This window comes from Watersipora subatra, chromosome 6 (genome assembly GCF_963576615.1).
Source record: "Watersipora subatra chromosome 6, tzWatSuba1.1, whole genome shotgun sequence".
In the NCBI taxonomy this organism is placed as follows: Eukaryota; Metazoa; Bryozoa; class Gymnolaemata; order Cheilostomatida; family Watersiporidae; genus Watersipora; species Watersipora subatra.
The window spans coordinates 61,936,006-62,072,041 of NC_088713.1; the positions used below are offsets into that span (position 1 = coordinate 61,936,006).

A 136,036-nucleotide genomic window follows, 5' to 3' on the forward strand; every position below is an offset into this window, starting at 1 on the left:
TCTTGATACAATGTCCCTAATGATTTCACAAAACCAACTATGATGCTTGATTTCCTCAATGTGAAGGCCAGGTGAATGCAACCAGTTTCTTATGGAACATCTTCTGGTTCCTTAGTGGTAACCTAGCAAAATGCAGATTTATATGTGAAAAGACAACTCCGATGTAAGGAATTCCCCAGAAGGATTCCATGCTGGTTGAACTTGTCTTCTTATGATTCCGGTCAAATATGGTTTATTTAAATTAAGATTAAGTTAGACTATGTTCTTCCGACAAGGCTCAATGCATCAGGTCATTTTATATAATAATGATATTAGTATAAACTTACATTATATATTACGATTTAAAGTGATTACAAATCACGATAAGTAGTCTATCGATGAGGAGACAGCAAGCAACAAGACCCTTGTTTTGCGCATGATTTCCTGTCACCCATTCTACATATATTCTACAATTTCTAGAGTATTCCTATCTCCATGTATGAATACAAAGCTTAAAGTTGGTCGTTCATCGTCTGTCCAGTTATAGCTGATTTAAATTTAGTAATGAAAAATCTTTTTTGCAGAAGATTTGATATTGGAACCTCTTTTTCACAAGGTGACAAGCTAACCCATGAAGCTACACAGGATACAATGGATTCTTTGGGCAATATGAGTCAATATCTAGGTTAACATACGCACAGCAAGTCTGGGTTACACGCAGTGCCACTAAATCTCTAACTCTCCTGTTGGTAAGTTCACCAATACTGATACTAGTTTATTAGAATTAGCCAATGGCAACTACATTACAAAACTCACGCAACACCAAGCATTCATCTAGGCTATACTATACTAGAATATATGTCTGTCTTAAATTGTGACTAAATTTTGGGAAAAAGATTTAACATAAAGAGTTTGAACTCGTACATTCGGCTTAGCAATGAGGCACACTACCATCTGTGTGCTCTTAAATCGCTTTGCTACATTTTGGAATTATTGTGAAGATAAATATTACACATGACAAACTCTCACAGAGCGTCTTTTCAGTAATTTTATGCAGAAAGACTTCCCTTGAACTGAGAAACAGCCAGTAAACCAGCCAAAAACTATAATATGTTGATAATTAAGATAAAATTTTAATGAGTAGACAGTTTAATGAGTGTCTTTACTACATAGTTACAGGAAAGAGACTGATTACTCATAAATTAAGCCTTCAATATATAAGGTCAAAGGTTAAAGCTATATACATAAAGCTACATATAGCTGAATAAGCATAATAGCACAACTCCCTTATTACAAACTTTTTTAGATCAATTCTTGAATATTTCGTCTAAAGCTTTCACAAAATATTCTCAAAAATGAACAGTTTCAAAAGATTAACAATACATGTTATCAAATTTTAATCTAACCACCTAACAGCCCATAATTCAGATCTTCAGGATGATGTGAAACACAATATGGCGTTCTATGCACGCCAGTGGGTGTAACAATCGGAGTTAGCGATGATGATGACTCTAGAGCTGCTGTTTCACAAGGTAGCTAAACTGGTGAGTGTACACTAGACGCTGAACTTGGTAAAGCAGATAAAGAGCATCTATTTCTGTGAATCATTCTGTTACCAGTACTGATTATATGTGATCTGCCGGTTGATAATAGTGATGCTTGTTATGCTAGAAAAACAAGATAATTCTATATATCTGGAGTAGTAGTCTACAACAAGAATGTAGTTTTGATTTTTATAACAAAATATATCAGTAGCTACTCGCTGCCACGATCTGTCTTAAAGCATCGTTAGTTTGAAAAGCTCACGATGTTCTGGCTGCTGCATCTGGCAAGTTCTGCAGTTTTTCACCATCTCAGCCACTTCTTGGAATATTTCCAGGCCACCACACAGACTGACAAACACTTTCTCTACGCTTTTCATATTCCTAGATGACTTTTGTGAATGCGCTTTAGAATTTCAGTTCTCTCACTGACTGGTATCACTATCCTTTGGTTGTAGAGCAATAGATTGTCAACAAGAGTTAGATTATTCTTTCCTTTCCAGTGTGGTTTGATACATGTTTTGACATTAGATAGATAATCTATTTGTCAAGCTATTTATTTGATTTTAACAGCTAACTGTTGGCTTTTTTCCCTTTTATTATCGGTGTATGACCCAATTTGAAAAAGATTTATATTTGAAACGAAATCTCTTTCAATAAAGTTATATATACATACAGTCACACATGAATAACTCACTCGCCGAATGCTTGAACACATGGTTAACTCAAACGGGTTTGTTCCCTTCGTTCACACTCAATCATAAACTTTTTTAGATAACTTGAACTTAGCATCATTAACTCCAACAGTCTTTTACCCAACGGCTACCAAGACGGTTGTTATCACTTTATAATATCACTTTATTCTAAGCCATAGAGGTACACATCTACTTTGAGTCGTTCTTAGGCCCCATTTTTACCACCTTTAGTAAAATACTATTGTTAATAATTTTTCTAAAGGTTTGAAAAAATCCACTTTTACCAAACATCCACTTTGCGACGACCCATCAAAAGCAAGGAAAAGCTTGGAAACCTTGGAATAAGCTTGAAGCAAAATTGGCAAAATTGATGTTCCTTCAAGTGCTCAGAAAAAGAAGATGTCTTTTTCTGAGCGTTTAAACCGCGATCATGTTTTCCCAATTTTAATCTGAAAATGTCCTGTCAGTCACATCACCTAAAACGACAAACAAATCTCAAGTGATACAAAAATATCCATACTTTCCGATAATTTTTTTAAACTTCACATGAGAGGCCCTTTAACTTGCAACTATGCAATCTATGCTTTTGATTTGCATATAGCTTGTATATGTACATGTATCTACTGATAAATGCATGCATTTATGACAGTGCTCTGATAACTTTACCGCTCTGATAACTCGAACACTTTAGCTCGGTCTCATGAAGTTTGAGTTATCCATGTTTACTGTATATATATAATCTGGCCATTTGTATTTAAGGAAATGTATCATTTTTCATAGATTTGTGTCCTCCTGCTGTTCAATCATGAGCTCAGGTAAGCGACGTTTGCTGGTGGGAAGTGTTAAGACTAGAGATAGCAGCGATTTCAATCTTTCCGGCGTGTCGTCTATCTTCAGCATATGGTTTTAATAGGGGTTGTCATGAAAAAAAATCAGTTATATTGTTGCGTTTTCCAGAGACATGTGTAACAGTAAATGCATGTTCCAGTGTTCAGAGCCATTGTTTCTGAATTGTAATTGTAAGGTCGTTTTCAGCTTTAGAGTTGAAGATAAGTACAATTGCTTACAAGGTTTCAATTGTTACATCCGTATTTTCTAGGATACACATCTCAAGCTTAAAACATGCCCACGCTATTCCTAACACTTCAACCTCAATAGGCGACCATCTGGTTTCAGTATCAGTTACATATTTTGATTTTGAGGCTATGAGGCGGTGTGATCCATCTAACTGCACTTGAAATAGCATACATTGTTGCATCGCTTGTTGTCGCATCGCTTATAATGATGATAGGTTTTTGCACATCATACCATCCAAGACAGGGAGCTTTGGAGAGTTCTGACATGACAGACTTTATAGCTTGAGTCATGTTGATATCCCAAGTCTATTTGTTCTCGGCTCAATAGTGCTCTAATTGGCTTAGTAAGCTCAGAAGTTCTAGGAGAGAATTCTTCTAGTTGGTTTATGAATCCAAGAAATGACTGTAGATCGTTAATACATAACTGGTCAGGCAACTCCAAAATGTTTTGTATGCTGTTTGAGTCTGACTACACACCTTGCCCATTGATGACATGACTTAAGAATTTCACTGAACTCTTACTGAACAACCATTTTTTAGGATTTAAAGTTATTCCGGCATCTTTGAGATAGTTCAGAACTTTGCCTACACTGTTGTCATTTTTCTCCTCACAAATAGTACTATAAAATAACAACTTGTCTAAATGGCATACGACATTGTCGAGTTCATCGATAATATTGAACATTCATCGTTGAAATGTGTCGTCTGAACTGATGAGGCCAAAGGGTTTGTAGCAGTAACGTCCAAATGAAGTTATGAATGTGGTTAGTAGTTGAGAGTTTTTGTACAATTGTATCTGATAATATTTAGGATTTTAATCTAGTTTGGTCATGAACTTAGCTGCTGATATTTTTGCTAAAGTGTTGTCTACAGAACTACTAGAATGAGTGTCACAGTTTACTGAGCTATCCAGTTCAGTCATGTCTGCACAGAGACAAATTTGATTAGGATCCTCTTTTTTGGTACTTGCACCATACCAGAGCTCCAGTCTGTAGGAACAGTTAATTTAGATATTATACTCTTACTTTCGATTTCATTTAGTTTTTTTACTATCCGTAGTCACGGTTAAGACACCTCGTACGGCACGTGTAACACAGTGGGTTTCACATCTTCCTTTAGCTGATTTCTGTATGGCTGTGTAACATTAACTGTGTCCAAGCCTGAAAAAACAGTAGAAAATTCATGAATAAACTTTGCAGATTTATCTACATTGGTATCAATATTATACACATATTTAGCATTTCATTGTATGAGACCAAGAGATACACAAGCATATTTACACAATAAATTTGAATTCTAGTAATCTACTACATAGATTTTCTCATTCATAGTTCTGTTGTCAACTCGCAATTGTGCCTCTGTCTGATCTATCACAGGTAAACTTATACCACCTGGACCAAACCATTTATTTCTGATGGCTGGAGCTTTTTGTGGTCACCTCTATATGTATGCCTACTGCATACTGTTACCTCAGCACCAAAATCAACTTTGAACTGTACTTCATGTTCTGGTTTATTCTGAATTTGACTAGTGGATTTATCTTCTATGGTGTGTCATTCTGCATCGCGGAATATATTTCATGAAGAAATGTTGTATCACTGTCATCCTCTGGAATTTCTGTGATATGAGCTGGTTTGTTACGGCGCATAATCTGCCAATGTCTATTTTCTTACATCTTTTGCATTTAGATTTACATGCTAGGCGCTGCAATTTGTTGTGAGGGTTTGTACACCCACATATTTTGCGTTTGCTCGGCTTGCTTTTAAACTCAGACATTGTTATGTCGTAACTACTCCTTGGTTCAGGTCTGCTGTGATTCGACTTTACGCCTTCCACCGTACCTCTCGTAGTTGAACGTACAATAGTCTTTGCCTGTTTAGCAGCTTTACACCTGTGACTGATTTAGACAGAGTTTGCTAGTGTGAGATATCCTTCAGACTGTAATTTATTGCTGAGCTGGTCATCTACTCCAACGCCTATGGTTTCTCTGATAGGTTCTTGACGTAAGGCACCATAGTCACAGTATTATGCTTGCCGATATCGTCTATTTATAAATATATCCATTCTTTCTTCATTTTGAACAAGTTTGTTAAGCTCTTTCAACAACAATGTTGGTTCGTACTCCAAACTAGTAATCAAATGTTGTTAACACTTCATCATGGGTATTTTCAGGAATGCCTCTAGATAGAATAATATCTTCAGCCTGTCTCCAAGAAAAATATACCAGTGTGTTTATCTGTTCACCGTCAAGATGTTTCTTTATTCTACTGGCTTCATGTAGTATTAGCCATCTGGCTTTCTACCTTGTCCATTTACCAGGTACAGAGAAATCAAAGTTACCTGGTAGATTAATTCAAGGTGGCGGTGTTCCGCGTGCATGTACAGCAGTCACCTCTTCTTCAGTCATATTTACAGAATTTCAGATACAATAATGTCATAAATAATATGTTAATTATTTCTGAATGTGCTGTCTATTAATAAGAACTAACTTTTATTCCAGTTGCCCCCATATAATAGGTTAATTGATAAGATAAAATTTTTATGAATAGACAGTTTAATGAGTGTCTTCACTACATAGTTACAGGAAACAGACTGATTGCTCATAAATTAATCATTCAATATGAAAGGTCAAAGCTATGCTTAAAGCTACATATAACTTAATATGCATAACATCCCAGCTACAAGGCTGTAGAACCAGCCAATCATGAAGCTGCAGTAATGAATGCCTCTTATTCCTTCATTCAAAATCCAATAAATTATCACGAATTACTATTTGGACAAGCTTATTTCAACTCAGCCTATTAGCCGATACTCTTACCGATGAGAAGTGAAGCCATCTTTTATCCAGCTATAAAGAAGCCTATTGTAATCAGAGCAGGTGAGAAACAAAATAACAACAGGTAAGTATAACGTCTCTATTATATTAGAACCTGTCGATATTGTACTTACTAGCAGAAGAATAGTGTTGTAGAAGTCGGCGCGGACTATCCACTTTCAAATGAGTTCTGGTTACAAGTTATCTTATACCAAATGAGTGTTAACTCTCATTCACAACTATAGTTGTTGCATGCAAGATGTCTGTTGAATGGGTATGGCTCTTTTATTACGCAAGCTAAATCTGCACAGAGATGTGCTAATGTTCAAATAATCCACAAATGTCCATATATAGTTTGGTTACTTGTAGACAGTATCACTTGCTCTGTGCTCTTTGTTTTTTCTGTCTCGCTAGGGTATCTTCCTTTGTTACATGTTCTTACCTATCTTGTTATACACTGGCTTACATATCCTTATACACAGTAGTATGTGATAGTTTATTGGCTTTCAATGAAAGCTGGCTTGCATATTACTGTGCTAATCCCAGTATACCTTGATGTCTAAGGCTATTAGAGCTAGCTGAGTTTAGCAAATCCAAAACAAGAGTATATGAACACTGAGTCACTGTAATTACAGTTTAACTCTGACCTCTTGAGACTAACACTCTCTACCCTGAGGAGAATCCTTTATTTTATTATGTAGAGAGTTTATGCTATGGTCAGAAGGCTCTGATTCATTCCTCAGTCATATTCAGATCAGCAAACACTTCCTACTGTAGATATTTCACGTTTCTCTTTTAATAATATAATGAGAAACTGTTAAATTGTAGTTAGTTTGCTTCTCCTTCTTTTATTCTGGTCAAAACCAGCTGCAGTCTACTGATTGTAATTAATCTTCAGTCTTTTAGAAAATCTGTGGTCAATGCATGAGGCTGCAAATAATTTCCTGCAGCCGTGAAATTTATACTGTCGTTATTTTTACCTGGTTAATTTATAAGACAGTAAATAGGAAATATATTGATGCTTTATTTTTTACCTCTGCTTGAGTACGCCATACCTGGCCTCCTTTTTATACTTTTTAAATATGCAGGGTTTACCTGTAGCCACTCTGTTATGGCTGGCAGCTTTCTAAATCGGCAGTGGAATAACATTTTGTTATCATTTCTTTAAAACCATTTACCGTATTGAACAGCTAATGGAGTGCAGTGCATATGTTACAGTTTGAGATGGAAGACTTGCTGAAGGAGTATGTCAAAAATGGAAAGGTGGAAATGCTATCATTGAAAGCAGCTGTAGAGAGCGTTCAACCAGCTCAGTTACTAAGACTATTGCTGACTACCAGAACTGACTCATACACAGCTGTGATGAGAGCGGCTGAAGAAGGCCACACCGAAGCATGCCGTCTGCTTCTCTCTTCCCTCAGAGGGATAGCAGATGAATTGCTCGTGATGAAGGGAAAATATGGTGCTACAGTTTTACATTTTGCTGCAGAGAGTGGAAACAGTGAGTGTATAGAGCTACTGCTGAATGCAATCAGTGCTGATAGGAAGTTCGAGTTTGCAGCTGAGAAGGATGAATACGGTGAGACAGCTATTGCAGTGGCTGCATTGTATGGAAAGAGCAATTCAATAGAGTCCCTCCTTAACAATGTAACTTCACTACAGAGAGACTCCCTATTAAAGATGCAGGATAACATCCTTAACACAGCACTACATTATGCAGCATACAGTGGAGAAATTACTACTCTGAAGGTTATACTCGGATCCGTGTCACCAGTGACTGTCTCTTCTCTTCTCACCATAAAGAATAAAGACAACAGGACGCCAATAGAGGAAGCTGACTCTTGGGAGAAAAAGGAAGCATCAGAGCTGCTGATGAGATGGCAGAAGCAGCCAGTAGTAGAAGGTAGGATAGGATTGTTATACAGTGTGAGACCAGCTACTCACTATCAACTTTATACTGAAAATCTAAACTAATCACTAGTAGTAGTTCATTCAGTTGCGTTTTTATACATTTGTAACCCTTAGTACATTTTGTATGTTTGTACGTTTCGTGTACGATTGTAACTTTAGGAATCATGACAAACATACCCTGGCGATCCCATCTCTATTTTTGTGAACTCACTGGGTCTTTGATAGACAGATTGCTTCTTGTCTACTAGCAGCAAATTTCAGAGTAGATTATCTGTAGTATTGAAGGCCTGTGTAAACTATCATGTATCCAGCAGGTTCTCTTTGTGTCAGACTCCCCGTACTCTAACTGAACAGTTTATAACTTTGGTAATTAAATTAGTTTTAGTATTCAAAACTGGTAAAAATTAAGTTATGTTAGCAGCTTTTTAAATGTCAAATTTTTTGCGGCAGCTTTAGTAGCTTCCTGACAAACACCTAATATTGATCAAATTAATCCTGATATATATATCCAATGTCAAGGACATCTTAGCATCATAGTATTAAAATTGGTTTTATCATGAATTTTTAATCAATCTTTAAATAATCATGAAACAGTTATTACTATTATCTGAATATAATTATCTTGATACACTATCAGGGTATAATGGGCTTCGGGTTTTGTGTTTGCGTAGCATAGGTTTACATTTAATTATTACCAAAAAATTTTTTTCATCTAACAGTAATATCTACTTGCATGAGCATCTGAATTTGTGTGGCACATTGCTACACTTGTTAACTGTCTGTTGAAAGTCTCCAATAGTCTGCAGTAACTTAATACCTAGTACCTGTTGTGAAAACTCTGGTACAAGTTATTTTTATTATACTGTAGCTTTTGCGGTCTCTCGCCAGAAAATCCTTGATCTTCAGCATGCAGACAAAGAGAAAACTAAAGGTGCGTGTTATTCTTAACATAGGCTTGATGGGCTATCACATTCATGTATGTTATCATTTACATTAATTTTTTCATTCTGATAATGGTAAAACAGAACTTAACCAATGTTTTTTTATGTATTATATTATTGTAAATCTAGGAAGTTACAAATGTGTCTGTGTTTACCTGTGAGCAACATAAACTGTTTGTTCTAAATTACCTGCTTTTTATTATCTGTTTTACCACCTCTAAACAAGGTTCAGCTTACACTATTACTGTCTCTTCTAGCTTTAGCAGAGGCTCAACAGGCCATCAGTAATCTAGAGACAAAAAGTGAACAGAAACTTTTAGCTCTACAGAAGGAAACTCAGCAGAAATTCTCACTTCTGCAGGAAAAAACTGAGCAACAAGCAGGAGGTAAGTTCTTATGGTAATGTCTAATTAGTTCATTGTTAGTATGGTAGAGTCATGGAGAAGAGTTAGTTGCTTCTGCAAACCACCATTAAGCACCAATGTGTTCAGCACCTGTTGTGATTGTCAAATGCAAACGGTAACAGTGTGGTATATGTATCACTGTTTTGTAGCATTGGCCGAAGCACAACAGTTAATAACAATGCTACAGGATAATAGTGATAGGAGAATGTCATTAGTGCATGATGAGACCAGACAGCAGAGAGCAGGTACTTTATTTCTTTTATATTTAGCTAGATCAATGCTTCTCTATCTCATATTTTGAGTACCTAGTGTCACTGAACGCAAGTAGCCTATAAATTACCTGCTAGTATTATATACTATACTAGCTGTGCTCCCCGGCGTTGCCTGAGTATTAAAAATCAGCTTATAAATAATGAGAGTTGCTTGCCTCTTGCTACCATCCTGGCACATCGTCAATGAATAATTTGAGTAAGCTTTCTAAAAAGAGCTACCCTTATGACGTTACATCCTCACTTTGCGAGCCTGAAAGCGGTAGCCTTTTTGCTCCAACATAACGACATATATTGCTTAGCGAATCTATCAAGCTCGTGTGGTTTAGTTAGTAAGTTGGAGGTACTGAGCTCAAATCTCCTGCTTTACCATTTCTTTATTCCAAGGTTTCAAATAGCTATAGCTGGACATATACAACGACGATCAACTTTAATAAATATATATTATATGTAGATTAGCTGTAGTATCAGGTTCTGTTGTATGATAATTACAGATTGAGGTCTTCAGTAAGAGGATAGCACTAAGGTCACTAAGAAAAGGTCACTTCAAGGTCATCATTTTAGACAGTAAAGAAAATTGTTTATACTATACTGAAAATGTCTGTTTATTTAGATATGGCTGCCATGGTGAGGAGACAGGAACAATTTGCTATGTACCTACAGTCTCCAGGAGATACAAATTCTACTGGTAATCAATATCATGATCCCGACAGCTAATACAAAGTTTTTTTTACCAAGTCATAATATTTTTAAACATTTCACTATTGCATTCTTATAATTATAATGATTATAATTGCATTATATTTTATGTTAATAGTAATTTCTAACCTTTGTCTTTTGTTTTACTTGAGTATGTAAAGAAAACACTGACTTATTTTTTACTGGACTGCAGTGATTGGTTCAGAAACAATTGAGCCAATAGCAAGAAGACTTTTCTGAGCGACTAATCAATGTGCTTCGGAGAGAGAATTTGAGCTAATCAACATATCAGTAGATTTGAGCAATAGCATTGCTACAGTCTTCGAACACTGGATGGTTTTTTTAACTTGGAGAACAGAGCAAATGGGTCACTCAAGCGAAGAGGGAAAATATTTACACAGTGAACATTTTATTTGAATATTATACTATCATTTATGTAAACAGCAGTGCTCAAAGTTTCTTATCTTTTTTCACTTGTTTATGTAAATAAAAGACTTACTTATCTTCATACTGAACCGTGGTTTATGATTCAGATAAACTTGAATCAAAAACTAAAAGGCAACTTTTAAGCAAATTAATGAAGGGATCTTGTAAAATAGTTTGAGATAACCGAGAAATTGATGGTAGATTTGAGCTATAGTATTTCTAAAATGTTCAAACGGGTTAAAAGTTCATTTTCATGCGAGCGAAGGAGTAAAGCAAGCTATAGCTTGGGAATGAAACCTTCACCCTTTGAACAAAACCTTCATAATGAAGGTATTCAACCGGCAGTTAGAATTAGCTAAACAAATGTGTATTATTTTTGCTCTAAATAAATTAGTACAATTAACGCTGCACTGAGATAAAGCCACTATCACATCTCTTTCACGCAGAGAAAGAAATTTTGATGAATTGCGTATCTTCATTAGTTCAGCTATCTTCGTTAGATCATTACCTTCAGCTCTTCAGATGGACCTGTCACTCATAACATGGTAAGCTAAGTTACTAGGAAGTGTGATTGCTGATTCTTGTGACATCCAAGACATTCTAAAAACCACCATCTGTTGAAGGTTCGGGATTCGGAGAGTGTCTGTAATTCATTCAATCAAAAAATTATTTGTACAGCTTCTTGGCTATCTTGACAATGTTAAACATTGTCCATGGTACACTCAAACAGAAGAAACAGTAAAAATTAAAATTTTAGGCTTTGTCCAAAACATAGTCTAGTCTACTCAAACAGTTTGTGTTCAAATCTGACACCACGTGACAGGTTATTAATTGACACCACGTGACAGGTTATTAATTCACACCGTGTGACAGGTTAATAATTGACACCATGTAACAGGTTATTAATTGACATCATGGGACAAGTTATCAAGTGACACCATGTGACAGGTTATTAATTGACACCTTGTGACAGGTTATTAATTGACAATACGTGACAGGTTATTAATTGCTTGCAAATATTTTTGTTTTTTTAGGCACCTAAATCTTATGATGCTCTAACTTGAGAGTGTGTAGCAATGCTGCCAGCTTCGATGACCATATAAGTTTATTAGAACAACATAATTCCAAAGACTATTTGGAAATTTCAATAACCAGCTTTTTATCATTTTTTTAGACACAGTAGTCATGGTTAGTCATTGGTGTCTTCTGGTAGGCTTACAGCTGACCCGATACAGAAGGTAATGCTGCCATTTGGGCTAAGCCAATTATTATAGGTTGGCTAGGGCGGCAAAATGAAAATTCGTCACAAAAGTCGATCTCAAAACTTCAATATCGGGTTGCCTTTCACTTTGCCATACGCTAGTCATTGTTAAGCGTCTTTTGTTAGGGCTGTTGGTCTATAGCCTAGTCAGCTATTCATGTTAATCAAAAGCTTCATATTTTCTTTAGAATTTGATCTCCCGTATGTTTGCTTATCATATTAGCACAGCATCTCTATTATTATGTGTAATATCGTTATAAAGACAGTCTTGTTGGATATAGGCTAACAATAATCTATGGAGATCCATCATCCCTCTCCTTGCCTCAAATCCTTGATATTTAGCTCAGCATTGTGCTGTGTGACTGAAATACAGCTAGATAGAAATCGTTTACTATAATAAGAGCCGTATTTGTTCAAGGTCACACCAAAAGTGTGAAGAAAAAATATTTTACTGCTCAAAAATCATCCTCAGATATTTTGGTTTTCATCCAAACGTGCTACAAACTGTGCTACTTGATCCCTTCGCTACAAAAACAAATAATGACGCACAGTTATAACACACATGTATGATGATCTAACACAGAGCATGGGATTGTAACAGTACAGTGAGCCCTCCCCATACAATTTCAATTGAATCCAGTGCGGGCATCAAAAGGCAAAAATTTTGTATAGAGGGGTATTGTAACCTATAGTAAATATCTAATGCAAACACCCCTAGGAAAAACCATCAAACTTTTATAGACTTACTTTACATATTAAAAATTAGTAACAAAATAATATGTTAATTTTACTAACTATAGTTACCTACAGTAACTTTAGCGTTTTTAGTGGCTGTGATCTGCCATAAATTGAAATGTTAGATTGTACTATGTGCAGTACATAACATAGAGAGTTCTTACCTTTCAGGCAGATGTAGAACATAAATGTTAAATTTAACTTGAATGAATTGAGATTGCTACACACATACTTAAAGCTGAGTTTTAGTATGTATTTTAAATTATTTTACAGGTCTTTAACTTGTTCATTAACTAGAGTTTTATTACCTATTTGTCTCCGGTTTTGTTTTCACAATAACCAATAACTAATAACGAATAACGCAAAACTAAGAGAGATCGAGCATCATATTTTTTCATGCGTTGCGTGAGATATTATGGTTAATAGCATATTGGCAAGTTTGCTATTCCGGCGTATTCAGAACACCGACTGCCAAATTTGAATTTCGAGCCAAATTATTGTTAATATCGTATCAAATAATCATCGTGTTCGAGACCTTAAGGTGAAAAAAACATACAGGAGCGTCATTGTAACCCGAGGGTGCACTATACTATTAATAATCAATGTCTTGAAATTCCACTCGGCTAGTTTCAGTAATTTCTGACTGCCTACATACATTTGCAAGGTGCCAGAGAAAGAGCCACCCATAGCTAACCTTGTTAACCCTGGTGACTTTTGAGTCAGTTTTCAAGATTGTTACATTTGCCATTTACTCCACAGAGCTTCGTACAAATGCGAATGGTACAGTGCTTTTACAGATTTTGTTTCCGATTCTGTAAGGTTGTTCAAATAACCCTTCCCATTTGCACGGGGTTGACGGTTTAATCGTCATCTGCCCAGCCCTTTTATGATGATAATAATAATAATAGTAATAATAATAATAGCAATTATATTATAGAATATATGAACTCTATAAATAAGATATAGAATTATGAGCTCTGTACAGCCAGTTGTCTCCTTCTCATTAGCTTATTAGTTGGCATGAGAGGTTAAATATTAACTGGCAGCACTTTAGAAAGGCATCCATTCTACCGATATAACATATTTCGTTTTGGTGTTAAAAGAACAAAAACTCAGTTTTTGAGATAAAAACATACGCAATGCATGCTGTGGTATAAGAAAGTCATTTTATCAGGAAAACAAAGATATACAAATTACTATGTCAATCTCGATGATTAGCCACACATTTGTCGTGACACAAATTTTAAATTTAAAATATGTTTGTTGAAATTAGATATTCTCAGAAGTCTTGAGATTAAAACCTGTTGACGCATGCTCTGCTTTCATGAATAAATATTTTGATTAGGTAGTTTTTAGATAATCTAGTTCAAAAATGAGCGATTCTTTACAAATATGTAATATGTAAATATGTAAATTATGTAATTATGTGATTATGTAATATTGTAATATTGTGATTATGTATTTATGTAATTATGTAATTATACTTTGTATAATCATACAAAAAATCAAGGAATAGAGGGGAAACTATTACACCATAAGCTTCAACTTTTCAATTAATTTATTCAACTGGCTGTCAGAATTAGCTAAACAAGCAAAGTATTGTTTTGCTGGGAGTAGATAAAAGTTTTTGCAAGGCTATTTGAAGGTCTTTCTCATGTGAAAGAAAGAGTAAATCAAGCAAGAGCCCAGAAAGGCGAAACCTTTATCCTTGAACAATACCTTTTTAATAAAGGTATTCAACCGGCTGTTAGAATTAGCTCGAGATACAAGGTATTATTTTGCTGTGAGCAGCTAAAAGTTATTGTAAGGTAGCAAACCATAAGGTACTTAAAGGTATGGCAGGTTTTGCCCAAGCATGCTTTATTTTTTGGAACGACAAAGAAATGAGTATCTTTAGATAGGTATATTTCTCAAAATATGTGTGTATATGTGTCCCTCCAGCTATAGCTATTATTAGAATAGCTGTAGCTGGACAATGCTGACCCAACGTCATGGCGTACTGTCATTAGAAGCCTAGAGCTTATTAACTAGCTTACTAGAGTTTTCCTTTGGCAATCTGCCAGGCTAATAGCAAGCGGCAGGCAACTTTCATTACTTTTCATTGTTTATAAGTTGATCTTTAATACTATTTTCCATTGGAAATATGCCACGCTAATAGCACATGGTAGGCAACTCTTATCACTTCTCATGGTTTATAAGCTGGTTTTTAATACCCGGGCGACGCCGGCAGGCACAGCTAGTATTATATAAACACATTCAAAGCCATTTCATGTAACTGGATGCATTGTAATGGTAATTGAAGTTTTTTTTAAAAAAATAGGTCTTGAAATCAAGCCATTCACCTCAGCAGGCCAACAAACCACCAGCTTCGCTAACCAACCACCTTCCACAATTGCAGAATGGCCTGTATTTTAATAAAAGCAATGACATTGAACAGTTTTAGTTTCATAGATGAGTTATAAGATCAGACTCACCGAGAACCAGTTTCTTAAACACCCGTGATTGTGTCTGTCTGTTAGTCTGTCTGTCCGCCCAAACATTTCTACATTTTGTGTGCGATTTTATCTAAACTTTACAAGTAGATGCTTCTTGGCTTCCACCAAGTCACTAGAATATTTAGTCTTAGAACTCCATGTAGTTCCTGACATGCAACTTTTTAAACATCCCCCTGCTGCTATCTGACTCAGAATGAAATAAATTCGTGCATCTCCGGCTTTATCAATAGTCTGACAGTAAGCTAAAAGGCAGCCAGTTATTGCAGGTAACATAATGTACACTAGGTCTAGTAAGGTGAATGTCATGGCTTCAAGACTCGTACAAAGCAATCTTTTATGAAGAAATTTAATTACTGTATGTATTATTACTTCAATGTGATGGTTTCAAAGAAGATTACAAAGCAATCAGAGTTTTATAAGTATACAATAACAATGAGAGGTAATGAGAGTTGCCTGCCACTGTTATTCGCCTTGCATATTGCCAATGCATAATTTGAGTAAGCACTAGTAAGAGCTACCCTCCCTGTTGCCTTACGCAATCGTCCTGCGTAGTACGCAAAGCCGTGAAGTATTTGCTCCCATATAGTGACATATATCTCTTAGTGAATTGATCAAGAGCGTGTGGCTGAGTTGGTACGATCTATAGAGTTATCTCCCCCTAAAGTGATAACAACACGAGCGTTTCGGGTGCAAAAAAGGAGCGTGTAGGCCACGCCCCTTTTTTGTGCTAGTCAATCATAGTGATTGACTAGATCAGTAACATCAGCCATGAGAATGGTTAAACAAGGACCATGAATTTCCACAGTCAAGATAGTAATTAATGCTCATATTAAAGAAATGATGATTATAGTTTATTACTCTAATATATGCTTATTATTTAAAGCAATTCCATACCTACATGACTTGCAAAGACACTGAAATAGATAGTGTTAAGTAAGTGAGTTAATGCAATCAGTTACTCATAGATAACATATATAGTCATACTGGGGTTGCATTACATTAATGTGATGGGGAGCTCATTGACTGCCATCAACTATGAGCAGTACTACCCAGCGTTGCCTGAGTACTAAAAGTCTTTGGACAGAAAATTTATTTTTATATAACATTTACCATTCTAACTTTTAAACTTCATATCATGAGAAAATATTTTTGAGCAGTTCAAATGAATTAAGAAGAAAAAGAAAACAACTGTAAATGTTTTCAAGCTTTTTCAAACAACTACAACTTTTAAATTTCATATCATGAAAGAAAGCTTTGTTGAAATAAATTAGGAAGTAAAATAAAACTGCAAGTGTGTTTAATTGTAAAATAATTAGCAAGTAATGGCTAAATATAATCTGTTTAGCTATGATTACAATAAAAAATTATTTAATAAATAAATAAAGTAATAAAATAGTTTATTTTAATTTTATATAATTATAATTTAGTATAATTAAGTATAATTTATTTTTATTTAACATATAATAACATTTGCCAGTCTAACTTTCAAACTTTTTGCTTGCTTACATCAAGCAAGGATGTCCACTAACTAGTGGACATCTTTGCTTCAAGCTAGTCTATGAATTTGATTGATATGTATTAAAATTTAATATTACATGCAAAGGCTGTTTGTGGACTCTAGTGTCAACGAATCACTCTATCATCATACAATGTCAATACTTTCAGTTGATGGCAGTCGATTAGCTCCCCATCACACTAATGTAATACAACCCCAGTATGACTATCTTTCTTATCTATAAGTAACTGATTGCATTAACTCACTTACTCAACACTATCTATTCAGTGCCTTTGCAAGTCATGTAGGTATTGAATTGCTTTAAATAATAAGCATATATTAAAGTAATAAACTATAATCACCATTTCTTTAATATGAGCAATAATTACTATCTTAACTGTGAAAATTCTTGATCATTGTTTAGCCATTTTCATGGCTGATGGTATTGATCTAGTCAATCACTACGGTTGACTAGCACAAAAAAGAGGTGTGGCCAATGCTCTTTGTTGGCACTGGAAACGCTCGTGTTGTTGAAGGCACTGTTATCACTCTAAGAGGAGATAACTCTATAGTACGGCTTCTGACTGGCATACTGGAGGATTCAAGTTCAAACCTTCTGCGATGCGGATTCATTATATCAAGATTTTAATAGCTATAGCCGGAATGACAGACAGATATACTTTGAGAAATATATATAGAAGTAATCGACTGTCTTTCAACTCTGCAGAATAGTCTCTACTATAATAAGATTTTTTTGCTCTGTGATGTCAAAAAAATTCTCACATAAGAGAAAAGTTATCAGAGAAGACTCACAACAACTCATTCAATGTATAAAAGTAGGTGTACTTCTAGCAATGCCTAGCACATTCAGCAATCTTAGAGTTGTCGATTTCCAAATAAACATGTCACGATTTATCTGATTGAACCAATTGGCTCTATCGGAATGATCCTTCACATCTTTCAAGTACAACTGCTTTCAATAAACGCATTGTTCACACATTGTTGTCATGAAACCAGTCCAGCAATGTGCACTGAAAATTTGCTAAATAGAAATTGGCAATCGTAGAACTTTAGTTTTATATATATATATATATATATGGATCACAGTCTATCCTATTAGAAACTTAAGAATGCGTCTCTGGATGCACTACAAACAATTGTACTCAATGAATGTGTTAACAGGTTGTTGTTAGTCGAATGTAAAAATTTTCATTGAAAATTAAGGAAAAGCAGTGCCAGGCATTCATCTAGTTTAATATATAGCTAAGTCTAAAAATGTTCATCAAACTCAGAATCGAGGGTGAGATCTTTGACATACCGTAATGTGGAGTATAAACTTACAACGTCTTGTCTGCTTTTCGAACTTTATACATTCAAAAACTATTACTAACCCTGCAGACAGTGAACAATAAGATGACAGAAATAATTTCAATGTCAGAAACTTACAAAACGGATGCTCCAGCTACGCTATAAAATCTTTGCTGCTTAAAATAAAAGCACCAAGAATATCGAAAGATTTTTCCTGAACAGGAAGTTCAGTTGTTTGTTTGTTTGTTTATTTTCATCTATAGTATAACTACAAAAAATAATATGAAGAGTGTTTCTTACAGTATAAAAGAACAAGAGAAATAGAAAAAAAAATGTCACTCCAGGGAAGGTGATGATGAAGTCCTTGTGCACAATAGCTAATCAAGGTGCGGAACCAGTTGTACGCAGATGTAGACAAGATACATAAATGATATGAATCAGGTAAACAACTAACATTTATCACATAGAGCCACAGCTATCTAACATACATCAATAAGTAAAACAAAATGAAAAGATGTATTTTTGGAGACATGTTTTGAATGAAATAAAAACTTTGAGTTTTATTACTCTTCATCTCATTACTCTTCATTTTATTCTAACAGCTCTATTCAAAAATAGAATTTGAAAAAGTTGGAGGCTGAACAATAAATTGCACCCTACGAGATTTGAACATGTAACAACAATGCGAGTTGCCTGGCACATTACCAACTGCACCAATCATTCACCTTCCAGTGTTATAGAGTTATTGTACATGTAGTTATTCTCTGTGCATCTTATTGACACAGTTGATGATCTCTCACTGCGCAGAAGACTGCCAGGGCGCTAGCGTAGATGATAAAACAAAGAGTGCGCAAGCAACAATGAAGTAGACAACTCTGATAGTTGTGAGCAAATGCACTTGAAATCTTATTTTGGTATTAAAAAACTTTTATTAATCAAACAGTTGTAAGTAATAGTGCAACATGAAAACCTTACTTCAGGGGTAAACAACCCTTATTTATTACGACATATTTGTAACAAGTAATGCTAAACATGCATATAGAGTAAATAATTCTCATTTATCACAAAGCATTTGAAATTTTATTTCAGGAGTAAACAACTTTTGTTGGTCAGAGCATGTGTAAAAAGCCGTATATTCATGCAAACATATTTCAGGTGTAAACAACTCCTTAGATTATTGCGTCTATCACCACTGAATAGATTGAAACATAATAATCTCTTTTGATGATAATAGGAAATATGCATAAAAACATTCTGGCTGTTCAAGGCAAAACTTTTGCATTTAGGATGTAATTCCCTGATGAAATCATCTTTGATAATAACAGTATATTAGTGCAGCAATGGTCTATGCTCCTATTCAGTGGCCAAATGGTGACCTTCAGTGAGAGTGTTAATCTAGTTTTAAAAGCTTTTTATCTTTCACTTCGTGCTAGCAAAAGTTAAAAAGTGTCACATGGTTGTTATCAAAAGTTGACAAGTGCCACAAGGTTGTTATCATAAGTTGATAAGTGTCACAGGGTTGTTATCATGACTTGACAACTGTCGCAAGGTTATTAGGTGACAACTTTGACAATCTGACTGCACTCATTGTAGTAAATAAAAATACATGTAGATCCCTGGTAGAAACATTTCGTTTATTTGTTAAAAGAGTGAGTTGAATAGTTCCCACATGTTAGTATTAAGTCTAAAATATTTGATACAACCAACTAAAAAGTTCTACAACCTACTTCCATACAAGTCTACTAAAAATGTAAAAACAAATTACCTGCATAAAAAGAGAGAGTTAAAAATGCCATCCGCTTCAAGTTAATGGCAACCGCTTCAATTTGTAGAGAGTTTGATATTCTGAGTGCACCGACTTCTTAATGAATGATTGCCCTCAGCGGGTCAATTTTTGCAATATTCTAGAAAAAGTGCAAATCTGTGGTTCTGAAGGTTCATTACTTCTCTGTCCTTTTCTCTTAAATAAACAACTCAAATTTAATTTTCGTAGTAGTTCTAGTTTTAGTTTGTGTTTTTATCTCCCTTGTCCTCCTATCTGTGTATGTTGTGACTAGAAATGTTTCGCAATTTTCTTTTAATGATCACCAGGTTTTTCCATTTCACATATGAGGGATTAGGATTTTGCAATGCCGATAAACACACTAATCACAATTTTCCTTCAAAACCTTATCGATATGCTGCCACTGAACATCTCAAGCTGAGTTCAAGTTTGATTTTTAGTTTGAGCAGCCCATGAGTTCACTTTTTACAACAAATCAGACATTTTCACTTGAAGTGAATGTCGTATTTGTCACACTTAAAGGGCTTTTACGATGCGTCCTACAACTACTTAATGCTTGGGTTATAATGAGGTAAAATACACAGTAAAAGTTCAAGCATGAGCTTGATAAAAGAAGACAACTCCCACTCTTGTTACAGGTAAAGCTGAGCTTTATGGTTTACATGAAGGCAAATTGCGAGTAAGTTTTAAAAAGCAATCATAAACGTCATTTGAGTTTAGATGTATGCTGACCTGCATTAAGGTAAATTACCTATGTATAACCTATGCATAACCTTTGTGTTGTAGTCAAAGGAGGCTCGCTTTGCATGGCCGCTGATCTGCATGTACTGTTACACAATGCCTTTATTTATGTAATGACCATATATCGATCATAAGCGCCGTGAAGTTGCGTTCATTTGAGCCGATTTGCATACAAAGTTTTTTGGCCAATCTCTGAACAATTTTATAGGAATTATCAGCCCATTTTTTCCGTTTACACTAAAACGAGTTTGTACTGAAAGTGAGCAATTTTGCTGTTTTTAGTTGTGAGGTCAGATAACTTTGGCTGATATATTTTAGCAAATCAAACTTTACATTTTGTTCTCTGTTACCTTCGATGTCTCTTGTAAATGTTTCTAGCGTGTTGACCAACTATTTTCTACTGCCCAGCTCACCACTAGTAATGGATAACTACAGAGAGGACAATCTTTTGCAAACATGCAGCTCCTGCTTCAATTACTATAGGAAGTCTTATACTACAGATTATTATCAGGAATCTTATCAACATAATTATTATTCACATTTAAAGCTACAACAAATATGAAAACAAATACGACATTCACTTCAAGTGAAAATGTCTGATTTGTTGTAAAAAGTGAACTCATGGGCTGCTCACACTAAAAATCAAACCTGAACTCAGCTTGAGATGTAACAGGAGTGGGAGTTGTCTTCTTTTATCAAGCTCATGCTTGAACTTTTACTGTGTATTTTACCTCATTATAACCCAAGCATTAAGTAGTTATAGGACGCATCGTAAAAGCCTTTTAAGTGTGATTTAAATCAAGAACTGAGACTAATCCAGTAGCAGGTCCAAACAACAAAAAGGTTTTCCTCAAGAAAAGGCTTTAAATTAAAAATCTGAATTTGTAAAATAAAAGAGAGAAGTTGTCTACCCTTTTTCTACAACCTGATCAACAAGGACCTCTACCCGTGAGAGATATATTGCACACAGCATCAGCATGTTTAGAGTTTCCAAGGAGGAATCATGGTCCAGCATGGAACATGATTTGTCATTCATAATGAGTAATCATCGAATAACAAATTATGAATGATAAGCAAGGCCTGCTGTTAAACCTAACATCACCTCTTTGTGTCATATGAATTGGTTAGAACTAGATGATGAGCTATTATAGGCTGCTATTGTTACAGGTTGTTGTAATCTTTTTGGTCCTAAATTCTAAAATTTAATAAAGTTTATGCGCGCGAAAATATAAGTAGTGGTAAATTATACCTAATTACCCTGCACACGACATCACTGCTGCACACGACATCACTGCTGCACACGACATCACTGCTGTATGGATAAATGCAGTAGATAAATGTATGTATGAATAGATGGATAATTGGTCTGCTTGATCAGGTTTCACAGGGAATTGTGGTCCAGCAGAAAATTGTGGACCAAGCCTACTTGGCCAAGTGTGCTCTATGTTCCCTAAGCTGAGGCATCACGCTTAACTCTATCAGTACCTTTGAGTCTTTAGGATTTGTAGATCTGATAAAAAAAACTGAAAGAAAAATTTAAAGTCTATAAAGCAATAACATTTTAATGCTTCAGTAAACAAGAGTTTAATTTATTTAATATTTTAATTTAATTACTAAATATTGTCACTAAAAACCATAGAAAGTTATGACTACGTGTATATATCACTTGTCTTCTTGCAAAGCGTCTCACCATTACTATTATTACTATTATAATTACTATTATTTATAAATATTAATTAATTATTAATTAACTAATAATTAATTAATTAATTATTAATAATTAATTATTGATTAATTATTATAATTACTATTATTTATAATTACTACATATCATACTTAATGATGCTGTATTAATATACTTTAAATTAAAGAGGATAGCTATAAAGTACTATAAACTTTATTATTATTACTATTATAATTACTATTATTACTTGTTACTATTATGTCTTACTGAGAGTCTCACCGTAGAGTTGATTTCTAGCCCTCTGTATCACACCTAAGGCTTATCCTTTACCATCTGTTGTTAAACTGTGCTCACACACACGAATACAAAATATTGCAACACGGAAAAGATGTAGAGAAGCATGGAAATCGCAACTTCTGTTAGATATGCTATCTTAGAAACTTTGAGAGTAGTAGGAAATGAGCTAAGAGTTTTATAACTTCTAAGAAAAGCTTTGACACTAACAACACTGTCCTAACAGTCTGGTGTGCTGTGAAAGATTGTGAGTTGAGTTAATAAAGCACAGAAAGTAAGTCCGCCCCATAATTCTAAATTCGGTTGGTGCAGGTGTAAGGGAATCGGTTTTCCAAGCTCAAAGTTGTGAGTTCAAATCCCACTGAAGGCGAACTTTTATACCACTCTCTAACCCTGACTTCAGCCAATAGTGCTCTTATTATAGCAAAGGTTTACATTATAAATATCATGTTTGCAGCTAAAAGATATAAAGATATATGTTTATATATAAATATATATCTCTATTTATATATAAATATATATATATAAATAAAGATATATATTTATATATAAATAAAGATATAATATAAATCTATACTCATGCTACATACAGTACTGTTTCGGCTATTGAAGCCTCATCAAGTGCAGCTCAGAGCCGGCAAGGGAGATAAATCCCATTGCTAACGGCGGACTTCATGTACTTGCTATGAACAACTAAGCTGCCTCACAGACTTTAAGAAAGTTAATGCGCTGAAACTAAAGTACTCAAATCCCGAATGTGATGAGCTTTGCACAATATAATATAAAAATATATTTATTAAATTATATTGTGCAAAGCTCATCACATTCGTGATTTGAGCACATTAACCTTCTTAAAGTCTGTGAAGCAACCTAGTTGTTTCATGGCAGGAAGTCAACACTCATTGACGATGGAGTTTGTCTCCCTTGGCTGCTCTGAGCTGCACTGATGAGGCTTCAATAGCCGAAACAGTACTGTCTGTAGCATGAGTATATATTTATATTATATATTTATTTATATAAATATTTAGCTTTATTTATACGTATAAATATATATATGTTTATATTTTATATATATACGGTATACATTATATATATTTGTAAACATTTATATATATAAAGTATATTGCCTACATATCTTTATCATGTCTGAATCTACTGAATGTACCTTTGGCAGCTTTGATCAACAGATGAATAAACCAAATAAGAAAAACAAATAAATATTACTCATGTAATAATAATCATTTAATATATTTGATTGCTTAAAATCACTTTGTAGGGGCTTAAAAAAGCACAAAATACATTCTCCATAATACACTGCTGTGCACTATTTTTGAACAGAAGTTATCGGCCCTTCCTCTTCAAAGAAATTGAATGTCATTAAAAAGCTTTCAAAATAATTTGAGATGAAATTTTTGTATTTCGTGCATTTTGTTATTTTTATGGTCGTAATTTTTTTTTTCATTAAAGTCTCATGAGTTTGATGAAAACAACAAATTTGGAAAAGTTTTATGAAAAAAATTTTTTTCATTAGCTACAAACTCTTTTTTCAATTTCTACAGCCCTAAAGTGTTTGTAGAAGGTTATCTCATTGCTCATAGAGTTACTCAGGTGAATGTGTTTAGAAGATTCAAAGGGTTTCTGTTGTCTAAGCTAAACAAAATCTCTGGAGGAGATTTTCTCAAATGAGACACCAGTCATTTAAGGGTATTCTTAAATGGAATTATGAGTGTTTCATCTCATAGATTTATTGATGTTTTGCATCAGTTGAAGGATGGAAGAAGTGCTCATTTTTTCTTTCACACTGTGTTATAAGATGTTGTCACAAATGTTCCGTTAGTTGTCACAGACTCATTAATGTCAATAATAAATATAACAGTGTTTACACTGAACTGTACAATCAACTGTATTAATTTGAGTTTGTATTATCGCAGTTTGTGTAGGTATGGTCCTAGTTGGTAGGATTCAGAGATGAGTATTTTTGCTTCTTCATAATTAGCCTAAGCAACTAACCACCATAAACTGTGCTTGCTTAAATATGCTTCAGCAACAGTATTTCTAAGAAATCTTAAATAAATAAGACGATGTTTTCATACTCTGAAGCTCGACATTCACAAATTTGTTTTGTTGATTGCCTCTTGCGGATTTTGGCTCTTGCATGGAATTTTGAGTTTCGATTCTGAGTTGTGTTCTCACGACTAATTATTGATAATGGCAACGGATTGGCAACTCCGTGAGTATGCTTGTCGAAACTGCGTCTAGAGGACGACCAAGAGGGTGCAACGGCGGTTAGTTTGTCACGACCATCTGATCGAATTAACGCAAAGGACATCGAAATGCACTGATTCGACGACTTGGCTCAAGAGAATCGTTTCGTTATTTATGCTGGCGGGTACTCCGGAAACAGTGTATGACCACGTGATCATATGATTCGCTATCGGAGTAATGCCTCAAAATTAAGAAAACTGTGATACGTAAAAAGTTTATTTCAACTTGGCGGTTGTTATCATCATTGCTGGTCGAACTCGTTTGACATTTAGAAGAGCTGCAAATAAGATGAATATTTTGTCACCTTAAAACTGCTTTAGGTAATGTTATACCATGGTAGAATGGAGAATATTGTCCTCCTATGTATAAATAAATTTGTCTTCGTGAAACTACCATATTTATAGTTTTATAGTAATATGCTGTTTCTATATTTACAATTAAATTACTGTTAATACACGCTAAAAGATGAAATCTAGCGCCATGGTGATATGCTAACGAAGCGCTCATGTCATAGCTAGAAGTATGGCAATAGCTTGACCGATAGTAATTTAATATATTTAAGTGCCTATAATTTATTAAAAATCGAGATAAGAAAATAAAGTTTTTCATACAACACGTTTTGTGTGTGCGCACAAGATTTGTTGCGTATGAGTTTTGCTTTCTGCTTCTTTTTTGCTAGTTTCACCTGTGGGCTGCGTTCAGTTGTGCGCTTGAGAAGACGTTTGTTTTGTCATTGCAAACGTGAAAGGAAGAGTTATAACGTCAATATATTCATAGTTACCATTCAATGTAACTTTGAAATTATTTGCTTGAAATATTGACTTGCAAGTGTCTTATATTTTCTAGCTCGAGCTACACAAACTTGGAATAACATTAGATGGTGCTCAAGCTCGCAGCTTGCTTTGATAATTTTTAGGACCCTCTGACTATGTCAGAAGCTGGACATAACCGCTACTCCTTGAGGATTCATCAGGTTAGTATGCTTGTAGTTGGTAATTACTGATGTGATTGTCAAAAAAAGCCAAATAACTATAGTAGCTTACTTTTTCTCTCCAAATTTCCATTATAAATAATCATTCATAATTTAATTAAATAATTAAAAATTCATTAAAAATAATGAGTATTTTGGTATTTGTCTTTCGATTACCTCTGATGAGGTAGAACACATTCCGTCGCCTTTGTAGTTGTGAGAGTGCCTCATATGTCTAACAGTGTGCCGATGTAGTTGGCCCGGGGTTGAGCAATACTGCTGATAATGTTTAGCTGTCAGCTGGACAGCCTTTCATTTCGCGTATGGCCCGTAAAAGAACGTTTAGTAGAAGCATCCAGAGTTCACAGAAATTGACTACTCAAGCTACTGATTTTGTAGTCATTGTCGTCATTATACGATCATCTACTACGTCGTCATTGGCTGATGAGAGTGTACTGCGAGTTAGTCATCCAGTATCTGGCTGAGTATCTTTCGTTTTTTATGTCATCAATTCGTCTGTGCATGCGCTTGTTGGCGGAAACGCCGCCATTTTTGTCGACAATAAAGCGTCATTCCCATTCACTTTGCATTGTTGAATAATATTTTTGGTGTTATTTCGAGTTTATATCGGGATTCTCTGAAAAAAATTGTTTAGCAATGCTGACCAAAATTGCGAACAACATCGTCGTTCGCAAAATTAATTGCAGAAGTTTCGTGTTTTCAGTGGTAAAAGTTGTCTACAAAGATGGCGGTCACGATAACTCAGTCCTGCACCCATGCAATGACGTCACGAAAAAATGAAGGATTGTTTATTATGAAACCATTCAAAAAAAACTTCATCGCAATAAACCAAGTTCAGCCAAACACCACTGGTAAAACTTGAAAGCAAAAATGTTTACATAAAATTCTCATAGACAGTATGAAACAGTAATGATGATTCATACGGTATTTCATACGATTCATCGACAAAAACAGAGAATGGAGAAATTCTACTGCATTCAAATGACTCATATTGAAGTACCTATTAATCCTCGTGTTGTGGCTAAATGAATCAACTTTTTTTCATTAATAGAGAACAAACTACTGCGACTAACTACTTAAGATTGATGTTGTATCGTAACGCACTTGTAAATCTTACACAGATCTAATTTGTAATCGTACAAGTCAAATAGCACTCCTCATTTATGAAATCGTCTTTACCTTCAGTAGCCATTACATCAGGTTTAAACACATGTTTATCACTATGTTTTCATGACATGCATGAAGCGCATCATGCAGATTTGGAGTTGTGCGCAGGTTGTGTTACCGTGCGAATTAGGTGTTTCTATGGACATTAGCATGATGCGGATTGACTCCGGCGCTTTGTTGGAAAAAAGGTAAGGATTTTTACGCTGTAAGTCGCTGTTAGCGACGCAAATTGTGAAACTTGATCGAGAAAGGACAATGCAAGTATTGAAAATACTTAAAATTGACTAGTTGGCGCGGTATTTTAATAGGCATCATTCGCAAGTGCTATTTTCATAATTCGCACATAATTTCCATAATGTGCTTTCAAACATTTCATACAGGAACAATTGTGCATAGTTGTAGCTTTTTTGTAGTAGTACATATGTAAATAAATGTTCATGTTCGAAAGTTTTTTTAATATTCTAAATAAATTTCAGTTTGAGCTATGCATGATCATAAAATACCGATTTATTTAAATTTCAAAAATAAATTACACGACTTTCGGGTGTTTTTGCGGGGCTTTAACCCAGCCAAAGGGTTAAGATGGTGTTCTAGCGGGGTAAACAGCCTGTGTTCTAAAATGGAATCTTGAGAGATTTACAAATATGTAGCTCAGGTTTGTACTGAATTTCAAATTAGTTAACCTAAATCTTTAAAAGTTGATATGAATTTTGTACATTGGATGAAGAGGATGCTGAGTCTAGAAACAAGAGTGATGATGTAAAGAATAGCTAGTAGTTAGTACAGAAAGGTCGAAGGGATCAAGTGTTGAACATCACATATTGATGTAAACGTTTATCTTAGCATACATTCAAATTGCTGTTGATATTCGCTCATCGTAAGGGGCTCTCAAGTGTTCAGGAGGAGCCTCTCTTTATTTCAAAGCTACCGATGTGGCTAACAGCCATCTCTGACAAGGCTTGTACTCTTGCCTCTATTAATAGCCTTGGAACCATAAAAGGGAATCGAATGACATCAGTTGTTTCATAAAATTGAGTTCCAAATCTTATTTGCTCATGAAATGAAGAAACGCATTTGATCTGAATTGCCCAGCTGATGAGTTTACTCAGCGTCAGTAAATATTTCACTTGGCACGCGTGTACATCTACATGATCATGTCTAAGGGATTAGAAGACTAAACCCTCCTACTAGATTAGTAGTGATGAAATTGTACAGCTTCCTCCCGACTGCCCAGATTTCTCCTATGTAGATACAGACAGTCTTATCTGAATATGCAGTATGCTCATCGCAAAAGTTCTCTTCCATCTTATCAACAGACATCATTGTTATCAGTAGAGGTGTACTACACTCGTCTTCGCAAGTATTTTCATCACTAAAAGCATGGTGACCTCTTTACTTTGCGGCAAAGAACAAGGCATTAAGGTCGGCCACACGTGATGATTTTATCGTTGGTTCTGACCGAAATCACGAAATAAAAGAAAAACAAAATTATGTTTGTATTGTATTAAAAGAAAAAAAAAAGAGTTTGTATTGATCTACATCTATTTTAAATTTCTCTTAGCTACATATCTATAGCAGAGTCTAGGCCTTCCTTGATTTCACTCACCATCACATAGTTGCGAGTATAATAGTTGATGTGGAAGCTAGTCTTGTTCCATTCTGTGTATATGGCTTAACCATATCAGGCTTTTTTCATTGGACTTCATCTGGACTATAAATGGGTTATAAAGCTGTATATATAATTAATGCTATAATATATTATTATATATGATTATATGTAGGCTATACTAATATAATTTTGGCAACGAGGAAATATGTGAATATCACTCCAAAAATCATCTCTTGGTAGCCTTGACTATTTTATTAGGACAGTACTAGGTAGTTGACGGAATGGTGTGTTGTTCACAAATCAATCCTAAAAACACGAAGTATTCATTAAAAAATTTAGTATGATGCTTTTTTAGGTGTTGATTTCTTTCGTGTGTTAAAATGCTATTCGTTGTTGCAAGAAATTTGCGTATTAAGGGAAGTATTTGTAGTATTCGATACTTCAAAATACAAAAATACAAGCAATTGTTAAAAAAAGGAAATGAACTCAGTTGTTACTATTATTGTTACTGTTATTATTGCAGCTACGTTTTTATCAGCATGTGTAATTCAACTGTGGCATCTGGTACCCCAATTTAGTGATGTTGTTAATTTTCAGTTTGCCTTGTTGAAGTTTCTATGTGAAAATCTGTCTAAAACCGGAGTCGTCTAAAACCGGAGTCGTCTAAAGCCGGTGAAGAAATGCTTGTGTACCGATGCAACATTAAATGTTGTTGTTGGAGATTTTTAAGAATAGTTCATTTTTGTAGGCTACAGTAGATGATTGCTTGTCATATAATAAGTATGCTTGGTTCCTATTTTCGTTTGACATCTCTGAGTCATCTCTGAGTCACTAGAATAGTTACCATGTCGGCTGCATAATTGCAGAGGAGTTTCATCTTATTGGTACAAATATGTCTTATTTTAGATATGTTATCATTCATACACATGTTGGTTAGAGGCAGGAAATCTTATAAGCCCCCTCAGCATTTGATGGTCATTGGCTGTTGGTCTTTCCTGCCATGTTTGGTCTTTATCATGATTTTTTCAGGCAATCTTAGACTCAGTTCCTGATTGCTAAGTTTTCTCTTTAAAGATGAACTTACACAAGGTTGTAGCATATTTTATCAGAAAGTATTGATATTTTTCAAGGATGTTCAACATTAAAAATCCACAAAACTTAATCGCCGTTAAAACGCGAAAGTTGCACTTCGAAAGTTGCACTTCGACAAAGAGATTTACAGAATAGAGACTCATAATGCTGCCACTTGAACAGAATAACTGATATGAATAATGAGAAATACAGGCAGCAGTACAACCAGTGACATCATTTTGGCTCATATTTGTCTTGAGATTTTTCACTGTGATCGAGTTTGGTCGATTTTGATCTTGAAACATCCTGGCAATCAGATCACCTCAACCATCAAAAACCATTGGAAATACAGTGGACCCCGCCATACGACATAAATCCGTTCCGGTGTTGGCATCACATGGTGAAAAGGTACTTCAGAGGGGTATAGAAAGTCACAGTAATTATTTAATGCAAACACCCCCTCTTGGAAAAAACATCAAAATTTTATATAGTTACTGTACATATTAAACATTAGTAACAAAATAGTATATTAACCTTAGTAACCATAGTAACTTCATGCGAACCTAGCTTGAAGTTAGCTCTAGCTTCGTTGTTATGGTAATCATTTGCTTAATTCTTCCTTTAACGTCATTATCAAACTTAGGACCCATGGCTAACCGATTAAAGTTATATATATATGTAGTTGTATACATATCATGAGTTAAGTTGATAGCTAATATAATAGTAATATTTCATTAAACGCTAAAATGTACAGTAGATTTCCACTTTCGTTTACTTTTTGCTCATTTTCGTTTCACTCATGCAGTATTAAGCATTTACGAAACACAAATAATGCTGAGCTGAAAGAGTGAGCATCGTATCTCTTTCAGGTATTGTGGGAGGGGTTTTGGCCAATTGCATATCAGCATCTTCGTGATTCCGGCGTACTCAACAAACCGACCACCAAATGTGAATTTGTGAGACATTTTGTTGATGTCGTAAGGCGTAAAAAATGCTGTAGCGAGGGGATGAAAAAAAATCGTGCTCTACATCTTAAGATGAAAATCCGTAAAACAGGGACACTATAAGCCAGTGCTGCTCCGTATATACAAAATACCGATACTATCCGATTGTGTGAGTTCACCTTTAAGTAGCTCTATATCCTGGTTTTTTTATAACTTTGGCAGATTATATGTATGTTGTTCCTTTCTCAACTCAAATATAATCACTTAAATCGTTTATAATAAACACAATGTAGTCAAAAGGTAATTACATAAGAGGTAGACGAAACAACTGTCTACTATAAATATTTGTCTTGTATAAAAAAGGGAGTATCTGACTCACTCAAGTTGTTTAGCTAGCTCACTTTATGCACCGTAGGAGTGATCACTTTATAATCTCTTTTGTCTATCACGGTTTCTTACGCTGAGAGCAATGATAATAGCGTAATTTGGCATCACACGATTTCTTTGAGACGTAAACTAAGGAAATGCCTGCCTCTCCTCTGCAGCCAGACAAATGTTATCAGGTGCTTGCGTAAGGCCACTCGTACCCATCAATCAGCTAGTACATGTTCTCCGTAGGCGCTGAGTAGTTCGATCGTTGTTTACATTTGCTTCAACGGTTGATGTATTGTTTCGGCCACCCCCTAAGGTCCCCTTACAGATCACTATCTCATTCCACTCTTCGTCTGAGTTGAAGTCGTATTCTCTTGTCTTCAGTTTTGGAGGTTCGGGTATAATATAGTGTTGCAACTAGAGGATGACTGGCTTCTATTTATGGCTGTAGCTATTAAATTATCAATCTTATAGAATGTTTTATGCATGTCAGTCTGTCATATTGAGTGCCGTTATATTGGCCCATTCGTGAATCACTTTAAGCCACAAAATATGCATTTTGAAACCTGAAGCACACTGATGATGTTCCAGCTGATGTATTAGATCCGCTTACCCCTTGCCTTATTGGATAGCTGATTGCCGGAGAGTTTGTTTTAAAACGACTACCAAATCGCATTAACAAGATGGCATGGTCAACCCCCATTTTTGGATTTCGCTACCGCGGACTTTCTATTGTCCAGACAACTTTTGAGCGTCTGAACGATTGTCCAATGCAGCCGTGTCTGTTCAGCGAACAGACGAACAGCTCATTTGATCGCGAGTTCTACCTAACAGATTTGTCTTATATGTGGCTCTCGCTACGCTTGCGCATGTGTTTTCTACCCGCCTTGCCAGTGATTGAAAGTTATTCTAGAAGAATCTGTGTTATTATTCTGCATTTATTTACAATTTCCAATGTCTAGATTGGCCCAATCTGTATCAATCCGAATGAATGAGGCTTGTCGGTAGTTTGACCTTGAATAAAAACTTGGTCATTTCAATCTAATATAGCCTCCGTTTTATACAAAAAATTCTTTCTATGAATGCGATTATTAAAATGAACATTAAAAACTACATAATTTGTATTCCACGCATCATAATAGGAATTGATGTTGTAAATGCCAAGGAAAATATTACACTTGTGTCTGGCACCCTCAGTGTGATTCACAGAGTGTTTATTGCAAATAGTTGTTTCACTGTGCGTTTAGCCTGGACAGGTTGATTTTCATTGAGAGCTCTATTGTTCTACAATTATGCGCACCTAATTTGTATACTAAATTTTTGTATGTTGAGTAGGCTAGCAGCTGGCTACGATGTGTTTCTTTTTATTCTATGGAATTAAGGCTCGGCGGAGTGAATAGGTGTTATGGAATCTACGGGCATTGACACTGTGACTGGTATAGCTCTGAATGACTGTGAATTGTCATGTATTTAGCATTGCTTGATAATTACACCTTCAGCTGCGTCATGATTGGCTGGCTGATTGTCAACGGTTATGCTACACGATAGTAGCCTACCTAAACCTATCAGAAGAGAGCAAGGCCAATTGAGTTATTATATGAACTAGTAAAATACAACTTTTTGTAAAATTGATTAGTAGTACCGTAAAACCTTTGTAGATGTGAATTCCACCTTTATTTGAACACCACCTCTAATAGAACGCCACTATGGTAGAAGGGTTGAAAAGTACAGCGCCACCCTTTAATTGAACGCCACCTCTTTTAAACCGCCACTTTGACTTTATTTGATCTTAACGAATTCCTAATAGAAGGTGATCAGTCGAAAAGTGTTGACAAATTAGTACTAATTCTTCTGTCGTTGTTGCGGTAGTGTTGCTATGGTTATATTGCCAGTATACATGAGAAGATTTATCGTCACAGTCATCAGAAGTACACTCTCAATCCGATTCATTCTCGTCAGATCCGTCCCATAATGTGGTTTACAAACCAATCTGAAGAGTGGAAGCGTTTTGTTGAATGATGAAAATGCTCTTTAGGAACACCATACGACATAATAGCAGCCATTGTTATGGCATATCGAAGTTCGTGTTTTATTTCCAAAGCTTAATGGTTTCTTAAACTTTGAAAGCAACTTTAAATAAATGCAATTCGGAATCTTTGAAACAGTAGAGTGCGGATTTGTCGGCAGAGGTCAACTCTAAATCCATTTGAAGCATGGAAACCCAGTGAAACCCTGTCCTAAGCCATGGTTGGATTTTGAGGAAAAAAGATTGTATCCTATGGGATTTGAACGCGCAACATTTAGTTTGGTAGACCCACACAATATAAGATTTGCACCAATCGACCACCTTCAAACATTTCGGAATAATTATGTACATAGTTATTACACCTAATGATCTCTCACGGTGCACTGGACTGCGAAAATGAAACCGAAAACAGATAAATGATAAAATCTTAGATAATGACAAACTTAAAGTTTACTACAGTACATACTAAAACTTATCTTTAGGTGTGTGTTTAGTAAGCTGAATTCATTAAAGTTAAATTCAACGTTTATGTTATACGTCTGCCTTGAAGGTAAAAACCTAATACATTGTAATGATAAATTTTATTACCGATCATAACCACTAAATACACTAAAAATACTGTAGGTAACTATAGTTACTAAGTTTAACATGGTGTTTTGTTAATAATTGTTAATTGTATGTATATAAAATTTTGATGTACCAAGGGGGCGGTGTCTACATTAGATAATTACTGTGGGTTTCTATATTCTTCTATATGACATGTTCGCCTTACGATGTCAACACATATGGTGGAGTGCACTGTACTAGACACGAACACCTTATCAACTTAAATTATAGAACAGCTTTATGCAAAGAGCTTTTTTACATACGTGTCATTTACTTCACTACTCTTTTTTTTGGTCTAATTTGCTTTGAACGCCATTGACTGATGATAATATAGTTTATATCTATATTGAACGCCATTGGCTGATGATAATATAGTTCATATCTATATTGAACGCCATTGGCTGATGATAATATAGTTCATATCTATATTGAACGCCATTGGCTGATGATAATATAGTTTGTCTATCTATATACTTATTCCGTTTGCTTTATCAGTGCATTGAACTGCCAGGGCGCTACTTGTAACTAAAAATTATTCACAATTGTCATTACCCAGTGCTGGTCGTGGATAAACTCCCCGCACAGTTATAATTTGTTTTATTGTGACACTTGATTAAAATAATGTTGTCTATTATGTAAGTTATTAGCAAAATGTAGCGGATTTGTCACACGGCCTCTAACACCTTCTTGTTCATCCAGCACTAAGTTCACTATTTTTTAAAGGGTAAATATCGAGCATGTTACGTTGTCTTTAAGGTGAATTATTGTATTTGCAGCTATTCAGTTTAAATATTCGCTTATTCTTTTCATTTGTCTACTTCGCTATAAACAACGAGTTATAATTCTATGCATAAGGTCTGCAGACCATAAACAGGTTATAAAGCTGTCAATATAACATATTATTATATTGATTGTATTTTATACGTAAAATTTTGATCCCAAAAAAACAAGTCTTGTTTAATTATCACTCTTTCACAGACCAGCTCCTAGTAGTTTTAGCTATTTAGCAGCACCAGTTGTAAAATAGTTGATAGTATGGCATGGCGTACATTAGTCAGTCCTAAGACATACTTTGTATCGATTAAAAAACTGCATTGTGCGTACATTGCAATTACAACTTTCTGTTCTGTACAAACGGCTAATTTCTCTGTTTGCATTTGAATAAACAGATGTACAGTTATGGTTTTACTTGGATATTTATTTGGCCTTTTCTTGAAAGTGAAGCATCTTGTTCATATTACAAGTCTTCCTTAATCTGTTCTATTCTGTACAACTGTGTATTATAATTGCATTATGTGATATATTACAGTTGTTCTGTGTTTTTAGTTTATGCTGTTTGCGAGATTATGAATTCTCTCCTTAGTTTATGGCGAGTCTAATCTCAACATATGCTGTTTATTTATTTTGGAATCTTCTTCGTATATCAAAACTTTCTTGTATTAGAGCTTGTGCATAGAAATATATTGTTTCATTTCAATTTCACTTTAAGGCAAATATATACCGTATTAAGGCAAATGTATTACATAAAAATATGTAGCTAGCTCACTGTAAAAAGTTTAACCGTACATAAAACCAACTTAATAATACATAAAACGTTTTTCATTGTTACCATGGAGACACCATAATGGTAGTGTAGACTGTAGGTTAAGGTAGAGAAACGCAGCGTAACTTTAGCTTAAATAAACATATCTGATGTATTATTAATTGTTTTGTTACATTTTTGTTTAATCTATAATTTTCGCAGGTCTTTTTTGTTGTTTTCATTTACCAAACTATTTCAAGATATGCTGGTAGGTTGAAGTTCCTTCAGATGTCTAGTTGAATACTGACACGAATCTTTAGGCTGTATGTCGGAAAAGTCATGTTAGGTTATAAGGAAGGAGGGTTTGATTGTATTTGATCATGTGATCAATGTTGGTTCACCCCGTCATACCAGGATTTACCTCTATGGTGCTGTTTAATAAATGTAGGGGGGAGCGGACAATGTGCAGACAGAAGACATGAGGGATCTGCGAGATAAATATGGGTTCTCAGCTGATCTCAGCGATGACCAGCTCCAGGAGAAACTGCAGCAGATGAGGGAGCATCTTAAGAGGGAGATAAGAAAGGTTGGTCGGTTATCCCGTCCCTTTTCTTGTTAGAGCTCGAGGCTATATATTAGCTGATCTTCAGGGAAGTTTAAATACAAGTCTCAACTATGGAGTCCAGAATGCTGTGTAGTAATCCCCCAGAATGCTGTGCAGAATTCCCCCAGAATGCTGTGCACTAATCCCCCAGAATGCTGTGCACTAATCCCCCAGAATGCTGTGTAGTAACCCCCAGAATGCTGTGTAGTAATCCCTCAGAATTCTGTGTTACAGTAGTAGTCCCCCAGAATGCTGTGCAGAATTCTCCCAAAATTATGTGTAGTAACCCCCAGAATGTTGTGTAGTAAGCTGTGTAGTAATCCCCCAGAATGCTGTGTAGTAATCTCCCAGAATGCTGTGTAGTAATCCCCCAGAATGCTATGTAAGAATCCCCCAGAATGCTGTGCTGTAATCCCCATAATGCTGTGTATTAATCCCCCAGAATGCTGTGCAGTAATCTCTTCAACTCTGAGGTTGGATTCTTGAGCCAACCGGAATTTGAGTTTCCAAGAAATAGAAGCCAGATTTTTTCAAACATGAGCCATAATTTTAGCACTTTAGAATTTTAACTCTTTGAATTGAGACATGAAAAATAAATAGCATTAACAATAAATATGACGAATTATGAAAATGTACTCGCAATTAACCAATGAGAAGAAAGCAGTCAGTGTTGTTCTGAACAAACACACAAACACATTGGTCTGTATAAAGAATATTTTAACATATATTTGTGTGTACAGTAATCCTTCCTACTTAGGGAGGTAAGGGGGACTACGTTTCAAACCCAACTGTGAAATGCTAATTTATGCGAAATAAAAAACTATCTTATTTAAAAGTATGAGTCATAATTATAATTCTTCAGAACACCAACTATTTCCCTAACTTCACCTATGTACTAGATACATGCACTGTAAATGTACAAATATACTGTGTGTACATGTCCTTGTACACGCAGTATACTTGCAGAGTACAAGTGTATATATATACTTGTACTAAGTACGATAATGAAATCTGAGAACTCAACAAAAACTGAATGGCCAAGCTTGATTGGGGCGAGAAATAAATATGGAAAGTCAATGCTAAATATTTTATGAGTCAAGCAGCATCAGCATATCAAAATTATGAAAAGGTCCTATTGGCTATTCTCTGTAAAGAGAGAGTGCAGGTCGAATTGATAATGATCAAATTCTATTTAACAGTTGAGAAACAGTTTTGAACTGATATCAGTAGAGATTCAATTTTTATCGCTGACATCTATTAGTTCATATCAACAGACTCTACTCTCTCATTCATGCATTAGACTGACAATTGTATTACAGTTTATACCTTTACAATGTATTAAAGTGTATGTGTATACAAAGGATGGTCACTGGAAACCCACGATACAGCAAAGTTGCGATAGTCGAATATGCAAAGTAGAAAGGAATGTTGTACCATTAAACATCAACATATGAAGTTAATCCATTTCAATAATTTATTGGTTTGTCAAACTGTCATAGGATGGAGTCAATGTTCTTATAAGAATATATTGTAGTTTGTTCAGTTCTTCCACAGATGGAAAAAAACGATTAATATTTGTAGTAATTACATATTGGCCATGATCACAGAAACCATGGTTAAGTCAGGATTGTAAGATTTGGAGTTATCTACATTAGCAGAAGGAAAAAATTCTCACAGGTATTTTGCAAAAAAGTTTTGATTCCAGGTTAATTACAGCAGATTTTATGGTCAATAAACTGAATGTGTGTTTACCATTAGTGCGAAAACATAGTTCTGAGAAAACTGGTGTTAAAGTTTGAGAAACGAAAACCAATGCACAATTTTGTTTACATTTCAAAACGTCATAGCAACCAATATCAAGAAGTTGTGGTATTTATCTAGATTTCTGTATTTATACCCAAAAAATTATGCTGAATGTAAAAATCGAAACAGATTTTAGCTGGTTGTCATAGAAATAGCTGTATATTTATAAGAAAATGTATTACTTAATTTTGCAGATATTAAAAATGGCTTGGCAGTAGCGCGATATCGGGCACAGCCAAATCATCAACAAAATCTTTAGAAAAATAATAACAGTAACATATTGCACACCATCGGTCACTATATACTTCGGTCTTGAAAATTCGAGTAATTATTCTTATAATTAAATCTGATAATAATCTTATAAAATCGAATAATTATTCTTACAATTAAATATTGTAATAATCTTGTAAGAATCGTTAGGAAAATATCATTAGGTTTGACTGTATTTAGTTATGTACAGTTCTGACTGTATTTAGTTGTGTACAGGTTTGACTATATCTAGTTGTTGGTCGGTTCCAAAGAAGGGTTAAAAATTTCTTGTTTATTTATGTTGAAGCAGTTGTACTGATTTTTGATGTTTTTTGTCTATGCAGGAACTCAAAATAAAAGAGGGAGCGGTGAACCTTAAGAATGCCACTTCAGACAAGAAAAGTCATTCCTACGTTGACAGTGTTGTTAAGAAAACCAACAACAAGCTGTTTGATCTGCAGCAGGTATCTGTATCCAGATGTTAGGCTCAGTGGATAGTATGTCTGGCTGCTTTGTTGCTGAACGATTGAAACTCACATCTTACTGCTGTTTCTTAAATGGCCAATTGTTATGCGTTTGCCGATTAATTAATTAATTTAACTCTTCCGCTACTGCAAGCCGCTACTTCCGCCACTTTGGCGTTAATATAAGTACAGACCGTAAGCTGATGTATAGGTATGTATGATGTATCAATATGGTTTTACTTTTCTTTTCTTTACTAAGCCCTCACACATTAGCTAGACCAATCAAATTTAGTCTCTAACGAAACAACTTTGTTGCTAATCACGTGCAACCAAGAGAAATTTTTTTGGCTCAACAATTCCATTTCTACTCATTTTTCAAAAGGGGAAAACCAGATCATTATCGTCATGGTGATAAGAAACACCACGTTCGTTCAACGCAAAGAAAGCGTCAGAAATTTTGTGAGAGTCGGATTCACTAAACAATTTTATACTTATCTTGTAGAGAGTTTTTCTGAATAAGATGCATTTCACAGTAAAACGATACCTGTTTTGATTCTCAAGATATTGCTTAAATACTAGTGGTATATCGGTTTTTCGAAAAATCCGATTGAATTAATTTGGTCAGAATCGATTGCGGTAGCGAAAGAGTTCAACATTAATTTTCGATTTCGTATCGCGCAAAGTAATCTTTCAAGTTACATTTAAAAATGTGAAAATTGTGGTCGGTGGTAATAGACTCCACAGCTAAAAATGCTTGTAATAAAGAAGAGATCAGATGTGAACCATCGAGGATTGCGGACAATGTGCCAACTACACGTAACTAACACAGGCGTGTCTCATTGCATAAACACGGTGTTAACACCTAGCGCTTTATATTGGATTAGTGGATGGTGTCATCTTTGCATTCAGCCAATCAGCAGTGTTTTCTTATGAATAGGATTAAACTATGTGACTCATTCCATCACAGTTAACACGTTCGCTACGCATTAAATTCTGACCGAACGATTATTCTGCCCAAATTAATTCAAACTGATTTTCGAAAAACCGATGTACCACTAGTATTTAAGCAATACCTTGAGAATCAAAACAGGTATCGTTTTACTGTGAAATGCATCTTATTCAGAACAAAATTCTCTACAAGATAAGTATAAAATTGTTTAGTGAATCCGACTCTCGCAAACTTGCTGACGCTTTCTTTGCATTGAATGAATGCGGTGGGTGTGTTTCTTATTGCCATGGGAATAACGCTCCGGTTTTCCCGTTCTTAGAAATAATTAGAATTTAGAAATGGAATTGTTGAGCCAAAGAATTTTCTATTGGTTGCACGTGATCGGCAAAAAGGTTGTTTCGTTGGAGACAAAGTTTAGTTGGTTTAGCTAATGCGTGGGCTTCGTAGTGAAAAGAAAAGTGAAACCCTATTGATTAACTGATACATCGGCTTACGGTAGCGAAAGAGTTGATTATATTTGATTTGATCCTATTTCGTTAGGAGCTGCTGGAGCTCAATAACTATCTCCTGCTTTCGGACAAGCGTAACCCAGAACCTCGGGAAGGCAGTGACAAGGAAAATGGCAGCGTGTCTCTGGAGGAGCTCAGCCAGACTCCGGAACCTTCCGGCGAGGAGCAACAAGATAATCCTCTCGAAGAGAGACTCAGTTCGCTAAGAAAACAGCTTGACATTGAGATGAAGGTCTGTGATTGGCTGGTGGTTACTAGGTCGTTACTTAGCGTGGTTGTTAAATGTTATAAAATCTACTTTCATTAAGTTTATAACAAATGCATTGGGAATCACCTTCTCACAAAATGATCTCAGAAGAAGACAATTCCTATAGATTTGCTAAGGAAACATAACTCCTGCAGGCTCGTAGATCGAGCATTTGACGTTCGGTAAAATCACCTCCCATTCATCGTGTTACAGGTAAAACAGGGGGCGGAAAATATGATATCGATGTACTCACAAACGAAGGACAAAAAGTTGCTTCAAGAAGCTCAGCAGATGCTCGAGGATGCAAGGACCAAGATAGAAATAGTACGAATGCAGATCCTGCGCGTGCAGCAGGCTGGCAAGCATCAGGGGGGTGCTGAGAGTACTCCGCAAGAGGTATGTTGAAGATTAAGCTGACAGTTGCTAATAGAAACCTATGTGACAGTTCTTATGGATGTGACAGTTCTTATGGGTGTGACAGGTCTTATAGATGTGACAGGGCTTATAGATGTGACAGGGCTTATAGATGTGACAGGACTTATAGATGTGACAGGGCTTATAGATGTGACAGGGCTTATAGATGTGACAGGTCTTATAGATGTGACAGGTCTTATAGATGTGACAGGGCTTATAGATGTGACAGGTCTTATAGATGTGACAGGGCTTATATGTAGATGTGACAGGGCTTATAGATGTGACAGGTCTTATAGATGTGACAGGGCTTATAGATGTGACAGGGCTTATGGGTGTGACAGGACTTATAGATGTGGCAGGGCTTATAGATGTGACAGGGCTTATAGATGTGACAGGGCTTATAGATGTGACAGGGCTTATAGATGTGACAGGGCTTATAGATGTGACAGGTCAATTATAAAATTCAAAAAATAGGCTATTTCTGAGATTTTTTACTTTTATAAATGATTTACTTTGACCAGGAGCTTCATGATGCAAAAAGTTAAATTTAATAACTACACATGTTTATGATTAAAAGGAAAACTAAATTTAGAGTTGTTTACCCTTTTTAGTTAAAAGTTTATTATTGTTATAATAACTGCATGATCATCACTTAGAATCATGAGTTGTTCACTCTCCGTTTAGTGTTTCATTAAATTTGATTAATAAACTGCCAGAAACATTTCAGTTACAATCTTTGTACCCGATTGGAATGCCTCTAAATGTCATGTTGAGGTATCAAAGGGTCTGTAGCAATAATGTGACGTAACTGACATGGACACCTTTGTAACAACACACAGCTGAACAACTGTTCTCCACCTCAAACCCCTACACGATGGTCAATAAGACTAGTTAATTTGCTTGGCTACTACCTGCAAGTAATAGTTTATAATCGTATTCAGGGTTGTATGAAGACTTGAGATGCACGCATGTGTATATGTTGACCGAGTAAAACATTCATCCATAAATAGATATGTCTTAGTCTTTGATTCTAAGGCTGTATCAGCAGATTTTTCATCATTCGAAGCCTTCTCTTTCTTACAAACAGCGGAGACGCAAGGTAGGTATTCCGTCTAGGTGTGGTAGGCTGTCGACTTTTGTTGCTGCCTCTTTACCTGCCTGAGTTATGCTTTCAGGCTATTTGTTACCCTGCATGTGCTCTCACTTGTACATGTATACGCTATGAATGGCCTCGCACTGCTTGTATGTTTCAAATTCATCTGCAGAAAGGTTTTAGTTATACTCTCGCTCGTTTCTTGCTCATATTGCCATATACTAGAGATCTTTGGGTGTAATAAGTATGTGCGCCATTATTCTACAACTAGCTAGGTGGTTGAGGAGTCCAATTAGTAGCGCGTTTGACTGGGAATCCAAATATCCAGATTCAATTTTAGGGTACAATCTTTTTCACAACTCTCTAAAGGTCTGTACCCACTATCGCTAAAATCGACGATTAGCTTGCGACTGACTGCAACGATGGGCTGCGATGAGTGGACAACATAATCGATGCGTAACGACGCGATGGACTTTCAACACGCTGAACTTTGACATTGATTATCGCAACTATTAGCATCTTGATTGGCTGTTTGTTGATCGCATCGGATCCAGTTTCAACAGTTGTGAAGATAGATGTCGATTCATATTTGCAAGCATGACGAAGAACTACGCTCGTGATAAATTACATAATCAGATAATTAACAGATAACAAAAGGACCGCCATATCACTAATGTAATTTTGTCATTTCTAATTAACTGTTTGTTGGTTAGCTGTCATCTACAGCTAATCGCTCATAGTTTGTACACCTAATAGTTAGTGATGACGTAAAAATAGCTAATCGTTGCTGTCCATAACACCGCTAAACGTTGATTGGAGCGATAGTGTGTATAGGGTCTTTTGTGTGGCTTCAGATAGACAGACAGACACGGCTATTATCATAGTAGAGATTACCACATGCCTTTGGATGGGTGTTCAACTCGACTGCATTCATTTGATTAATATTAGAAGACACAGTTTTTAACAGCTGTTAAAAACTGTGTCTGTTGTTTGCTCGTGTAACCCTTAACAACAGTGTCTTCCATTCCATCATTTAAGGCCAACTCCAAGAAGATAGACCTGAGGCTAGAGGAACTCAGGCATCATCTGCATATAGAGAGTGCGGTCAGCGAGGGCGCCCGCAATGTCATACGAATTCTCCAGAATACCAAATCAGTCGATAAGAAACAAGCCAGTGAGGTGAGCTTCTCCGTCATTACTAACTGATTTCTCCCTCTTTAGCCTTATTTATCTTTATAAATGTAGCATCTGCTAGCCTTGATTTCTCTTTCTAGACCTAAGGTACGGCCACACGTGCCAATCGTTTCGTTGGTTTCGACCGAAATCTCGAAAAGAACGAAAAACACAGAATTATTCTGCTGAAATTCACAGAATTTTTAGAGCTGTGCATGCACACCGAAGTTGTCGACGAAATGCTTTCAATTGGCTGAACAAATTATTAGCAAGCACGACTCTAACAGCTTTCCCAATTGGTATAGTTCAAAACACGTATTACAACACACAATAAAAGTACTAGCGCAATTAAACATAATACATATGATGCAACTGACTTGATTGCACTATTGTTGGTTCTTTATCGTTCCGACACGATGGCTACGAATCGTTTCTTTTTTAACCCTTTGGCAGGCAGAGCGACATTATTGTCGTTTCGCGATACTGACGCCAATGGGCAGAGTGACTATTATGTCGCCACCCGAACGTTTTTTTATAAATTGATTTCTGGTTAGCTTATTGCGTTTTTTTATTTAATTTTTTTGCGAATAGTAAACTAAAATATATTGGTCTCTGTTAGCAATCAAAAAATTAGCCGTTTTGAGAAAGAAACGATCGTTTTTGCAATACTAAACGAATGAAAAATCTGAAATAAAAACGTATTTGAATAAAATGGAGATTTTTGTTTGTAGCTTGTTTGTGCTTCTGTTACTGCTTTCTGAATATTTTCCCAGAGTGCAACAACTTTCTTTTACTGTCATGGTGTCCTCTAGAGGCTATAGGCAAAGCTATAGAGGAACAATAATAAGCACATGATGTCAAGACTGCGGTGTAGGCCTCTGCGAGAGCAAATGCTTTCAAAATTACTATGGCTAGAGAAACACTTATATAAGAATTTGATTTATAAATGTTTATTTGTATTTACCTGTATAATAAAAACACAATACGCATATACAATATCATAAATAAAAGTGTATCAATGTTTTTTTTAAATCAATTTGTGAAAAATTAATCTGCCCAGGGGGTCTCAAATTGCCCAACAAAACTTGCCTGCGCAAGGGTTAATAATAATAGGCCTAACAATTTCATTTTTAGCAGCAAAAGTTCCGTTGTAGATAGATTTGCCATCTTTAGCGCAATCAAGTCGGATGCATCGTATTTACTATAGCAAATCGCTTTAGTATTTTTTGCGTGTCGCTTTATTTGCCTTGGACTATATAAATTGCAAAAGCTGCTAGAATCGTGCTCGCTAATAATTTGTTTAGCCAATTAAAAGCGTTTCGTCGACAATTTCGGTGTGCATGCATAGCTCTAACAATTCTGTGAATTTTGGCCGAATAATTCTGTGTTTTTCATTCAATTAAATGATTTTGGTCGAAACCAATGAAAGAATCGTATATTCATCCATGTAGTGTATGCTGGCTTTGCAGGCGCAGAATAGTCTCGCAGCATCTAGTCAGAAATTAGAGTTGCTGAGGCTATCGTTGGATGACAGAATAGATGAGCTACCTCCCGACTCGCCTCTCATCACAGAACTAAGGGATGAGCTGTGTGCAGCCAATGGGGACCTCGTGCATAGGCTCAGTCTCCCCAACACACAGCACATTCCTAATCTTAACAGACTTGCCCGACCCGCAGCTCTCACAGGTATTAATGGTATTACTAGCTGTACTACCCGGCTTTGCCCGGGTAATATAAAAGTCTTTAGACAGAAAATCTATTTGTATCTAACTTATAACAACATTTGCCATTCTAACTTTCAAACTACATATTATGAGAGAAGTGTTTTGTCTCATTGAAATAAATTGAGAGAGAAAATTAAAAAACCTGTTAAGGTTTTCTAACTTTGTCAAACATCTGTAACTTTCAAACTTCAAATCATGAGGAAAATATTTTGAGAAGGTCAAATAAATTTTAAAAAAATAAAACAACTATAAGAAGGTTTGAATGTGAATTGAAATTATTTGCAAGTAATAGCTGAATTAAGTCTGTTTTGCTACGATTACAATAAAAGATGATTTGGTAATGATACAATTAATACGAACTGAGAAAACAAAATAAAAATCCTGAATATGTTGAATTAATTATAACAATTCGTGCATAGAAGTGTGTGCGTATAAAAAATGTTACTGTTCCACCAGAAGATATTCATCAAAACTTCGAATACGACGATACTGGTACCTCTCGACACTGGTACAAATGTAAAAATGAGATATCGGACTGCCTTTGGCTGACCGATCAGTGCAAGAATGTCGATGCCATTCTTACTCGAGATAATACAATTGTTCACCTGGAAAGTATTGACCTTCACCGCGATTTAGCAAGTGAACCTTACGAAAAGCCGGAAATAGAAGTTAACGAAACGCAAAACAAAGCATCGGGTTCATAGAATTCATAGAGTTTGAGATAATACGTCATTTAGCGTGTGCATACGTTATAAGGTCTATGATGATGTATTTTATTAATATGCCTTGCGTAGCTCAGTGGTAGAGCTCACGGTTAAAAAACTTGGGACACAATTTTCGTGAGTTCAAATTCATCAGGATGCGGAGTTTTAATTTTAAGATTTTAATAGCTATGGCTGGACATACTGAAGGACAGACAGAAAACAGACGGCAAACTTTAGAAATATATATATTGATACGGACATACGGTATTATAAGATAGTGGCGCTGGTATTTGAATGTGTGGCATGTCTGTCTGTCACTGGCCTTGCCATTTCATACCTGCAGTGGTCTGCAAAAATAAATGGGACCCCATTTGCTCATTGAATAAATTTCTTTTATTTATTCATTATTTATTCATACTTATTTATAATTTGTCATTCCTGTCTTTTTTACTAGTATTTGTTAATAGTAACCAAACAAACTGTATACCGCTAGATTCATAATCTTGCCAAAATTCAGAATATACCATCAAATAATATGTAGGAGGCACCTAAATTAGATTAGATGCAGATTCTTGAACCGATGTAATAAAAATGGTTGGATTACATGTCACATGGTTTCATGAGATGATTTCTGGTTTGTAAGGGTTCTACATATAAATTATTTGTTTCCCAAATCTAGTCTTATAGGCATTGCTGAATAAAAAATAAGCAATTAAAAATGTACCTGGTGTGGCTTTATCTGTCGAGATTGTTTGCTATTTTCAACCATTAAAACAATTTAATGTTCATAATTTTAATGATCATTCAAAAACATAGTTTTACAACTGTTTGGTTTACATATTTGAAATCAGGACAAGATTAGGCCTAGTCTAAAGTATATACAGTAGGCGCTCCTACAACATAAATAATCCCTTCCAAGTATGTTTACTTTATAGGGTTTTAAGTTATACGGTCAGTAAAATACAAGTAAATGGCCTGATTCATCCCAAGATCATTTCAAACTCACCCCTCTAACCATACAGAATGAAAAAACTTGATATATGTTTTTATATTGTTACCATAACTCCAGCATTATTGGTTTGCGTTGACAACTTTTATAGATAGGTTACCATTCAAATCGAATTTAAAAACTTGCCCCGACTTGACACTTTGCGTTTTCTGGAATTTTTCACGTACAGTCATACTTCAACTTACGAGCTTAATGCGTTCCGAGACTGAGCTCGTATGTCAATTTACTCGCATGTTGGTGCAATTCATTTATATATAGAACAATTAAATATATATTGATTGGTTTCCATACTCTAAAAAAAGCAAATAAAACACTAAAAACAAGATATTGTAACAGAAAGAACATGTTGGTTATTGTCCTTACGTACTACATGCTTTCAAAAAGCAACAAATAAAAAATAATGCAAGGAAATGTGATTAATTAAAATGTAAAATTAAATACATACAATAGCAGTTAACACTCGCATTTGCCAGGGAAGGAGATATAAGTTATCCTTCGTTACAACAGTTGTCCTTGATAAATTTGGATTTTATCAAAGTGTTAAAAGACAAACTTAGAAGCAAACCTAAAAGCAAACTTTCATTTTCAACTAAACGTAATTAAAATTTCTTCGGCGTTCATAGTTTGAAATTTCTCGCTGGTTAGCGAGAAATTTTTCCTTTTTTTTCGCTTTCACGACTAGCCGGCCGTTTTAAGATAAACCTATCTAAGGACGTTTGCCTTTGTCGCCCTTGCAACATGTTGCGATTAGGACGAACACAGGTGCCGTCACAAATGGTTAACGGACGACCACTAGCCAACTTGTCCGAATGTCTATTAAACAGTTTGGATAGATAGCGCCGGCCTTTTCACATAGCATCGTTTCAGTTACGCTGTCACCGGCCAATTGTTTGTCCAATGCCATCAGCGGTCATGAAGATCGCTGCACCGTTTAGAAACTATGGTTAGTCCTTTTGCGAACTAAATGCCCTGAATATAATCCTTCTGTTTGATAATTATGAATGTATTTCTGTCATATTGCCGAGCTAGCTGAATCACGCATACACATTTCGCATATTTCTCAATATTTTTCCGTTTAATATCGACTGTTATCATTTGCTTTTTCTTTGTATTATCTTTCATTTTACTGGCAAACTTTCGGTCTACGCACAGTACATTTAATTCACATAATTCTGCACAGAAAATCGTGCACAAAAAACACGGTACAACAGTATAACCTGAGCAGTTGAAAAATACAGAGTGATGCTGTTCTCATAAAACACCTCCAGCATACTTGGCAACTGACTCATGTGCTCGTATCTCAAACATGGCTCGTATGTTAGTGCTAAAACTTGCTTGAAAGCTGGCTCGTATCTCAAGTTTTGTCGTACGTTGGAGCACTCGTAAGTTGAAGTATTACTGTAGTGCGAAGCAAAAACTTCATAGAAATTATTTTTGTTGTCTGGAATTTACGTTATAAGAAATATACATCATAAGAGTGTTCACTGTATATAAATATCAAAGTTTGTCTTTTGTCGTCTGCCGTCGCATTGTCTAATTATAACGTTTAAAATCTAGCAATGAAGAATCTGTACGGGACTAGAATTGAACATGCGACGATTGCTATTACAAGTACGCCAACACACGCACCTAACCACAAGGCTAAGCTAAGCTGTTTTTATCGTATTTAGCTTATCTACGGTATTCTTATCATGGTTAAAGCTAAATACATACATTTTATTATGAATTAATATTACATTTTGTGTTCTTCCTTTGAAATATTTTTTTAAGTCATTTTAAAATCCTTTATTCATTTTTTTGTAATGTATAATTTTCAAATGCGTCATTGCAATTTTAAATGTTCAGTGAAAATTTTTGATAGATTGAAAAGATGATAGTGAAAAGATTGAAAATGTTCCGTTACAGTGAAACTGTAACGGAACATTTTCAATCATCAATTTCTGGTTATTGCAATCGCTAGAAATTGTAAAACTAGAAAATGTTCATATGGACATTCTCGAGTAGGAGTTGTCTCTACATTCTCTCTCTCTGATCGGTCAGACAAAGTACCCGCATGCGCTTCACTGGTGTATTTAATTTTGATATCTCATTTTTACGTTTGTACCAGTATCGAGAGGTACCAGTATCGATATATTCAAATTGTGATGGATAGCTTCTGCAGCAACAATAACCTTTTTTTATACACATTTCTATGTACTCATTGTTATTTCAACATATTCGTGATTTTTATTTTGTTATATTAGTTTATTTTATTTGTATCAGTAACAAGTAACATTTCTTTGTAATCATTGTAACAAAACAGAATTTATCTAGCCATTACTTGCTAATTATTTCACATTCAAACACCTTTACAGTTGTTTCAGGTTTTCTCTTAATTCATTTGAACTGCGCAAAACACTTTTCTCATAATATGTTTAAAATTTATGATAGTAAATGTTGTATGTGTTTAATAAAAATTAATTTTCTGTACAAAGACTTTTATTGCCTTGGCAACGCCGGGAATTCAACTAGTTTAATATATAATTTATGGCTATTGACTAAATTCAGCCTGAGTGACAATGTTATAAATGGGAATTTTAGTTTCCCAACAAATGGGTCCAGTTTATTTTGCACACCACTGTATATATATATGATCAATATAAGAAGTAGAAGTTGTTATACGCATACAGTACAGTTAAGCTCTCCTCCGTTGATGGTTCCCTCCTTCCAGTTCTTCCATCCTTTTGGCTAGATGATTAGGAGTTGTTACTACCCGGTAGTCTTCTGGCTAGATGATTAGGAGTTGTTACTACCTGGTAGTCTTCTGGCTAGATGATTAGGAGTTGTTACTACCTGGTAGTCTTCTGGCTAGATGATTAGGAGTTGTTACTCTCTGGTAGTCTTCTGGCTAGATGATTAGGAGTTGTTACTACCTGGTAGTCTTCTGGCTAGATGATTAGGAGTTGTTACTACCTGGTAGTCTTCTGGCTAGATGATTAGGAGTTGTTACTCCCTGGTAGTCCTAGGTTGGTGTAACACTATGTTTAACTTATCATCAGGTAAGCTGGAGATACGACTGATGGGTTGCCAGGGACTCTTAGAGGACATTCCAGGCCGGACCCGGAAAGACTCGAAGAGCTACCCTATCTTGTCTCCAGGGGAGAGCCGGACTTTTCCACGGAGTTCTAGCAGCAAAAGCTACAGTCTCAAGCAGAAGGAGCGTTCAAGTAGGTGCCCTGTAGTTAGACTCTTTCTACTGAGGCTAGGAGTACTTTGTAAAGATTGGACTGCACTGACATCTTCGCTTCAGGCAGCATAAAATAACAGATTGCTTTACTCAGGATATCAGTGTGTTCGAGAAGGATTTTTGTTAACTTGGCGATAATCCTAGAGATAATCCTCTTGGATAATCCCAGAGTTAGTAATAAGGGAAGGGTCGGTGCATTTTGACTCAAACTATTTTGCTTATTGAAAATAGAGAATCAATTTAATTCTGCAGTAAGTAAAAGAAACCAAATTATTGATTAAATTCATTTGTGAATTGAGCCTTAAGGCTTGCTTATGTAAGCCTCTGTTTGCTGTGTTTATATATATTTGTGAGTTGAGCCTTAAGGCTTGCTTATGTAAGCCTCTGTTTGCTGTGTTTATATATTTAACTATAATATTTAAACAGTAACAACATATATGAGGGTAATAGATGAGATTTATATTATCTATCTAGATTATGTTGCTGATCACAGATAGCATTTTTATCTTCAGGAGTACATATATTACTCAGATGAGAGGAGAAAACAAGTTAAGACTTACTATGTACATACAATTCATTTCCACAAAAGTTCAATTCTACGATAAGTAAATGATGACGGAAAATCGATTTAAATTATATTTGAGCCGCAAGGCTTATGTGAGTGAGAGTGTTGACTCGAGTGCCCATCTCTGATAACTATCCTAATGTATGCTGTGTGATGGTGTTTTATAGGTGAGATATCGGCATGCCTGAAGGTGGACAACGAGTTGGTAGGCCAAACTCCATTCAAGACATGCTCGCAGCAGTGCTGGGACCATCGGATGTCCATAGACCTCGACAGGGCTAAGGAACTCGAGATCGCTGTCTATTGGAAAGATTACAGGTATGTCTAACCCAAGGTAGCATCGGGGAACTGGCCCGGCATGAAAAACACTTTGTGGGAAAGCTTCAAGTGATGACCAGCAAATGTCCTTGAAGTTTCATCAAGATTTTCACATGGCCGTTTGAATATCTGCAGTTATAATGTGATAGATTATAGTCACTTTTCTTAAATGCAGTATTTCAGCATCTTTATAAACATGAAATCATTAGAGGGTTTATCTCTATGTGGTGCTACTGATATAATAATCGTACATCTTTAGGATTATGGGACAGAAAACATGATTTCAATGTTGAGTAATGTCCTCATTGATTTTCAAATTTAGCATGAAATTAGGATTAATAGTCAGGCTGTTATTGATATCCTATCTGGTTATAGGTTCTGGTCTATGATTACTAATTATCGCTAGGGTTGTCTACACACCAACAAAATTCGTTGTCGACGCGTAGAGTAGATATCTCCTGTGGCTAAACACACACTGACGATGTGAAATGATGCACTGTATTGACAAATAGATTGACAAATTGACCATTACACTTGCTGGATTTCAGAATTGCGCTACGGAAGTATCGTAAACATATTTATTATCTAATAAGAATCATCCATCCACCATTAGTGATGAAAATTATGTTTGTGTGGCTATGGACATTGCTATAGTTGGCTAAAGGAACAAAGATGCTACACATTAAAACTGAAAACAGTCTGGTACAAAAACATTAAGTTAAAAGTCAGAGTGTGGAAAGAGGATTTTAACAGTTTTGGTTGCTGAAGAAATTATCTGGCGATTTTCTTAAACTCACCCCTTTGGTCCTTCAAAAAGGGAAAAAATATACTTAGCTTTTTAATTTTAATTTAAATAGCTTTTTAATTTAATGTACGGTAACAGCGGTATTATTGGTTTGTATAAATTCTTTATTTTCCTTTATTTACGTAAAAAGAGGTTTACTGTATAGGAGTGTCTACTATACTTAACAGTATGTCATGAAAATGTGTTGTTAGCAGTTTTAGAATGTAGTGGAAGATATATCAGGGGAGACAAATTCAAAATTATCCTTTGTGAAAGAAATTGATGTCTCAAATTGTGAAATAACAAGATAATAAGATATTTCTTTGTGAGGAAAAATTGTGTTACTCGTCTGTCTCTTTCAGGCAAATGTGCGCTGTTAAGTTCCTTCATTTAGAAGATTTCTTTGACAATATTCACCATGGCATGCCCATAGAGCTAGAGCCAAAGGGTATTCTGTTTGCTGAGGTAAGACAACTCCGTCTACTAGTTTCTTCATTTGATCAATAGCTCACAGCTTCGATTCAGCCATCTCTCTCTAAGGTCACCACTAACCATGAAGTTTGCTACTAATTCTGAGTTGTCTTTCCATTCTCTGTTTTTAGATCTACTTCTTGAACCCCACTATATCTCGGAGGCCCAAGTTAAAGCGTCAGATTATGTTTCCCAAACACAAAGGTTGGTTGACCGATGATCCGCCTTCAAATATTACAAAAAATATCACTTTTCAAATACGGTTGGTATACTATAGCAGCGTTGAGTTTGGGTAACTTATGAGTGTGTGTATGTTCATGTATGAGATGCTCAACAAATGTCTTTGATTATCACAGGCAAAAACACATTGCGACCGCAACAACTGAACATCAACGTAGCTACATGGGTTCGGCTAATGAAAAGAGATGTACCACAGCAGCAGAACACCCCGTCCGCCCCACCCACTGTGACTCCTCCCTCCGATCCTGTGCCAACTGCTATCGTTGCCCCCTCTCCACCAGAGCCATCGGAGAGGTGCGATGTCAGTGGACCCGCACTACCTCCAAAACATGCCAAGGAACACAAACCTGTCGCTGTTCCACAGCCTCCACCACGTATAGAAGAGATTCAGGTGGGTGCAAGAGCTTCTCTTCCTTCAGTACTTTTGCACCCTTGTCCTGGTCGCAACGTGCTGAGGCAGTGGGTATGTATGTCGCACATTTCCTTGGTCAATCCCAATTAGCATACGATGCCCAGCTTGTCATTTGTAGAAGGAGCTCACAGAAATTAACCTTTTACCTTCATCTGATCCGGAAGCCGCTCACTCCACCCCTATTGATGCTCATCATGCTGATTCTGGTGCTACGAACAACTCATCTGACACTGGAGGTCAAGGGTCACGCAAGACTCCCCCGACTCCAGCTCCTCGACCGTCGATGAGGCGGAAGAGAGAGGAGATGGAGTCAAATATTGTTGTGAGTATCTTGTGCCTGGTGTTTATAATATATAATTGAACCATTATATATTATAATGCTATGTATTACTACACTTTGTATTAATAGCGTATATTTTCCACGGCTGTGCCGGAGGTAACGGTGTTCTTATTGTAGGTTGCGGAACCTTCAGAACCGGCGGTAGTCGAGTCGAGGATTACGAAAGGAGTGACCATGGAGGAGTTTAGACCCATTGCTGTGTTAGGGAGAGGACATTTTGGTAAGGTAAGTGTCCGCAGGGTCTCACCGGTCTTCTAACATTACCAGAAACATTTTGGTTCTTCCAGACATTCTTGAGAAGTTAGAATGGTGTAAAGACCCGAAACAAACTTCTGAATCAAATAGAAGACAACTCTTTTGGTCAAGTTTGAAATGGTTATGTGAGCAGATGAGGTAGAGGATCTCCTGCCAGTTGATCAACACATACCGTAAAACCTTTGAATGCCATGGTGTTCAAATAGAGGTGGCCTTCAAATAGAGGTTTTACGGTAGATGAAATAATAGTGGTGATTTTTGTGACAACGAGAAAAGAGTACTTGTCTCCTTTTTCTATATTTAACCAAATATTTTCTGTAAAGTTCTTGGAAACCAAACAATTTCATAAAACAATTTAACTGTTTGCTCCTTTTTCCTTTTGCTAAAGAGGCCATATATAAAAAATATATTTTATTCGTGTTCGAAGTGTGCTTGGTTCGATGTTTATCAGTTCATTCTCAGTGTCTACTCACGGCCATGCGACAACCATAGCTGAAGCTAGAGAACACTCAAAGTAACCAATGAGTGAAAGCTTTTACTTACTCATGTACTCATGTACTCATGTCATGTTCGGTGCGCAAAGGTGCAAATGAAGCTTGTATCTGATTGGACGACATAGCATACTCATAAAATATTTCCTTTTTTTCACAAATGGAGTGGCATTAATTTTATAAATTTGGTTTAAAAAAGATTTCTTACAAATGAAACGGCAGGTTTTCTAAGTTTTGTTCTGTGGTCACTTTCGACTAAACTTGATTGCTTCGGTTGGGATATGTGCACTTTGAAAAGTTGTCAGTTGGCAGTGGCTGTACGTGAGGCAGCTTTATGAAACGTATAAGTTTGCTTCTTTAAGAATAGTTGTATCCAATCACTTCTATAAGTCGATGGAGTTGTTTATCCTGTTATTAGAGATCATTGAGGATAAACCACTTCACATTTCCTGTTTCGTATCAAGGTTTCTAGTTTAATTATCAGAGGTTTTAGTAAGAGATGACAACTGCTAATTACAGGTCCTTCTGTGCGAGTACAAACAGACAGGTGAAACATTTGCTGTAAAGGCACTCAAAAAGGGAGACATAATAGCCCGAGAAGAGGTCGACTCACTGCTTGCCGAAAAGAGAATTTTTGAAGTCGCCAACTCCGTGCGCCACCCATTTCTCGTCAATCTGTTTGCCTGTTTTCAAACAGAGGTGAGTTCTATATACCAACCTTCTTCTTCTTATCAACCTCATCATTCATTCTGTAACATCTCTATTGGCTCCTTCAGTTCTCCAGTGACCATTTGTCTAATGGCTCAAATAGGCTAGTCGTGTGCAGTCGCTATCTCATACTCAGCATCTTGCCGGGGCGGACAACTCTCCACTTTCACTTGAATATGATTTTAGAACTCAAGCAGTTATTACTGATTGTGTTAGTGTGATGCCTTTAGCTTCAGGTCTATTGTACAGGTAAAGGGTGGTTCAGTCACCCTGCCTCTGCTAATCTTTTAAGCCCGTCTTAACGGTTATATGTAGATATTCAGTTTGATAAGGTGTTGAGTAATATGGTTATGATACAGTTATGATCCGGTTATAATACAGTTATAACATCGTTGTGATTCGGTTATGATACGGTTGTGATATGGTTGTGATATGGTTGTGGTATAATTATGATATTATTATGATAGTGTTATACAGTTACGATCTGGTTAAGATACGGTTATGATATGCTGAGTTTGAAATGTTCAGTCTGATGTGTTTGGTGCTTGTATAAAGCTATGTATTTGGTGCTTGTATAAAGTGCTTGGTGCCTGCGTAAAGTGATTTAAATCTTGACAATAACAAGTACTCTCCCTTTTGTGAGTCCAAAACAACAGTTAGTTTGTGAACCTAAACTATATTTTGATATAGTTTATAACTGATATGAAATATATATTATATTTCATATCAGTTAGATTCTCTGTGTTCCTAGACATGGTGCGGACACCTACCACTGTTTGTGTTTAAATAGTCATGAGCGGGCAATCCCCAGAAATCTTTCTTGTATATTTTTTTGATGCAAATTATTTCCTATTGTCTAAAGAGGACACTTCCCAATCTCCATTTAGTTCCTTCCTTTTTTTGTAGCAACACGTTTGTTTTGTCATGGAGTACGCTTGCGGAGGTGATCTTATGTTGCACATACATAATGATGTCTTCTCCGAGTCTCGCTCTGTCTTCTACGCTGGATGTGTCGTACTCGGACTACAGTTTCTACACAAAAATTCTATCGTCTACAGGTCAGTAGCTTCACGTTTTTTTAATTGAATTGAATTTTTTTTTAATTTCAAGCAAGTTTTAATTTTTAAACATAAATTTAAATTTTAAAGCTTCTATCATTTGGTATTATGGATTGCTTACTGTATTAAGCAAATTTTCTCTTTTCAAATGAAAATTTGAATAGAGAAAATTTTGCTTTTCAGATGTGTTTCGGCGAAGGCATGATTGTTTTTCTCAAAGCTGGTCGGTCACACCTCGTTGATCCATAAATACTGATATGTTATGTACTGGTTATTTATGAGTACCATTAGATTAAAACGTATGCGTCGGTGACAAGAAATACTAATAATCGTTTTTATTAAGTGGCTAGCTATTCTCTTATGATTGGCCATTGGACAGGAGATTATAAAGATCAGCCAATTAAATGTAGTCGACTACTTGTAATTGAGGTCTCAGTAGAACTCTTCAGGTAGTGTCTTATCTAGTGCTCGTTGGTGAGTCTGTGACCGGCCTTGTACTTATAGCATTTTCAATAATAATAATAATTACCTGTAAATAAAATGCATAGATCGGTTGTTTAATTCATTGCGTAGAAGTTCCGTATTAAGTGTACCAATAAGGTTCTTGAAAACAAATTAAATGAAAATTGAATTTCTTTGAATAAAATAGCAATAAAATTTCTATGAGTAAAATAACGATTGCATTTTTATGAATAAAATAATTACATTTTTATGAATAACAATTATATTTTTATGGATAAGATAACGATACAGTTCTACAAATAAAATAGCGATTACATTTCTAAAAAAAGGTTTGAAATTTTGAGACAAACTCTAATGTTTAATGTAAAGGTTATCAAATCAACCGTAAAACCTCTATTTGAACGCTATGGCGCTCTTTATGTCAACCCTTCGCTTAGAGTGGCATTTTATTAGAGGTGACGTTCAAATATAGGGTGGCATTGTATTTTTCCAACACTTCGTCAGAATGTTGAGAAGTTAATTTTAACCCTTTCGCCGGCGATTCAAATGTCGCCCATATTTTGCACTCTCTTTCGGGTGGTGCAAAATTAACCTCTTTTGGACCCAAGAAATTTGCTAAGTTACCTCCCAAAGAGAAATAGTGAATATTTTTCAAGAAAATAGTTGTGTATTGAATGAAATGACTGGTCGCTGTGCTAAAATGTCAAAGCCTAATTTCAAAGCCTTTGTAGTAAACAAAACTGGGTGTTCTTATTGAAGCACCACTCTCTTCATAGACAACCGTGTGACAAATTAACACAAATCACAGCTGTTGTTTTGTGGATATGTAAGGCATGAGGTCATTCTCTCTGTATCTTTTATCCTGGGTCTACCTGGTAATGAGGAGGCAACTTCTTTGGCTGGTATAAATGCACTCATGAGCAAGCAACTCCTTTGACAGGATTGCAAGTGTCAAGCTACATTTATGTCTCTAAACAAAAAAGGCAAACTTTGTAGCTGTCCTTACTAGAATGTCGATAACTATAACAATAGCTTTAATGTCGATAGCTCTATTGTTTTGTTTATGGCTCTCAGTTCTATTTCTCATTTATCCTTTTAGAGATTTAAAGCTAGATAATCTGCTGTTGGATTCTGACGGATTCCTAAAAATCGCTGACTTTGGTCTTTGCAAAGAAGGAATGGGTCACAACCAGAGAACTTCAACCTTTTGTGGCACCCCTGGTATGTCTCCCAACTAAACCCCGATTGAACTAGTTTAGTAAAGTGTTAATTCTTTGTTAAGAAAAGATAAATTCAGCTAAATCAATTGACCAATAGGAGCATGACATTGACATTATAAGTAATATGAATATATCAGTTATACCAGGAATTTACCTTACAAATAACCTGTTATACACACTTACAGGACTGTCGAAATTTTGCCTATGCTTTCCACAATCTTTTTATAAACATCTTAAATGAAAACATGCTGATATTTCATTGGAGCATTTAAATGGTTCATTTTGCTTTAACTTTCATTCAACTTTTGGTTCAGTTTGTTCATTCAACTTTTTAAGGCTGCTTGTACCATTTATGAGTCAATTATAAAAGTGGTACTGTTGTAGTCTGGTAAATTCAGCTAAATCAATTGACCAATAGGAGCATGACATTGACATTATAAATAATATGAATATATCAATTATAGTCTGTTGTATTCTAATAATAACGAGTTGCACATACGTACATGCGTGTATGTACTTGCATGTATGTGCATAGACCTTGTATGTACATGGTACATAAGTATACTATGTATGTACATGCCATGTACATATAGGTTTATGTTCTTGTTTCCATGTATATAAACCTATGTGCATACCTATGAACATATGAAACACAACACGCATACATACATACGTGTTGATAGAAATTGCGTACATAAAGAAAACAAAAGCATGAAACAGGCAGACAGACAACATGCTAGTAATGCAATGACTGTTTTTCTGCATCAGCCTGTTAAAAAACAGTGTGACAAACTGTTGCATGGAACATCTGCTGTTGATTTCTGTTACCTGATTTGAGCATAACGTGTCAGACGCAAATCATGGCCAAACGCCAACCGAAGGGAAGCGTATGAACTCTGGCTCACCCGAATTGACCAAAGTTTATAACGTCGGGTCAAAATTAAACCCAACTACTGCCTTTTTAACTATTTCCTGTCTGTTGTGTGATTCCATTTTGTGCACACTGAAGCATTATTGAATTAGTTATTTGTGATGAAATAAAATTAACATTGGATTTGCTAGTAATATTTTGTCCAATCAAATGTGAGCTTCAGTTGCTGATGGTCCAATCAAATGTGAGCTTCAGTTGCTGAAGGTCCAATCAAATGTGAGCTTCAGTTGCTGATGGTCCAATCAACTTGAGCGCGACCAAAGCTATTAGATTTTAGTTTCTTCCCAACCAAAGGAAAACCTTCTCTTGAATTGTCGAAACTCCTCAAACATTCTGACGAATTGAAATTAACTTCACTTAGCTCATAACTCTACTTCAGGTGGCATTGAGAAATGCACTTGAATGTCATGGATCCTCACATCCTTTGAAGCATCGTTACGTTTTTTCACGTCTCAAGTTCATCGGCGCGGTATTGCATGGCACGGTCTTGTGTCACGCATCCCATTTTCAAGTGTATATTGTGTTGAGAGAGTTGGTTTTCTTGCAGAGTTCCTCGCTCCCGAAGTATTAACAGAGACCTCATATACAAGAGCTGTCGACTGGTGGGGTCTTGGAGTGCTCATATTTGAAATGCTTGTCGGCGAGTCTCCGTTTCCTGGTGACGACGAGGAGGAGGTTAGTTCCCCTATCTTTAGCATATCTTGACATTAGGCTAGATAGTTCTTTGGTTATTCTCACCGTCTGCACAATTTATTACACCTCTTCCGACGATCATCTCAACATATGAATTTTCTATCTTATTGTAAAATGCGATTTGACTCTCAATGTTCCTCAAAGCGTTGCAGTTTCGTAGGTGAAAAGGCTGCTAAAGATTAACATGGATAAAATATTAGAATTGAATACTTAAGATACGTCTATACAAACTAAATTAGATTAGGCTTTACCTAGTACAAGTACAATTTAGGTCGCATATCTCTAGCACTATCTATTTTAGCCTATGTATTTCCACCTGAACTTGTGCATCTATACCTGAGCCTATGCAGTAAAACTATTTTTCGATAATACATTTATTTTAAAGCTGTATGTACGTATCTGAAATATTTATTGTAAGGGTTTTGCACTGCGGATTACTTTATATGAAACAAGTGTGTTCTTATGGGGATATCTACTTAGCTTACAGACAGACAGACAGTTCTTACCAAGTAAATTTCGTATGGAATTGACTTTCTATATAGCGGTTTGACTGTAGTCTGTTTTCTGTACAATGTACTCGCTAGCGCTTGCAATTTTTCTGTAAATTGTTAAATGCAAGCTTTAGGTGAGTAGTAATTTATTTACGGTATCTACATTTGTCACTTATCTACTAGTTAAACTTTCCATTATCTGACACTTGTCAACACTTCTCTACAGGTGTTTGACTCGATTGTGAATGAGGAAGTTCGCTATCCTCGGTTTCTCAGTACCGAGTCAATAGCCATTATGAGGCGTCTGCTGAGAAAAAATCCAGAAAAGAGACTGGGATCCCACGAAAGAGATGCGGAGGATATAAAGCGCCAAGCCTTTTTCCGGGTGAGTCTCAACTAGATGTCTTTAGGGTCTGTGCAACTGCTTAAAATTCCTTCTACTGTTGCTCATCATTCGAATTAGGTGGTTGTCTTTACAATCGATAAGACGACTCCCATGTAAGTATGCATTGCAGTTCTCTCAACTGCAGTAGACTTATTACTAATCTAGATTTCAGTTACAACAGCAGATCCAGAGCAAAATTCTTGTGGTTCATCATTATAACTTAGTTTTTGGTATCATAGTACCATGTATATTATAATTAATTATATTATAATTATATATAATCTCAGTGTGTCCAGATATAACTATTAAAGTCTAGGAATTAAAGATTCGGTTCGTGCTGGGTTTGACCTTAGAACTTCCCACGACAACCAGCCAATATCCTTATCTATTAAGCTACAAGAGATGCAATGATTCATTAGGCGATATGGGTTATTACGTCTAAAGTACGCATAACACTCTGGATTACGCAACGCTCTAAGCTTGCTGTAACGGCTCTCATCAGTAAGTTTAGCAATACGGGTAGTAGCTTACTCAAACTAGCCTTTGGCAATGTGCCAGGCTAATGGCAAGTGGCAGGCCACTACATTACCTGCCACTGATTATAAGCTGGTTTTAAAACTCGTGCAACGCCGGACATTTGGCTAGTATTATCATAAACTTACATTGTGTAGAATGTAGATGCTGGGTGTGGCTGTTGGGTTAGAATAAACAGCATCACTAATGGTATTGTTTTATATACCCAGTCAAGGGATTTAACATTGAAACTACGAATAATATACTGACTTTAAACTGTTTGCACAATATGCCGAAGTTTGATCAACTTGGAAATAGCAGAATTCAAATTTTTGGAATGTTGGTCACTTGCTACATTCAAAATTATTATAACTCCACCTGCTTAGATGGTAGCAGATGTTTTTACTGTTCATATTTGTCGAGGAGTTTTAACAAACCCAGAATTGCCATTCGTGTGTGTATGTAATGGTCAAGTCCCATAAGTAGAGTATCTGCACGTATTCAGTGTGAACCTGATTGTGGTCGCTGGTCATTTAAGAACTAGGGTATGACAAGGAGAACATTTGTTAGTCGGCATTTTAGAGTAGGAACCTATGAACCATGTCAGAACAGGTATATGGAAGCAGGAGTAGCCGTAACAGAGGTAGTAGTTCTTCTAGTAACAGTAACAAAGTAGTAGTGACAAAGTAGTAGTAGTTATATGGAAGTCAGCAATAAAGCTAAAAATATTAAACAGTTGCTGTTGAAATGACCGACTGCAAGATAGAGAGTAATAGTGCTTGTAGTAGGAATAATAATAGCGGTGTGTACTAAGCTGTCATATGTAACACGGTGCGGTGGGCTGCATTTCCTGGAGAACATATAAAAATTACTCTACATCTTCACACCTACATGCATGCTCAGGAGTCTTGTATTTACCTGTATGTACCTTTCAGGATCTCAGCTGGGAGGATTTGCTACAGAGAAATATTAGACCACCTTTCGTCCCAACAGTTGTAAGTTTGGTATTTCATTCAATAGATGTACTTGACAGTTATGCATACTCGGTGTATTCCATTCAATAGATGTACTTACACCTGCACATAGTGTATTCCATTCAATAGATGTACTTGACAGCTATACATACTCTGTGTATTCCATTCAATAGATGTACTTGACAGTTATACATACTCAGTGTATTCCATTCAATAGATGTACTTTACAATTATACATCCTCAGCGTATTCCATTCAATAGATGTACTTTACAGCTGTACATCCCCAGCGTACGTATGTCTGATCAATATTATACGGTAGCTGTTCATTGATATCTCATGGATACATATACATGTACTTATGGTCCATCTGCAGCTGTATAGCTAGCATTGTCACGCTCCTAGTTATGTCTAATTAGTGTGCCACCTTGCAGAGATCAAGTATGGATGTGAGCAATTTTGATGAAGAGTTCACTTCTGAGAAGCCTGTTCTCACACCTCCTAAAGAGCCGCGCTCCCTCACCACTTCTGATCAGCGTCAGTTTGACGGCTTCGAGTACTCCTGTGACTGGTGCTGACACACTCCCTGCTCTTCAACTTTTTAACAAACGACGAAATAGCTTTTTAATTCGATGTCTCATTCATGATTGGCCGCTTCTCGCATACATCGCTGACAGATATCGCCTAGCGTTGGCTAGTTATTTAATAATATTGAATTCGTTTTTTGGCTTATTTTATTTTCTTTTAAAAGTTTCATCTACTTATTGCGACCTTTGATGTCACGCGTAGGAATGCCGTTTAGCCCTTTTGCTTATCATATATTTTGTATTTCCTTCGTATATATCTTCATTTAGCCACACGATTAGACAGCAGAGCCTAATAGCGCACTTCTAAATTATATTTTGTGATGAGATGAGCTCCCATTTTGGTTCCCTGCTCAGCCCGATGAATTACAGCCAATATCTATGTATATAGCATGTTTTACTATCTCACTAATTCTGTGAGAGATGAAATATATATCATATATAATACAACTAACTGTACAAATGGCACACGTTTATCAGGAGTTTTGTTCCTCACCCAAACACCTGCGTCATACTGCAAAAGTTGAGGCAATTTTGTATTTGCCTATTTATCGGTTTTAGACTGTCGACCACGAGGTTGACGGTTTGAGTCCTATTTAGTGCCGATCTGACAAACAACTCTCAGCAAGCTTTCAACCCTAAATTGCTGGGTCTTTCCGACCTAGACCATAACTTGGGAGGCCCTGTGTACCACACTGAGATTGTGGGCACATTAAAGATCCACTTCCGTCCTTCACGCATTGGCCAAGTGAAAACGCGCAGAAATGCATCTCTTCAGATTAATCTGACAGTTTCAGAAGTGGTAAATACTGAGAACAGGGTCACCTTTATTCTACCATACTGCTTGACCAAGCATGCATCGCTAAGATGCAAGTCATTGTCGATTTCAACGAATGGCCAATTATTGTTATACATGTAGTTCTGGATGACTTGTCCTGACAGGTTCTAACATTAGTATTGCTTGTGCTTTTGAAAAAAATTGTAACACATTTTTTGCAGAGGTCATCCTGACAGCTTTGATTATAATTTAATCATCTGTGTGTTGCAATAATAATTTCAGAAGTTCTTTGGACATCAACAACATGAAAAAGTTTTCTGTTCACATTTCATGCATTTGTCTCTCTCATTATTATGTACAATCAATGAATGTGACTAGCTACGCCAAATATCAAAACGGGTCACATGATTTGTCACATGACTAAGTACATAGTTAACAAATGTACAAAAGGTGATGACCAATGGAAGAACTACACATTGATAAAAACTGATATAGACTCGCTACAATTATATACAAGCGGCTGTACAATTTTCTGTCGTCTCAAGGGATTAGCAGTGCGGGTCACTCATCACTCCTCCATAACTTTATAGTTTTGTCACTTTCCAACGCCCCTGAGGCTATAATATTCTCTGTAGGATGGCAGTCGCAGCAAACCACAACATCTGTAAATATACAAGCAATGACACTAAAATGTATACAAGTACCTGCCCCAGGAACGGTAATTCTGCAAGTGGGACACAGTTGACCTTTGGCATGACAAGTTATTTGCCTTGCAGTGAACGTCAAAATTATCAATTTTGGAGCAAATCTATATATATGTATTTCTCAAAGCATGTCTGTGGATATATACAATATCGATATATACGATATAGACAATAATTTATCTCGAACTCAAAATTTGGCGATTTGTGTACTGATTATATACAGTGGAACTTCGGTTCTCGAACGCCTGATTTCTCGACCAACACAATTTTCGACCAAAGATTTTGAGATTTGTTCATCTCGGAGCTCAAACATAAATTCGGTTTTCGACTAAACCGGAGCATGCGCGTTGGAATTAGAACAGCTTCGGAAACAGCATGGAAACATTAACAAACGGAGACGCACAGATTTAATTAATTTCCTAACGGATGCTTTGTAATTGTAGTAAGCAAGCACTAGTTTGGCGCACAAACTGCAGAACTTTGTAACATTCGCTTGGCTAAAAGGAAACCAAAAGCGTAATTTTCAAGTTTACCAAAGCTATACATTTGCACCTTTTGACCGAACTATTTAGCAAATGGAAGGACAAATCTAAATTTTATTTCAGCTCAATCGAATTAAAAGTTACCTCTTGCTAAAAGTTAAATGAATTTCGGGCAACACCATCGTCAAACAAGTAAAAACAGGATGGATGAAGAAAACAACTACATCATACGCAGAGACACAAACCTGTGTGCCCTTCCAACTTTTGCACGATCTCTTTTGTCTGAAGGTTCCAGAGATAAACCAAGTGATCCTCTGAGCCAGAAACTATCCACTGAAAAAGGTTACATACATTCAAGTGTAATATAACATGACATCATATGATAACTACAGAACCATATTATAAAAAGACTCAAATGTGGTGGAAGGCAAGAACTGAAATAGTCAATTCGCAACCATATGGTTCTTGCTTGTTTCCTTTAATTGCATACTCAATACCACAACGCTCATATAATATAAATAATATATTAATAATAAATATAATAACTATATAATAGTATTATTATTTTAATAATATTATATTATATAGTTATTATAATATAATATTATTACTAATATTATATATAAATAATATTATTACTAATATTATTATAATGATATTATAATAACATTAATAATAATAATAATATTTTATAGTAACAATAATATTATATTAATAATAATAACCCATTTTAGTATTATGTAATTTACATAATAAATTATGTGAATAATGTAATGATATAAAATATCGTTTATGTATAATTGCTTTTTTTCAAGTATTTTTAGTATTGAATAAGTGCATGAGGTTGTAGCTGACGGCTGCGAGCTGACGAAGAATGACAGGTGACAAAGAATGACAAGTGACAAATAACGACAGGTGACAAATAACGACAGGTGACAAATAACGACAGGTGACACGGAATGACAGGTGACAAAGAATGACAGGTGACAAAGAATGACAGGTGATAAAGAATGACAGGTGACAAAGTCAAGTAAAAACCAACCTTGCCGCCGGTTACTGAGAAATTAGCAAAGACGCAGTACTTTTCATTCTTGTGACCCGTGTATGTCTTCAGGCATTTACCTTTGCTGTAGTCCCACAGCTTAAGTGTGCTGTAAATAGACAACATCACATGACATTTTAAGGTGAATAGTCCACTCGGCTCAATACAATTTGTTTTTATAAGCATTAGCAGTTGGAAGAGGCATTTTTACACACCAGAAAAGAAGTGATGGAAATATCTAGAAACCGGATAAGCCGATGCCCTAAATTACAAATATATGCATATAATAACAGGCTAATTCAACAATTTTGTTAGTATACAATACTACATTCGCATGCAGCAATCACTACACCCATTCACATGAAATTTACCCCTTCACGCTACCAAACTGATAGAGATGTCTGAGTGCTCTGTTGGCGTATATGTGAGAGAAGGTTTTTTGGAACGATTTAGGTGTCCTGAAGAAATTACATGTGAAAAAAACGGAGTGGCGCACTTCCTTGTTCCTTAAGCTACAGCATAGCCTTGGCACACGCCAATGTCAGTTTACATTTTTAATTGAAATCAAAAGGATTTGTAGGTCCCAGAAGAGATTACGGTGATAAAAAAAAACTACATTAAGTTGCGTTGACCAGCAATATCCAACGTTTACAGCTCAACGTCATTCACTCGATTCACCTTCAAGCTTATGAGTGGGTCATATTCATTATAGAACAAAAAATAAAAATAAAACGAGGTAATGCTTTATATATCGGTTTTCTTTCATTACTTATGGCAAACAAAAACATGCACAAAATAATTGGTCACCGTGAAACATTAACAAAGCGAAATATGCACTTGATAGAAACTAGTAGCTGTCGGTAAATAGGTGACTACTAAAAGCTTCAAACCAGCACAAATAGACGCGTGATTGTCTCAAGTCCAGTACCTGTGACACGCTGTCAACGTGTCAATTATCATCGTAAGAGATTTTAAACTGCAGAATCACACCTTTAGCTCTAATGCCATCGATAAAATGTATAGACTAGATGTACGGCAAGTTTTACCTAACAGACTTGTAACACCATTTCCTCGTTACAAGACATGCGCCTTTAGGATGTCCTTGTGTGTGTAATGTGCAAAAGAAATGTAGGAAGGCTTGCAGCCATTTAAGGAGCTATACGTACTTAAGGTTACTTACTTGTCAAGAGTGGCTGCAAGAATGTATTTGCCGTTGGGAGAGAATTTGACAAAGGAAACAGGTGGGTTGTCATCGTCTATAAGTGTCTTCAAGCACTGGCCTGACGCAGTGTCCCATATACGACTGAATTCAAATGAAAGATGTATAAGATAATTAGGACACACAAAACTACCAACTACTAGAAAGCATAAAACAAGCAAATACCAAAGAGCAAGCAACTACTAACCAACCAACACTACCGCCAAAGAGTATATAAGTAACCAAATACCAAAGACCTTACAACTCGGAGCTACCAAAGAGTATATAAGTAACCAATACCAAAGACCTTACAACTCGGAGCTACCAAAGATCAACTGACTAATCAGCAGTGAGCTCAAAGTCACAAGCTAGTCATGAGTATTTAACTAACAAACCACAAAAGAGCATATAACTAAGCAACTACCAAAAGGTCATGTAACCATCAGCTACCAAAGAGCATATAGCTACTAACCAAAGACCATCGTAGCTGCTGCTCACTATCAAACTTCCGTCTCTGTTAAATTTGACTGCCGTCACAGGGTCGGAGTGAGCCGGAAGCGTCTTGAGACATTTTCCCGTCTTCACGTCCCAGATTCTCACGGACTCATCAAACTACATGCATACATATGAACATGCGACACGCCATTCAGTTTGTTCTGGTCAACTCATGCATCGGCATCGTCAAGACTAAAGTAGGAAATAATACCCTTCCTGGAGTCCCGCCTCAATTCCAACTGAGTGAAGGATAAAACGGTAAAAGTGAAAAGGGTAGACAAGCAAAGTATAACTGTCTTTAAAGAGATGCGGAAATCTTTATTACTATAACATGTGTCCGTCTGTGTGTCCAAAAGCACGGTTGGTTGGGAAAAAATATTGCATTTTATGGGATTAGCACTCATAGTCATAAAACATGGCTGTGATGAATGTTACCCATACTGTTACTAAACGATTCAATGACTAAGAAACATGCATGTTAGCCGTGTTGTTATCTGCCCAACAATCTGATAAAGCTCCATTAAACACTACAGTTCAATGAACTACTCCTATGTAGAATGTCAATGAACTACTCCTATGTAGAATGTCAATGAACTACTCCTATGTAGAATGTCAATGAACTACTCCTATGTAGAATGTCAATGAACTACTCCTATGTAGAATGTCAATGAACTACTCCTATGTAGAATGTCAATGAACTACTCCTATGTAGAATGTCAATGAACTACTCCTATGTAGAATGTCAATGAACTACTCCTATGTAGAATGTCAATGAACTACTCCTATGTAGAATGTCAATGAACTACTCCTATGTAGAATGTCAATGAACTACTCCTATGTAGAATGTCAATGAACTACTCCTATGTAGAATGTCAATGAACTACTCCTATGTAGAATGTCATTTAATATTAGTTTACGGGGTTTGGTCAGTTATTTGAACAAGTCAACCATGTACCTTCACCTAAGTTGTTATAACTCATTTATCAAATCTTATTGGCAACTTATTGGCACAAATCAAATAAGATTTTCCTTCAATACTCTTAAATATTTAATCTAATCCTATCATATTTAAATATTTAAAATATTAATTAAATTATTAATAATATTAATTAAAAATTATTTTAAATATCGTATTTTAAATAAAATTCATCTACATTTTAATCAACTTCCCCAATAGCTCTTTGCTAAAAGTCATGAGAGAATTCTAAGCACAGATTAACCATGCACAGCGCCTATCGAATATCACATGTGGGATAAAGAGAGTGAGCTTTGAAATATTAGTGGAATCGTAATAAATCTGTAACCAATAGACTTTCACATAGTAGGACGTTCATGTTTAGTCCTTGAAAACACTAAGAAATGTGGAGTGCTACTAGCCATCGCTACAGTATCATGCTGCATGTCTACCATCAGTATTATATATCATGTACTTCACTCGTGGGTCAAGTATACTAGTGCTAATGACACTCTATTCTAAACCTTTTGGCTGAAGACCATGAATCCACCTGTCGACCTGCTATACCTTGTCACACTCATTTTGTTTGGTTACATATATGTCTCTTTGACAAATGGCAATAGGCCTTAACAGCTTTGAGACTAACGAGGGAACACCATAGAGCTAACAAGGGAACACAATAGAGCTAACATGGGAACACAATAGAGCTAACACGGGTGAAATGAAGACAATCAAACTTCTTAGCAAGTGAGAGACTGGCCTACAATTACCTATAATGCAGCCAACTGTGCGCCCAAAATAAGAAATTACCCAAGAATTTGTATGTAAGCCTCTCAGATACCATGATGTGTTCGAAAGGCTGACAAAAACAGAGCATCAATATGCACTGTTTAAGGTGTACCGTACCTTTCGGACTATAAACCGCACCCCTGTATAAGCCGCATCTGCTGTATTTTCCAAAAAAAAACGATAATAAAACAGGCCGCACCTTTGTATAGGCCGCAGAACTCAGGATGGTGCTTTTTAACGCAGCAGCAACTTTGCTGTTTAAAACGCAAGTGTCTTACGGCACTGTTTCGTATTAACCGACGCTTTTTAACCTAGTGCCTAGCGGAACAGTATTGTTAGGCATTGTTTCGTATTTTCTTTCACCGCTAGAGGCGCACTAACCGGAGATTCTGGTGAATGCGCCCTAGCGGTGAAAGAAAAAGCCACAGAATAGCCGCACCCTTATATAAGCCGCAGGCTCAAATCATCAAAAAAAGTAGCAACTAATAGTCCGAAAAGTACGGTAATATCACCTCTTCTTGAGTTGATTGCTGTTTCCTCTGCTCTCGGCTACCCTGACTGCTTACAGTTAAAATGGCAGCATTTTTTTTATTTCTTTTAAACGCTAAACACAGTTAAATTTCTATAACTTATTACTACCACAAAACTGACTATTACTACCGCAATACTACCACAAAACACGTGACCAGCACAAATGATCAACTAATCAAAGTACATTGATTGACAATCCAAAAAGGCGGCGACCAGCGTACACACCATGAAATGGAAAATGGTGAATGTTGTCTTCATTGCCAAAATATGCCAACTTATGTGGACCCAGCGCATCGAATAGCCGCAGTGCTACTGCGCATGCTCACCCTACCCAGCGCATCGAATAGCTGCAGCGCTACTGCGCATGCTCACCCTACCCAGCGCATCGAATAGCTGCAGTGCTACTGCGCATGCTCACCCTACCCAGCGCATGGAATAGCTGCAGTGCTACTGCGCGTGCTCACCCTATCGTAATATGTAGGAAGTAGGCTTTCAGTTACTTTTTTAATTTAATTAATATTGTAACTATATTTAGTTTTTGCTTAATGTTATATTTCTACTAACTGATGAAATAAAACACGCACACCAGTATGTTTAATAACCCGTGATTTATTTGTATTGCAATGGCATGATTGCATTGTTTTTATGATATGGTTAATATTAAAATAGAGTTTCAGTTCATCAAAATGAACTTTAGTAAGTTATGTCTAATTTTAATGAGTGTGTGTTTGCCTGATTGCTAATACCACTAATATCAGAGTGATATCAGACTGATATTGGATAGTGTTATGTCTCTTTGGAGTGGTAAAGATGGCTAATGTGCATGTATATAGAGTGACCCGCAAATAACACCTTGGGATATGTAAATATTGCCATATAGCAAAGTTATCAGGTTTGAACAGAGAAAATTACATAAATAATATGACCAAGTTAGACGTGAATATACCTAAAGCATAAGGAGTCAGTGTAGTCGTCCATCCATGTTATTTGTTAGAGCTAGAGAGTTGGAACTTTGGATCTAGAGAGAGTAAAGATGGAGCTAGAGAGAGTAAAGATGGATCTAGAGAAAGTAAAGATGGATCTAGAGAGAGAGTAAAGATGGATCTAGAGAGAGTAAAGATGGAGCTAGAGAAAGTAAGGATAGATCTAAAGAAAATAAGAATGGATCTAGAAAAAGCAAAGATAGATCTAGAGAGAGTAAAGATGGATCTAGAGAAAGTAAAGATGGATCTAGAGAGAGTAAAGATGGAGCTAGAGAGAGTAAAGATGGATCTAGAGAAAGTAAAGATGGATCTAGAGAGAGAGTAAAGATGGATCTAGAGAGAGTAAAGATGGATCTAGAGAAAGTAAAGATGGATCTAGAGAGAGAGTAAAGATGGATCTAGAGAGAGTAAAGATGGATCTAGAGAGAGTAAAGATGGATCTAGAGAAAGTAAAGATGGATCTAGAGAGAGTAAAGATGGATCTAGAGAGAGTAAAGATGGATCTAGAGAGAGTAAAGATGGATCTAGAGAAAATAAAAATGGATCTAGAGAAAGTAAAGATGGATCTAGAGAGAGTAAAGATGGATCTAGAGAGAGTAAAGATGGATCTAGAGAAAGTAAAGATGGATCTAGAGAAAGTAAAGATGGATCTAGAGAAAGTAAAGATGGATCTAGAGAAAGTAAAGATGGATCTAGAGAGAGTAAAGATGGAGCTAGAGAGAGTAAAGATGGATCTAGAGAAAGTAAAGATGGATCTAGAGAGAGTAAAGATGGATCTAGAGAGAGAGTAAAGATGGATCTAGAGAAAGTAAAGATGGATCTAGAGAGAGTAAAGATGGAGCTAGAGAGAGTAAAGATGGATCTAGAGAAAGTAAAGATGGATCTAGAGAGAGAGTAAAGATGGATCTAGAGAGAGTAAAGATGGAGCTAGAGAAAGTAAGGATAGATCTAAAGAAAATAAAAATGGATCTAGAGAAAGCAAAGATAGATCTAGAGAGAGTAAAGATGGCTCTAGAGTAAGATTACGCATATTCCAAATGCTAACTTACCGAACCGGAGACAATGAGATTAGACTGAGGATTAAAATTGCAACAGAAGACGTAGTTACAATGTCCCTTGAGTGTCTTCAGGCACTTGCCCTGTACAGGGAAAACAAATCATACAATATTAGTTTTAACACAGATATTTGGGAAAAAGAAATGCTAGACTAGATGAGTGTGAATTTTTTTTAGTAGTGGATCCACACGTAGACTTTTTCTATAATAATGAGCGACTTGACTTATGTTCACAACGTCGGTAAACTGAAATGGGGCATTCATGAAATGCGGGAGGTCACGAGGTTATCTGACACAGAGTGGTGCCTGTGATATTTTTGTTTGCAAAACATTCCCGTCTATAACTAGCCACCTGTTTTTCTTTCAGGTGATTATTCAACCGTGTCATGTGCATTCAGCTTATGACCAGAAACTGTGTACACCTTAAGGCCAAGGCTGACAAATGCAGTAATCAACCTTACTGATGACAGTTACATACAGAAGAAACAAGAAAGAATGGTAACTGACTGACCGTGGCGAACTCCCACATTCTCAGCGTCTTGTCATCTGACGCCGATACCAGAAGCTTGCTGTCAGCACTCCAGGCTACATCTGAAATGCCCTGCAACAAACTCAAAGATATAAAGAATGATGGCAAGAGAAGTGATAAACATACTAAATAAGGAGTTATGGGATTCTCCTCACCAGTCTATGACCTGAGATCGTCTTCTCAATCTTTCCATCATACGCTCCCCATATCTTTATCAGCTTGTCTGCAGCTATAATATACATAGACAGAATCAATAGACATTATATATGCATACATACATATATTATGCACATATACTATATATCACATACTATATATTTGTATAATACATAATGTATAATAATATAATGTATATATTATGTATAATATAATTATGTAATGTATTATACACAATATATAATGTATATATTATATATAATGTAATGATACATTGTATTATTTAAAATATATATTATACTATATACTATAGTATATACTATACTTATATATACTATATATTATATAATATATTATATATAATATACATTATACATATAATGAGTTTATATTTATATATACATATAATTTATATAGATAATTTACATATATAATTTACATATATAATTATACATATAATATATAGACAGAGTCAAAAATAAAATACATGCATAAGGAGAGTAGGCTATAGATAAATGAAGAAAACTTAGGCGTTGTTACTAAAAAATTTTATGAGCAAAGATCACACACAGACATCGAAAGTCTTGCACAACAACATACTTGAACAGAAAAACAAAAATAGCTCCATAGAATGCACACAGATGGAGAACATTTATGATTTCGAGAGTATATAAACATCTATAGTGTAATACGCATGAGTAACACATGAGAGCAGAGTCAAATGTAGTACCGAGTCAACGACACAAATACATACATGAGCTAGCCAGCCAATCTCCCTTCGGGCTAAACTTGACTGCAGATATAGCCTTGGTATGTCCAGCGAGTGTGAACTTGAGGGAGTAGTTGGGCTTCTGGAGAAGAAGAGCAGTGAACAGTCAGAGTAACCAGTAAAACTTGGTACATGAATAAAGAGTATGTAGTAATTCTATTAATCCAATTCAACTAATAGATTGAGTCTTCTCTCGGACGGCACCCGCTTATCCTTACGCTTCCATGACGCGCAAATTTGAGCCAATCCATGAGTTAACCGCATCATGGAAACAGCCCTAATCCGCAAGATAAGCGAGTTTTGTGATTGGCAAAACTCGCTTATCGAATCCATCTGCTTGCGAATAATGGAAACAGCACTTGCTAATGATGCGCATTAAAATACCGTGACAGCTATACAATTTTAAACCTTTTTAATACGTCGGTCATCTTTTCTCAATCGAGTTTCACATGTTTGCGTCGGTAACTGCGTCGCTAATTATTAACTTAGTGTACAACTCCTCACCTTTTTTTAACAAGGGGCCGGAGTCAATCCCCATCATGCGCATGTCCATAGAAACACTTAATCCACACGGTAACACAACGTGTGCACAACTCCAAATCCACGTTTATGAAATCGCAAATGATGCGCTTCATGCGTGTCATGGAAAAATAGTGTATGTCAAGGTCATCAACACATTATCAGAAAACAACACTATCTCGGCTGCCAAGTCAAGCGGTGCTGTTGGGAGTTACCATATCTACACCTTTTACATAGGCAGCACTTTAAATGGATAACATTATATATTTTAGACAACAGTGCTGTGGGGAGTTATCAGATCTACACCTTTTACATAGACAGCACTTTCAATGGATAACACTGTTTTAGACAACAGTGCTGTTGGGAGTTATCATATCTACACCTTTTACATAGGCAGCACTTTGAATGGATAACATTATATATTTTAGACAACGGTAGTGTTGTAAGTTATCATATCTACACCTTTTACATAGGCAGCACTTTCAATGGATAACATTATATATGCTATATACTTGCATATAACATTATATATTAAATATATATATGCTCTTGCTGCTGAAAGGTTTAAAGAAATTTGTAACATCTCTACACAGAGCTAAATATTGTAGACTACATTTTTTGTAGAAACATATAAATGGAAAACCAGCTTTTAAAGTTTGATTTGAATTTCTGGAATGGTTGCCATAGAAGCGTACTAACCATGACAAAACTGGATGTAGTTTAGACAAGACCGCACTGTCAGTGAAGATGTTTTGACAATGCGATGAATATTTTGAACATGTTGCAATTTACCAACCCTCACTTTCAAGTCAACATAGTTACAGAAGATGCTAGTAAACATTGTAAGGACTTGTTTAGAGAATCTACAATATTCAAACATTTTCTTTTCATAAATGAAAAATTATGATGATTATAATTCTCATAAATGATTATTATAAATGAAAAACACTTTCCAAATTCTTTTTCAGTTCAACTATTTTTAAAGACAAACCAAAATCGCAAAAAGGCTAATAAGGGTAAAATCATTCGCAAAATTCAGCAACTTATTTAGCTGACTCTCTACGCAGTTCAAAAAGCAAGGGAGCACAACTTCCTTAAAAGTTTTGGCCAGTGGCTTTTATTACCCAATTATAAATTATTTCAAGCTATATGGTATTTCAAAACATCTGAAAATTATTTTTAATTTAATTCAATATGCTAAACAAATACTATTGAAACAAGGCCTTAAAGAATATCTAATTCCGGAACCAAATTGTACAATCTTTAGAATCAGTTGAATGGGAAAACCTTTGATATAGTTTTTGTAGGCCTGAGCATATATTCATTGTCTTATGAACAATTGTGTTAAAGCTTAGGTATTGGATTTTTTCTGACAATAATGGCACTACAAATAGCAAACAGTTAGTTGGTCAGTTGATAACCTACCAAACTTTAAGATATTCAAGCAAAACCGTAAATGTCATTCATATTTCCAATAGACCTACCGAGTTTGAGATATTGTTAATCAAACGTAAACAGCTGCAACTTTCTCTCCATTTTCCAATGCTGTTGCAATATTACATTGTAATGGTATAGATCGATCATGTTTGTACAATTGTAACAAATTTGTAGTTAAATTCATGTCTGATGTCTAGTAATTTTTACGTTGTTAATATTGACGATGCCTCACTAAACTTTCCTCAAATAGACTGTGTACCTAGTTAACCCGTTGACCAGCACTTCTAAACGAGGTTGTTGTAGATCTCTTCAACCACATAGCATGATGTTGGATGATAAACACAAACAACACTAATACCAATGATGTCGACAACATAAAATATTGTGATTCATCAAGTCGAATACGCATGGTAGTGTTCTTTCCGTACAAGTCGGTCCAAACATCACATTATAGAGATGTAATGACTTACAGATGTTTGAGCGGAAAGCATCAGGATCAACTCTTGAAAGTCGGAATTAATTTTCAAAAAAAAGTCGACACGGCCATATATAATCGTATAATGCACATAATGTAATTGGTATTTCTTCAAACAAAAAGTTGCATCTTATTCAGTACAAAATCTTCTTTCTAATGATATATAAAATAGCTAGCTTTACTAAATTTTTCTATTCTATAATGGGAAAAAAGTGATTTAGAAAAATAATTTCTAAATCAACCATAGAATGCAGGAGATTATTGGCTATAAAATGAAAAAAAAATGTTACACATTTTTTGTGACCTCTCCTGTTAGCCATGTACAACATAGTGAGTTAGTTAGCTTCATTAATTTGCACTACAGAGGACAAGTTTCCATCAAGCTACACGAGGAATTATGAGTAGGATTGTAGAGGTTGGGCGATCAATGCTCTTTTGTACTCTTTGAAGCTTAGAGTGGAGAGGTTCTTTGAAGGTTAGTACAATATAAAAGTGTTGACTTGCGCTATTTATAAGCTATTATGAAATGAGTCATTTCTAGACCAAATTGTAGTTGGATAAGGGTAGCTATCAGTTAAGATTGGTTGAATAAAAGCTTTGTTAAAATGCTTTTATTTGGTTCAAGCAGAATCTGAAACTCTTTGAGGTTTCACATAACAAAAATCATGTTAATTGTGTTACTCGTCTCAAAGCAATGAAAAAAATTAGACCAGATATTTGGCTTTGGCAATTCTGTTTTAAATTTCCAATCTTGAAAAAGCATAGAACCAGTCAATTTGGCGATATGGGATTTTAAATGGGTTGTATCTTGTAGAGAATTTTTTGGGGAACACAGCTAAAAAAATTATTTAGCTACTGTTAGTGGTTGCCATGCAACAAACGAATGAACTGTGCAGCGTCAGAAAGCCGTTGGGAGCAGCTTGCTGACTTTCAAGAGTTAATACCCTGCAGTACTAAACTCGTGCAAGTGCGACTACGCATGAACACAGGTCGTCATGTTCAATTTTGATCGATCTTAGCTCGACTGTTGCTTATCGTAAGTTAGTCATGAGCTATTGTGTTCTATTAATGAGACTCATAGACAGCAGCAGTTCAGTTGGTTGTACAAAATATGACATTTACTAGCTGTGCGTATTCACGCAATATTAAAATTGTCAAACGAATTTGGTTCTCTGTAACATAAATGGATCAGAGAATCGAAGAGTTTCGAAAAAAAAACAAGCAAGCCAGAAAAAAAAGGTAGGAAAAATTACATCAGGTCCTTGAGATCCTTATCTGAGCTAAAAACACTTTGGAGAGTGAAAAGAGGCACAATCGAAAGGTTTCGTCACTCACATTAGCGTGAATGCTGCAAAAATACAATTCATAGCTAGAAATGTTGAAAACTTGAAATAAACGCATATATGTATCAAACAATCAACCAAAATAATTATTGTGCTGTAATTGCTCTAAGAGACTCTTGTGGTTTTAGACGCAAAAAGGAATACACTATGTTCATACAAACAAATAATTAATAAAATCAAAGCATGATACAATATATAAATACTCACAAAAGAGCCAGGTTTTGGAGGTTTAGTATCTTGAGACATCGTTGTTCGTCACACAAGCACTGACAGCCAGTAACAGATGTCTCCTCCCACGGCTGACAGTAGGTGACAAGCGAGCCTTCAAACTTGTATATGGTAGCACCTCCTGATATGTCTTCCAAACCAACACAACGCTGGCTGGTAACTGAATAGAAAAAGATAGTCTGGGTTTTAAGCCTTGAAACCCTTCTATTGGAGAGAGGAGGTTGAGAGTATCTCCCTAAAAATGAACTTATACAAAATTCTAGTGGATTTTATCAGAAGGTATTTTTCTATCATTTGAGATTATTTTTTATGTCTGAGGTGATCTGATTGCCAGGATGTTTCAAGATTAGAATCGATAAAACTTGATCGCGGTTAAAAGTTCAGAAACGTTCTGAAACGGACAGAATGGAGATGCGTAACGCTGCAACTTGAACACATTAGCTGATATCAACTATCCGTTGGTTTTTTTTCATCAAGTCGTTTGCACATGCGCTCATTCACGAAGAAGCCACTATTATTGTAGAAAGCGATCGTTTTTCTCTTATTTAACAGTAGTTTTTGGTGTTGTTTTGATACTACAATAAAAAAATTGCAAAGCGAAGCATCGTTTTCAAAATTTCATTGCAAAAACTTCGCGATTTTAGCAATAAAATTGTCTATAAAGATGGCCGACAACGATAAAATGACGCCACGAAAAAATGAAGGATAGCAACGATAACAACTAGTGACGTTTTCAGAGTGTTTTTACTGCGATCAAGTTTTGACAATTTTAATTCTGGCAGTCAGATCACATCAAACATCAAAAACAATCACAAATGATAGAAAAATACCAATCTTTTCTGATAAAATCTTTTAAAATCTTGTGTAAGTTCGTCTTTAACACGGCCTACCAGAGAAAAAACAAGCGTAGTAAGCGTAGACAGCAGGCCATTGATGCTTGAACAGTATTGCCACAGAAGTGCAGAGCACACGACATTATTTCTATGTGGGAGTGCTGCGGGCAATTTTAGAAAATTACTTCTTGCGTTGCAGTCTTAGAGAAATAGCCTTCAAAAATACCTTAAAAACTATTGCTGGCTTACCAACCATGATCAATCGATTTTCCATTTCAGAAAAAAGTACATCAAAACATGTATGCTCTGCTGATATTAAAAGCTTTTTACCGTATTTAGAGCTAGTAATATTATTGATACTTTTTGGAATGTAAACAGCTTCAATTTGTGAAACGTGTCATGTTTAACTTGACAGAACATGTCAACCGACCAAAAGATATCTGCAATTTTTTGCAACTGCAAATTTTCTTTGTGGTCTACAATTAATTTATTGAAAACGTTTTTTACTTACAAATTCTTAAAGGTTGACTTGCAACAAAATTCACATTAGTTATTCGGTATCAAAAGATTCACCGTGTCTTACTCTGTTGTAGGTGCAAAATATGTGGAAATGTGATGACAAGCTCTTGAAAACTCAAAAACGAACAATTAACCGCTGTCATCACGAAAACGCCATAGGTTGGAATCCCACTCTAAAACAGCTCAAATGGGACGTAGTTGAACGAGATGGCTTCTGTTTACACTTTCATGCAACCTCATTCGTCGAAATATTTTCACAAATATACTTTGCGTATTCAATAAAACCATGTCTATTGTCCTTATACGTCTATTTCATCATCATTGTAATGCTGTCACTTTGAGCACTAATACATGTATCTCAAAATCTAGCCTAAAAATTCGTTTAATTTTTTAACCTTAGCTCGAAGGAGCGCATATCATTTTTTGATAAACATGACGAGTCTGTCGGTCACGTAATAACATCACGCGTCAAAACAATAACCCCGTCGAGTTGAGTACGTCTTCGAAATAAAGGGATTCCAACCTACGGCATTTTCGAGATGGTTGCGAATACAAGTCAACCTTTAAATGATTTACAAATATTACCTTCATGAGAAAAAGCCTGACCAAGTAAATGAGCATTAAAAATGGAGTTGCATTTCAGACACTTTGCAGATTTTCTATGGGGCTGTGGATTGGAGTCAATAAGTAGTGGGTGATGCATATAAATGATTGCAAAAATATCTAAATACAGCTTGAAGCACAAAAATGTTTTACGCAGTAATTAACCCTTCTAAATGCCAAGCAATGAGAATATACAAACAAAATTCTCCTTCTCTTCCATCACTGGTACAACTCTAACCACTGTCTTAAGCTTCACACAGCTAGGTGTTCTAATAGATTCAAAACTGAGCTTTGACCAACACATCACTAAAACTGTCTCAAAAGCAAAAGCAAGCTCCATCTTTTACCTCTTAATGAGAACTCTTAAATCTACTTCTTCAGAAACCAAATCATTATATTGCCAGAAAGCAATATGTCTACCAATTGTAGAATACAGCTGTGTAGTCTGGTCACCCTATCTTCATAAACATATAAACTTACTTGAAGAATCAACTAATCGTAAAGCATTTCGATGGGCACATAACATTCATAAATTTGATCACATCACTGACCTAATGCAAGCATCAAACTGGGACACTCTCAAGGACAGAAGGAAGCAGACTGACCTTAAAACGAAAGACCAAATTTTATTACATGAAATAGCACCATTTAACAAATTTTGATTACATCCCTCCAATCACTACTCATCTCGCACAGGCTCCATTACTTCCCATATTAACACTAACAATAAACTGAACTTTTTTACCATCATGGAAAAAAGTTTTTTACCGTAGGTAAACGCTGATTGCATTTATTCTATTAGTCTCATACCATTTCATGTTGTTATTACTGAGCATATGACTTAATATCTCCATCACAAACCCTGCCACCGTGTCTGTAACTTTGTACGTACAAACTATTTTATCACCTTCCAAACTGTATCACTGAAATTACAATCTAACCACAGACTCAAGCCTCAGTAGACATATCCCTCTAAAGCCCTACCTGGGGAAACTGTGATTAACGTAAAGAAGTGAAACCCTTATTTTTAAATAACAAAATGTTTCGAGAGTTGATGAATATCAGCGTTCTGTGCCCTTTAATGTCGAGCATACAAATAAAAAGTAATAAGCGTAGTTGACCAAAATCTCATTGGTCATGTTGTTCTCATCAATTTAGCAATATCTGGATTGGTAAGAGCTTAAATATCGAGCACGAAGCACTCAATATTACATATCAACCATGGAAAAATAGCTGAAGTTATACACACAGCAAAACTTATCACTCTACCACCTCTCACATAATACTACACCGCTTTCTTCAAAGGAAACCATCTTCAGGGGTTAAGATAAAAAATCTAATGTTGATCTGATGTGGACAAACCATATAATATGAATGTTCAAATTAGATTACATTATTCTTTTACGCTGCAACAAATTGAAAATAAAACATGCCAAACGTAGATTGAATTTATACAATTTTAATAACCACATTAAAACATCTGGTACCTTACGTTGTCGTGTACTTTTAATTAGTATTCGCTGTGGTAGATACACTGTATATCGTACTCTATTTTAGTAGATAAGTGAGGGTACAATTAACTTCAAAGAATGCATTAAACACGCATATAAAAATATACACAGAAAACTTCTCAACACCAAATTGAAAGGTAATTCTCCATAGACGCATTACAATACTGGGTATTTAAAACTATTTTTATGTACTGTTTACATTGTGTTTTAGCTCTGATCCAGACCGGGTAAAGTGAGGCAGCGCTAAAACAATAGAGACAACAAAAAATAATCAATCTCATGCGCTAGTCGCAATCAATTGTCCAAATTTATTTAGAATAGTTCAAACATTTACGTAGTCACGCTGCGACTCGGACACCTTTTTCTTCAGTTTCAGCCTTATACTGTTTCCGGTTTTTAGTACCTAGTTTTAGATTATTTCATGTCACATAGTATTTTTATGCAATTCTGAATAATTTTAAATTTTTAAATTAGCAAGGTAAATAAATACTAATGACATTGGAGACAAAAAGTAAGTCGTTGAAAAATACCTAATCACATGACCAAATTGTGCAACCCCGAGCCATCCAGTGTAACTCGATGGCTCTGGTGCAACCTTATGAATTGGCGAATTGACAAACAATCATGTCAAAGTTTAGGTATTTGATTTTTAGTAGCATTATGGTACTTCAGCAATAAATAACAGCCAGTTGGTAACTTCCCTAATTTGATGCTGAGCAGACATTCAAATAAAACCTCAAATGAACATGAATGGCTCGTCACATTTCCATTAAAACTACCAGTGATATATGTTGGGATTTTGTTTGCATTGCTGCTCATCTCTAAGTTTAGTAAATTTTCAACTGGCTGATATTTGTTATGGAAGAGCCATATTGTCGTGAAAAATCAAAAATCTAAATTTTGACATGCTTGGTCTAATGCTTGTTCTAATGCTTGTTCATAGAAAAGTTAATACGGTGTACACGTCAGACATACAGGGGCAAAGTTTTTTGATCAAATGAGTGTAGTTATCATCGGACTAAAGCAGTTGGTATTATCCATGTATTACTAGCAGCTTTGTGGTGTTAAAAGCACTCCTAATTTCTCCAACACATCTGGTATTTTAATTGCCCTCCCAACCATAGAATTATTTCCCCTTGAGATAATGCATATATAGACCATAGAGATAACTCTATGCTCCCAACCAGCAACCCATATAAAATTGTCAAAATATGCTCTCAAACCAGTAGTAATTAGGTAAATAGAATATAGAACTTGTGTTTATCTTGTGCCACTCCAGTTTGCCTCTGATGAACCCATTATATAGACCATAGAGATAACTCTATGCTCCCAACCAGCAACCCATATAAAATTGTCAAAACATGCTCTCAAACCAGTAGTAATTAGGTAAATAGAATATAGAACTTGTGTTTATCTTGTGCCGCTCCAGTTTGTCTGTGATGAACCCATTATATAGTCCATAGAGATAACTCTATGCTCCCAACCAGCAACCCATATAAAATTGTCAAAACATGCTCTCAAACCAGTAGTAATTAGGTAAATAGAATATAGAACTTGTGTTTATCTTGTGCCGCTCCAGTTTGCCTGTGATGAACCCATTATATTGACCATAGAGATAACTCTATGCTCCCAACCAGCAACCCATATAAAATTGTCAAAACATGCTCTCAAACCAGTAGTAATTAGGTAAATAGAATATAGAACTTGTGTTTATCTTGCGCCGCTCCAGTTTGCCTCTGATGAACCCATTATATAGTCCATAGAGATAACTCTATGCTCCCAACCAGCAACCCATATAAAATTGTCAAAACATGCTCTCAAACCAGTCGTAATTAGGTAAATAGAATATAGAACTTGTGTTTATCTTGTGCCGCTCCAGTTTGCCTCTGATGAACCCATTATATAGACCATAGAGATAACTCTATGCTCCCAACCAGCAACCCATATAAAATTGTCAAAACATGCTCTCAAACCAGTAGTAATTAGGTAAATAGAATATAGAACTTGTGTTTATCTTGTGCCGCTCCAGTTTGCCTCTGATGAACCCATTGAACATGATGTCTACGCCTATCTTTCAGTTCCAATATTATTATATTAGTTAGACTCGACTATTCACGAGTTTTTTAGATAGACTATAACTTTTTTTGTACACTGCTTTTTAGTTAGTTTACTTGCTGTGGTATTCTGTAGAAAACATGTTGTAAAATATGACTATTGATTACCACAAAAAGGATGGCTCATATATATGCCAGATTTTCACTTTCTGCGAAGGGTTGATAACTCTTTCGCTGATAGTGATATTAGACCAAAAGATCATTCGGCTGGGAAGATATTATGTCGTCAATTAACAAACTGCATGGAAAGCGTTGATGCAGTTTGTAGGTAAACAAAATTAAGTTCTGAAACTTGCTTTAATCTATGTAAAATAAGGGCATCCTTTACTACTAACAGCATACCTAACGTAGCCCTAATACCTATCGTAGCCCTAATACCTATCATGGTCCTAATACCCATCATAGCCCTAATACCTATCATAGCCCTAATACCTATCACAGCCCTATGACCTATCATAGCCCTAATACCTATCATAGCCCTAATACATATCATAGCGCTAAGACCTATCATAGCCCTAATACATATCATGGCCCTAATACCTATCATAGCCTTAATACATATCATAGCGCTAAGACCTATCATAGCCCTAATACATATCATGGCCCTAATACCTATCATAGCCCTAATACCTATCATGGCCCTAATACATATCATAGCGCTAATACCTATCATAGCCCTAATACATATCATAGCGCTAAGACCTATCATAGCCCTAATACATATCATGGCCCTAATACCTATCATAGCCCTAATACCTATCATGGCCCTAATACATATCATAGCGCTAAGACCTATCATAGCCCTAATACCTATCATGACCCTAATACCAATCATAGCCCTGATACATATCATAGCCCTAATACCTATCATAGCCCTAATACCTATCATAGCCCTAATACATATCATAGCGCTAAGACCTATCATAGCCCTAATACATATCATGGCCCTAATACCTATCATAGCCCTAATACATATCATAGCGCTAAGACCTATCATAGCCCTAATACATATCATGGCCCTAATACCTATCATAGCCCTAATACATATCATAGCCCTAATACCTATCATAGCCCTACTACCTGTCATAGCCCTACTACCTGTCATCACCCTAATACCTATCATAGCCCTAATACCTATCATAGCCATAATACCTATCATAGCCATAATACCTATCATAGCCCTAATACCTATCATAGCCCTAATACATATCATAGCCCTAATACCTATCATAGCCCTAATACATATCATAGCGCTAAGACCTATCATAGCCCTAATACATATCATGGCCCTAATACCTATCATAGCCCTACTACCTATCATGGCTCTAATACATATCATAGCGCTAATACCTATCATAGCCCTAATACCTATCATAGCCCTACTACCTGTCATCACCCTAATACCTATCATAGCCCTAATACCTATCATAGCCCTAATACCTATCATAGCCATAATACCTATCATAGCCATAATACCTATCATAGCCCTAATACCTATCATAGCCCTAATACATATCATAGCCCTAATACCTATCATAGCCCTAATACCTATCATAGCCCTAATACCTATCATAGCCCTAATACATATCATAGCGCTAAGACCTATCATAGCCCTAATACATATCATGGCCCTAATACCTATCATAGCCATAATACCTATCATAGCCCTAATACATATCATAGCCCTAATACCTATCATAGCCCTACTACCTGTCATCACCCTAATACATATCATAGCCCTAATACCTATCATAGCCCTAATACATATCATAGCCCTAATACCTATCATAGCCCTACTACCTGTCATCACCCTAATACATATCATAGCCCTAATACCTATCATAGCCCTAATACATAACATAGCCCTAATACCTATCATAGCCATAATACCTATCATAGCCATAATGCCTATCATAGCCATAATACCTATCATAGCCCTAATACCTATCATAGCCCTAATACATATCATAGCTCTAATACCTATCATAGCCCTAATACCTTCTCATAGCCCTAAGACCTATCATAGCCCTAATACCTATCATAGTCCTAATACCTATCATAGCCCCAATACCTATCATAGCCATAATACCTATCATAGCCCCAATACCTATCATAGCCCTAATACATATCATGGCCCTAATACCTATCATAGCCCTAATACATATCACAGCCCTAATACCTATCATAGCCATAATACCTATCATAGCGCTAAGACCTATCATAGCCCTAATACATATCATGGCCCTAATACCTAGCATAGCCCTAATACATATCATAGCCCTAATACATATCATAGCCCTAATACATATCATGGCCCTAATACATATCATAGCCCTAATACCTATCATGGCCCTAATACCTAGCATAGCCCTAATACATATCATAGCCCTAATACATATCATAGCCCTAATACATATCATGGCCCTAATACCTATCATAGCCCTAATACATATCATGGCCCTAATACATATCATAGCCCTAATACATATCATAGCCCTAATACCTATCATAGCTCTAATACCTATCATAGCCCTAATACATATCATAGCCCTAATACCTATCATAGCCCTAATACCTATCATAGCCATAATACCTATCATAGCCCCAATACCTATCTTAGCCCTAATACATAACATAGCCCTAATACCTATCATAGCCATAATACCTATCATAGCCATAATGCCTATCATAGCCATAATACATATCATAGCCCTAATACCTTCTCATAGCCCTAATACCTATCATAGCCCTAATACCTATCATAGCTCTAATACCTATCATAGCCCTAATACATATCATAACCCTAATACCTAGCATAGCCCCAATACCTATCATAGCCATAATACCTATCATTGCCATAATACCTATCATAGCCCTAATACATATCATAGCCCTAATACCTATCATAGCCCTTATACATATCATAGCGCTAAGACCTATCATAGCCCTAATACATATCATGGCCCTAATACCTATCATAGCCCTAATACATATCATAGCCCTAATACCTATCATAGCCCTAATACATATCATAGCCCTAATACCTATCATAGCCCTAATACATATCATAGCGCTAAGACCTATCATAGCCCTAATACATATCATGGCCCTAATACCTATCATAGCCCTAATACATATCATAGCGCTAAGACCTATCATAGCCCTAATACATATCATGGCCCTAATACCTATCATAGCCCTAATACATATCATAGCCCTAATACCTATCATAGCCCTAATACATATCATAGCGCTAAGACCTATCATAGCCCTAATACATATCATGGCCCTAATACCTATCATAGCCCTAATACCTATCATAGCCCCAATACCTATCATAGCCCTAATACCTATCATAGCCCTAATACATATCATAGCTCTAATACCTATCATAGCCATAATACCTATCATAGCTCTAATACCTATCATGGCCCTAATACCTATCATAGCCCTAATACCTATCATAGCCCTAATACATATCATAGCCATAATACCTATCATGGCCCTAATACCTATCATAGCCCTAATACCTATCATAGCCCTAATACCTATCATAGCCCTTATACCTATCATGGCCCTAATACCTATCATAGCCCTAATACCTATCATAGCTCTAATACCTATCGTAGCCCTAATACCTATCATAGCCCTAACACCTATCATAGCCCTAATACCTATCATAGCCCTAATACCTATCATAGCCCTAACACCTATCATAGCCCTAATATCTATCATAGCCCTAATATATAAACGGTTCTGACAAGTTTTATAAGCCTTATAATCGTAGAACCTTTAAAAATGACTTTGTTTTATGATAGTGACAAAATAGAATAGAAGAGAGCTTCTCTGTTGGTATGCAATAAGGAATCTCATGAATATATTACCACTGTATTTGGTGTAGCAAAGTTTCTTTCTATATATAGGCCCTAGTAGCAAATCAGGAAACAGTGGCTCTTGCAAAAATTTCAAAACTTTCAAAAAGTGGTTTTATTCAATCATTTTTACGCTGAATAAAAATGAATATCTCAAAAATTGTATTCGTCAATCAAGACTAATTGAACGCCACGACACTCTATTTTTCAACCCTTCCTCTACCGAGGCGGTCAATTGGAGGTGGCGTTCAAATAGAGGCTGACATTGTATTTTTCAAATAGCTAGTCAGAATTTTAGAAAAATAAATTTAGCCCTTCACGGGCAAATCGAATGTCGCCTATATTTTGTCCTCGTTTTCCGGTGTAGCGATATTAATCTTTTTGCATACAATAAATCTGCCAACATAACTCCAACTTGTCAAAGATTTTTTAATACATATTCATTGAAAAATCAAGAAATATCTCTACCAGTTGATATCTATTACTTGCAATTAACCTGTGATGATATTATAGCCTGTGACCACTTTGCAATTTGTTGGAGCTTTCAATTTTTATTTCATTTTAAATTTGCACATATTTCTATTTTATATTCATATTTAACAATGTTGCATAAAAGCTCATTGCACTCATTGATGTTTGTTACAGTTCACAGCCAAAACTGGTTTTTTATGTACAATAGAAGAGGAGTTATGAGCATCGATCCAGTGTAAGCCGTGAAGGATGCTATCAAATAACATGTTATAAATCTGCAAATTTATAAGTTATATCATGAGAATCAATCAAGTCCTACAAATATAATCATATAATCATGAACATGTGACATAAATGAACCATACTTGAATTAAACGTTTTTAAAACAAAAAGATTTGCATCATTTGCTTGGATAACTGGGTTTTGATTGTTACTGTCGATGAAACAAATAACTGGTTCTCCAATGCCTTTTACAATGTCTTCTAACCTCAACTCTTCTTCTGCACTGCTAAATTAGTCGATATTAGCGTTTTAGCAGTTTTAACAATTTTTTAGCAGAGCAATACTTTTACGTGTTGCATTTAGCACAAATGCAATGAGTAAAAGTTTTGCTCACTAAATGCAACTTTTGGCCTAAAACTAGTAATTTATCTACCATCGTAAATGGAAACCATTTTTATATACTGTATATGTACTTCGAAGTATCAAAACTGGGTTAAACACAGAACAGCTGTTAGGCTAAGACAGTTATTAATTATTTTCATGGTGTTACCAGAAATTTCCCATTGATCCAACCACAGACGAAAATTGCCTGCATTTCTAATATGACGATTTTATTGTGGATATCAATAAACAAAGCTATTTAACTTCGCGTTTTCGCTCGTTCGTTATGTTAGTTTAGTTTCGCTCATTAAATTTTCGCGAGAGGATGACACCACGAAAACGCGAAAGTTAGATGCCGCGAATACATAAGTGTCCTAGGGTACATAGTTTTAAAGAAAAACTTTAGAATTGTACAAGAGAATTAATTTTTATTGATGTAAACGATTCGTGGACACTTTTCTACTAATCAATTGATTTTATGGGCTCGTAAAAATCAATGATTGTCAAAGTGGTGGTCAAATGGAGGTGGCGTTCAAATAGAGAGTGACGCTCTGTTTTTCAACCATTCTCTCACAGCGGCAGTCAAATAGAGGTGGCGTTTAATTAGAGGTGTTACGGTACGTATAGCTATCAATGAGGAGACACAAACGTATTGTACTGTTGTACAAAGGGGAGTATGGCAGCTCACTCCATTGGAATACTTTACTCGAGCATTCTCTAGGCTCTCGCAACCCTCTCCTGACAGGTGACTCACTAGTGCACCGAATACTGGTAGATTAGTGTAATCTCCTCCTGACACTAATAATTGTCTACTTATCACATTCCCGTTAGAGCAATTATACTACAGTAAGGCCTTCGAGACAGACAGGCAGACATAACGATGGAGAAGCTGGCTAGGAGACAGCAAAATGCCACCATCAAGATTACGAATTTAAGCTAACTACAGCGGCATTCAACAGATCACAACATCCTCACAAATCACAAGTCCACGAAAACAATGTTTTCCATCTTCACAAAGATCGTACAAACGCTAGTTTGCGCCAACTATTCAGAATAGGCTGAAACCAAACATCTGGCTTATGTTCTATTTACCCAAACCAATGTTTGAGTTGGATTTTTTCCCCGAGCTGTCTAAACACTCCATTCATTCACTGAGGGTAGTTTTTAAAACATAGAACTAGCAATAATTGGAGTCGTGTAGATTTCTTGAGAAACTAATTATGATGGTTGCAACTTGTGTCCATTGAAAATGCTGTCATATGTCATTCTACCTAACTCATTACATCGAGTGTATAAATGAAAATAATTATATTCTCATCAAAAAGTATCAGTATTTTTTTAGTACAAGGTCATGGTCATTTCTGGAGGCAATTAGAGCTGAAGCTGTCAATGTAATTCAGTTTCATTTTCCACCTGCTCTCGATTGTCATGAGAACTTCGGGCAATGTGCAGTATAGATGCTTAGAAAGCTAGCGGTGTCGGTTGATCTTAGTATGAACTACATACTTATGCGTATACGCAGCAACATATTTTCATGAAATGCTGGGTTTCAGGTAATGCGTCATGGAAATGTGAAGTAGATCACAGTGGACAACTTGCTGCAGCAGTAACTGTCCACTGCGCATTAGAAAGTTGTAATGCACTGCAGCATTATTGCGTACTGAACTGTGATGACGCAGTGCGGATCTAATGTGTCACAACCCTGGGCTATATCCGATTTTTCATTAGCTCAACCCATTGTTATAAATACTTCACAACAGTGTCATTCCTAGTTTCCTATTAGGAAACAAGCTTGACTCTCGGATGTTTGAGTGTGAGGGTCGTCACATCATTAGATATTACTCAATACGATGAGGGTGATAAACTAGATGTTACTCTGGCCCTAAAACTGAGTGATCTTTTAACAATTCAATATAGCTTCAGGATTAACATCATACAGGCTTAAGGCTGGTTCACACTATATCGTCGTATTTCATCGTTGATACCACAATACTTCGGTGATGGTCGATGATAACGATGTTCACACTATCACAAACCCATCTGCGTTTGTATTAGGAAATACTCCGTGACGTAGTGTTCTCATTTCTCTCTTTAAATTTTCGCGAAAAAACTTCTTCGTTTTTGCGTGCCGGAATTAAAAACTAGTCCTGCAGCGACTATCATAAACGTGTATGAATAAATCAAGCTATCAAGCGAATTGGTTCACATTTAAAAGGCGGTCATCGATGTTCGGCGAAGTATTACGATAGTTTGACAACTGCAAACTTTCCCGATATGTCTGCGATGCTTCCTCGCTGTTATAGGTTCGCATAACCAATGATGAACGCCAAAAGGAAAACGCTGACTAATGGCGATACAGTGTGAACCAACGTTTAGCTATTTTTGATGAAGGTGTGCAGCAGGCATTTGTTGTGAAATTGCTTTTATGCAAAATCGCAGTGCTAAAGTTCTCATTGGGTGAATGAAAGGATAACTCCCATGATGCATTACATATACCCTATTATACTCCTATAAATAACATTAGATGTTTTTTATAATATTCCTCATCATGCAATCGATGTTTGCACGGTGTGAGGTAGTTTCTCACTATTAGCATGTTAAAAGAGACCCTTACCTATCTAACCAGCCCATACAGCCAGTTTTATAGTGAAGTTGTCATCTCCTACACCAGATCCAAAGGGTGGCTACGCAGATACCGATGTGTTTGACAAGTGCTGCTAATGGCATTGGTACAAGGTCATGGACATTGGCGTTTTATAGTCTTGCATCTTATTGCTCAATGTTGCTAGCATGGAGTACAATTAATACATTATTCAAAGCTACTAGAGGTGAATGTACAAGATATATTCGCTTTTGAAAATTGCTTCAACAAGTAGCTTTATATTCAACTTGCCCAAGAGCTATTAAAAAATGTTATGAGGATTTGTGAAGTTTCACAAGAGATGCTTTGTGATTTGTATTTGAGCAGACTAATCATCAATTATTACAAGACGTATTATCGAAAGCAATTCGCTGCGTGGCTGATAAACGCCTAACATTGTCATTGGAATTACCATAAAACCTCTAATTGAACGCCATGGCGCTCTATTTTCAACTCTTCCTCTATAGTGGCAGTCAATTGGAGGTAGCAGTCAATTGGAGGTGGCGGTCAATTGGAGGTGGCGGTCAATTGGAGGTGGCGTTCAAATAGAGGTTTTACGGTAGCCTAAATGGAAAAATTGGTGGACTAATATAGCATGAAGGCAAACATTGTCAAAAAACAAGGATCGTTTTATAAAGCATATTTGAGAGAACATCAATGACCTCTCAGGCTATTCAGCCCCTAAAGCATTAAGGAGATCAGTGCCATAAAATACAGGCCTGTGTAGCCACCAGTTAAGTGTTATCCAGACATTGGAATGGACAGAAAATTGTGACAAGGACCGACCATAGTCACATTTTGAGGTCACATCAAAACCGTCTGGCAGTTCTTCTCATTTGGATTCATTTGAAACTCTAGGCTTTTCAATTAGTGAGTTAACTCATAGCGTAATCTATTGTTGACATTCCAACTCTTTTGTCTTTCGCTTCCAACCTAATCCTGGGTGAAAAGATGAGACCCAGACAAGAGCTAGTAATACAGAACAATGAAATTCATTCTATCCAAACAAGCAATTACTTGCTCTGCAGTGGCTGCCTTATAACTAACTGGTATTAATTGGTGAGAAAATGCAAGACATGACAATAGAGAGATTATGGGAGGTTCAGCAATTAGACGGGCAAGAATTATGTCCAACAGTTGCTGATTGAACCATTTTATATTTATCACTCTTCGCGGACTGGTTGCACCTCTTCTCTCAGCTCAAAACATGCCTCAAGTTGTCAGCCAACGAAGGTAACATTTTCATATTGATTTGAGCATCCTTGAGCAAATGCTGACCTATATTTATATAGGTCAGCATATATATAGTCACTAGGCAGCATATAACTAGTCGCAATATATATATGTATATTGTGACTGGTTCAATTTGAACTGTCTGTAGTTGGGTGCAAGTTTTTTTACTGAGTTTGAGCTGCAAACTATAGCTGTGTGATATAGGATTTCTGCATTTTGATACGATATGTAATGAATTTCTGTGATATCGATATTCGATACGATATTTACATTCCTAATGACTAAAGAACAAAGCTAGGTTTTGCAGTGAAATAAATTAAGACTGTATTGTAATAAAACCAAATGTTAGAAAACAACCATTTTGAAATGAAAACAATCTACTCCAAACTAAAATCACCAAAACAAACTACAGCTAAACACAAATCAATACAACAAACTGGAAATCCAACTTTCTACCATTACGATAAATTTTTCAGGAAAAACAGTCGTTGCTGATTTCTAGTATTGCAGTATAAAGCCCCAGTTCCATTGTTCTCTTTAACCTCAAGGAAAAACTTTCATGCGTCCGACGACTTTCTTGCTGCCACGATTAATGTGTAGTGGCAATAGCACTTCCGGCTGTGTATCACCATAAGCAATAAATTGTGCATAAACTGTGGCAAAATTTATAATTTAACTATAAATGGTGGTTTATTAACAAATAGGCCAAAAATATTATGCCTTATATCGATATAAGCTTAGCATAACATGGCCATGTCGACGTGGCATTAATATCGACACGAATCGATATATCGCACAGCGGCTATACTGCAAACTGTGCACCCTGAGGCTGTAACAAACTGCATCTAGCATCCTTTAGGTTGTCTCCAATGGCATATTTATGCCAAGATTACCATCACTACATTTCAACTTTCAAACATTGAAACTCTATATTTGTATTTTAAATTTTGTACAAGACTTGAAACCTACGCGTTCAGACTAGTTGTTCAGACTAGTTCTACATGTGAATTTATCAACAGGTGTTGGCCTCAATACTAGAAGAGATTTCATGGAAACATGCTGTTTGGTTTCAGAGGTAGAGGTGCTACAAGAGCAGGAATGGTAGTTAGCCTGTCTTGACAAACTGTTGTTTTTGCGGAGTTGTCCCTCCGTTGAGCGGGTGAGCAAAACAACAGCTTGTCACAAAACGCACTGCACCTGATGCATCAGCTGCACTGAAAGGGAGTTGTTATTTTCCTTCTATTTGGTTAAAGCATCAGACTTGTAAGGCCGGCGACGCACTTTCAGCACATTAGCATGACTTGACCACTTAACATTTTGTGGAATTATCGATGGTAGTTGTATGAAAGAGATATTGTGAGCCACAGATCCCAAAATCAAACGGGGCTTACTTTGACAATGATTCGATATGCGAGTATAGTTCTGAGCTACATATAATTTGTATTTACACGTGGCTTGCACGTTAGATGGAAATTCTGGATGGTAAATTAAGAACATCGTTAGCGTGTAAATACAACGCCACGTGTAAATACAAATTATATGTAGCCCAGAACTATACTCGCATATCGAACCATTGTCAAAGTAAGCCCGTTTGATTTTGGGATCTGTGTCTCACAATACATTTTCATACAACTACCATCGCTAATTCCACAAAAAGTTAAGAGGTCAAGTCATACTAATGTGCCGAAAGTGTGCTGCCGGCCTTACAAGTCTGATGCTTTAACTGCATAAACAGAAGAGAAGGAAATGAACAAAAACGGCCTAGTAAAACGCGTTATAGCGATCAAGTTTTAATAACCTTGACCTGAATTTGTTTAGCTTATAAACAAATGAGGGTGGTCCCAATAGACATCTCAAATTGAGCAGCAACCTTTTTGAAAGAAGTACCACAAGCAATTTTAAAAGCAAAATGTCTCAGAAGGCCAAAAACGAACTTTGGATCATTTCTTTCGACAACAAAACAATTTCACTAAGTATGCCCTACTATGTCTGTTTTATAAGGGCATCATTGTGTAGCTAATGGCTAATTTTATTGCACAACTGTTTGTCAACTTTCTGTTTACATGTAATCTTGATATACATAGTATAATAAATATTATAAAACACCAAATTAATTAAACATATTAATGTCAATTTTTACCTCTAAACTTGTTGTTTGCTGCAAAGAAATGATGGCATTTTTTGGGCTCAAACACGCCTCTCCTTCATTCCAAGAGGCCTAAATTTCAAAAAGGGCCAGGCAAATTACACAAATTTTGCACCACACACTTTTTTCCTAGATCCGCCCCTGAGTTACTACTGCCAACACATGTGCACAAGCCAATAAACGCTCAGCATCCTCCGCTGCCAGACTATGTTTTCTATTTGGCAAGACTATCATACGCTGAAGGTTTCTTGTCAGCAAAAGAAAAAAACACGGCATCTCAGTTCAAACGTGTTGCTTTTTTCACGGGAAAGAACCAAACGTGTTAAAGGGAGTTATTTCTCTTCAATGCTGATTAACTGCCTTATATATAGCGCGAGCTCTGCTAACAGTACCCTGGCTTTTGTAAAAGCCAGCTTTTGTATTACTTCGCTAAGCACAGGAAAGCCTTGGATTTTTTCATAATGCACCGCAGTCGAATTTGTTAGAAATTCCCATGATATGCAATAGTTTGGTTAATAAGCAGCAAGTGCTCTATGAGTGATGAAATGCTCCATTAGCAGCTCTTCACGAGTGAAAGAACGTATCGTCTTCACCAAAACGCCTATCATCCTCCTTGGTTAGATATCCGGTACAAAAAAATAAATTTGTGAAATATATTATTCAAATATTTTAATATAATTTAGATTTTTTCGTTAAAACAATCATAATTTTTCACTTTATTTTATTGAAGGATATGTCACATGGTACAGTAAATAGCCAATCAGATCACGACTTTCAAAGTAGTTCATCTCCATTTTTCATTTCTTCCCAGCCGATGAAGGAGGGAGGTTGAACAATTATTTCTAACACCAGACTACCTTAGCTTGGCGTTAGGGCGTCAAATTGGTTCAGTAAGATGATCAATGGCCTGTTTTCGTAGAATAAATGTTTATGAGTTTTAAAACTGTTTGCTTTCGTTAGTTATAGCCATTTTTATAACAGTAATTTTGTCATGTGATTACGATTGACCAATCATACCTCGATCCTTCCACCGGTTGTATATATAAGACTATGTTTCTCCCGACTTCAGTTTTCATCTCTAGATGAGGAAACATCTGCGGTTTTCATCGATGGCGCGCTATAGCTTCTGGCGGACATCCTGGCTCTCAGGTTGTTTATTCGAATCCTGAGAGCTTCACAGAACGGTATAAATTTACTTTTATGATGTGGTGCATCGCGATAACATTTTTGCTAGTATAAACTATTCACTTTAATCAGTATATTTGAAGAGATGACGCGCCATTTTTCACTCACCATTGACGCTACTCGAAATACGAAGTATATACACTAGAACTAAACTATGTAGCATTGTTAGTCCAAAATCATTCTTTGTAATATATTTAAGTTTTATATTATTAAGTTTGTACACATTGACTTTTTTTTTCCGTTGAGTCACGATAATCGTCTTGATTGTTATTTACTGGGCGTTCTCGCAGTTGAATAATGTTGTATTGTCGGTATTAATGTGCAAAAGTAAAGGGTATTATTCCAGTAGCTGACGCACGGGCCTCTTTCAATATGGATAACATGAGATGCTACGTTTTATTTGGCTTGGTAGTATGGAAAAACGTTGCTGGCATCTATTATACGTGCACCCGAGACATTTATCGTTATACGCTGCATGCCTTACATGGCTCAATGTAACCGCTATCTTCGATATTCACACTAGCCATTAGTTTAGTTTGTTATTACACAAAATATTACGTAGTGCTAAATTGTCCTGCTGGTCAAGTCAGAACCAGTTGAATATATGTTCATGCTTCGTCATGATTGTTGAAGTTTCTAGTGATGCTTTTATTACTTAGGTCCCGGATGGAATCTGAAGTGGGCTCCACAAACACGCTCACCTCAGCTGTACAAGACACCATGGCCACCTCTACTGGGGGAATGGTGGGTACATTAAGGCGCTTTGTGTTTGTTTAACTTATTTCAAGGTATTACTGTTACGTTTGGGTAGTCCGTGCATCATATAACAAAGCTGTTTCGGTTGCAGGACCAAGATGACATTCAGCTTTCACCACCCCCAACCACAAATCCGCCTCCACCACCCTTTACTGGTAGAAAAGGCAAACTGACTAATCAGCTACAGTATATTTCCAAATCAGTCCTTAAGCCACTCTGGAAACATCATTTTGCTTGGCCTTTTCATGTACCAGTCGACTGCATCAAATTAAAGCTCCCTGTAAGTTTCCATTTATTTTGTCTATCAACTAACTTTCTTCTGATCCAGTTGAACCAAGTGATTCGTAGAACAGCGTATGATAATTCATGGTGTCAGGTACTGAGGTCGCATAAAATATATCATTGACCTTTTTTCTTGCCAAAGCCTGTGTGTTTGGTCACATAAAATCTGAATTGAAATGGAAGTGGTCAATCTTGAAATTCCAAAATAGATGTTAGTATTAGTGGTGTGGTGCTCAGTGCGCTCTTTTGGTATGAGATTCTGATGTGTTTAGTTTATGTAGTAATACTAACATATTGACAATGGAACTCACTAAAGCCAAGTTGAAAAGAAAATGGTTGCACATGTTCGTATCTGTTGTATGCCAAGCCTTTTCTTAGAAATTCAAGACAAATGTATTACTAAAAAGTTAGCGCCAACTAAATATTAAACAAATTTTTTTCAATCCTTTTTGATACATATTTTTGTATTAAGCATTGTTTTAAAACTCCTTGTTAGTCTGCATTTGCCAACTCTTTCCAGCTGTTGCCTTCTCATTATGTCACTGGAATTGTCCTCTCTTACAACTTGGCTATTATAGCTTATTTGTCACGCAGGACTACTACAAGATAATCAACAAGCCAATGGATTTGGGAACTATAAAAAAGCGGCTAGAGAACAACTATTACTTTTCGGCTAGCGAATGCATGGCTGATTTTAACCAGATGTTCACTAACACGTACATATACAACAGACCTGGGGAGGACATCGTGCTTATGGCCCAACAACTTGAAAAGGTTGGTTTTCTCATAGTATCTGTTCACTGCCTAACTCTTGGTGCGTTAGATACTATTACAATACATTGTGACATTGTCGTCATCTCTATGCAGTGGTGATTTTGACTATCACTGTTATTGTCCAACATTCTGACAATAATTCAGCGTTGCAGTGAGGAAATAGTTCAACTTAACTTTCGACTAGCCAAGTCTTTGGAGTTACTAACTACTTCTCATTTAATATATTCGTAACTTCAATTGAACCAATGTCACAATGCTTGTTATATTTGCTGTTACATTTGCTTGACTATCGTGTTTTATGCGGAAGCATTGGTTGATTTGCTGCTGCTATCAGCTGCAGTAACGTTTTACAAACTTTTAAAATGTTTTTAGCCAATAAATTACCAAGTTTTATCTGTTGAACTGTAAGCGATAAACTTTTGTTCTACTGCAAAACAATAGCTTCAAACAATAAATTCTTTAACTATCCCCTTAAATGAGAATAACTGGACTAATTGACAGAGGTCCAAGTTCACTCAGCCTATCCATGCTAATGACAATCAATTAATTTTATACGTATTCCACTGTTTAGATGAGGCTAAACTTTGCGAGTCTCGAATAATTTATTTCATACAATATTAACAGGATGGTATTCATTTTTAAAGTAATACTAGCATTGAAATGTCTATGAAATTGTTTTTGGTGTTAACAGATCTGACAGTCACCAAGTTCACCATTTTCATTTTAGTTTCTGTATTATTGTGACATAAATATCTGGGTAATGGGAAAAATTCAAATATTTTGCTACAATGTTAGTCAACCCTGTGCATATTAATTTTCTTTGTATAATTTGAACAAATGTTTGTTTGTACATTAAAATTAATTTGCTAAGATTTCTTGAAGCGTGACACTTTTTACATAAAAATGGAAAAGCTGGAAGAAATTGAAATTTAAGCAGACATTTACGCTAGGTAAAAACTAGGCAAGGTTTAGGTTACACTATGCTTATCTAGTACACCATCATGTGTGTGCTGTGATGGCGGTTGATATACCATATCAACCGCCATCACACACGATGTGGTTGACTTGCGAAGAAATTTCATTTGACTGCGAATAACTGTAAAACTATATTTTAGATTAATTAGACAAATTGAGTTCGGCTGTAGTTACATTTTGCCTGCTTTGTTATCAAATTTCATTTCTTTAGATTCATCATCCGTTATATATTACTATTTATCAATTATGTGCTGCATTTTGTTCTCTTAAAGTCTGTATATATTGCTACTAAATTTTGAATTTTCTAGACAGTCTATTCATTATAAAAACGGAACTTGTAAACTCTCATCTTTCCCGAAGCTTTGCTCTGTATTAGCTATTAGTTCTAATGTTATGCCGTACAAAGAGATCACAAATCTAAATTTAGCTTTGGCTTGGATCATAATTGAAAAACGATGATTTTTTATTTAATATATAAAATTCTCATGTCACATGTTTAAAACAGTTTTTTACTTATGATAGATGTTATATAGTTGTTATCCTGGTCTTTCTGTAAGGACTGTCTTAGGCTTTCATTGGATTTGTAGGTGTTCATAACCAAGATGGCTGGTATGCCAAAAGATGAAGAGGAGGTACAGCCACCTAGCAAGGGCAGTAAAAAGCCTACCAAGGCACGAAACTTTGGTCCTCCCCCTTCACTCCGTCAGCACCAGCAGCCAGGTGTGTCAACAGGGATATTTCAAATCATTTGCTATCCAAGTTCACAACGATGTGATGGCCAATATCTATCCACCGTAAAACCTATTTGACCGCTATGGCATTCTATTTTTCAACCTTCCCTAAATGTGGAGTTCAATTAAAGATGGCACTGTATTTTTCAACCATTTTTCTAGAGTGGCGGGGCGCTCCATTAGAGGTGGCATTCAAATAGAGGTTTTACGGCAGGCTTGCTGATATCTCATTCTCTTGTAAATAGCTGCATCTAAGTTTAAGGAATTAGCCCTCTCACACTTCAGGGGCATAACTTTGCCATGTACAGATACTTTAATCTCATTCGGTATAGTTTCCTACTGTATGTAGTTTCAGAGATTCTTTAGTCGTGCATATACAGTCACTCGGATAACTCAAAACTTCACGGGACCGAACGGAAGTGTTCATAGCCGTTCATAGAGTTATCATAGCCGTTTATTAGAACATTTTTGTTGCGATGGCTCTATGACAAGTTTCCGTAGAAAATCGGTGGAATATTTTATTGTTGCATTTATTTTTAACAATACTTGTACTTTTGATGTGAATGTAGTAAAAAAAAGTTCCATGATGATAACTTCAACTAGTAAGCGTACTAAGTAGGCTGGTCTGGCAGGCCTGTTCTTTGCTGTACTGGTTCTCTCATAAATCTTTCTATTGAACGTTAAACAGGAATTGTGCTGGAAATGCACGTACTAAGCTTACGAATGTTAAATTCATTGTTTGGTCAGCTGTGCTCCTATTCGCCCAGCGGATAGCGCTTACATAGCTTAATAAAGCTACTGGCTTTACAACAAAGTTATGTGATTGGCGGAGATTAGCTTATAGCTGAGGAGAGAGAAAGCCGTAAAATATATAAAAAGACTCGCAGATTCTGTTTCCTTACGCTCATGACTTTCCAATAACTTGGAATCTTTTCTCATGTAGAGTCGACTGCGTCTAGTCCGCCTATAGCCCCGGCACCTCCGCCTGTCCCAGCCCCGGCACCTCATTACGATGTAGATTCAACGGTGCCTGCCCACAGCATGCCTCTTGCTCCTTCCAAAACTAAAAAGGTATGTCATTCTATTCGGTTCATCGCGTCAAATTGTATATTTTGAAAGCGGTTGCCTTGAATCCTCACACCTGGTTCATTATGGCAGGGTGTGAAAAGGAAGGCAGATACAACAACTCCTGGTAGAGTGGATCCGGACTATAACCCTGAAGACTCGGCTGCTAAGTTGGCAAACAGGTGAGAAGGATTGTCCTCTTTCTGCTTGAAGAGTAATAGTTACCACGGTGACAATCTTAACCAAGGCTTAAATCTCACTCAATTTCAAGCCTTCAAGAACAGACATAGTTTTACTATTAAATTTCATTTACTGGTAACTTCTCTGTTGGCTATTGAGGCACAAAAACTGTGGTCCGAAAATCAGCTATGATATAACGCCTACAAACACAAGTGATAGCATCAAATATATTTTTGTTTCTTAAAATTGACTTTTTCATTATACTTGCCGAGTGGGCTTTGTTGTACTTATATTGAAAAGCCTAGCAACTAGTTGGTAAAGGGAATTAATTTGTTGTTTGTCCACCTTATAAAGTCCACGATCAATCTTCAGATCTCGCGTTGGCACCACTCCAACGGTGTCATTGTGTGCTAGCATTGACGCCGTTTGGGTGTCATCACTAGAGCAAGCATCACCGGACTTGGCATTACAAATTCAATTTTATAAACTTTGGTTAGATATATCAAGTTATGTACAAACTACATGTAAAATTGTGTACAGTCTTGACCTTGAAGTCAATTTTTGCCTATTGTCAGGCGGGAGAGTCATCGACAGATAAAGCGACCAAAAAAGGATCTCCCTGATGAACCTGTACAGCACTCAAAGGTCTCTAAAAAAGGTCGACTTGGAACACGTCTCAAGTACTGCAGTACAATTCTTAAAGAACTTCTCTCCAAGAAACACACGGTAAGTGTCTGATCTCCACCATGGCAAATTTTCTTAACTGCTTCAGACCTTTGCCTCTGGAACTCGTAATCTTGTTGCTGTTTAGTTTTCTCACAGAGTGTAAGTGCTCATCACCTTGAATTTTCGCTTTTAGTTAGTCATACCGTGGAACTGTTTGAGTGCGCTTTCATGCGTTGGCTGTGTTGTAGGCGTATGCCTGGCCATTTTACAAACCGGTGGATACTCGTGCTCTCGGCCTCATCGATTACTTTGACATCATCAAAAAGCCTATGGACCTAGGTACTGTCAAAGAGAAGATGGAGGGTAGGCAGTATCCGTCCCACGTAGAGTTTGTTGAGGACGTGAGGCTCATCTTTATGAATTGCTACCGATACAATCAACCTGATACTGATGTCGTTGCTATGGCTAAGAAGCTACACGTGAGTCATTATTGTATCTGTTATCTCTAGCCATGAACAGGCCTGTTAATTTATTATAATTTTGTTGTTCCTTCTGCTAATAAAAATGCTTGGGCCAGCAAAGCGCTGAACAGTTAAGCTTGTTAACTTAAGTGGGTAAAGAGCAGATAGTTGTTATGTGGTTACATTTGGTGATAGATGTAATACCTACTGTCTCGGTAAACATGGCGGTGTTCTAGGTGGTGCAGCGTGTTCTAGGTGGTGCAGCGTGTCAATGAGAGCCTTTTACATGTAGCGTTGTATAGAAGTATTCATAGTCCCAATTATAAACGGTTACATTTGGATTGCTATTAAGTAAGTATTAATTAATGATGCAAGGTGTTATGATCGGTGGCATAATACTAATGAATAGTCATCTTATGTGGTTCATGCTAATTTAGACATCGCTTGATTAAGTTTTAACCAAGCGAACATCCATTCAAAAACAAAGCTTATGCTCATAGCCGTTCACATTTAGAGTTGCCCTCTCGTTTTTGTATATTAATCATTGATTAAAAGATTGAGTGGTTTTTTATTTTTTAATCATTGATCAGTTTTGTGTGTCGTGATTTTACTAGATCAGTTGTGTTCTTAACAATCGTCACTATATTCTTTACTAGATCAGTTGTGTTCATAACAATCGTCACTATATTCTTTACTAGATCAGTTGTGTTCTTAACAATCGTCACTATATTCTTTTATTATCATGGATGAGTCTAGCTACATTTTTATAGTTCTATTCGATAAGGACCTTACATTCGTGCTTGACGCTTGTCTGAAAACCATTAATATGGGAATTTGTGTTAAATATCGATTGCTTTCTAAATATCTATTGCTTTCATATTGAGAAATAATTTGCGGATGGCAAACTTAGCCATAAAATCCAGCCGTTTTTATGGCTAACTTATTTTATGGCAAACTATTTTGCCGTAAAAACAGTTTGCCATGAAACTTGGCACAAAACCTTTGAATGTTTATTAATTTTGAAGATTAATTCAGCTATACAAGAAAGATTCAGAAACACCTAGAAATAAGCTGGAAAGCAACATATTTTGTCCCTAAAAATCTCTGCATTTCAAAGTTAAAACACTCCATATTCTGATATAAAATATTCAAATATGTTGTAAACGTCTATCACGGAAGCATTTTGAAATTAGAAATATAATGTATATATAGAATAGAAAGATAAGACACAAATATATATTTTAATCTGTGGACAATTATGTAAAGACTAGTATTAGTGCTGTTGGTCTGAGAGGGACTATTGCGCTGTGTAATGTCTTGAAACATCATTTGAAAAATAGTGGCTTGCTGAATCGTAATTACCACTGGTATTTTTCAAATGGTGAAATGCATGAATTAGTTTGCACAAGTTTCAGGCCGTTCGGATGCTTGAAGCAGCAGCGTGTGATGTCGGGGCTCAACTGATTCAGGAAATAAAATTAGTTACTACTTCTTGGTTTTGTGTTTTATGAAACCCACTATTGATCTCATTTTCCAAAATGTGCAAATGTATTTGCCTGTGAATGAACATCTTGGTGAGAATTTGGCCTGGCAATATCTACAGAAGTGCACAAGATAATATCTCGTTATTCTTTCAGTCTGAAAGAAACTTATTTTTTGTTATTCCTACCGTGATATTCATAGAATAATGTTTTAAAAGAAGTGTCGTTCACATATAATTTGTCAGTCACTTTGTTTGCAGTTGATTAATAGCAGTTTCCTAGATGGATGTGATGTGTGTATCCATGTTAAACATTTACCGTTTCACCAGCTCTGATTTTGTAGCCTAACACGACATCATCTTGTAGGATGTGTTTGAACTTAAATATGCAAAGATGCCAGATTCTAGTGGCGAAGACAGCGATGGGGCAAGCAATGCAGGTACATCCGTCGCTGCTGGCAGTGATGATGAGACAGTCGGTAACCAGGCTGACCGACTATCTACAGGCGTACGCAATGAAGTAAAGGAGGTGCGTTACTGCCAAGTACTTGAGGCGAACTTTCAGCCCTGGAGATTTGTTAAAATGTGTGAAGCTTTCATATTTGTATTCGTGTCAAGTCTAACTTGAGATTTGCTCTTCATGTGATGGTTTTGTTGAAGTGCTGCAGACTACACGTGTCTATTGCTGCCTTCTCCATATGAGTGGATGTAGTGGAAGCTTGTCATTTTCGTATTGCTAGGGCTGCTAAAGATAAGTGATTTTTGCCTTTTTAATGTTCGAGTGAATTGGATAAAAACGAAACAAAGCGTATAAACTGCGGTTGATCTACTGCAAATAAAAAGTGGAGGGTTGACGTGAATTTGGGGTTAATTTTTGCAGTCAGTGGTTTCCATCACCCAGGATGAGTGAGGATCGGCATGTGTAGCTAAAACGATAATAATCAATTTTTATTGACTCCTGTCACTGGCCATGTTCAAATGATATGATGGGTCTCTCGGAAAGCCTGTGTCATATCTGTGACGACTGTTAAGATTTAAACAAAATCAGCAACTTTTTTTAATTCAAAATAGTCTTTTTTTTAAACGTTTTGCTAGCATATTTAGGGTGATGTTGAAGAATGTCTAGGCTATGCCACACTCACATTTCCTTTAAATCTAGATTTGCCCAAGTAGTGCTCCAGGCAGAGATTTTTTTCAAACTAGTTGATGTTGGAGTTTTCATCACCTGTGATTATCTATAGAGTATAGTTGCTTTTTTATTGCTCATGTTCTTCACAGGAAGCCGAGTCACGTGAGAGAAAACAAAAGCTAAAGGAGCTCGAAGAACAGTTAGTTAAGATTCAGCAGCAGTTGGCTGAAGAAAGGGACAAAGAACCTTCGAAGATATCAAAACCATCTGCGAGCTCAAATAGCGCAGCCAAAAAACAGCAACGGACAGCGCCTGGAACTCCTTCCACAGACGTCTCATCCGGACTTAAAAAAGACAAACCGAATGTTGGCACACCAGCAATAAAATCTACAAAAAAACAATCGACAATTTCCACAAAGACCAATAAGCCACCGAACAAGTCTGTCGCATCTAAACGCGCATCTGGTTCTGTGCCGGTTAACAAGGGCGCAAAAACAGCGACTAACCGTAAGCCAAAACAAAGTCCTCTACCGCCCCCGTTCGACTCTGACGATGAGGACAACTCCAAACCAATGAGCTATGATGAGAAGAGGCAACTCAGTCTTGATATCAACAAGCTCCCAGGTGAGCACAACTTTCTGTGTCCTGCTCACTTTAGCCGCCACTCTTTCCGTCAATGCTTGGTCATGATTTTAGTGAACATTTTTATGAAGCATAGAGACGTACAGCTTGTAGAGTTATTGCATCCCAATGCTTCAGATCATAACATAGTTGACAGCAATCTTGAGGGTGATATGGTAGTTACGTCGAAATTAAAAATGGCTAGTCTTGATGTGGAATTGATGGCCATAATCGACAGATGTTTGTCTTGTTTGTTTGTTATGTCTGTGCACCTTCTTGAGACTCTGTAAAAGTGTGCTACTACATGTAGCTGTCAATTACTCTTTTGTCCTAAGCAAGAGGCTTTTACAGGTGACAAACTGGGCCGAGTTGTCCATGTCATCTCATCGCGAGAGCCATCTTTACGTGATAGCAACCCCGATGAGATAGAGATTGACTTCGAGACCCTGAAGCCATCAACTCTGCGTGAGCTCGAGCGTTATGTCATGTCAGTGCTCAAAAAGAAGTCTCGCAAGCCCTACGGCCGTGAGTTTGCTCTCTCAATCTCGTTGGCTCTCTTGTATTGATCGCACAATTTGTTTTAATCCTACATATCTTGTGCATTCTGTTGGTGCTTTAGTGATATATACGTGGAGGTTCGCCACATATCAAGCAATGCTTTTAGCAACCACCTTTTCTCTCTGCTCGGTTTCCCGAGCAGCTATTTTCCCTCGGCGTTTCATTTTTCTGCTGCTCGTGTCTCACATCGGCATCCTCTTCTTACCTCATGTGTCCCCCACTCTCACTGCCTATAAATGTCACTTTTAACCGTCATTTGTCACCCACCTGCCAATGGCTCTCTCTCATCTGTCAACCACTCTCTCATGCACCCTTTCTCTCCATCATACCTCACTATTTTGTTTTTGATGTTTGATGTTTTCTTTGGCAGATCAAAAACCTGCTGCCAAGTCTAAGCATGAAGCGTTGGCAGCGAAGAAGGCCATGCTTGATAAGAGACTACAAGATGTACAGACTTCTCTGAACAGCGGCTCTCGTACGGCCGGTAAACCGACAAGTAGTGCAACTCCTGCCCTCGACGCTGCCCAGTCAAGTATGTCTTTCCATTTTTTAGCACTGGTCGCTTAGTTTCTGTCGGACTATATTAGATTGAAAACTTGCAAGGTTTTTCGAGTTTGAAGGGCAATAAGTTGTTAGTATCACCGTTTCTCTTTTCCTTAGTAAGTTGTGTTTTGCAAAAAACTAATTCTATACCATGTGTTGATCAAGATTTGAATATCAATATTTACTGCATCGATCGGTGTGCCATCAGACAACTATTAATCGGTGTGTTGTAGTCTCATGAAAAGCCAGTGTAATATCTGTGATGAGTGTTGGAATTTAGATAAAATTGACGACATAAAATTTGTTCAATTTAAAATCATTTTTTGAGAAACGGTACTTCACAAGAAAGATTAGGGTGATATGTAGATTAAACTCATAATTACTTAATTTTCACACAGCATGTAACATGCTATACCTTACTAGTGTACTAGGTGATGTACCTTACTAGTGTAATAGGTGATGTACCTTACTAGTGTAATAGGTGATATACCTTACTAGTGTAGTAGGTGATATACCTTACTAGTGTAATAGGTGGTGTACCTTACTAGTGTAATAGGTGATGTACCTTACTAGTGTAATAGGTGATGTACCTTACTAGTGTAATAGGTGATGTACCTTACTAGTGTAGTAGGTGATATACCTTACTAGTGTAATAGGTGATGTACCTTACTAGTGTAATAGGTGATGTACCTTACTAGTGTAATAGGTGATGTACCTTACAAGTGTAATAGGTGATGTACCTTACTAGTGTAATAGGTGATGTACCTTACTAGTGTAATAGGTGATGTACCTTACTAGTGTAGTAGGTGATGTACCTTACTAGTGTAGTAGGTGTTGTACCTTACTAGTGTAATAGGTGTTGTACCTTACTAGTGTAATAGGTGATATACCTTACTAGTGTAATAGGTGGTGTACCTTACTAGTGTAATAGGTGATGTACCTTACTAGTGTAATAGGGGATGTACCTTACTAGTGTAATAGGTGATGTACCTTACAAGTGTAGTAGGTGATGTACCTTACTAGTGTAATAGGTGTTGTACCTTACTAGTGTAATAGGTGTTGTACCTTACTAGTGTAGTAGGTGATGTACCTTACTAGTGTAATAGGTGTTGTACCTTACTAGTGTAATAGGTGATGTACCTTACTAGTGTAATAGGTGATGTACCTTACTAGTGTAGTAGGTGATGTACCTTACTAGTGTAATAGGTGTTGTACCTTACTAGTGTAATAGGTGATGTACCTTACTAGTGTAGTAGGTGTTGTACCTTACTAGTGTAATAGGTGTTGTACCTTACTAGTGTAATAGGTGGTGCACCTTACTAGTGTAGTAGGTGATGTACCTTACTAGTGTAGTAGGTGATGTACCTTACTAGTGTAGTAGGTGATGTACCTTACTAGTGTAATAGGTGGTGTACCTTACTAGTGTAATAGGTGATGTACCTTACTAGTGTAATAGGTGATGTACCTTACTAGTGTAATAGGTGGTGTACCTTACTAGTGTAATAGGTGATGTACCTTACTAGTGTAATAGGTGATGTACCTTACTAGTGTAATAGGTGATGTACCTTACTAGTGTAATAGGTGGTGCACCTTACTAGTGTAATAGGGGATGTACCTTACTAGTGTAATAGGTGATGTACCTTACTAGTGTAATAGGTGATGTACCTTACTAGTGTAATAGGGGATGTACCTTACTAGTGTAATAGGTGATGTACCTTACTAGTGTAATAGGTGATGTACCTTACTAGTGTAATAGGTGGTGCACCTTACTAGTGTAATAGGTGATGTACCTTACTAGTGTAATAGGTGATATACCTTACTAGTGTAATAGGGGATGTACCTTACTAGTGTAATAGGTGATGTACCTTACTAGTGTAATAGGTGATGTACCTTACTAGTGTAATAGGTGGTGCACCTTACTAGTGTAATAGGTGATGTACCTTACTAGTGTAATAGGTGATATACCTTACTAGTGTAATAGGGGATGTACCTTACTAGTGTAATAGGTGATGTACCTTACTAGTGTAATAGGTGATGTACCTTACTAGTGTAATAGGTGATGTACCTTACTAGTGTAATAGGTGGTGTACCTTACTAGTGTAATAGGTGGTGCACCTTACTAGTGTAATAGGTGATGTACCTTACTAGTGTAGTAGGTGTTGTACCTTACTAGTGTAATAGGTGATGTACCTTACAAGTGTAATAGGTGATGTACCTTACTAGTGTAATAGGTGTTGTACCTTACTAGTGTAATAGGTGATGTACCTTACTAGTGTAATAGGTGATATACCTTACTAGTGTAATAGGGGATGTACCTTACTAGTGTAATAGGTGATGTACCTTACTAGTGTAATAGGTGATGTACCTTACTAGTGTAATAGGTGATGTACCTTACTAGTGTAATAGGTGATGTACCTTACTAGTGTAATAGGTGATGTACCTTACTAGTGTAGTAGGTGATGTACCTTACTAGTGTAATAGGTGATGTACCTTACTAGTGTAATAGGTGGTGTACCTTACTAGTGTAATAGGTGTTGTACCTTACTAGTGTAATAGGTGTTGTACCTTACTAGTGTAATAGGTGATGTACCTTACTAGTGTAATAGGTGATGTACCTTACTAGTGTAATAGGTGTTGTACCTTACTAGTGTAATAGGTGATGTACCTTACTAGTGTAGTAGGTGATGTACCTTACTAGTGTAATAGGTGATGTACCTTACTAGTGTAATAGGTGATGTACCTTACTAGTGTAATAGGTGGTGTACCTTACTAGTGTAATAGGTGTTGTACCTTACTAGTGTAATAGGTGTTGTACCTTACTAGTGTAATAGGTGATGTACCTTACTAGTGTAATAGGTGATGTACCTTACTAGTGTAATAGGTGGTGCACCTTACTAGTGTAATAGGTGGTGTACCTTACTAGTGTAATAGGTGTTGTACCTTACTAGTGTAATAGGTGTTGTACCTTACTAGTGTAATAGGTGTTGTACCTTACTAGTGTAATAGGTGATGTACCTTACTAGTGTAATAGGTGTTGTACCTTACTAGTGTAATAGGTGGTGCACCTTACTAGTGTAATAGGTGATGTACCTTACTAGTGTAATAGGTGATGTACCTTACTAGTGTAATAGGTGATGTACCTTACTAGTGTAATAGGTGGTGCACCTTACTAGTGTAATAGGTGTTGTACCTTACTAGTGTAATAGGTGTTGTACCTTACTAGTGTAATCGGTGATATACCTTACTAGTGTAATAGGTGATGTACCTTACTAGTGTAATAGGTGATGTACCTTACTAGTGTAATAGGTGATGTACCTTACTAGTGTAATAGGTGATGTACCTTACTAGTGTAATAGGTGATATACCTTACTAGTGTAATAGGTGATGTACCTTACTAGTGTAATAGGTGATGTACCTTACTAGTGTAATAGGTGATGTACCTTACTAGTGTAATAGGTGATGTACCTTACTAGTGTAATAGGTGATATACCTTACTAGTGTAATAGGTGATATACCTTACTAGTGTACTAGGTGTTGTACCTTACTAGTGTAATAGGTGGTGCACCTTACTAGTGTAATAGGTGATGTACCTTACTAGTGTAATAGGTGATGTACCTTACTAGTGTAGTAGGTGATATACCTTACTAGTGTAATAGGTGATGTACCTTACTAGTGTAATAGGTGATGTACCTTACTAGTGTAATAGGTGATGTACCTTACTAGTGTAATAGGTGATATACCTTACTAGTGTAATAGGTGATGTACCTTACTAGTGTAATAGGTGATGTACCTTACTAGTGTAATAGGTGATGTACCTTACTAGTGTAATAGGTGATGTACCTTACTAGTGTAATAGGTGATGTACCTTACTAGTGTAATAGGTGATATACCTTACTAGTGTACTAGGTGTTGTACCTTACTAGTGTAATAGGTGGTGCACCTTACTAGTGTAATAGGTGATGTACCTTACTAGTGTAATAGGTGATGTACCTTACTAGTGTAGTAGGTGATATACCTTACTAGTGTAATAGGTGATGTACCTTACTAGTGTAATAGGTGATGTACCTTACTAGTGTAATAGGTGATGTACCTTACTAGTGTAATAGGTGATATACCTTACTAGTGTAATAGGTGATGTACCTTACTAGTGTAATAGGTGATGTACCTTACTAGTGTAATAGGTGATGTACCTTACTAGTGTAATAGGTGATGTACCTTACTAGTGTAATAGGTGATATACCTTACTAGTGTAATAGGTGATGTACCTTACTAGTGTAATAGGTGATGTACCTTACTAGTGTAATAGGTGATGTACCTTACTAGTGTAATAGGTGATGTACCTTACTAGTGTAATAGGTGATGTACCTTACTAGTGTAATAGGTGATGTACCTTACTAGTGTAATAGGTGATGTACCTTACTAGTGTAATAGGTGGTGTACCTTACTAGTGTAATAGGTGATGTACCTTACTAGTGTAATAGGTGATGTACCTTACTAGTGTAATAGGTGATGTACCTTACTAGTGTAATAGGGGATGTACCTTACTAGTGTAATAGGTGATGTACCTTACTAGTGTAGTAGGTGATGTACCTTACTAGTGTACTAGGTGATGTACCTTACTAGTGTAATAGGTGATGTACCTTACTAGTGTAATAGGTGATGTACCTTACTAGTGTAATAGGTGATGTACCTTACTAGTGTAATAGGTGATGTACCTTACTAGTGTAATAGGTGATGTACCTTACTAGTGTAATAGGTGATGTACCTTACTAGTGTAATAGGTGATGTACCTTACTAGTGTAATAGGTGATGTACCTTACTAGTGTAATAGGTGGTGCCTTTTCATGTGTGCCAAACTTACTCCATAACCTTTTCGATTGGTTACAGGCGGAAAATCTCTAGCAGCGAGCAAGCAGGTCGGCAGCGCATCACGTCTTTCCGACAGCAGCTCTAGCAGCAACTCGGAAGACTCGAGCAGCGACTCCTCTAGCTCCGCCTCCAGTGATGAGTCATCGGATGAGAGTGAGACAGGTTAGACGACCCTCTTCCACTGTTAGCTCACGGGCTACAACATAAGCTAGGAATTTATATTTATGCTTTGGTCTATGCTCCGTGCGTCATGAAATTTCTTTCTTCTAGAACGTAGCACACGAGCACTGTACGATATTTTATTTTAGTTGTTATGCATCCAGTGCTCAGCTGCAGTCGGTCATTTCTTGGCTTCTTCGTAGCCCCTCCCTAAAAGTCCAGTTTTGTTGGAGGTTTTTTGTCTGTAGTAGCAGTAATATAGTCTCGGGGTCGGCCACTTGTGTCAAACCAGCCAAATAAACTTCATGCATGAGTAGAGGGGCGGTGGGTGGGTTAAGCATGCGAAGACGGAGAGATGGAAGAATTTCAAGGCAGAACTAAGGCTATCCCGTGGCTCTCTCCTTGGCTATGTTACTCCTGCTACAGGGCCAACGCTGGGCTATATTCTCAAACTTTTATATTCGTAAAAATATTATTCTTATCAACCATCCTATTTGGTATTTATGTAGGTGTAGTCTGTACATAAATGTATTGCTGTACATAAATATTGTAGATTTAGCTTCTATACACGTACACTATTGTATACATGGATATACGTAATGTATCCGTTTTTGTTGGCTAGTCCAGCGAGTGATTCTTATGATTTTTGCCTGAACTCACAAGTGACTGATTGGTGTTTTCCTATAAATTTATTCTCAAAACCCTATCTCTGTCAAATATAGATCAGCCATTGTTAAATAATCAATCTCTGCCTCTTCCTTTCTTCCTCTACTCCTTTTTTGGGAAGTTTATTTGGCTGGTTTTGTTCACACGGGTTTTTAAATTTCATTTGTTCACCGATTCGTCGTTCGTTAGGCTATATTCACTAGTTTGGTCTGTTCCTATATACATACCCTTCTTACAAATCTTGGCATGTGGTTCAGATGTCAGTCTGCTGCGGTGATTCCATGTGGTATAAGGAGGGTATCAGTTGGCTTTGTGAGAACATGAGCAACTAATAAATTTATTTTGGACGCTGGTCTGTATATAAGGCAAAAGTGTGTTCACCCTCGCGTCTCATGCATTAGTTATGGAAGCTCTATTCAATGCTGGTAACACCATAACTTGCGAGATGATAAAATATTAACATAATTAGAGATTGCTAAACAGTCTTGGGTAGCTCAGTTCATCAGGTGGTTTCACTTTAACGTCCAAATGTAGGAGTCTCAACAAATAAGGAAACAAAAGAGCAGTCTGAGGCTAGCCAATGCGAGATTCTGTAGACTTGTTTGGATGATCCAAGTCTGGGGTGTTTCAAACTGTTAGGTTACTTTTCTCCATTTCGGGTTGGAGAGTGTTTGTACTCTGGTGTTCTCTCTCTCGGAGGCATTCAGTTTTAGCCTGTTGCCCTTGCAGTGATGTCGAGGAAGACCAGAGAGCATAATAAACACAGGGAATCTCTAAAGGCGCCACCTGCAGTCTCCACGGTGAGTGACTGTTGAGTCATAACGTTTCTCAAACATCGATTGCGCTATAAGATGTTGTCTGCTCTTTAAACTACAAAATATATGCGTGATTCACTCGTCTTAGTTTAGCACTTTCTGTCACAGGACTTTTTGGCGGTAGACTTTTTAGCAGGGCTATTTTTACACAGAAGAAATTATTTATGTTAATATATCGTAAATAAATAACACGATAATAACAAGAAAATACAAAAGATATTTTAAGAAAATTCCTATAGAATACCTTTTTCTTGGAGATGAGCGAAGAAAAATAATTAAAATTTTATTTTGGTTCAGTGTGTTTTAGTTGTTGATCACATTATTCTACTTGGTGTTTTATTGCATATTTAACAGCTTCAATAGATCCGTGGCCATGTTGGTTTATTTTGTTGGTCACTTCATCACCATCTCTAGCGTGGATTCCTTCTTTTTCGTGCATGTTTTCTTTCACATCGCCAAATTCAATTGGAAGGATCTCAATCAACTACGTCTGTCAAATACGTAAATGTAGCCGTTATGTACAAATCTTTCTTTTCCATTTCAACTTACAAATTGTCCAGCCATAGCTCACAATTCTGAACTTGTAACCTGGGCCCGAATGTCTGCGTCAGAAATCGTCATGCCAAAAAGTTTTGCGACAGAATGTCTATGCCTGGAAGTCCTGTTCCGACTTTTCTTTGTCATTACATTCAACGTTGATCACCTTTTCAGTCTACTTGCTGGGACAACAAGTAGACTGAAAAGGTGATCGTATTAATTTGTGACAAGTCATATTATTTTCAATACAAATGCAGTCAGATCATAAAATTGTTTTTTAACATTTTGTAATAGAGAAATTTCTCATCTTTTCAAAACTGTTTTCAAAATCAAGCCATTTAATCTGAGAAATAGCCATTTATCAATGGTGATTTCGGTCAATATGGTTAACACAACAAACTGAGAAATTATTTGTTGACATTTAGGAAGGTCATAGCAACTCCACACTACAAACATTACATTTGCATGAATGTTGGTAATGACTTGGCTTCACCAATGTCTAAGCCAGATCGACAATTTTCGCCTAGGAAGCCTATTGTGCACTATATGAGATGCCTCATTTGTATTGAAAATGATACGACCTGTCACATTAATATTTAGGTTATTGTTTGCACTTGATATTTGATGGTCATTTAATAATAATTTACTTTACCAATAAAGTTGGCGAAGAATGAGCTCAAAAAAAACGCGATAACAACACTAGCTTGTGATAAAATCGCATTTTTTTATCTCATTCTTGGCGTTCAGCCTATTAAACATCCTGTAACAAGCTACAAGCAATGTTAAATAGCTTATTTACTTTTCAGAAAAGACTGAGATTATTTTGAAGGCTGAATTTAAAGAATAATGGGTTTTAAGACACCCGTCTCTATATTTCTAAATCGGACTAAACTCCGCCATTAAAAAGCTAGGTTACGTCACATATTTATGGGGCGGGGCTTGTTGTGTCACCGATATTGAATCGCTGTAAAAAAGCCTTCAAAAACAAAAATGACATTGAAAGTTAGTGGACCAATCTTTATTTTGAGTACAAAATCGGAATCAGCGAATCTGATTTACCTATGATAAAACAGGGAAAGCTGTTTGTGGCAGTTATGGGATAACTAGTTTAAATTTATCGAATCAACACGCATAGATTAGGATTAGTAATCTTGTTTTTGCCTCACCAGCAAGGTGCTTGTAGCCTTTGCTACTGGCACTATTTAAATACCAAGTGAATCATTAATATGACATAATCATTAATATTGTGAGCCAAGGACCAGATTGGGATGACCAATACTACTTAGAATTCTAGCCCACTTTGTAGTGTGAGTTTTGTGACTCAGGCCTAGATTATGGAAGTCTAATAGCTACAGAGCTCCTCTGCTAAACGTGCAGTCTATCTTTGGTTCCCAACCGAAACTCCTTCAAAAGGTTGTTTGGATGTTCAAAAAACAATTTATTCGAATTCCAAAATGCTTTTTCGTGTTTCAAATAACATCAATAATCTTAAAATTAGAAAATGATTCACTAGTTGTTTTACACATTTTACATTGAACAATAAATTATGTTGTGAGAGAGCTAGTTGTATACAATGTCTACTTAACTTCTCAGAAATGCTCTGTGAGTAGAAAATGTTTGGCTGGAGAGTTCTTTGCCTGATCAGTAGTAAGTCATACCACAGCCTCATTTCCTCAGCTTTGATGCAAAACCAAGTCTTGTAATAGCTTCCGTGTTTTACTTTTTTTTTTTTAAATTATAAGGATACACTTAACACTACACATGAGAAACAAAATACAGTCAGTATTTCATAACCAGATCGAACATGGTGGCTCAAAATATTGAAGATAACGAGTGAAAAATGCATTTTATTTATCGTCACCGGTGATTGAGTGGAAGTTTGCGTTTCCCATCTTGAGCAACGTTGAAAGTATTTTGTTTGAATTTCGATTTGTTTGTGATCTGAAGTATTTAAAATCCAAGTTTGGACTGTGCTTTCTGTGCATAGGAACAATCACGCAGCCATCTTAAAAAAGTCGTTTTAAAAAATGTCTCAAAATCGTTTCAAATCGTCTCATGCCGTATTTGTAAAAGTCGAGCTGTATGTTCTGGCTGTTAACACATGTTAGCACATCATTAATGAATCACTATTTGCGATAAGTAATTGTGGAAAAAAACGGAAGCATTCATTGCTGACGCTATGAGGACTAAAATTAATCCAACAAAATGTCCATCATTGCCTTAGCTCCAGGTGTCTTCAGTCAAACATCAGATGTCATGGCTGTTATTACGTGTGCTTCTTCATGTATAATATGCTCTACAGGTGGAGCCAAGTCGATCATTAACTCCAATACAATCTGCAGTGGTCCAACCGACTCTCGACAATAACAGTGACTCCAATCACTCGCTGCCCTCTAGTCAAAGACAGGTATAGTGACTTTCTCTACATACAGATATGGTAGCAGGAGATTACATGCTCGTTACTGAATAAGGAAATTATGCTCACACTCCCGCTTGACTTTAGGCTATTTCTAGGCATGTTATCTCTTTCATTGATCGTTTTATTTCTATTACTGGGCATGCTATTGCCTTTTGACGTGTTCTTTGAGAAAGAGTAAATGGGTTTCATAAAGGCTGGTTTTCATATTGGCTGTCGGCACCAGCAACGGGATCGTTAGACCATCACAATGAAGTGGGAACTTACGTTTCGAGCACCCAATTGATCGGCAGCTTGATCGCACAAGTTTGCTATTGTTGGACTTTTCGCAGGCATGCCGCAGACAAAACATACTCAGAATGCTCTGAATGGATGAGAGCAAAACGAAATTGTCACCGGGATACATATGGAAACTTATTTTTTCTGCAACGAACAGCCATTTTCTAAGTGGCCTTGACTTAGTGTAACAGTTTGGTCATGTGATAACGATGACACAGCTTCATGTGAACACAAGCCTGTGAGCTTCATGTCACTTTGTTTTACCGCACTAACTTGCCTGTTGAAGTATCGCAACCCATATAGACTAAACGCTCCGATAACGTAAACTCCAATTAACGTAAATAATTTATGCACAGTTTGGGCTTCGTAATACATAAAAATGTCACGTTAAGTGTGAAGTCGGTGGAAATTCGATTTGAATATTGAGAATCTCCTTTAAAATATCCCTTTTTTCTTGTCGCACTTGGGTGGAAAAGACGTTCATATAGGGTTATCTCTCTCTTCTGTATATATACAAGTACTCTGGCTGTCTAGTTCGCCAAGAGAGACCGTCAGGTGTGTCGATAAAACACTGAAAAAATAGTCGGGCAATTATTCAGAAGTACTTGAGGGCAATCGATTGATGCAGGCGTTAGAGTGTCGGTATACCAAGATGAATGTCACGAGTTGGTGTCTCATCGGAAGCTATCTTTTATCTTAGACTTGTTCCCTGGCGATGGATAAACGGGACAGCTAGACAGACCACTCTTATGTTTAGTAAAGATATATTTTTGTTTTACTTTTAGACATGAAATATTTTTGCTTTTTGTTTGGAGTAATATAGCATGTATTACTATAATCTCGATTTACTACAGAGTTTAGCATCTGCACCAGAGTTCTTCATTGGAGAAAGCCGCATTCCTAAGGCTAGTACTCTTCCCACCCCTAGTCCTGCAGCGCCAATACAGAAGTCGACTGGACTCGGTGGGTGCTCTTATCTCCTTGGCTGTGAGATGGCTGGCTTTCATTAGCTTGGTTTCATATAATTAAAGTATTTTCAGCTTGATGTTTAAGTCGTCAGAATCGCGTAGAGTGTCTGAAATAATTTATAATTTGACATCACATTTGCCTCCATGTGATATTCTTTTAAGTTAAACGCATTATTTGCTTCTAGCTCTGTTGATCAAGTATTTGATCCTTGAAGTATCTGAATATGATCTGAACATCAAGTAAATTGCTGAAATCATGATCAAAAGTGGAATTCACAAAAATATTAATTTTCAGTTCTATGGTCCCTAGCAGATACGCTACTTTGTTTGTTTCCACCCCCCAGTGGTTCTAGTTCAGATGAAGCATTATTTTGTTGAAGTGAGTAGCGGATGACTCGCAACTTCAAACTGCTCAGCATAGATGCTACATTTTAACATATTTACATACTGGCGCTTTTACCGACAGGCGTTAAACATAACTCTCTGTTATTTTAGATTAGCTCATTGCGGTACTTTTGAGATTGCTGTAGTTCCAGATTAGCTTTTAAAATTATAACAATTTAAAAATCAAATCCCTAATGTCTAGTCCCTAATCACTAAATGCCCCTAATGTTTTTCTTGGTTACCCCCATTGGCCATTTATAATGATGGTCACTTTCTCCTTCCAAAAACTTTTGGGATCGACGAATCAGAAATAGGGTATGTGCATTTGATTTGTTGAAATGAGGGGTCTTCATCGAACAAATTACAATTTACATTGTAATTCCTCCTATCTGAAATCGTCTTCACTTGAGATTAGTTACAGAGCACACACAGACTCGTAATTAATAATAGGTAACTTTTGAATCAATCTTAAATTTTTGAAAATGATTAGGTGCAGTATGTATGTCAGAGCCTTTATTTTTTGTGTAACAATAGCAGTTGTTTTAAACTGTCAATGCAATCACAAAATTCTGTACACGCGATGAGTGAGACGATTAAAGTGTTGGCCAATACGGCGGCTCATCGTGACATTTAGTATAGACTGACGCTCAGTTAATAGCTTACTGACTGAGCTAATCAGCCACCTTCTAATCTTCATTCTCTACTTTGGTACAGGAAAAGTGAACAGATGATAACATAAGCACAACTCTATCAGTGCATTATTTTAAATATTGTAATATATATATTATATATATACATATTATATTTTTATACTGTTATTAGTTATTGTTACAGTTTTAAAATGTATTATATTTTAAAACTGTTCAACGGCGCTTTGATTATTTAATACTACAAGCTATTAACCGAAGTTGTCTTCTTTCTTCAATTTAACAGCGAGTCTGAAGCCCTCAACGTCTTCCTTAGTCTCTAATGGTTCCTCAGGCTTTGGCTCCACTCCTGCCAGCCAATCATCTCAACCGTCCGGGCAATCACTTAGCACCTCTAGCCAATCACAAGTGAGTACTACTCATCATAGATCTCTCTTAGATTTATAGGGATTAACTTACTGCAGCAGATGAAAATGGTGAAAGAGAACCGTTGGTTCAAAACCATTTCTGCTGAAACATTTGTTGAGAGGGTAATGATTAGTTTTGGGAAACTTATTGTCATGTCAAATTGTCAGTTTTCTAATACATGAGAATAGATGAAGAAGAGGAGGTTTCAACTGTGCTCTTGTTACGTTAACGCAGAGGACGATACTTTTGATGTCAATAGATAAACCAGAGTACTCATCTACTTTTTATGTCTTTGGCTACTCGATTTTCATATATTATATTTGTGTATAACATTTCACTTTATCTATCTCAAATTTATTATTTTAACGTGTTTTTGAGGACATTTGTTTGGACATAACAAGATGTTGACCCAGAGTTTGATTGATCATAGATCTATATGATATAGTACAGTCATGTTCATAAATATTAACACTCCTGTCATTTTAGTGTTTGCTAACTTTAGACCAAAATTCTGGAGAGTATTGATGACATACCATATACAAACCTAATATCAAATTAAAGCTTGAAGTCTCCTTTATTTGATAAACCCAAAATTAAATTTCCCAACACGGGTTGACCTTGATTTTAGAAGTTTAAAGGCTGGAATGGCTAAAGTCATGATACTTTCAAAAATTAAAATTGTCCTACTCAAAATTGTTCAAATGCTTTGAAGTTCAGTCCATGGTTTACAGAATGCTTAAAATGTATTTGAAGATTAGAAATAATTGTCTCTGAAGTAATTTTAAATGGAATTGTGGGTAAAATATCAAAGGTAAAATATTGCTGTTTTTTGTTCAAAATTAACTCAGTCTTGAGAAAGAGAAGAGTTTTTCCAATGTGTATGGAATTAGTGGTATTGGAAAGAATGAAGTCTCAGCTGCACTTTGATATATAAATTGTTGAATACACCATAATTGTAAGACTTACTCAGGCTTAATTATAATCTTCTCATCTAATACTACTCGTAATTCTAGGGGTGTTGATATTTATGAACATGACTGTATATGATTTTACAGTTATGTATATAGATTGTACATCTATATAAATCATGAAGTTTGTTGTCGTCGTTCGGTGTCCATCCAGCTATAGGCATTAAAATCTAGCGATGAAAAATTGATAACGCAGAAGTTCTGGTCTCGGAACTTCTCGTTGGCAAGGCGACAAGTTATGAGTCGCTATCTCGGTTAAAATTCTTATAACAACTCTGTGCTACGCGCAATGTCACTAAAGCTTGCTCTCACATTCCTTATTCGTAAATTTAGCCATACGGATACTGGCTTACTCAGCTTGGCCAATGGCAACTACATTACCTTCCACTGTTTATAAGCTGCTTTTCATACCCATGCTACACCGGACATTCAACTAGTATATATATGTATGTGTATATAGATGAACTGTACATTCATATCCTGTCAAGTGGGCTCATTTCCACTCTATCTGATTGGTTTCAGTTGTGATTGTTTCAGTGATTGTCAATTCATTAGAGTTTTTCCTTCTTTGTATTTGATCGGAGTTGTCCCTCCTTTGTATGATAAGTGTTCACTCGCTGTTTCAGGGAACTGACCGCCAGTTGGACAGGTCCGACTCGCTCGGCTCTCAGCTCAGTCTCAGTCAAAGTTCTCAACAGCTCAAAAATGCCAAGTCATGGGCAGGTAAGGAGTTGTCCTCTCTTTGCTAGCTCAAAATGCGCTGAAAATATGTAGTGTATGATTATCAAGAGATTTTTTTTTAAATTGTGCCAATAAATTAGTTTTCATTTTAATAACAATAACCAGATTAGTTTTTAAATCTATGGTCATATCTCATACATCTCCTAACCTTTCGCTCATGGCAAACAATTATTGTACAAGAGAACATGATTCCGCACTGTTGCAACGGCATCTGTATTTGCTCAAAAGTTTTAGATAGCGTAACGTTACTGTTGAGTATAAAGCAAAATTTCATGATGAGTATTAAAGGATCAAATGCCAACACAAACTTGCATTGTATAAACATGTATTGGCTAGTCTGAAAAATATTTTAATATCATATATATATAATATATTATATATATTATATATATAATATATATATATTATATATATTATATAATAATGTATGTAGAGGGTTGACTGTATGTAGAGGGGTGATTGTATGTAGAGGGTTGACTGTATGTAGAGGGTTGACTGTATTTAGAGGGTTGACTGTATTTAGAGGGTTGACTGTATTTAGAGGGTTGACTGTATTTAGAGGGTTGACTGTATGTAGAGGGTTGACTGTATGTAGAGGGTTGACTGTAGACTGGTGTGGTTTGTTCTGCCTGCATCGGTCACACAATGTTAAAACTGCCAGTGACAAGTATTTGAGGATGCTAATAAATATCTTATAGCGGGAAAAACTATATGCATTACGAGCATAGAAAGTCATGTTTGGTCAGAACTAGTTTAATATTTTGTGTAGGCATTGCAAACAAGTCTCAAGTTCCAAGCTCAAAGAAACCAGTCGCATCAGGTAATGCATTCAAGGAATACAAGATGGCTGCAAAGGCCAGAGAGGAGAGTGAGCGTTCCAGAAAGACCAAACAGGAACAAGAGAGGTCGGTAGTTGAAGTCTCGCTGCCAACCAACTACTTCCATCAACTTATTTAGTTTGTTTATTTTATTCCCATCCAAGTGTAATGAGCCTGTCACCTAACAAAAATAGTTCTATTGTTGATCTCAATATAAATTGTCTCTTTCGATATCTCAATCCCTCTCTGATGATCTCTCTATCGATCTCTTTATCAAGTGATCTTTATTTCTCTCTCATTCTATTAATTCCTCTTTCAATTTCTTTATATCAATTTCTCTCTCTACATCGATTGCTCTGTTTCTATCGATCTCTCTCTAACGATTTCTCTCTATCTATTTCTCTCTCTATTGATTTTTCTCTTTATCGATTTCTCTCTATCGATCTCTCTCTCAATGGATCTCTCTCTGTCGATTTCTCCCTATCGATTTTTCTCTTTATCGATTTCTCTCTCTATCGATCTTTCTCTAAGTATTCCGCGCTCTATCGATTTTTCTCTTTATCGATTTCTCTCTATCAATTTCTTTATCGGTCTCTATCTTAAATCTTGCATTTATCAAGAGTTTCCGAGTTTTTCAATGTTCATAAGTTTCACCGATTCGATAGAGAAGAGATTTTACATTGACATGTCTTAGTATTTGACACCACAGCCTTTCTAAATTATAATATCAGCTAGTAATCCTAATAGTACTGTAACAGTGGAGTATTTTATAGGAGAAGAGTGGAGGCGGAGAGAGTGGAACAGGAGAGAAAAGCCGCTGCTGAGAGGGAACGACTCCTTGAATTAGCAGAGCGATCACAGCGTCCAGATGTACCGGCTAAACAGCCCCCTCCCAAAGAAGATAAGGTATCTATCCCTTTCTTATCAAGATATTCGACTCGTAGCCTTAGTTCTACACAGCCTAATAATTACTTCGAGTAGTAGTAGTCACCTTGTATAGTAGTACTTACCTCGTATAGTAGTAGTTACCTCGTATGGTAGTAGTCACCTCGTATGGTAGTAGTCACCTCGTATAGTAGTAGTCACCTCGTATAGTAGTAGTCACCTCGTATAGTAGTAGTCACCTCGTATAGTAGTAGTCACCTCGTATAGTAGTAGTTACCTCGTATAGTAGTAGTTACCTCGTATAGTAGTACTCACCTCGTATAGTAGTAGTTACCTCGTATAGTAGTACTCACCTCGTATAGTAGTATTTACCTCGTATAGTAGTAGTTACCTTGTATAGTAGTACTCACCTCGTATAGTAGTAGTTACCTCGTATAGTAGTAGTCACCTCGTATAGTAGTAGTTACCTCGTATAGTAGTAGTTACCTCGTATAGCAGTACTCACCTCGTATAGTAGTAGTTACCTCGTATAATAGTAGTTACCTCGTATAATAGTAGTCACTTCGTATAGTAGTAGTTACCTCGTATAGTAGTAGTTACCTCGTATAGTAGTAGTTACCTCGTATAGTAGTATCATCCTCCAATATATTTTAGTTCACTTATCTTGGGATCATTCCTCCGTACAAATGTCTTTAGATAATTGTGTCAATTGGAGCTAATATTTGTCTCAGTTTACAAAGTTATTCCCAACATACCAACATCTAACATTTCTGTAGACATAATTTTGTAAATGAAAGTATAAATGTCAGCAAAAATTAACGATAATAATATTACAAATCAACGTAGTTTAAGCTCCACTTATTGTTTGCTAAAGTAAGTTGGGCACGTTTTTATCGTTTCCTCCCTATTTACTAAACCAACATTGTCCAGCCTTCGTTTTTATTCATGTCTTTCTCAGGCAAACTGACAATAAAACCATTTTACTGATTCTTTTGTCAACTTAGATTTCACTTCAATCTTTTCACAAGTTTATCAAAGAGATGTTTTTGATGTCATATGCAATCGAGGTATTTAAAGTAATTTTTGATCTTTGAAACGAACCAAGCAATGCATTTTTTATTTCCAAGTTGTGCCAACATGTGAAGCAAACATTGGAATGGATTAACTTTGTTTATATCTGTTAACATTCTAGCTGCCGGAGACATCATTTCTTGCCAATCACACTGTTAGATATTGGTTGCCTGTCATACTTCTCCATGAGTTTTAGCTTGCAATCTAACGATCGTTTTTCAGCCAACTCCCCCATCAGACTCCGCAAGCAAAATACAACGGGAACGAGCGCGTTTGCGGGAACAGGAAAAGCGGAAAAGGATGATGGTAAGTGATCGAGAGCGGACTGGGAGTTGTCTCACTTTGCAATCATATACTAGAGTTGTTCTCTCATGAAGGCTCACACTGATATATGATGATTACTGTACTCTAGATACATTATAGCACATGAAAGAATGATGTTTACTCTCTATTCGCTGGCTGCACACAATCGTTTCACTCCTAATTTTTCTGTTTTAGATGACTAGTCAAATCGACATGAGCGAGCAGCAGCAACTATTCGAGACATTTGAAGCTATGTGACCTGCTTTCGCTATTGGTCAATCTGGATCATGTGATCATCAGAGCCGTCCCTCATTGGTTATTACAGACTCATGACTGCTGTAATTAACTCCTATTGGCTGTTCATTACTTTGAGACTCTCAAGATTTTCTTGATAAGTTGCGACTTGCATGCTCTCATATGATTGGTCTCACTGGTTGGGACAGTCGAAATGCATAGTGGAGCTAGTCGTTTTGCCATTGCTTTTGGGCTGATATCTGTATCGAGGTGTTAACTGTATTGAGGTGTTAACTGTATTGAGGTGCTCGCATTAATTTTCTTATATTTATGTACATTTTCTCTGTAAAGGCTGTATTAGGCGCGTGAATCACCTCCAACTCTCTAGCTATTTGATTGTATCAGTAGGAATAAAACTACTATGATAAAATCTTATCCACTGTCTCTCTCATATGCTTGTCATTACTCAATAGGCGCTGCAGAGATTTAGGTTTATTCTCAGGCACTGGGTTGAGAACATCGGGTCATCTCCTAGTCACTTCAACAAAAACATGCTGTCTAAATAATGGCTGTTTTTTCATATTTCGTAGCACTGGCTACAGCTGAGGCGGCAAGAAATACATCAGTGGCGTTATATATGCCCTGTCATTTCGGAGTTAGCGTTGTAACAAGGCTAAACAAAGATTGCTAGGATTAATGTATTATCTTACCATATTTTTGGAGACATTTGGCCATAACAAGATATTGACCATAGTTATAAGTGATACAGTACGTGATATGCTTGTGTTTATGATTTCACATGTGTATGTATAAAGATGGTAAATACTGGCTGCTCGCTGTATTTCATGGAAGTAGCAAATAGGACTTACTTTTTTAGAATCTGAAATTGGAAGCTTTTTCACACTTTTTTAACACGGAGATTGTTTGTGTTGTCATTCAGTTGCTCACCTCTCAGTTGTCTTGCCTCGTAAAAGGTTCAACGCTTTAATCTTTTCTGATGGCCACAGACACTTGTTTAGCTAATTACACTAATGCTTGTTATTATGTAACAGAAAATATGGTCATTGTGTAATAGTTGACAGCTCCGCTGTCACAGTAGTGGCTCAGCGGGCACGGCGTCTGACCACAGGGGTGGATATATCTCCCCTCTTTTAGTCTGCGCTGTAAAGGCAACGTACTATCCTCTTTTGGTGGTGGACATTCATACAATACTTGTACAGATAACTCATTAACTAAGATTGGAGAATTTTTACCTCATTTAAAAGTATTATGAAGGCTACTAGCAGATATCGTGTCTGTCTACGCTCCTTTTTAATTAATCGGACAAATAAAAGCTCTTCTACTCTATGGCTCTTGCAGCACGCACCACTCAATCTGTACTCGCTAATTCTTCTTCTCATCTTCCAACTGCGCATCCCTAAATGAGCAATTTTCAACCTGTTATTCGGTGTCACTTCCAAAATATTCTCTGACCATGAACATCACCTACATTGGGAAGGTAAGCATGCAGCATTTTAATAATAAACATTTATTTAGTTAAATCATTTTATCACATCATTAGATTAACACAACTTTATTGTTTATATGCATTCAGTCATGAAATTTCTTTTACAAGGAAGGGGTGAGAGCAGTTGAGGGACTATAAACTACTGTCAATATGTCTGTCAAGGATGAGAAGAGCAGTTCTTCTCCTGATAATGGTAAAAACACAGTTGATTTATCTGCATGTTGGAGATTATTCGCCGTTTAAAACTGATTCATTGAAAATATCGTTTTATTTCGATCTTACCAAATTCTAGCAAAAATTAAAATAAACTTCCTAGGAAATACTCTTAAATTTAAAAAAATTGTTAGACTAATCTTACTAGCTCTTGCAAAAATTGCAACGAAATATTGCAAATTAAAAAAAAATGTAAGTTTTATTTCTTTGACCAAATTTTCATGAGATTTGACGAATTCAAATTTTAGCCTTGGATGACTAAAATTTGTGAACAACTTTTCAAGAGGAGTTTCTTACAGTTCATTCAAAACAGCTTTTAAACACCAGCTAAAAAACTTGTCTAGATACATGTAAATTTTTAACAAATTTGCTACATGAATAATAGCGAGGTCATTACATCTGTGATTGCCAGTTAATAGTCAGAAGCACCTTCTCACTGTTCTACATGGTGAGTGGGTGGTTGTAGTAGGGATGGAGATACTACTGTGGTTAGTAGGTATCCTTGCTGCTAGTGACAGAATGTTGGCATGGTTGAACTACCAGCTCCTCAGAAAGCTACTCCTTGGATAACTAGGTTATAAACATGCCGCAAGTTCTTTTGCTGTTTACTTTGAGTAGACTGGCTGGTGCTGATCGGCTGGTGCATGTCAGCATTCAACTCTTTTTCAGAGGAAGTCGAAAAGCGGAAGAAAAAGAACTGCGCGGCGTGTGGCCTTGAGATTGATGACGGCTATATCATGCGAGTCATCAACTGTTCTTGGCATGAACGCTGCCTCAAATGTGTCAGTTGCTCGCGCCAGCTAACAGACACCTGTTTCTACCAGTCAGGCCGTTTCTATTGCTCCAAGCACAACCCCTGGTATGCAGCGTGTTATGCTCTTCTGCTGTTTGGCAGTTTTTTACAAATTTTATGACATCATGGGAATCAATGGATCTGTAAAAGATTTTCAACTCAAATTTGTTTAGCTGAAGATTCATATTCTGAAGATGGGTCATCTTCTTAAGCTCCCAAACTGTTTGCCGATTCACTTAATGCTCGTGTTTTTGTGCATGTTTGGGCCGTGCATAGTTTTAAAACAAATTTATTATTTGTTTTACAAAAATAAATTTTGGTAATATTTTGATTGGTTATTCAAATAAGGCGTCGGCAATTGTGATCTAGTGGTTAACACTCCCGTCTGCCAGGCAGCAGGTCAGTCCCCCACTACAAGATGCCAGGAAAAGTGACCTGTTTTAAATTGCTCATGTGCTAAGGGGACCACTTTGACAGAACCTGAGGGAGGAAACCACCTCAGTATCATCTACAGGAAATTCGTGAAATCTCTAATCCAAGCATCTGAAAAAGATCATGACATGAGGTCCTGTCTATAGCAGAATATTGTTGACTCACATTCGAATAATAATAAATAGTTTAATTAATAAATTTATTTACACTATTATTTTTACTTACCCTAGCAGTCGGAGAGATTATCAGGTGCCAGTGACTACACAATTATACAAAAGTATAAAAAGGTGGCTGATTGGTGCAAGTGATGTAGTGTTAGTCTGGCTAGTCAACAGTTATGTGTTCGAACCCCGCTGAGCGCAACCTTTTTTGCAACTTCTAAGCATGGCGGAGGGCGGACGGACATAGCTTCTATTATAGTAAAGACTAGCAGAATGCTCGACGTTGCACGGGTATTAAAAAACAGCTTATAAACAGTAGCAGGTATTGTAGTTGCCTGCCACTTGCTATTTGCCTGGCACAATGCCAATGACTAATTTGAGTAGGGTTTTGAATAAGACCCATGAGAGCCAGCATAAAATGACATTGCGTTGCGCCGTACGCAGAGCAGTATACGTATTTTTACCCATATATCGCCCAATGATTCCATCCACCTTGCGTGGCTTATTTGGTAAACTATTTGCCTGGTGAACAGAAAGATCCGAGATCAAATCCAGAAGGAAAAGGTTATTTCATTTTTAACTTTTAATAGCTATAGCTGGACAAACCGAAACACACAAACTTTGAGAGTTATATATAAAAATTGTCTGTTTTATTTAAATCTAATTACTGTTGTTATCTTTTTTTTGAAGCTCAGTGTGCTGCTCAGGGTGCAATGCTCCCCTCAAGCACCACGACTATATTCACAGGTCTTCACACTTTCTCTACCATGTTCATTGCTTCCAATGCGCAACGTGTGGCCATCAACTGGAGAGTGGAGACAACTACTACAGAATGGAGAGCTGCAAACTCCTGTGCAAGCTCGACTTCGATATGGCCCAAAGGAAAGGTAGCCAATTGCGTTATTTTATTTACGCTGTTCACCAAAAACTTATCAGCATTTAAAACAGATTTTTTTAAATAATGAAGGAGTCATGTGTCTGTAAAAAAGTGTAAAAAGTTATTTTGAAACACTTATTCATTGATGTACAAATTACTTTTACTAAAAGTTTAAGAAACTCATTTTAAAAGCTGACCAATCAAATCTCATTATTTAATGTGTTAACCAATTAAATAAAGTCATTCTTACAAGAGAGTTTTGTTGTTATCCTCTCTTTGCTAGATTATGACAATACCAATAAAAGACCGAGAACAACCATCACTGCTAAGCAACTCGAGGCACTAAAGAAGGCATACCGCGATGGCAGCAAACCACCCCGAGTTGTCAGAGAGAAACTTGCTAAAGACACTGGTCTGAACTCGAGAGTAGTAAGTATGTTTGATCCCAACTTTATTGATCGATCGATCGCAATCATCAATCAATAATTCTACAAACTAATCAATAATAGCGCAACACGTGCAATGACTCACCAATAGAGACAACAGCATATTTTCGTAAAAATATTTTTTGTTACAAATAGCATAGTTGTCATCAAAACATTTCAGTAAGTTGGTCTTGATCACAGTGGAATTAGCATCATTGTCCAGATTTCATCATCTCATAAGACATGAATCAAAACAAATATGAATTTAGGCACACTTCTAGAAAAACTTTAAAAAATTTAAACTTTAAGAATTTAAACAAGAACTTACACAAAATTTAAGTAGGTTTTATCAGAAAATATCGGTACGTTTCTATCATTTGTGATTGTTGTTGGTGTTTGAGATAATCTGACTGCCAGGATGTTTCAAGATTAAATCCGACAGAACTTGATCGCGGTTAAGATGCTCAGATCAAAAAGTGTGATTATGATGTCGATAGTTGCAACAACACGGACAGAATAGCGACGCAGAACGCTGCAACTGGAAAGGAATAGCCAATATCAACTATAGCAACATCGTGACTAGTGAAACACTCTTTGCAAGTTTTTTTTCTCTCCTCTTTAGGTGCAGGTCTGGTTCCAGAACAGACGGGCAAAGGAAAAGCGAGTAACTAAAGACACAACAGAGGACAACTCCAGCAGTGAGTTTTATACTTCTGTCATAGTAATCGAATGCCCAGCATTGCAAGGGTATAAAAAACAGCTTATAAACAGTTGCAGCTAATGTAGTTGCCTGCCACTTGCCATTAGCTTGGCACATTGCCAATTCATAATTTGAGTATGCTACTATCCGTATTGCTAAATTTACCAATGAGAACCGTGAGAGCAAGCTTTAGTGCTATGTATATTTCAACCACACAACCACTCATAAGGTCTAATGAATAGCGTGGCTTAATTAGAAAGATCATTACCTGAGAAGCGGGAGGTTCTGAGATTGAATCCAGCACGAAGCAAATATTTTATTTTTAAATTTTAATGGCTATAGCTGGACAGACAGACGGATATTGAGAGTTATATATATACCGGTATAGATTTTGCAAGTTCAAGCTGGTAAAACGATTGTCTAACAGTGATTATATCGTTACAGTTAAATGCTCACTGGATGAGACCCTCTACATTCCACCGATCTGTCTGCCCACCCTTGCCCCAACATGGCTGCCGCATACTTCCGTTAAACCACAGTTTAGCTGTCCATCCTCCTCCATGATGGGACTCATCCATAGCCTCAGCGTCACCTCCTCGTACGACCTCCCTCGTACCATGTAATAATCTCTGGCTTATTTCAAGGATTTTTCTCAACTGACGTTACTTGAATTGTTGATATGATTATTGATTATTATTGATTATTGATTGTATGTGATTAGAAAGCAACACTCTTACTGTCTTCAGTAAGTGTATGGAGTGACCAGAGTGTGTTTGTCAACATCTAATGGCAACTATTATGGCTAATATTACTTACGCATGAATATGTAACAGAAGGCACACATTTTATAGAAGATTGAAGAGCGGTGCGCTCGAACCACTTTTCAACGATGTCTGTTTATTATATTACACAGAGTATATTTTGCGTTCAAACTTCTACTTTTAGGAAACTTTTCTCTGATTATTTTCATGTGAATTTATGATAATTAAAATTGTTGTTTGTATTAATTGTTGTAGTTTTTAAAATATGTTTCTTATAATCGTTATATATTTATTATCATCTTATGTTTTTATTAATTGTAGTGATTTGTTTACTTGGATTCTATCCAAGTAAACTGGAATAAAATTATTCCAATTCTTATTCAAAATTAAATTTTAACAACCAATGGGGCTCAGGCGATTATGTGTGTAACAATTAATGTAAACTTGCTTCCAACTTGGAGTTATCTACTCCTTGCTTTAGTTATGACAAAGCGGTGCATCTGGAGGACTTCGAATCTAGGCATATGTAATACGCTCAGATTTGAGGTAATTACTAAGCGGTTTGAGATCTTTAGGTTTTTTACTGCAATACTGTTTTTAAAAATCCCACTCAAATAGTTATGAGATTTTTAGTCATGCCGATACACAAATCCCATTTGAAGTAATTGCTAAGCGATTCGAAATCCTTAGAATTTTAACCAATGAAAATGACTATTGACATTAGACTAACAACATTAGACTAACAGGCTAGCTAACATCTGGCGTAACAAAAGACCTCAAACCTAGACAAAGACTTTATTACACCAAGGTCTGACGATTCCTGAAAAGATGTACTGGGGTAGTAGTAACTACCCCAAAAAGTAGATACGGATTTAGCAAAGTTAGTGAGTCTGTAATAACAAATTGAAAGTGTTGAGAGACAACAACTCCTCATCTGTATTGTCAGATGTCATGGAGTTAAGTTAAAGACGGATCAGGTCAAATATGTTTCAACAAATGAAATTTTTAATCTTGCACCACTCCGGCTATGAAGGTGAGAACAAAAACGTGGCTCGTTAATTTTAGAACTTTCCAATGAGCACAATCAGAGCTGAAGGGTTCAAAATGTTTTTTTCAATTTTCTGAAAACAGATTTTTCAAATTCAAGTTTAACAGTAAAAAAGACTCACTTAATGGCATATGAAAAAGTCCGCTAACATTCTTTAAACTGTTTTTAACGTTTTTTTAAACTGTTTTTTTTCAAACACCCACTAAAAGGTTTTTGTGTCAGTAATTGGCCAACAATATTGGTTAATTATTATGACATAAGACGACTTTTGGTTAGCGAGGTCATCACAAGGTCATCATAGACAGCAGACCATTTATGTGTCAGTAGATAGTTTGGAATACTTTGGGTTCAGTTAGTTTATGTCAATAGTTTTCATTTACTCATCTGGACAATGTTATATTTCAGCAATTTAGGAGTTGTTTACTTATGAAAAGACAACTCGGAACCAAATAAATATTGTGTTAAAAAGCAAGACAATATTATAGTTGCTTCAAGAGATTTAAATGTGAAGGTCAATTGGAAATATGAACGTTTCAATTTCTATATCAGTTAGAATTTCCAAAAAACAATTATTTTAAACATTTTTATGTATATTGTATTAAATTACTAGGCTGTTCTCGTCATTTTATTTCATTAAAACTTATTTTGTCAGGTGATTTTAAAACTGCATTAGAGTGCCACAGTAAACACCTGAGTCATAGCTCTATTTGTATCGACACCTTTTTTTAATCACTTTTACAGCTAATTAAAAAAGTAAAAAATTTTTTGGCTAATGCATCAGTGTTGCTGTTACACAACTTTTAAAATATAAAGTTTTACTTTTGCTAATGCTAGGAATTGTGTTCTTGACTTAATTTTAGAAACATTAATCGTTCTAAATTTTTCATAATGGAAATAAAATTATTTTCATTATGGAAATTTTGTCAGCTGTTTGTATTGACTTAGCCGATCACTAGCATTCAAAAATGTTTTCATCAAGGCATACTTTATCAAGGCCAGCGCAAATCGCGTGACGCTGGAATTCCAGCATATTGTACGACTTGTACGGCTTAGTAAGAGTTCATAAAACTAACACTAGTTGTACATGACGTCAATAGTTGCTAGGTGTTTTGATAGGTTTATCAACATTGTCTAGAATTTGATTGGCTAACTCATCAACTACGCTTAACGTTATTGCGTCGTCACAATTCAAAGGAAGCCATTACTGGTTGGAACGTGGCTTTTCCTTGTCGTTGGGATTTTTTGCGCCAAACTATATTAAAACGTGAACGCTTTTTGACGTTAGTTTTATTCTAGACATTCGTCTTAACCACTTCGATACTGAAGAGATTTGCAACCATCGTAATGTCAGCTCTTACTCGTAAAACCGAAGTAACCAAGCTGATAACAGTTACATTGGGCAAGATACAGCAATCGAAGCAGGCCAAATGCGGACTGAACTTGAGAAAAAGTCTATTAGTGGCTTCAGTGCTACACAAAGCCAGAAATATTTATGTAACAGAGGTAAAGAGTCGATCTATTACTAATGAAAACGAACTTAGTTCGACTAGTACGGATTCTACTCCTGCCAAAGTCAAGAGATTTTCTTCGCATAGATCCATGTCCGTTATCGAAGAAGAAGAGCCCTCAACGTGTACTAGACCAGTACAAGAAGCTGAGGTATCTTCTACAGTTGGTGCTACACAATCGCATACGTACACTCAATTAACAGTTGTTCCTGATAGCTCAAAGGACTTATTGCCAATAACCTGTTCTGCTACCAAGCCTGAGGAAACCGGCCATACAAAACCTATTGACGACATACTCACTGACTTGGTTAATGCTAGTGAGAGTGGCAATACGACTACAGACAAGGAGAATAACCCTCCAGCATTAAAACAGCTTCCAGGTAATATATAGGCACATTGATTTGTATTATCTTTTAATAAGCGTAATTCAGTTTTTTATTTTTGGACCATCAATGCCAAATCACCATATATATATGTGTGTTTTACTACTATTGTAGTGACTTCCTGTGGACAGTGTCTAAAACGCAGAGCTACTACAGACTATGCTGAATCAGACGGCGACAACGAAAGCACCGAAAGTTATCAGGCACCATTGTACACAAACCTAAAAAGGCCAAGATCACATTCATGTAGTGAAACGACCTTGATCGAGGACACCTGCAAACCTGTACCTATGGATACTACTCAAATAAATTATCTTGTCAACATATTTAGTCAAAGTTTTTCCGAACTGTCACCCACAGACTCTCATGAGGTCGGATCCAATTATGAGACATCCACAGAAATGAACACTTTCGCTTTGTGCAGAGATTCCATTGCCTTAACCGCGTAGATTCATCACTTGATCAAATTCCGGATATACACATAGTTAACATTCCAACGTTAGGCATGACTGGCTAGAGGAGATTGCATCATGCTCACTAGTAGATAGTAGTATGAAAATGAATCAGCCTTTGGTCTTCTTAGGTCACGCCTCATTAAATTCAACAGAGTTTGGATAATGCTGTTTTATTTGAATCACGGTATTTATTGCTGGCTTGCATAGCCAGTTCATTACTTTTTTTGCCAACTGGGCAATAAACAGTGACTTTTTCTATTTTGAATTTTTAGTATCTGTTATGATACAAACAATAAAACCAAAAACCATAAGTTGTCTGTCTTGATTGAATGAAATAAGAAGTAGTTCGTCAACAGCTGCTTAAATTCACCATAGAATTGCACTGGTTCATAGTCAACACTATTAGACATGGCATCTTCGTAGGATTGTCTTAGAATTCAAATGATTTACAGTAACAGGTGTTAAGGATGCATAAACAAAGCAATACATCACCATAAATTATAAGGAATTTAACTGAGGCACAAGCCATATACAGTGTCCTTAGTTGATTGTGAGGTAGCCAGCTCCCTTTGTTTGCCCATTTGAACAGGATTGGCTAGTAATGTAGTAATCATTGGATGGACTTTGAGTTAGCCTCTGAGTTAGTAGGCGCTGAGGTACGGCTATTGTTACACCATATCGGTTTGTAGCGCTAAAGGCTTGTATTGATGAATCATAGCCTATATTGCCACATAGCGATTAGCGAATGAATGACGCTGAACGAGTAGTTTGTTTTGACAGGCTTGCTGTGTAATTGGCTAGTTCTACATATTCACACTCGTGAATCACGTAGGACTCGATGAGCGTAACCGGCTCTGAGGGCAGCTTCTATCTCTTCTACGAGTGTGTACCACTATATTTAGCCTTCGCATTCTACGCCATTTCTTATTCAAAACACCTGCGCAAAAACTAAATTTGGTGATGTTGATTTTCAAGTGATTAACCAAAAGTATTGCAACAAGATGACTACCGTTAGAGTGCCTGTATGCAATCATAATCTGCAAAAATACTTAATATAATAAAACAACTGCTTCTAGTGTGATCAGATTTCAGTGATATCTCCAACTCTTTGAAGCCATTGCGTGTATATGTATATGAGCAATCTTTATTGTGGTAAGCAATAGTCATATTTTACAACACGTTTTCCTCAAGGTACCACAGCAAGTAAACTAACTAAAAAGCACTGTATAACAAAAAAAGAAAACAGAACAATGCAAAAAAACTATAGTCTAACTAAAAAACCAATGAATAGTCTAACTAATATAATAATGTTGGAACTGAATGCATAAAATATATAAAAAGCAAGCTTGAGGATTGATATGATTGTTTAAACAAAAATTGGACCAATGAAAGCTCTCTGAAAATAGTTATGCATATCTATGAAAACAATTTTCTAGTTATGAAAACAACGTATATAATATAAAAATGTTAAAATTGGTAAGGCTAGATGGTGAATGGTATTATTGGTCAGAGAACAGTAGGTGTAGTTTGAATTTTATTTTAAAAGATTGCAGAGGAAGAATTCTTAAATGAGTGCAGAGGTTATTATATGGATTTAATAAGCCTATAGCTTCAATTGAGTTTTGGACCACAACAAATCAAGCATATTTGTCATTGAGGTTTGCAGGTATGCTGTCAATTAAACCTCGGTTATTAACATATGTCAACGGCCTTGACTCAAACCATAATAATTGCTGGAATACTGCTTCGTAGGAGATTTCTGTTCCATGCGATTGGTTTTGATACCATTATTGACGACAACTGAGGACAACCTTTGCTTTGGTCTGTCAGATATCACATGAATAACGATCCATCCATCATAATGCTATGGTAGTTGTAGAACATTGACGCATAGCTTTATTGTAACGTAAAAACATTTGGTTCTGCCAATCTGCATGTTCCCATGCATCGTAGAGGACACCTTTCAAACACTGTCTTTTGGTAAGACTGTCTCTCCATCTTACTGCAACCAGACTAGACCGGTTCCTTACCTTAGCGCCAATCTGGCAATGTGCCAATTTAGTTAGCATTGCGCCAATTTAGCCGTCTATAAATGGCATTTATCATAGGACAATGCCCAGTTAATTTATAAATAGCGCTCCACTCCGTGGTTCGTATAGGAACATATGTAATATATGCTGTAGTACCAACTGCCCTGTAAAGCGTTTAGTACAATATTCCTACTTGGAAATGAAATAGACTTATTATGTAAATGTGTATACAGTCACAATGAATAGGTGACTCAGTGAAGGAGATTCAATAAAGAGAATGGGTGCACTCACGCTAGGACAGATACGAAAGGAAATGACCTTTCATTCATGCACCGATCTCAATTTATGTGACTAGCAAATTGGTTCAGTCAACGAACCAATTGTGGAAACACATACTTCTGTTAATTACCAAGAAAGGATTTATTCCCAGGGAGTTGTATAGACATACCATGGGATTATGCGAGACCTAAATAGCCACGAACAAGGTCATATTGACTGCTAGGTCTATGGCCGTGAAACGAATTAGAAAAATCTTGCAAGACTTGACCCTTTAATTTGTTTTCATCAAACAATGTCAAGGACATAGAGTTTTTCTGGTTGTAAATGTTAAGTAGCATTGTAGGTCGATAACCTTTAGCTTCCTTTCTATCGGAAAATCGCGATATCAAAATTTTTATTATTTTATTTTGCTGCGGAAAAACTAGTTGTACGATTTTAATTAAAAATGAAAATGCTAGATAGACTTTGATAAAACTATCTTATAAACTAAAGAGCAGCGGCGTTCATCAATTTACTTTTCCTTGAAGTGAGCCTAAAAACATCCTCTTCGATGGCTCACTCAGTAGCTGGGACCACTGTAAGGTATGGCCACAGATGTACTTTGGGAGTTGTCAGGCACTACTCAAGGTTAGCCATTCCAAATTAAACCTAGAAAATCTATAAAGGTGGAACTATGTCAAGGTCGATAGCTTGTTTTACACATGTCCCAAATAGTATTTTTTGTTTTGATAATTTATTTTAATTTTAAATAGGTATTTAATGTTTTGCAATTTAGAACTATTTTTTGACAGCAAACAGCTTGATTTCGACTTTTCCAAGAGCAACAATCTTGTGACAGAATCGAACTATAAAATCAGTTCAGCTCTGTTGGCACGATGATCGTTCATAGATATATTCTTGCCGATCTTCGAGAATATAAAAATATCAGCGATTCAATTCTTGTCATGCTCATCGACAATCTAGAATAAGAGACACACGAAAAAAGTTTGGATTTTTTTCTTGAGAAAAGAAAATTTATCAAAATTTTCATAAAAATAGTTAGAAAATATGTAGAAGCACACTTGCAACATACGCATAAATGTATATAATATATAAATGAAGCTTCGAGCCAGGACTCCTCCGCTACTTCGTGCCTCATCTTCAGTGCCTACATTCCATCGAAGATTTTTAAATAGCCGCAGTTCTATCCCTATGTTTCCATGACACCCATGATTCGCAAATTTGGGCCAATTCCCGAGTTGACCGCATCATGGAAACAATATAAATCCGTAAGATAAGTGAGTTTTGTGAATCGCAAAACTTTATCGAATCCATCTTGCTTGGGAATAATAGAAACAGAACTTGCGAATGATTTGCATTAAAATACCACATCAGCTATTCAATTTAAAACATTTTCAATACTTCCACCATCCTTTCTCGATTGAGTTTCACGTGTTTGCATCACTAACACATGCGTCGCTAGTTATTAACTTGTAGCTTACAATTCTTTACCTTTTTTTCAACAAGATGACGGAGACAATCCGCATCATGTGAATGTCCATAGAAACACACAACTCGCATGGTAACATTACTCCAAATCCACATGATGCGCTTCGTGGAAACATAGTGTATCATAGATTGATTGGGAGGGAAAGATGAGTCAACCTAATTTCAACAATAGTTAAAAAAATTATTGAGAGAGCTATTTCTTTTTCCATCCTCAAAGATTCTCTGCCAAATTTTTCTTTTCATTGGAAAGACGGACTAGTGAATCAGTATAGGCTGGTAGTTTCATACGAACCAACACGGTGAACAGAATATTTTCCCATGATGCAAACTGAATCATAACACATAAAACGCATATGTAATGTATACAATTTGGAATTTTTTACTTGCTGTCATCAGCCCTGAGTCAGAATAAGCCGGAGATCACTGTACAGCCTTTTTGGCTATCTATGTTGCAAGACTTCCCACTCTGATAAGCAATTCATCATCAGGCATTATGAGCTGAGCTTATTGGCACATTGCCATCTTTTATCATGATTGGAATCTAATTTAAGATGTGGGGAAAATTTTAGCAATTCCATATCAGCTGTTTTAAATCTGTTTTTCCGCAGTGACGCTGTGATTCATAAAAATTGCCTGAATTATCGTAATAAAAAATGCAATCGAATTTTATGAGGGACTATTCTCATCTACCTCAGCTATGAACTTGGTTTTTAGTAGACCTCAAGTATGCTGAATAGGGCATATCTGAACATGACAAGTACACTTAGTACTTACTCTTTCATACCATCTTATGTACATATTATACTATCAGGTACATACAGTACTTACCCTGTTACACTATCACACATACATATTATACTATCAGGTAAATATTGTACGTACTTACCCTGTCATATCATCATACATACAGTTAGATACAGATACGGTACTGTCAGAAGTACATATCATAAGCTGCATATTTTAGGAGTATAACTACGTGTTTTAGCGCCTCAGGTACCTACCATAGCAACAGCCAAGATGCTCACAGCTAATGAGTGGGGTGTTGCGATGTGTCACAACAGCCGGGAAGCAATTTATATGCAGTAAAATAAGGTTTTAGATGGAATGGATGGAGGTTGACACCACACATTCCAGAATAACCTTCGTGTCCAGGACTTTAGTTCAGACGGCATTCAACTGCTGGATCAAAACCTACACCAGCAGACAGTTCTTAAAGCGAGTTTTCACTTATTAGATTAGGCTGTGATTCTAAGATGGTTTACTTTCTGTTAGAGTGGAGTCTAAAGCACACTGAAATGCTGGTACCAGTGGCAGCGTCATAACCCTCAGTTCACAAAGCATACTGGAGGTGTCAGACAAGAGTGTAGTATTTTTTAGCATTTTTAAAAATCAATTTTATTATGACTTTTGTCATAAAAATTTAAAAAAAATTTTTTATTTGGAAAACAATTTTCATTCAGAATGGAGTTATATTATTTTGGAGCAATGGCATTTTTATGTTGAACTGAACTAATATTTTTGTTTTTTTTACAAGTTTTGATGAAAAACATAGCTGGCCTGTCATGGCAAATTGCCAAGCAAAATATCAAGAAATCCCCAATTTACCAATAGTGTTAACTGCATGGTCAACGCCAGTGAATTTTCTCAATATTTATTCATCGTGTTTCGATTTTGAAAGTTCGAAAAATAAATTGTTCTACTGACAAAATTATCGCAATACTAACTATGAAAGTGGTTAAAAAATAAATATTTGCCGGGAATACCGAAACAGAGTATTCAGCTGGTCTAGTGTTTCCATTGAGTCACGAGCTGGCCAATCATACTCAATACTAACAACTGGATTTCCCTGCAAGGAGCTCTCCAAGCTTCCCGTAGTTGCTGACTTTCTATGCATCAGCGAATGAATCAGTTATAAGCTTTCTAGACAATCATAGATGGATTAAATTAAGTTTGTTATCCGGTCATTGGCCTTGACCTCACATGAGCTGAATCCTGCTTACGCTTGTCAGTGTTGAGGACAACGAGCGTATTAATGTTGACCTCGCAGACAAAGACGTTGGTAATACGGGTGGAGGGGAGCTGAATGAAAAACAATATTAAATTAGAAATAAATCTAACTGGCATGTGACTAGCTGGCCTTTGCTGTAGGTGGACTGAAAGGTTTTGGTAGGGGTATATGTTTGGTCGTTGCCTGATAGCCCC

The 136,036-nt window shown here is 36.3% G+C and overlaps 6 protein-coding genes across 8 annotated transcripts; 5 read left to right on the plus strand and 1 right to left on the minus strand.

Moving 5' to 3' along the window:
* Nucleotides 1–24,993: 24,993 nt before the first annotated feature.
* LOC137398798 (serine/threonine-protein kinase N2-like) lies at nt 24,994–61,649 on the plus strand. 2 transcript variants are annotated; one of them, XM_068084975.1, is made up of 22 exons: nt 24,994–25,142; nt 25,670–25,790; nt 35,574–35,711; nt 38,126–38,245; nt 39,735–39,935; nt 40,164–40,346; nt 42,496–42,636; nt 44,100–44,316; nt 49,106–49,273; nt 50,026–50,176; nt 51,323–51,425; nt 51,563–51,635; nt 51,788–52,062; nt 52,202–52,405; nt 52,541–52,648; nt 53,689–53,868; nt 54,784–54,935; nt 56,497–56,618; nt 58,096–58,223; nt 58,959–59,117; nt 60,566–60,625; nt 61,037–61,649. In XM_068084975.1, exons 2-22 carry the CDS (start codon nt 25,746–25,748, stop codon nt 61,178–61,180), a joined length of 3,072 nt encoding a protein of 1,023 aa, XP_067941076.1. In that variant the 5' UTR covers nt 24,994–25,142; nt 25,670–25,745; the 3' UTR covers nt 61,181–61,649. The 2 variants fall into 2 exon arrangements, with proteins under 2 accessions (XP_067941076.1, XP_067941075.1); XM_068084974.1 differs by having other exon boundaries at nt 24,994–25,137; nt 25,664–25,790.
* Nucleotides 61,650–62,277: 628 nt separating this feature from the next.
* LOC137398958 (WD repeat-containing protein 5) lies at nt 62,278–79,491 on the minus strand. Of its 2 annotated transcripts, none has more exons than XM_068085121.1 (11): nt 79,455–79,491; nt 75,634–75,814; nt 71,638–71,734; nt 70,883–70,956; nt 70,710–70,799; nt 70,193–70,282; nt 65,863–66,002; nt 65,373–65,495; nt 64,193–64,301; nt 63,396–63,483; nt 62,278–62,626 (listed from the first exon to the last, which is right to left on the minus strand). In XM_068085121.1, exons 2-11 carry the CDS (start codon nt 75,670–75,672, stop codon nt 62,526–62,528), a joined length of 951 nt encoding a protein of 316 aa, XP_067941222.1. In that variant the 5' UTR covers nt 75,673–75,814; nt 79,455–79,491; the 3' UTR covers nt 62,278–62,525. The 2 variants fall into 2 exon arrangements, with proteins under 2 accessions (XP_067941222.1, XP_067941221.1); XM_068085120.1 differs by having other exon boundaries at nt 79,320–79,485.
* On the plus strand, nt 69,194–69,934 carry LOC137398820 (uncharacterized protein PF3D7_1120000-like). Its single transcript, XM_068084995.1, has 3 exons — nt 69,194–69,252; nt 69,321–69,464; nt 69,529–69,934. The coding sequence occupies exons 1-3, from the start codon at nt 69,194–69,196 to the stop codon at nt 69,932–69,934; spliced, it is 609 nt and encodes a 202-aa protein (XP_067941096.1).
* Nucleotides 79,492–93,271: 13,780 nt separating the features above from the next.
* LOC137397911 (bromodomain-containing protein 3-like) lies at nt 93,272–121,209 on the plus strand. The gene is made up of 23 exons (XM_068083981.1): nt 93,272–93,384; nt 94,045–94,129; nt 94,233–94,421; nt 95,018–95,197; nt 96,760–96,892; nt 97,847–97,974; nt 98,062–98,150; nt 98,724–98,874; nt 99,063–99,293; nt 101,123–101,284; nt 102,034–102,508; nt 102,857–103,030; nt 103,434–103,595; nt 108,494–108,637; nt 110,030–110,100; nt 112,955–113,059; nt 114,202–114,310; nt 115,633–115,754; nt 117,349–117,445; nt 118,233–118,368; nt 119,055–119,187; nt 120,460–120,543; nt 120,736–121,209. The coding sequence occupies exons 2-23, from the start codon at nt 94,052–94,054 to the stop codon at nt 120,796–120,798; spliced, it is 3,216 nt and encodes a 1,071-aa protein (XP_067940082.1). The 5' UTR covers nt 93,272–93,384; nt 94,045–94,051; the 3' UTR covers nt 120,799–121,209.
* Nucleotides 121,210–122,431: 1,222 nt separating this feature from the next.
* Nucleotides 122,432–126,505, plus strand: LOC137398435 (LIM/homeobox protein Lhx3-like). The gene is made up of 6 exons (XM_068084545.1): nt 122,432–122,474; nt 123,164–123,353; nt 124,571–124,767; nt 125,041–125,186; nt 125,805–125,880; nt 126,327–126,505. The coding sequence occupies exons 1-6, from the start codon at nt 122,432–122,434 to the stop codon at nt 126,503–126,505; spliced, it is 831 nt and encodes a 276-aa protein (XP_067940646.1).
* Nucleotides 126,506–128,890: 2,385 nt separating this feature from the next.
* Nucleotides 128,891–130,348, plus strand: LOC137398659 (uncharacterized). Its single transcript, XM_068084844.1, has 2 exons — nt 128,891–129,579; nt 129,697–130,348. Exons 1-2 carry the CDS (start codon nt 129,036–129,038, stop codon nt 130,029–130,031), a joined length of 879 nt encoding a protein of 292 aa, XP_067940945.1. The 5' UTR covers nt 128,891–129,035; the 3' UTR covers nt 130,032–130,348.
* Nucleotides 130,349–136,036: the final 5,688 nt, after the last annotated feature.

What these genes read in the sequence shown, in the direction of transcription:
- LOC137398798 (XM_068084975.1), top strand. Translation starts at nt 25,746, where the DNA reads ATGTCAGAAGCTGGACATAACCGCTACTCCTTGAGGATTCATCAG. An exon ending in TTAAGAGGGAGATAAGAAAG is followed by an intron (nt 35,712 to 38,125) that starts GTTGGTCGGTTA and finishes TTGTCTATGCAG; the next exon opens with GAACTCAAAATAAAAGAGGG. An exon ending in TTGCCTGTTTTCAAACAGAG is followed by an intron (nt 53,869 to 54,783) that starts GTGAGTTCTATA and finishes CTTTTTTTGTAG; the next exon opens with CAACACGTTTGTTTTGTCAT.
- LOC137398820 (XM_068084995.1), top strand. Translation starts at nt 69,194, where the DNA reads ATGGAGCTAGAGAGAGTAAAGATGGATCTAGAGAAAGTAAAGATGGAT. An exon ending in AAGATGGATCTAGAGAGAGA is followed by an intron (nt 69,253 to 69,320) that starts GTAAAGATGGAT and finishes AAAGAAAATAAG; the next exon opens with AATGGATCTAGAAAAAGCAA. An exon ending in AAGATGGATCTAGAGAGAGA is followed by an intron (nt 69,465 to 69,528) that starts GTAAAGATGGAT and finishes ATCTAGAGAGAG; the next exon opens with AGTAAAGATGGATCTAGAGA.
- LOC137398958 (XM_068085121.1), bottom strand. Translation starts at nt 75,672, where the DNA reads ATGTCTCAAGATACTAAACCTCCAAAACCTGGCTCTTTT. An exon ending in AGATTGGCTGGCTAGCTCAT is followed by an intron (nt 70,957 to 71,637) that starts GTATGTATTTGT and finishes TGTATATTATAG; the next exon opens with CTGCAGACAAGCTGATAAAG. An exon ending in TCTCAGTAACCGGCGGCAAG is followed by an intron (nt 63,484 to 64,192) that starts GTTGGTTTTTAC and finishes AACCTTTTTCAG; the next exon opens with TGGATAGTTTCTGGCTCAGA.
- LOC137397911 (XM_068083981.1), top strand. Translation starts at nt 94,052, where the DNA reads ATGGAATCTGAAGTGGGCTCCACAAACACGCTCACCTCAGCTGTACAA. An exon ending in CTCCTTCCAAAACTAAAAAG is followed by an intron (nt 97,975 to 98,061) that starts GTATGTCATTCT and finishes TCATTATGGCAG; the next exon opens with GGTGTGAAAAGGAAGGCAGA. An exon ending in TGATATCAACAAGCTCCCAG is followed by an intron (nt 102,509 to 102,856) that starts GTGAGCACAACT and finishes AGGCTTTTACAG; the next exon opens with GTGACAAACTGGGCCGAGTT.
- LOC137398435 (XM_068084545.1), top strand. Translation starts at nt 122,432, where the DNA reads ATGTCTGTCAAGGATGAGAAGAGCAGTTCTTCTCCTGATAATG. An exon ending in TGCTCCAAGCACAACCCCTG is followed by an intron (nt 123,354 to 124,570) that starts GTATGCAGCGTG and finishes TTTTTTTTGAAG; the next exon opens with CTCAGTGTGCTGCTCAGGGT. An exon ending in CGATATGGCCCAAAGGAAAG is followed by an intron (nt 124,768 to 125,040) that starts GTAGCCAATTGC and finishes TCTCTTTGCTAG; the next exon opens with ATTATGACAATACCAATAAA.
- LOC137398659 (XM_068084844.1), top strand. Translation starts at nt 129,036, where the DNA reads ATGTCAGCTCTTACTCGTAAAACCGAAGTAACCAAGCTGATAACAGTT. An exon ending in AGCATTAAAACAGCTTCCAG is followed by an intron (nt 129,580 to 129,696) that starts GTAATATATAGG and finishes CTACTATTGTAG; the next exon opens with TGACTTCCTGTGGACAGTGT.